Here is a 144179-nt window from a genome sequence, read left to right as displayed (position 1 = left end):
ATGGAATATCAATAGGGTTTTTGTCCGTCGAATACATATGTCTAGAACCTTGTCAGCATTCAAAAATATATCCTGAAAATGCAGATTTTCTTTAGCATTTTGAACATGGAAGCAGATTACACTAACTTCTAATGTGGCACAAGTTACACATCCATTATAATCTTTAACAACCAGGAATGGTTTTAAAAATTATAAATTCGTTATAGGAGGCCTTGCTGAAATTATCATTGAGGAAGGAGCTTTGCTAAATCATCATATCAAGGTAATCACAAATTCACGGTGTGCTTAAAGATGCCTAGGACTTTAGTTGTGAATGATGAAGTCTGTCAAAGTACCTGGATTGAGCATCTGATGGATCAACATCATCAACATCAAAAGGACATGAAAAGTCGCCATCATCCAACTCATCCTGAAATGATAATCTACTTGAGGTTCTAGAAAATCCAATGTGAGGTGAGCCACTTGAGGATAACAATCCTGAGAACCTCCCTGAATCTTCCTTGCTATCTCTGACAAACTATGAAGCAAATACAAGGGTTATCAAACAGATAAAAACACATTTGATTTTAAATGTAGAGTAGAAATGAAGGAACAGGGTTACCTTTTGACCAGTCCTTGAAGCTTCTAATTTCTTGAATGACCTGATTCCAGATGGAGACTCTTGTGATGAACCATCAGTCCTTCTGGGGGATAAAGGGGGCAGAGAATTTCGACTAGGATCTGAAAAATTAGGAGAAAGATTTCTAGAGCTTTTGCCCATTACTGAATGAGGTATAGTTACAGGGGCTGTCTCAGAACGTATGCGAGTTTGCATTGGATTGCCACCACAGAAGTATGTAGGAGGCGATGGAGATGGTGAGGGTGAAAATGGAGGAGAAAGTTGATACTCATCGTAACTTGGAGATCCTTGCCGATTCTGCATTCGATAGTTGTGCAATCTGACGCCGTAACTATCAGTAGGTGGGGATGGATAATCATATGGCCTGGGAGAACCTCGATACACTGGCGGGGAGCCAACATAAGGATGATTCTGTACAAAAGGTGCTGCTTTATGGAAGCCAGATGTCCAGCTATGAGGACGATCAAGTGGCACAGAAGATGGAGGTTCTTTCCTTCTCAGTGGAAAGGAGGTAGCACTAACACCCTTATCCAAGACAGGGAAAGACCTCAAAGGGTCAGTATTGGGGCTTCCAACATAATCAGTAATTATTTTTGTTGGCAATGAAGCTGAACACTCTAGGTTGAAATCAGATAGTGCAGTACGGTAGGTCACAGATATACAAAGGCGGCCCGGTAGGGCCTCAACAGGAATGAAATTATATTCTTCCATCATTCCCCCTTCTGCTCGAGAGAATGGATCACTAAAGGAAGAGACCTTGTAAATAATATCAAAATTACAATTATGACTAGATGTGCTTAACTGCTTAAATATCTTATAAGCCGGGAGAAGCCTCATTTGAGAATAAAGAGCACGGAAAAGCACTATTGACTTCTGGTATGTCTTCTTGTAAGAGCTAGTAATGTCACCAGTTTGAGGAGCCACTACACGGGGACAATCATACTGAACAACCCACCTCTCTATAACCGTCTCAACAGAAGAACCAGCCTCTTCATGAACAAGTATAATGTCAATTATCATTGGATCCATCAAATTCCTGTGCCAGAAGTGCAAGTTATCCAGAGCAGAAGGCCTATCACCTAATGCCAAGTTAAACCACTTGTCACTCCTCTTCACGCGAGAACCCATCGACAAGTCACCACTTCTATCATGCGGGCGTAACAAAGGTACCCTTGAGTCCAAAATGATGTGCAAGCACTTCAAAAGAAATTGATAAACAATTTGCTCCAATTTGCCCAATTCAGGCTGCACATTATTATGCAAATCCATCCTACCCAGAGGGGAAAAAGATTCAATTCCTAATTAAATTCCCCCTCCACCCAAGAACATATCTTTACCACAAACGAAACAAATCCAACACTTGTCAAACTCATAAACCTCTCTCTTCAAATAGCAAACTCCACTAACACACGAGGTAAAGACCAAATCATATACTTCTCACAGCATCACCTTAGTGATCACCACCAGTGAAAAAGAATCCCATCGGCACCAAGCAAAACCTGAATTATGGATCACTCTGTTAATGCAAAAACAACAATCAGCAAGCATGTCCACACTCATCACCAACAAGTAAATTCAAATTCCAACTACAATGCAGATATACACAACCCCATGAAAGAAAAATCAATTGGACACACAGATCACATGGGATTTTCAAGTAATCAGTAACAAACTAACACAACTTAATAATTTTCCAAAAAAACAAAACACCATCATCATCGTCGAAAACAACATGGGGACCTAAGAAAAAGTATAGAACGAATTTTTATCATGTGGGTGGCACCAGAGAATCTCTAGAAAGAGGAAAATGGAAGCACTCACATGTAAGGAGAAGCGGAGACGAAAAAGGGGGAGATGGGTATGGTAGCATTGGAAGAGAGACGCCATTGGAGAAAAAACGTTGCGTAGAAACACAGTGCCGTAGCGTTCTCTATTCAACTCCTAATTATTATTATTGTTATCTAATTATCTAATAAATTAATAAAATTAATGAAAATTGTATTAATAATAATATAGTGTATAGTTTAATTGATCATGTTTAATGCTAGTAGTATTAGTTAAAGGTGTTATGATATGAATTAGATAAATGTTGAAAGTTGCAGGCACGAAGATAAGAAAGTGGTGTCTTTCTTAACCTCAGGTTCTCTCTGTTCTCTCACTCGGCCAAACTTATTATCCAAATTCCAAACTCTATGATTGATTGGTGCTTTTCATTCATTTTTATTTCTCTGTTTTCATTTGCGAAAAAATAGGATTGATTCTGGTTGGTGGGGTGATGGTACAGATCCCACCTTGCAGTGGCATATAACAACAAAAAAATTGTTTTCTTTTTTTAGATTATTTTGCGTAAAACTAAGGTTGAAATATTGTATTTGCATGGTTTTTATATAAATGTACAGGAAAAAGTAGGAAAGGAAGAGCGTGTCAAATAAAACGATTGATGTAAAAAGTTAATAATATTAAGTAGAGTGTTATAGAATTAATAGTGTTATAGGAATAATATAAGAGTTTAATATGACAATGTTCAAGTGATAGTTATTTTTTTTTAATTAAATAGTTCAGGATTCAAATATTATATAATAAATTATATTGAAAATAAAATACATATTATATGTGTTCATGTGTTTGAGAGTATAAATAATTTTATAATATTATTTAATTATAAATTATTATTAATATGATTTTTAATTAATTATGATAAAAGTTAATAAATTTATTATATTTTAAAATTAAAATTAAATCATTTCAATAGTATTTAAGTTTCATCCTAGATGATAATAATTATTAGATAAATTTTACTTATATTTCAATTGAACATGAGATTAATTAAACTTTTTTTTCTTATTAAATAGGAGAATTAAAATAAAAAATAAATTAATCATAACAAATTATAATTATAACAAATTATAATTGAATCATCATGTAATATTATTTTGGATTCACATTGTGTACCTATAATATTTTTCTCATAATTGGTGGGAATTTATAACGCAGAGTTGGTAGAAAAATTGAAATTGTGCACTATGTTCGTCTAGAAGAGCAATTATGACCTTTTGACTTTACTAATTGTTGCCGTAACTCTGTACTAGAAATTATATCCACGCTGGATACTACCTTTTCCATTTCACTCTTTTTCTTTCTTTTATGAAAATCAACTAGTACAATACTCATTTTTTCGTAAGGATGACTGGACTATTTTTGCATATTTATATCTATATTTATATTTACATTATATACAAAAGGAGGTCACAATTAGGATAACAAAATTAAGAACAAATTAAGTGCTTTTTAAATTTTTAACTAAAAAAGGCAAAAACAAGATTAACAAACTACTGCAGATAACAAAAAAGGACACGTGTTTGTTTCACATGTAGCAATGGATTTTAATGATTTTGTTAATTCTTACTTCAAAATGAATAACCACTTCAAATAGCCCAATATTAGTCAATGGGCCACTTTTAACACTATAAACGTAAGAGCTAACTTTTTTTTTCCCTTTATTGTGAAATATCTTTAAGGTTATTATTGGTCTCATTTGAATTATTCTTAGCACTTATTAAGGATTGATAATTTTTTTTTATTCTTATCAGGGAATCATGATTCTATTACATAATCAAATTTTCCTTCCAATTATAATGGAATTGTGATGATTTTTTTTTTTTGCCTAAACTTAAGTACAGAATCATGATTTCGTTGTTATGCTTCTTTTTTTTTCACCCTTGTATCATGACCAAATCTCGATTTTGTTGTGTCGGTTTTTTTATCCCAACGGAATCTCAATTTTGTTGTGTAAGTTTTTTTATCACAACAAAATCTCAATTCCATTGTAATTTGTTTTGGCACCCTCCTTATCATAACAATGCATCAACCTCATGCGTTAGGGTTAAGTCCTCCCAAGAGTCACTCATGTCTTATAAACTATGAGATAACATCTTTCAATGTACATGAATAGACTTAAAGAGAATGAAACCATATATACTGATAAATTGTTTAAGTTCACATGCACATGGTAAATCGTGATTAACTCTAAGGGTGCAGCCATAAGCAAAATTGTTAGTACCTATGTTGTGCAACCTGTTGCAACTCATGGAAAATGAGGTCTTGTGCTTCTCTTGGTACAAAGTCGCATAACTTCTTATATATCAAGGAATTGAACTTTTGCTCAACCACATTTATGTTTTTTTGAAACGAAACCTTAATTGTCATATGTTGCAAGACAAACATGTCATTCATTGCATTCCAATAACTACACAAATCTCCCATGCTATCATGAAACAAACCTCTTCAATCTCACATGTGCATCTTCAACCCTATTATGTAACAAAATGAAATGTAAAAAAATACTTTTAATTTAATAAAATGAAACGTTAAAAAAACCAATGCCAAATAATTGATTTACCTATTTGTTGTGTTTCCAAGATGCATCACATGATCAACCCATGTTTGTACAAACTTCTCCTTAAAAGGTGACAACCATGTATTTTGGACACAGTCAACAAATACTTTATAATGTACACACCGATTTGTAAAGCTTTTCAATGTTCATTTTACGATTATTCATTTTGAAACAAGTCATTGACAATAACTTGAGGCAACAGATCATCGTTCACAAACAATCATTTCACCTTACTTAGAGCCCATTCAAAACTATTCGTTCTCTTATAACTTAAATAAACAAAGGCAACATGGAAAGTCATGTTTGTTGAAGTGATACCAATAATTTCCAATAATGGAAGGCGATATTTGTTTGTCTAGTAAGTTGTATCACAAATCAACAATATTGGAAATGAATTCAAGAGTTTGATGGAATTTGGATGTGCCTACAATATATCTCTGATGGCATCTTCATTGTCTAGTTGTCTAAACCAGTAAACATATTTATTGCATTCTATCAACTTCATCATATGTTGTATTTTCGTTCTTAGTCCCTTTTGTTCGCAACAATATCTTTGACGTTCATTGTATATGGTTTTGATGGTGTTGAGATTTGTTTGATATTAATCTTTGATTGTCAACAAAATTTGACAAAGCTTCACCATGTTTTTTGTCAATTGGTTAATCATAATTTCTTCTTTACTGTTAAATGACCAATATATGAATGACTAAGTAGTGTTATCATCATTTTATGGTTATGAAAACCACATTCTTCAGTAACTCTCCATCCTATGGTTCTCATAAACCTCCCTTTTAATTTAAAAGGACACCCACATTTTTTTATTCCAGTGGATTTGTGCACTAACTTGTTTCTTTATTGTTTGTACTTCTTTCTCCCCTTTTCGCAATTCAATATAACATTTTTTTTACTTACTACTGACTTATGAATTACAACCACAAACTTGTGTTCGTTTCCACACGTTAAGCCCAATTTAACAATTCAGTGCGCTCTTAAAAAACCTAAAAGAATCGAAAAAAAATTTCAATAACAAAACATTAGGCTTTACAAAACATAGATATATAAAAGTAATGAAATATATCCCATTAATCATGAAATAACTAAGTCAAAATAGTTAGGTTGTGATTGCATTTCAGTGTCTTCACCCCCGCATTTTCATCATTATCATTCTTCATACCATTATCATTAGGCTTGACTTCATATAAAAGGTCAGGTTGGTAAAAAAATTGGCTTCCATCATCCATGTTTTCCCATTTGTCTGGCATTGCAACCTCATCAAATATAAATGTATTCCAATGCATTGATCTACAAAGGCAATACAAAAAAAAAATGGTATCTCTAAGAAAAAATTGTTTGCTGCAAAAAAAAAAAAAAAAAAAAAAAACAGGGATTCTGTTTTCTCCAAGTCTCGCTCCCTAGGTACCTTCCTTCTTCTTCACCTTCATTCTTTTCAATATCCACTGGGAAAACAAACCCCAAGAAAATTACTTAATTGACCTATCTTCATTTGCTGACATATATCCTTAACTTGTTAGATATAAATAAGGTTTAGATATATTTTTATCTGTGTTTGAAGTCTGATTCCTATTCCAATTACATTTCTTATGATTTATTTTATTTGCAGGGTATTCGGGATGAAAAATATTTTAACAGTTTTTTTTTAATTTTTCAAATTAAAGTTTATTTGTTTAATCTTAAAAAGATATGAGATGATATATTTACCTTTTTAGATGTTATTACTTATTTTATCCTTTAGAAAAAGTAAGAAAACGATACCACTTTATTTAAATATTAAAAAACACTACACTTAGTCGTCTAAAGTGAAACTTTGAATATTGAACAAACAAACAACTTATCTTTTTCAGGCTTCGCATCACGCATACCGCATGGGTCGACTTAGAGAGGTAGGTATATGACACAAGGTTTTCTTCCCCCTCTAAGTAACTCACCAACCACACTCCACAAACTAAGACTTATAAGTAAAAGAAAATTATCATCAATAAATTATTATATTATATAAATCTCAATTATTATTAATAAAATTTGTAAAATACTATATCAAAGATTATCTTGACAAAAAGAAGTGTTTCATTGCACCTTGGGAAAGAGTGAAGACTCTTATGATTAATTATGAATCCAGCCATGACGATGATTTTAATAAAAAAAATTTAAATGTTTTTTTCTAATTAATATCAATTTTTTTATTTATTCTTTAATAAATTTTTACTTAACATTGAATTCCTAATAAAATAATAATTTTATATTTAATTTTTAATATTTTATTTTATTCATTGAAATTATCTGAAGTGAGTAGATTAAAATACTTTTTCTTAATAATCTCTTAATTCAAACACATTCTTAGAGTTTTTTCATTGGTTATTGAAGGTTTAACCAATAATGCTAACAAAAATAGCCTAAAAAAAGAGAATCCTATCCAAGGGACCACCGAGATAGAAATCGCGCCTGCCAAACACGAAAGAAACAATTCACTGGTAGACAAACGAATCCTATCATTTTTTATTTATTAAATCAGACACAAAAATTTATTTAAGTCTATAAATAATAAAAGGTTTAAATACATTTGAAGTCCAATAAAATTTAAAAAATATTAATTTAATTTTTATAAAAAATTGTATTAATTTAATTCTATAAAAATAAAATAATTTTTTATGATCTTCAGTAATAATTTTATTATATTATAATTTGATTAAAAATAAATTAAATAATTTGTGATAGTTAAAATTTTAAAATAAATTTATTTTGACTAAAATTATAAATTTTGGTTATTTTTTAATGATTTTTTTTTCACATTTTTTGATAATTTAAGAAAAATATAAAAATAATAGATCCTGATGGCTTTTGAGTATCTTATTATTAAAAAAGAGGAAAGGAAAAAATAATTAAACCTGTTATAAAATTAATATAATTTTCTTCATGAAAAACAAATTGATATTTTTTAAAATTTTACTTAGACCCAAAGATATTTTTCAGATAATAAAAAGAGAAAAAGAATAAATAAAAGCGGAAGAGAGGGTAGGCTGTTACGGTTTGGTTTGGTGGTTATTTGATTGGTGTGCATCCATGTTAAGCTAGTGGCGATCGGATCCAGCTACAGCCTACAACCTACAGGTGCGGATTCTTGTTTTTCTTTTTCTTCCAGATCTTTTTGAATCCACCAGCATCTTAGTCTTAGGGTTTTTGTTTCCAGCATAGATGTTTGTTTCTTCTGTGTGTTGTTGTCGATTATTATTATTGAAAAACAAGAAATTTATTGATGGATTACTACTGGTTTTGTGACTTACTAGTTTTGGTTTGGTTTGCTTGATTGAAGATCAAGGAAGGAAGATGTTGGGTGTTATAAGGCACAAGGTACTGTCTGTGTCATTGTCTGTGTCTGTGTCTGTGTCTGTGCCATTGTCTGTGTCTGATTCCTATTCCAATTGCATTTCATATGATTTATTTAATTTGCAGAGTATTCGCCCCGCCTTCTCCGCAATCAGACACTTCTCTTCTGCAGCTAAAGAGGTATGCATTATTGTTCTCATCTCTTATCTCTTAATCTCTTAATAGTTACTGTCAAATATCAAACTTGCCGCCGTTGTTTCGATGCAGATTACTGTCAGGGATGCTCTCAACTCCGCGCTCGATGAGGAAATGTCAGCTGATCCTAAAGTCTTCTTGATGGGTGAAGAGGTTGGGGAATATCAGGGTGCATACAAGGTTGGTTAGTTAGTTAGTTTAGTTGTCTTGCCAACCTCTCCTTTTAAGAACTTCATTGACTTAAACTTTCTTCCTTCTTTCATTTTAGATATCCAAGGGGCTGCTCGACAAGTATGGCCCCGAGAGGGTTCTCGATACTCCAATCACTGAGGTCATTTTTCTTACTTCATACTTTATTTGCAATCTCCTTCCATCCCTCCTTTTCACTCTTTGCATCTCTTCACTGGATTTATTAATGGTGATGGATGGCTTTGGGATGCATTCCTTCAAACTGTGTTGTTCTTCTTGCTTAGCAGCTGCTTCTAACTTTTCATAATGGATTGCTTATTGAACATCAAAATTTACTTTTTTCAGCTTCTCACTTTAAAATTGATAGGAAAATAAGAACAGGATTTATTTATAATTGGTTGCATCTGTTGGATTGACATAATTTTTTTGTGAAATATAATACAGGCTGGGTTTGCTGGGATTGGAGTTGGCGCTGCTTACTATGGTCTAAGGCCTGTTGTGGAGTTTATGACTTTTAACTTCTCCATGCAGGTTGGAGTTTATCTTGATTGCATCCTTTCTTTCTTAAATTGAGTGTGAGTTAGATGATATATATTTTTTACAGCAGCACCACTTAATTTATGTATATGTACAATGTCATGTAAAGCTTGCTGCCCATTAAGATATTAGATGGCATTGTATGAATTTTGTCTTCTGTGTGATAAGAATACCAGGGTTATGAGGTTTTCAACACATGATGATTCATTCCACAAGGAAAAATGTTGACTTCCCTGTGAGGCTGTGTTGATAATCACAGTTATCAATCAAGGATAGAGATGTGCATGGCCAACACCAAAAATGCTTTAGCGCGATAGCAACTATTCTGAAGATTATGTATGCAAGATAAATGAGATAATTAATTTACAGTTGATACATAAATGCTCACAAATAAAAATTACTCAGTAAAAATCATTTCGTCATCAATTATCAAAAGTCATAGTGATATAGTCTAGACATACAATCACCACAAATGACAAATCTTAGGCATAGTTAACAAGTTAATAACAACAAAGGATCATAAGGATATAAAAAGTACAGTTCCAAACCTAAATAAGTTTGAGCCTCTAAGGTGTTGGAGGGATAATGCCATGTGGACTATATGAAGTAGAAGCTACACGACGCAAAAGGAGAAAAAGTAGAAAACAACTAAGCAAAACAGAGGGGGTCTCCAAGGGCCCACTGAGGTGACAGGATGGGAGTTGCTATGTAGAACACCGGCGGGTTGCTGGAAAACAACAGCAAACAATGGAGAATGGTGAACCTCAAACTAGAAAGTGGAGGGGGAGTGATGGAAAACAATGCATGGCAGTAAATGACATGCTGCTGGGCCCTTTGGCCAGAAAAAAATGATGAAGCTCAAGCTAGAGGGGGAGGCATGGTGGATATGACAACATAAATAGCAGGGCACATGACCAAATCCCCAATAGTGGTCATGATTTGACATGTTTAGGGCTTGTGATGTCTGCTCTATCAAAATCTGAAGTGGTGCTCTGTGCATTGTGGGGACAACAAACAAAATGCTGTGAAATTCTGTGATTGACTACCCTGTTATTAAAGATATAAAACTAAGGATTTGTGGGTGGGATTCAGTTTATTGCTAACAGAGACAACCATTCTTGGCTTAAAAAATGAAGCAATATTGTGGTGTTTAACTAATAGTTTGAACATCACATTGATGCCATACAAATCAATCTAGTTTGTTAGACGCCAGGCAGACCTTTTTGCTGGAATTTTGTTACTTGTCAACTCTTATTGCTTCTAAGTTCAAGTATTATTCTTAGGTATGAATTATGTTGGAAGATGAAATCTCTTTCCTCTGCATGAAGTAAGCCTTTATGTTTACAGTCTTAATATTGAGCTTTGGTAGCTTGAATGTTGAAATACTAATAAACTGTGAAGAGTATTGTGCCAACATGTGTAATGGTGTTTAGTTTTGGGATTCATTTGTTTGATATACAGCTGAATCATCTTAACTTATTAGCTAGCAGATTAATTATTTAGTTTTAACCTTTGTTGCAGGCAATAGATCATATTATTAACTCTGCCGCAAAATCAAACTACATGTCTGCTGGGCAAATATCTGTACCTATTGTCTTTAGAGGACCCAATGGTGCTGCTGCTGGGGTTGGTGCTCAGCATTCTCAAGTACGGTTCTCCTTGCTGCTTTCTTTTACAAACTTTATTTAACTATTTGAGAACTGATAAATAATTCAGGTTTTGTCTTTGTATGCCCAACAACTTTGCCTTTATGCAGTGTTATGCATCTTGGTATGGTTCATGCCCTGGGTTGAAAGTCTTGTCACCATATTCATCTGAAGATGCCCGTGGTTTGCTTAAAGCTGCTATAAGGGACCCTGATCCTGTTGTTTTCCTTGAAAATGAATTGTTGTAAGTTGTGCTGCTTGGTTCGTTCATGAAAATGAGTAGTCATATATTTTGACATCAGTTCTTGTTTCAAAATATATTTAATTTCATGAATTATGTTCTCTAGATATGGTGAGTCATTCCCTGTTTCGGCCGAAGTTCTTGATTCCAGTTTTTGCCTTCCCATAGGAAAAGCAAAGGTAGTTAATTATCTGTAGTATATTAAATACCCCTTATGATTTTTGGAGCCATATTTACTGCACAAAAATACATTCTTACTGACTTCTTGTTTGCTTCATGCATTTTACCACTAAACAGATTGAGAGGGAAGGAAAAGATGTGACTATTACAGCCTATTCAAAAATGGTTGGCTATGCTCTCAAGGTTTGTTTACTGTGAGATCCTTTTGTATTATAAATATGTAATATTTATTATGTGTTGTTCACTTGTCTTGTTTGTTCAATTTGCTGCAAAGTATGTGAAAGATATAGGTTTGTCTTGCATTTTATTTTAAATATTAAATAATAAGATAAGATAAGAATCAATTATAACTTTTTTCTGGATGGGTTGGTGTGTTATGTGGTGTTTTATAAATTTTTTTTAAAAAAAAAATTCAAAATCTCTGACCCCTTTCTGTACTACCAAAGTGGAGAACATTATTAAATATCTCTTCTCTTGGTGTTTAGGCTGCTGAGACACTGGCAAAGGAAGGAATCAGTGCTGAGGTAAAACTTTAGTTTATAATGAACTTCCCCCCTCTTTTGCAAAAACTTCATTTGGGTTATCATAATGGTGAGTGATGTTCTTATCCGCATAGGTCATTAATTTGCGTTCAATCCGGCCGCTTGATCGATCCACAATCAATGCTTCTGTCAGGAAAACCAACAGGCTGGTGACAGTTGAAGAAGGGTTTCCTCAGCATGGCGTTGGCGCTGAAATCTGGTTTATCTCTTTACATTGATTTGTTTTTCTATGAACGTATCTTACTGGTTAACTCTTGGCAATCATATGAGTGTGTACTTCTCCTGCACAGCACATCTGTCATTGAAGAGAGTTTTGGTTATCTTGATGCACCCGTTGAGAGAATTGCTGGGGCTGATGTTCCCATGCCTTATGCAGCAAATCTGGAAAGAATGGCTGTCCCACAGGTAATGATTCTTAAATATTAATTGTTTTCTGTGACTTTGTCAGCATGATTTGAAAGATTTGTTTTCATTATTTTGATCCAGAAATGTATTTCTATTTCGAATGGGTGAAATGCCCTGACATGATGGTTTTGTAAGAGATGAGTTTTGTATCCTGATAAAGAGCTAGATGCTAATTTGTTCAAGGTTTTGGTACATGTCTATCATTCATTTAAATCTGATTGCTTCCTGGTATATGTGGATGTACAGGTTGAAGATATTGTTCGTGCTGCAAAGAGAGCATGCTACAGATCTGTGCCTTTGGCTGCATCTGCTTGAATGTTCTGGAAAATTTTCATGTCCTGGTTAGTTCTTTGCAGAAACAAAATTTTCCCTATTTTCCGCCACAAAACAGCAGGAAGAAATTGCAACCAAAGAATGCTGATTTTAACTCATTTATTATGTTAGGCTTTGGTTTAAAAGATTCTGTTGTATGCATAATACTGTCCTAATTTTCAGGACTCACAGATGCTATACATTTTTTCCCCTTCTCAGCATATCTGGGAGGAAGTTAATGTTAAATAACTTGTACAACAATGACACAAAGGCAGCAGGAAGTTTTCTGCGTTTTTGGTTTCTGCTTGGCAATAACTAAAAATCAACTTTTTGAATACATTATTTCCAGCGGACGATCACTTTACTGCAAGATCTAACTTGCTGTTAGTTCATATTCGTTTACTGTTTTAGTTACATTGACAAACTAGAGATATTTGATTTGATGTGAGGTCCGTATTCTTGAGGTTGTGGGCTTGGTTTTGTGTTAATAATGTGTTGTGTCCTCCAAACCTTACATTTTTGCCTTTTACACTTAACAGATTTAGGTTTTCAATCCATTGCCAAAGTTTGAGTCTAGTTTTGATCCTTGTTAGAAGTTTTTTTCACCGTGTGTTCACAAATTACTTGGAGATTGCTTTTAAAACACTAGTTGTCATAGTCTTATAGACTACTTCATTTAATAATGTGGTGTATTATCGGAGTAAGATAATTTAGCTAAATTTAAATTAAAAACCTATTTTGATACTCCGAAACAAAATATATGCCACTTACATTAGCAATTCCAATTTGTTCTCAGTAGTATATTTGAGTGGTAGAGTTTTGGAGGACAAAGATAGAGGAAATTTTTCATTTCTACTAAATGTTATATAATTTGATACAACAACAACAACAACAACAACGCCTTATCCCACTAGGTGGGGTCGGCTACATGGATCAACTTTCGCCATAATGTTCTATCAAGTACCATACTTCTATCCAAACCATTAATTTCAAGATCCTTTTTTACAACCTCTCTTATAGTCTTTTTGGGTCTTCCTCTGCCTCGAATTGTTTGTCTACTCTCCATCTGGTCTACTTTCCTCACTACAGAGTCTACCGGTCTTCTCTCTACAAGCCCAAACCACCTAAGTCTATTTTCCACCATCTTCTCTACAATAGGCGCTACTCCAACCCTCTCTCTAATAGCTTCGTTTCTAATTTTATCCTGTCGAGTCTTACCACACATCCACCGCAACATCCTCATCTCCGCTACACCGACTTTATTCTCATATTGGCTCTTGACCGCCCAACATTCTGTTCCGTACAAAATCGCCGGTCTTACCGCAGTCCGATAAAACTTTCCCTTTAGCTTGATCGGTACCTTTGCATCACATAACACCCCCGATGCTTTTCTCCATTTCATCCATCCTGCTTGAATGCGATGATTCACATCCCCTTCAATTTCCCCATCATCCTGTATTACAGACCCAAGATATTTAAACCGTGTGACTTGAGGGATAATATGGTCTCCTATTTTCACCTCTGAGTTAGAAACCCTCCTTCTTTTGTTGAACTTACATTCCATATACTCCGATTTGCTTCTGCTTAGGCGAAAGCCATGTGTTTCTAGAGCTCGTCTCCAAGTTTCCAACCTCTCATTCAACTCCTCCCTCGACTCTCCAAGGAGGACTATGTCATCTGCAAAAAGCATGCATCTCGGCGCTATCTCTTGGATTTGTTCCGTGAGGACATCCAGAATTAAGGTAAAAAGGTAGGGGCTAAGGGTTGACCCTTGATGTAAACCAATTGTGATGGGAAAATCGTCTGACTCTCCACCCTGTGTCCTAACACTAGTCGATACCCTATCATACATATCTTGGATAGCTCGAATATATGCAACCCTAACCCCTTTCTTCTCTAGAGCTTTCCACAAAATCTCTCTAGGCACTCTATCATACGCTTTCTCCAAGTCAATAAAAATCAAGTGCAAGTCTTGTTGGGCCATGCGATATTGCTCCATCACCCGCCGTAATAAATAAATCGCTTCCATGGTCGACCTTCCCGGCATGAAACCAAATTGATTCTCAGTAACTTGAGTCTCCTTTCTTAATTCCGTTCGATCACTCTTTCCCATAATTTCATGGTATGACTCATGAGCTTGATTCCCCTATAATTTGCACAATTTTGTATATTCCCCTTGTTCTTATAGATTGGCACTAACGTGCTTCTCCTCCATTCCTCCGGCATGCGTTTTGACCTCATAATTTCGTTAAAGAGTTCAGTGAGCCACTCAAGACCTCTATCTCCAAGAGTTTTCCACACTTCAATAGGTATGTTGTCTGGCCCCACCGCCTTACCATTACTCATTCTTTTCAACGCTTCCTTTACTTCCTGTTTCTGAATCCGACGATAGTACTTATAGTTCCGGTCCTCTTCTCTTGTGTCTAGACTGCTAGAGTCATATCCATATCCATCATTAAATAAGTTGTGGAAATACGCCTTCCACCTTTCCTTGATATCTCTTTCATGCACTAAGACTTTGCCTTCTTCATCCTTAACACACTTTACTTGATCCAAATCTCTAGTCTTCCTCTCTCTACCCTTAGCAAGCCTATATATAGATCTTTCTCCGTCCCTGGTTCCTAGAGCTTGGTATAGTCCGTCAAAAGCTTGGGCTCTTGCCTCACTCACCGCCTTTTTGGTTTCATTTCTAGCTATCTTATACTTATCCCAAGTTTCAGAATTTCTACACCTAGACCACTCCTTGAAACACTTCTTTTTTACTCTAACTTTGCTCTGAACATTTTCATTCCACCACCACGATTCTTTACCCCTAGGTCCAAAACCTCTAGATTCACCCAACGTCTCTTTAGCCACTTTAATAATCTCTTGGGACATCTTGTTCCACATATCATTTGCACTTCCTTGTGATTGTCCACACCAACCCTCCCATATCTTTTGTTGGAAGATTCCTTGTTTCTCACCCTTCAAGTGCCACCATTTGATCCTTGGTGCTACCAGAGGACTTCTTCTCTTTGCCCTATCTCTAATTCTTACATCCATAACCAAAACTCTATGTTGGGTAGTCAAGCTCTCTCCCGGGATAACTTTACAGTTCAAGCAATACTTCCTATCAGACTTCCTGATAAGGAAGAAATCTATCTGAGAACATGTCCCTCCACTTTTGTAAGTGATAAGATGTTCCTCTCTTTTCTTAAACCATGTATTGGCTATAGAAAGATCCAAAGCCTCCGAAAACTCCAAGATGGATTTACCCTCCCCATTCATCTCCCCTAGGCCAAAACCCCCATGCACCCCCTCAAAACCTCTAGTCACGCTACCTACATGTCCATTGAGATCCCCTCCTAGGAAAACTTTCTCTCCTTGGGGTATATCCTGAAGTACCCCTTCTAGATCCTCCCAAAATTTTACTTTAAAGTGTTCTGCTAACCCAACCTGAGGTGCGTACCCACTAATAACATTAAAGGTGTCCTGTCCCACTACCAATTTTAAGACTATGATACGATCTTCTACTCTTCTTACATCCACGACATCCTTCTTCCACTCCTTGTCCACAATAATCCCTACCCCATTTCTTGATCTGATTTTTCCCGTATACCACAGCTTAAAGCCCGAGTTGTCTAATTCTTTCGCTTTTTCACCTGTCCACTTAGTTTCTTGTAGGCACATAAAATTGATCTTCCTCCTCACCATAACATCCACTATTTCCATAGATTTTCCAGTAAGTGTGCCTATATTCCATGTACCAAAGCGAATCCTCCTGTCATGAACTAGCTTCTTTACCCACACCCGTTCACGAAAATGTGGGAACCCTTGCTTACTTTTCACTACATCCGGGCGGCGATGCAGCGGCTCTTGCTCTTTTGACACTGTACTCGAGCCATACAGCGCGTTGCTTCCGGGCAACGACCTAGCATTCACATTATTACGTAATTGATCCATGTCATAGAGATTCGACAAAGTTTAACGTTGGCTGTCGAAAGCCTAACACAACCCTCTCCTTTTATCCGGGCTTGAGACCGGCTAAGAATAGCAAAGCTACCTTAGGCAGGATTAAATGTTATATAATTTGATAAATATTTAAAATAAAAGAAGGAAATGATAGATGAGTATAATTTTAATGCTTTGATTTTTTTGTTTATTCTTATAAACATTATATTGATTTCTGAACTTTAAAACAACAAATTATCTTTTTTTTTTTTTTCTACACCCATAACTTTTCTATTATCTTTTTGTTTGATGTTTTATTGGAAAAAAATGTTCCATTTTGATCATTTTACAAAATTAATGAAGCATTAAGCATTTTTTTCACGGTTATATTCTTAACATTTTTATTTTTAAACGGCTTATTTTTCTACAAAAATAGCTAAAATTGTGAAATCTCAATTGTCCCAAGCACGCTCTTAAAAAAGTAATTGAAAGCTTAAAAACTAATTGTAGATAAAAATTGATAGTGAAAAGTTAAACTTGTTTATTGAATTACAAATGTTTTGTAAGATTATCAATTGAAGTAATTAATGTCAAAATCTATTTCACATGCCATTAAGAACCTTATAATTTTTTTAATAAAAAAATGATATCTATGTAACTATAATTGTTTAGGAAAATGTCTTATTAATTATGTTTTAAAAATCTTCTAAATCCAAATGGATTATATATTACTAAAGTATTTTTTATGATGATTAACTAATAATCATTAGAAGAATTTATTTTCAAATTGTTGGAAAGTAGAATATCGTGCTGTGGCAATGCTCGTTGCCCTAAAAGTAATTCTTTGCAAAGTTTTGGCGTAACCTAATTGCAATTTTCTTTGACTTAATCCTAAATTTTATTACCTAACTTTTATCATTTTTTAAATTTTATTGTCCCAAGTTTTTTTTCCCCTAAATTTTATCACTCAACTTTTATTACTTATCGATTTTACCACCAAACTCCCCCCCCCCCCTCTAAATTTTACCATCAACTTTTAATATTTTACAAATTTATCACTCATTTTATCATTTTTACGTAGTTTATCATTACAGTAGTAACAAAACAATGTTATATTATTTTTTTAACTTTTTTTTTCTAACCGTCAATGATGGTAAAATGCACAAGAATTGAAAACTTTTATGGTAAAATTGATAAAAAAAAAAACTTAGGTGATAAAATTTACAAAATAATAAAAGTTGATTGAAAAAATTTACAATTGAGTCATTTTATTTCCCAAAATTTACACATTGGTGTCTTTAGATCCATGCTTTAAAGGTCAAAAACACATTTAAGTCTCAACAAATAATGCATATAAGAACAAAGATGAAAAAGATAAAAACAAAAAAATAATATAGAACACATTATGATAATAATATTTGTCCCAAAACTTAAATTTAATATTTGTCCCATTAAAAAGGTTAATAAATAGTCTTTAACTTTCATATTAATTACAATCAAATTATTATAAATTGAGTAATAAGTCATTTGATTGTAAATATATTCCTTTATAGTCTTTAAAAATGAATATACCCCTATTTTAATCTTTGAACTTGAGATTTTGTCATAGTAGTTCAAATTTTTTACTAATTATTAAGTAAATTCCTCTATTTGAATTTCATTAAGCAAGTTAGTCTCTACTAATAGAATCTCATTAATCCTATAAAATAAATTATCATGTGACATGTTACCTGTCAAATAGGTAACCACATGGCATGCCACTTAGATATCAAGTCATGCACGTGTTAACAATTACCAAATTGATACTTTTAGGGACTTTTTTTACAATTTTATAAATGCTTAGATGTCAGGTCTTGCATGCGTAAACAAAGATAAAATTGATACTTTTGTGATTTTTTTTACTGCAATTTCAAACATGCTCCTCTCTCTCACTTTCTTTGCAAGTCATGCACATGTCAGCAATTACCAAACTGATACTTTCAGAGACATCTTTTACAACAATTTATTAACAATAATTTCATAAAAACGTAAACAAAGACAAAATTGACACTTTTGTGAAATTTTTTACTGCGATTTCAGACATGTTCCTCTCTCTCACTTTCTTTTTGTGGAGGGTGAAAATAAAGAATAACACTATTGTCTACTGCTACAAAGTTTAAAAGTATCGACATGAAGTAACCTCAAAAGAGAAGGATTAACAAGCAAAGTTTGATTAATGGAATTTTTTTTAGAATTTCCGACAATACACACTTTTTTAATTACCCTTGCTTAAACTTTATTCGGAATTTATTAAATTCTGAAAAAAGAAACCAATAGTGAGATTGTCACTCCATTTCATGGGTTTTAATTAGATAACATGTTGGTGGTTTTTTAGATTTTTATTTTTTCGAAATAGAAAGTGAATCTTTCTGCATTCGAAATTGAAGCACTTGAATCTCCAGAACTCCAGAAGTCTCTCCTCTTTGCTTGCTATTGCTCCCTCACAACAGAAACACTATGTTCAAATTAGAACAATGTTTGTTCCCAGATTATTGTGAAATAATTTATTATTGTTGATTAAGGAAATTATTGAATGAGACTAGCAAAATTTAAAATATATACCTAAATATTATAATCCTAATGTCATTTATGCAATTTATTTGCGTTGAAAAGATTAATTTATGACTTTAGGTAAATAAAGATGTAAAGAAGTGCTTTGAGTATAAATTATTACTATTTCTTATATAACAAATTTGAGTTGTTAATTTTCTAAGAGTTAGACAATATATTTACGTACTTTTTCTCTCATGTAGTAGTCATGACATAGGTTTGTTTGTCTTCTTTTTTTCTTTTTTTCAATTTGTGATATACGTCTTCTGTTTTTTCATATTAAATTAAACTATTTACACCTTTTCAATTAATTATTCATTAAAAGAAAAAAATTAATCAATACGGATTTGTTTAATTGACATAAGACACAAGGTGATATTTCCATATCATCACTAAAATATTTCCTTTACAATTATTTTTTTTAAAATTAAAAGTTTTAAATATCTGTATCTTTTATATTTAATTTTTTTTATTAAACTAAAAATCAATTACATTAATATTTTCAATTTTTCATATATATATATATATTTCACTCGTATTTAAGGACACTCGTTTTAGATGTTATTACTTATTTCACGCATACTGCATTGGTCAACTTAGAGAGGCAGATTGTTCTTCTCCCTCCACGCAACTCACCAACCACACTCCACAAACTAAGACTTATAATTAAAAGAAAATTATTATTAATAAAATACTGTATTATATAATTCTCAGTTATTGATTAATAAAATTTGTAAAATACTATATCGAAGAGTATACTGACAAAAATAAAAATGTTTTTCTTTTAACTGTTGTAAAAAATTGTTTTCTTAACTCGTATGGATACGTTTGTTTAAACTTTAAAATAAATATTTTTAAGAAATAAATATAATTTGCTTCTTAATATAAGCAAAAATTAGATTTTTTTAAGCAGAAATAATTTTAACGACCGGTTTGTCTAAACTTATTTCTTGAAATGCATACTTATTTTAACAAAATAAATAATTTTCTATTTTTTAATGTGTTTTTCTAATTTATTTCTCTTTTTAAAAAAATCATTTTCTGCTTATTTTAAGAAATAAATCTTATTTAATTTGCTTCTAAAAAATACTTATATAAAAAATATTTATTTTAAAGTTATTTTTTAAAATTTAAACAGACTCCCCCTTAGACAAGCACCCTACACAAATAAAAAATTACTTATTTTATTAAAATAAATACTTATTTCAATAAATAAATTTAAACAAATTTAACTATTGTCAACAATTATAGCCTTCTCATACCTTTTCCTTTTTCCTGTTTTTGTTTTTTCAATTGCAACCCTAGATGTCTCATAACTCAAAAGGTGAGTCAGAGAACACAACATAGGGATTCTGTTTTCTCCAACTCTCTCTCCCTCCCTCAGGTACCTTCCTTCATTCTTTTCAATATCCACTAAATAGGACAACAAGCCCCTAAGAAAATTACTTAATTCACCTATCTTCATCTGCTGACACATATCCTTACCTTGTTAGATATAAATAAAATTTAAATACATTTTTTTCCCATAATTTAATTTAACGGCTTTCTGCAAAAAAAAATTAATTAATTTAGTGCTTGTAAAATTGGTTTGATTTGATTGATTTCGCTCTTGTTTTTCTTTTTCTTTCTTTCTTTGAATCCACCAGCCTCCTAATCTTAGGGTTTTTGTTTCCAGCATAGATGTTTGTTTATTCTGCGTGTTGTTGTAAATTATTATTATTGAAAAAAAAAGAAATTTGTTGATGGATTACTACCGATTGTCTGTGTGTCTGTGTCTGAAGTCTAATTCCTATTCCAATTACATTTCATATGATTTATTTTATTTGCAAAGTATTCAGGATTACAAATTTTTTAACAGTTTTTTTCTTTCTAATTTTTCAAATTAAAGTTTATTTCTTTAATTTTAGAAAAATATAAGATGATATTTTTACCTTTTCAGATGTTATAACTTATTTTATCCTTTAGAGAGAGAAAAACAATAAAATGATACTATTTTATTTAAATATTAAAAAACACTACACTTGATCTTCTAAAGTGAAACTTTGAACATTCAACAAACAAACAAATAACTTGATCCTTCTCGCTTCCGCATCACACATACCACACTCCACAAAATAAGACCTATAATGAAAGGAAATTATCATTAATAAATTACTGTATTATATAAGTCTCAATTATTATTTAATAAAATTTGAAAAATTATATTTTTTTAACTCTTGTGGGAAACTTTTTTTTTTTTTTTTTTTATCTAGGGTGAGAAAGGTCAATAGGTTTCCAACCGCGGGAAAAGAATTGTAACTATATGATTACTGTTTTTCTAATCAAAGGCTAATTTTTTTTAGCTTCTATCCTCTGACATCCAATTAACCTTTGAAGTCACGATCTGAAGTGATAAAGAAAATGACGAGGACAAGTGGGGAATGACAACAATAAAAAATGAAAAGAAAAAAGATAAAATAAAATAACAATCTCAACCCTCCAATTAAAAAAATAGATCTAAAGGTGGAAATTTCCTTTCCCACCCTAAAGATGATACCATGAGGGTTTTAATTATCCTCTTCAAGAGAGTTTTGTATTTATCTCTCTAATTTAGGAGAAGTATTAAAATATTTAAGAATTATATGAAAAAATACATAATTAAAAAGATAATATTTAACACAAGCTTAAAATTTTAAATATGTATCTTTACCAATAAAAATTTAAATATGTATAAATAAAATAAAATATCATAAGAAATGCTGAATAGATAAAAAAAATAAAAATAAAAATCGAGTAACTAACAAATAGGATTCATTAGGTGAAATTCAAACTGAAGTGGGTGGATGGACCTGGGTTGGTCTGGGTTTCGGCCAGCTGACATGTATAGTCCAAAAGCTATAATATATCAGGGCAGTTGCTATATCCACCACCTCTCTTTGCTTGCACACTCCCTTTTTTATTTCATTTTTCAAAAATGTCCTTTTTTGAAAAAAATACACTCCCCTGTTAACATAATTGTACCAAAAAGTTTTTACTAAATAAGTTATAGACCAATAAGTCTTTACGCTATAGAATGCCCTCATTCTCTTAATAAATATCTCTTGCCTTAGAATATCTGAAACTAGTTGGAAGCAAAAAAAGAATATCCTAAAACTAGTAAAGAACTTACTAGACATGCCATAACATTCTCGTTGCAGGGAAGACACATAGGAAACTAGAGATCAAATCCAAATTGGTTTTTGTTTCGTTAAGACGAACTCGTAGGCAGCCTTCACAATTGGTTATTATTTGGCATTCGTTCTTGGAAACTTGGCAAATCTAAAAAAATAGATTATGATAGTGAAGAAACAACATAATACAGTAGTTAGGACAGGGAACAAGAGCATAATTGGAGAATCACTAGCTTTTTCCAGGACTGGTAGCAATGGAGTGTATTTTATTGAAAGAGAACATTTTTCGAAAATAAATTAAAAAGGGGAGTGTCTAAGCAAAGAAAGGAGTGGAAATAGCAACATCCTAGATCAGTGATTAATTGGATATTTTTTACTCATAAAAAATGGATATTTTTTGGTGAAAATAAGGGAAAGACCACGACAAGGAGATTTTCTTGATGCACCCAACAAATCTCTTATACACCATTGCTTTCCTGAAAACATGAGAAAAGGAAAGAAAGCTCTCAAGGTCTCAGTAAAAAAAAAAAAAAAAAAAAAACTCCAAAAAACTCTTCTAGCATTATTTTTAAATAAGTTATTAGCTACATTAATTCGGTTGTGTATCATCGATTTATTAATTTTGCAGGCCATTTTGTTATTCCTGGTGAACATTTTGTGTATGTAATTGCCGTTGATAAAGTTTTAACCTTCACAACCCTTGTATTTCTATTTTCTAGTCATAAAAAAATGTCATTTCTCTCGTCTCTATAAATAAAAGAAACTTTTATTAAATGAATTTCGCATTTAAAATAAATAAGAGTATATGTAAATTTGAATTATTAAAAATTCAAGACCACGATACAGTTTTAACTAAATTAATGGTAGATAATGATATATTCTTATGACTTACAACCCTTTTTCAAAGTCTTTGATACTAACATAATGAAACTAGCTTCAGTGCATTTTTCTGTTTAGAGGTCCAATTACCCATATATATATATAACGTGGTGATGCTGTCCTTCAAAGTATTACAACTTGACAATGCCAGCCATGGCCTATAATATATTAGTTTAATTTTTCTAACGTGGTCATCACATGCAAACCAAGCCCATTATCACCACATTTGAAACTTTCAAATCCTTAATCCTTTTATTCAAGTCAAGTCAATTTCACTCATGAATGAAGTGCCATGTGATTAATCATCTCATGCTTAAGTTCAGTTCACCTTGCTTAGTCAAATAGTAAAGTCAAACGATCTAATTTAAGAATCTTCAGAATGAATGACATGCTAAGTTATCAGTGTCAAGTGTCAGGGTTCCCAAAACAACTTGCATATTCCGTAGTGCTCAGGTAATTCACTGATTGGTTGGTTTTTGTATGTGGGTAGAACATCAACCCCCCGTTCCAATTTCAAATACACTTGTTAAAACATATATCTATTAGTGAAATTGGTTTTTTTATTATCTTTTTTTCAATTGTTTTGATGTTATTTACTTAATTTGTGTTAATATTTAATTTTATTAATATATAATTTTGTAATTTAATTTAAAATTGTGTGATTTTTTAGAAATAACACAGAGACAACTAGAAAAGGACAGCAGATAAATCAAATTCATGTACTAATATGTCTGATTCAAGGAACGAAATAAAAGAATAGAAAAAAAAAGAGTAGAGAGTGAAATAATTATTTAGATTGTTTAATTGAAGTGGACGTGGGATTTTTGCCTCAATAAGTTTTATGGCATATGAAACACAAATTTTGTACCAAATTGTTGTTTTTATAATTAACTAATGTCTTACACGTGTTTCTTTTTTGTGCAATGTATATGACCGTTAATTGATCTAGTAATTCTTTGTAAAACTGTCCAACTACTAAACAATAATTCACCTGTCACCAAATTACACTCTCACCTTTAATTATTATTTTTTGTTTATTGAAAAACGGGCTACGCTCTACTTTGCCTTTTTTTATCTTTTCAATTTCTCTTCCTATACGTGTTGTACAGAGGTTTTGTTTTTAGTTATTATAAAGGTTTAGTGTAATTTTTTTTATCCATTTAATTATTTGTTTTATTTGAATAAATTAAATTTTAAAATTTTAATTTTAATCTTTTATATTTTCTAATTATTTTTTTTAATTTTTCATTTTAAACATTAATCTTATGTTAACATTTAAATTTTAAAGTAATTAATTTATTATAATGACAACTAAAAACATCACGATATTAAAATTAATTATCCTATTATACATATAATTATTTAAATATTGTGGCAATTTTTAATCCCATAAATTTTTTAAAATAATTGTTGATCTTTAAGATTCAATCTTTATTCTACAAATCACCAGATGCTGTTTATTAATAGCCAGATTTATTAATAGCCAAAAGCATACAATACAAATAATTATAAAAGGTTTTTTAACCATCCCTATGCTCAATTAATTATTTTAAAATTTAACAAGATATTAACATTTATAACAGAAAATAAAAAAAGACTAACATGATATATTTCAAAAATATAAAGGATTAGGATGAATTTTTTAAAATTTAATCTACTAAAATAAAATAACTATAAAAAATAATATACTAAAAGTGACATTAAACCTATTGTAAAAAAATTATATGTTTCTAAGAATATGTGATAATAAATAAAAAATGAAATGTTTTAGGCTTAAACATGTTTAAGGTCCCAGATAAATGATCAAATTTTGTTTTGTGTCCCTAATAAATTTTTCTTTTATTTTGAGTCTTCGATATATTGAAACTTTTGTTTTGAATTCATATTATCAATTAAGTGATGATATATCACCTTATAAAATGATTTTTCTAACATTATCAATGGTTGTAATAGTGTCACCTTATCACTTAATTTATAACAGAAATTTTAATATATTAGGAACTCAAGGCAACAAAAAAATTTATTAGACACCCAAAACAAAATTCAGTCATTTATCAAGACCTTAAACATATTTAAACTAATATTTTATTATAAATATTCTGTTATTATATTAAAAATATAAAAATCCTTAAATATTTTAAAATATTTAATAGCGTATGTAATATTTTTTTGCAGTATGTGTTCTTAAAAAAAGTAATAAATAATAAAAATATACAAAGTGTTTTAGGGTTAAATTATAAACTTCAAATGAATTACAAAGAATATTAAATCTTGATTGAATGATTGTGCATAAGGTTTTTTTTTAGCAATTTAATTCTTCAACTATTTATAGCCTTCATTAGGAAGTAATCGTTGTGACTAAATCACCTTCTTTTTGGTCTTTTTCATCATTGTTAAAACATTTAATGTATATGACCAACTTCTTAAACCGAAATAATAAAACAACTTGCTTATCTTTTTATATCTGCACTCCAAATCTTCCATCAAAGGTCAAGTCACCTTTAATCACTCAATAGCAACTTGCTTTTGTCACACCTTTTGATGGAATACGTAGCTTTTTCACTTGACTTCTTTTTCTTTCTTTGGTCTTTGACAAATTCTATGAAGAGTAAGAATATTCTATGCATAAAGGACCAAAGCATCAAAACACTAAACATGATCATTAGTGCACATACTCAGCATCCAACCATCCAAGGAGCTATCGTCTATTATACAGATGCAAACACGACAAAGCTTCCGATCCGCCTAATCTACAAAAAGATGTAAACTTCAAAACTTAATATTTGCTTGTATTAATCAAAATATTTGAAGAATCTGATTCGTCTTATAACTTAAACATAATCTATTCCTACCCAATTTCATCTTTAGAAGAATCACAAGTGAAATTCATGTGTAAGAGTGATTAATTTTTGTATAAGCATCCAATTTTTAAGATAAAATTTTAATATTCTCACCAATGTTGTAAAAATTGACCCGATCACTAACCTAATTAAAGTACTAGGTCAATAGTATCAAAGTCAGATTTAATAATATGGTTCTCATTTTTCATATTTCAAGAGACAAAATAACGAATGCATACTAGAAATCAAATAATATAAGAAATTAAAAAAAATATTGTGACAAATTATTTTTTTGTCATTAATATTAGGACCACAAAAATTTTAGTAACAATTTATAAAAAAAAAAACTACATACAAATTATTTTGTTACTAATTTTAAATTTTATTGAAGTAATCAAGACAATGATATAATTTGGAGGATGATGATGAAGAAGCATGATGAAGGAAAGCATAGTGAGAATGAAGAAGGAATTGGAAATGACCCAAGTCTCACATCAATTATAGATAGTGCCAAGATAGAATATATAAGTAAGGGGTAATCTTCACCCTATGAGTTAGGCTTTGAAGTTGAATTAAACTCAAACCCACATTCTAAGATGATATCAATATCTACCATGGATCCATTAAAAGGGTTATCTATCATATTATCCATGTATCAAATTCAAAAGTGTTGGGCATGAACAAGTGTATTGGGAATAACCCAAATCTCACATTGGTTAGAGACAGTGCCAAGATAAAATATATAAGTGGGAGACAACCCTCATCTTATGAACTACCTTTCGGAGTTGAGTTAGACACAAACTCACATTCTAAGAAGGGTGTTGATCTAAGTGAATAGAGAAAGATGTCAATAATGTAAAAGCACTCACAAACTCAAAAGGAATGGTTTGAATGTTCAGTGGAAGTTGGTTGATCTGGTTCAGAGACAATTCTCTGATCAAAAGGATGAATTAAACATAGAGTATCGGGTGATGATGACTCAACACAGTGGCATTGGGGTGTCCGCAAAGATTTCAATGCTCAAATAAGTCGTGAATGAGTAAGAGAGTTATCAACGAGAGTTAGAGAAAAATCATATAAGAAGCCAGCTTATATACTTGTATTTAGGCGAGGAAATCAATTATACAATCATGATCATGCAAATTCTGAGTAACCATGTGGACTTTGTGACCCAGTTCTAGTCACACATCCAACATGTGCACCCTTGTCGGTCCAATACCAGAGAATAATCAACTTGATAGGCTTGAGTCCTTTTTAAGTATTTTAGTCTGGATTGTATCGAGATTTTACTCTTGAATATCGAGGGATAGATCATGCATTTTGTGCAAACTCCCTTGTTGGTGCGGATGTACAGAGATATCTTATATGTGTAGATCGAACTTCTAAAGATATCTCGGTCCAAGTGATACTAAAATGATACTCCAAAATAGTAAAAGTCGATGAGCTTCATGACTTCATTAATGATGTTGGAGAGTTAACCATGTTGCATAACACTCAACAAATGCTATAAGTGATGAAATGTGAAAGTGTGACCTTTTTTTTTATGTGTGAAGGATAATCAATGAAAAAGTTTGCTGAAAGCTTACAATGTTGATTTTTTAATTCTATAAATAAATGTAAATAAAATACAAATAATCTGTAATAATACGTTGTACTCGTTTTAAATTCTTAAATAGTTTCACAACTGAAATAAAGAAATTTAGTAATTTCTGAAATACGAATAGTCGTAATAGAACTTACTAAAAATGAGATAAAACCATAAAGAGAATGCAATATTGAAAATGCTCATAGCAAACTATAAACGAAAGTTTACCACGGTTTAAGGAATAAAAGCTTTAAAATGTACATAAAGAAATATCAATATTAGATTTACAAGTCTCTTGTGCAAAATACAAAACTATACCTTATTAATCATTTTATTTTGTTTTAAAAAACAAATATTGTTGAGAAGTATCTGTGGGAAGTTGTAAAAGGTGTCATATCATAGGACTAGCCCTTGATTCTTTTGCACTTTTGTTCTTTTGTGCACATTGGCTTCATCTATGCCTCAAAATTTTCTTGGTGATTTCTGCATCAAATGTCTCAATTTCACACCTTAATTTTGGTTCGATTCAATATTAATAGTTATCATTGTTTTTCTTAGATTAGTAAATAAATAATAAATACTATCTTTGTTTTTATTTGTACAATCCAATTATCTAATTTATCAAAATTAAAAACATAATTAATGTAATTAATAACAATAAATTTATCCTAAATTAATATATTTTTAAAAAAATATCATTATCATTAATATTTTTCTCTTTTTAATGCATGCTAATATAATCACTCTTTTATCTAAATAGAAATACTTTTAATCTAAAAATAATTAATGTATAAAACAATATGAATTACATCTTATATAAAAAAAATAAGAAAATTACTTTTTGTTACAAAAATATAGACACGAAACTGCAGTTACCCTGATTTCCGTCGTCTGATTCTTTTATCTTTTAAAATTTATTATTTTCATCCAATAGAAGATAAATACCTGGGTTTTCGTATTTTTTGTGTGAAGTTGTTTCGTATTTCCTTTTAGCACAGTTAAAAATAAATTTATATTATTTAAAAAAGTTATTTGAAATTATTTAATTTTACTAATTTCAAAGTAAAATATAAGGTTATTTTTAAAATATCCTACTTATCATGAAAAAAAAATCTTGAAAGAAAAAACAGTTACAGTTAAAGTTAAATGAATGATGCTTTAGGAATTATATCATTAAAAGTTGGGTCTTATAAATAAAAACAAAACTAATATATAAAAACCTAAACCTATATTTGTAACAAGAATACATTAAAAATACTTCTTTTGGACTTACATATAAACAAAAATAACTACTTCACAATGTTTAAGAAAATTACTTGAAATCATTTAATTTTATAAATTTCAAGTAAAATATAAGATTATTTATAAAATATCATTCATTAAAATTTGATATCATACGTAAAATAAAATTCTTGAAAATAGAGTTACAATAAAATAAATAATATTTTAGGAATGATCATTAAATAAAAATGAAATTAGGTACGTGTCTAAGATATAAAATATTTTTTTTTTGCTTATATATGGATTGGGGAGTACTAAATAAATAGTACTTCCTATGTATAAGACTTTTTCAATTACTTTACATCCTTTAAAAAAATAATTAATTTAATTAATCATATTAAATATATTAATTATTTGTATTATCATTTTAAAATTATTCTTTTTTTATTTCTATGTATTTAATTATTTTTCATTAATATTTGAAGAGAAAATAATTAAGTAAGAATGTATAGGAAAAAATAATTAATACATTTAAAAATTTAAAAAAATATCATAAAAAATAAATATATTTCTAAAAAAATTATAATTAAGAATGAATGGAGTATTATATTATAATATTCTTTAAATTCTTTAACGACCAAAAGAAAAGTTAATAAAAGTAAAGTAAAATATTCTTGTTGTTCCTGTATACGAATTCGAATCCGGCAGGAAAAGAGCGCTGATTTTCATACTAGTGTTTCAGACTCTTCCATTCATCGGAAAACACGACAAACAATCATCTCATTCCATTTTATTACCAAAAAGTTATGTTTTATAACAGTCATTTCACCCGTAAATGCTACAAAACTGTTCGTTAATACTTTTTCTCATTCTATCTATAAGATCCAATTAGATAAAATTTTTATTATTAATTAATTTAATCTTTTTTAATCTTAATAAATTAATAATTATATATGTAAAAAATAAATTAAATCATTATATTTTATAAATAAGAATGAAGAGAATATGTGTAAAATCAGTTTTTTATTATAAAAGAAAATCGAATATAGCCCTTACTCCTTACCTCAATCATTCTTTTTAAACTACTACTAAGATGCAGTATTAAAATATTTTTACGACTTTTGAACTTTTGATTGCTTATTAAGTTATGTTAAAACTAACTACAAGATTGACTGAAAGTTAAAAAATTGAAAAAATTATCATTATTTGATAAAATTATTTATTGAAATAGATAAAACAATATAAAATTGTATATAATAATTCTTTTTTATCTTAAATAAAAAAGATTAAAAAGGAATACTAATAAATATTTAAGTAAAAAAAGAGAATTAATATAAAAATTTAGAAGTTAGAAACTAGCGTTTTAAAAAATATTTTTTGAAGCAATGTTTCAAAAAATATTAAAAGTTATTAAAAAAAACTCGTTACCCATTATTTAGTTAATAAAAAAAAGTTAAAAGCTAGTTAAAATGTTTTGACAAATATACACTAAGAGCATTTTTAACACAAGTGTTTCATGGGTTGCTTAAAATTAAAGGATGTTACTTAACAAGTTTTTTTATCATTTGAGTATATGACTTGGCATTATATTGCTCAATTTTAAGTAATGTCACTTAATTTTGAGCAACCCATGAAGCACCTGCATAGGAGATGCTCTTAGAGTGTATTTGTCAAGATATTTCAAATAATTTTTAACTTTTTTTTATTAGCTAAAAAATGTATTTGAGTGTTTGGTAAACAAATTTTTTTATCATGAATTTAGTATTGTAAGCAATGATAAATTAAGCAACATATTTTATGTGATATTGTAAGTAACTTATATAAGCCATCATTGCTTAATTCATTCTTACTATTTAAAGAACTATTTTTCAATTACAAAACTTAATATGGTTCAAGTTAAACACTCATTTTAACAATTTTAGTATTTGAGTAAATTTTTGTGTAAAATTTTTAGATTTATATAATATTATAGGCTCACAGATTTATGATAAATAATTTATTTAAGGAATCATGCATTATGGAAGCCCAAAAGAAGAATGATTGAATCATAAAAAATTTGGAGTGTGAAGTGAATGAAGTACAATTTTATCGATTTTTTCATTTTTAGAGAAGGTATCCAAATTATTACTCAAATTTGTGAAACTCTGATAGTAAATGTGTATGGATTAGTAGTAGACTTTTAGAGACAACATGCGCTGAAAATGGGTTATTGGATGAAGTAGTTGGTGACTTCAATGACGATGAAGACAAAATTTTGGTGGACATCAACGATAACGACGATGGTTGAACAAAATGAACAACTAACTGTTCTTACATTCATCACATTCATTAGACAAGAGTTCGGATACACCATCACATATCGAAAAACATGGCTAGCAAAACAATGGATCCTCGAGAAGGTATATGGTAATTGGGAAGAGTCATACAACATACTTCCCTAATACCTGCAAGCTTTGCAATTATTCGTCCTTGGCACAATTATTAGAATTCAAACTATTCCTGCATTGGACGAGTCGAGCCAACCAATTCCAAACAAGGTCATATTCCATCGACTTTTTTGGTCATTTAAGGCATGCATTGATGCATTTGGATTTTGTAAACCCATTGTGTAAATCGATGGAACATGGCTTTATGATCGATACAAAGGGACACTATTAATTGCAGTTGCACAAGATGGGGTTAACAATATATTTCCATTGGCATTTGCCATTGTCGAGGGTGAGACAGCAGATGGTTGACACTTGTTTTTTCTTTGCAAAACTTGAGAACACACATGACACCACAAGATGGTATATGCTTAATCTCTAATAGGCACGAATCAATCAAAAGTGCATACAGACGACTTGATAGTGGGTGGACAACAGACAACTCGTCACATGTGTTCTGTATTCGACACATTGACCAAAATTACAAAAAACAATTCAAAAATGAGGACAAAAGAAAAAACGTCTTAAGTATAGATAAGATATTTTTTTTATATTTTAATTCACAATATTTTATTATTTAACATTAAGTTGACAATCAAATTTATATATTTTTCAAACTACAAGGTATGCCATGATCCAACCAGATTTTTTTTGTCACTACCGGGAGTTATATGGTATCATTGTTCTATGTTTTATAGGCGACTATTTTTTGGAATGCCACACTCAATGCCTCGATGCATTTAATGGAACACATATAGATACACGTTTACCGGCAACACTGACTAAGCTTCATGGGTTAGCTATAAGAAGAAAACCCACACGACACTAACTGGCTTGATCAAATACCAAGGGAGCAATGGACCTTGGCATGAGATGAGGGAAAACAGTGGGGATACATGACCACTAATTTGGTAGAGTCACTCAACTCGGTGCTAAAAAAAATGAGAAATTTTCCAATCAATGTCTTGGTCAAAGTCACGTATGAGAAGTTAAACAAATATTTTGTTGACCGTGAGACTCAGGCTGATGCAATGATCTCCTCTGAACAAGTTTACACTCATTACGACCAAGTTTATCACTGAAGAAGACACTAAGTCCAACACTCACTTTGTTTAACAGTTTGATCGCCAAAGATTTCAGTTTCAAGTTGAGGAAAGAATGAATACGAGAGAGAGGCGTCCAATGGGGAAATTCATTGTTAGGCTAAATCAAAGAACATGTGATTGTGAAAAACCTTAATAGCTACACATGCCATGTGCACATGTCATTGCTACATGTAAACACATCAATATAAATTACTTGCAATATGTTAGTCCAGTGTATACATTGGATTACGTGTCAAGTGTATACAAAGTCCCGTTAGCAGACATGCGTCATCATGAGTATTGGCTACCATATCAAGGATTATAATTATGTGCCAATCCAACCATGAGGAGAAACAAAAAAGGTTGACCAAAATTAACAAAAATACGAACTAATATGGATGAGAGAGAAAAAGATCAATCAAAATATTATTCAATCTGCAGACTAATTGGTCATTTAAAAAATAGGTGTCCTGTCGTCCCGAAAGTTTCAGTCAAACATTAATTTTTTTTTACTATCAATGTATTTCATTTCACACTATATAAATTCAAAAAATTCTTCAATTGTATTGTTTTTAACTAATTTTCTTTAACTTTATTAACTTCTCTAATTTTATTAATTTCCTTTGTTTATATTTTTAAAAACCACGTTGAGAATTTAGGTTGCAACTAGGGGTGAAAATGAGTCAAGCCAAGCTAAGCTTTACTAGGCTTGAGCTCGACTTGAGTTGAATACGTAAGGCTTGAACTTGACTCATTACCTGTCATAGGCTTTTTTTTAAAGGCTCGGCTCGGCTTACATAAAAAGCCTGACTTGGCCCACGAGCCTATTTAAAAGCTTGCTTAAAGATGTCTTTGATTAATTAATTATTTTAAAACCTAGTGAAATACTAACTAAAAAAAGAAAATTATAAAATTTCATATAAGTAATGTACAAATCCAAAAATAATTGATAAAAAAAATCATATTAAATTAAAGTCGTTAAAGCACAAAGTATATCAAAAGAAAATAAAAAAGAGCATAATATTAAAAAATGTATGGATTAGAGATGATTTACACTAATATAGTCAAACAAAAATATTTAAATTGTGTGAAAATGTCTTTACAAAGGTGAAAACGAGTATAGCCTCAAAGAGAGTTGTGCTTGATCTTCAAGAGAAAACAACGCTAGAGACTTATCCTTCCATTAATCAGTAGAAACGAAACTGTAGATTGAAGCCGAAACGAAATTGCAGAAAACGAATTTTATTCTACGTGAACAGTGTGCATGAACAATGATAAAAAACTGGAATTATAAAATCCTAGAATTATCCTCCTCTCCGAAAAAAACTTCCTAAACTAAAACCTTGGTGCTGTTATATAGGTCCTCGGTCCCAAAACTTACAAATCTATTTTAAGTCCAAGCCCACAAACGAAATAAAATAAAATCTGGACAAGATAAGATAAAATTAGATGAAATAAAATCTGGACGAAATAAAATCTAGATGGAATAAAATCTGGATAAAATAAAATCTAGATGAAATAAAATCTAGATGAAATAAAATCTGATAAAATAAAATTATTATTATTATTATTATTGTTAGTTAAACAGACCGACTTGTTAAGTTTAACAAGCTTTTTCTATAGTTTGGATTGCTGCTGGGTTCATTTCCACCCCTAATTGCAACTGATTTTTTAAAAAATTGCAAAATCACGTTTGTAAAAAAAAAATTGTTGTATGAATGGGAAAAAGATTCTGGTTGATTTGGTTCCGCTTTAAATGGGAAGAGCGTCGACTCTGAAACCTCCTTCAAGTCCTGTCCCTTTCACTGCCTCTCTTTTACCACTTTTCTCACTTCCCCCACACATTAACAACTAACACCAACTCAATTACAATTACTACAACACAAGCGATCAGAAGAACAACAAGAAGAAGATAAAAATAAAAAAACACACGCAAACACAAACCAGACACACAAGACCATGATGAAACTGTTACATCCATTCCTTGTTTCTGTGTCACAAGAGTTGACCAAACCAACACACAAACAAAAATAATACACAATTCATTCATTCTTTCTTTCACTGCCTCTGCCTTCTCTCTCTCTCTCTCTCTCTCTCTCTCTCTCTCTCTCTCTCTCTCTCATTCTTCTGTGGCAAAGATTTTGCGGAAAAGAAAAGGTTCTCGTTTTGTCTCAGCCCCCTCTTTCCCGCCACCTTCGTTTCATTCACCCTTTTCCATTTTCATTCAATTTCTCGCTCTTTTATTTTCTTCTCTTTTTCTTTTTTTCTTTCCTCTCTCCACTTACCTTCTGAGCCGATCTATGCTGCGAACTAATATGGGTGTTGCGTGTTGTGGCTGTACTGCGTAGTGGGTATCTTGATTCTCCCGGTGAGTTTCTCTCTTCTCTTTTTCTTTTGCTTAAAAATCGTTTTTTGAAGGAAATAAATGAAATTTGTTTTTGTTTTTTCTTTGTGGGTTTTGTGTATTTTGAAACCATATTTCCTTTTTAAGTTTATTTTTGCACGTAATGGGTGCGAATAGTTTGATTGTTCCGGTGAATGTCTGTCTCTGCTATTTTCCTTATGTTGGTTTTCTTAAAAATTGTTTTTTGGGGAAAAAAATGAAGATTGATTTTGTTTATTTTCTTTGTGGTTTTGTAAATTGTTAAACGTTGTTTCTTTTTAATGTTTTTTGGCGTGATAGGTGCGAGTGTTGATTTTGTCATTGGTTGGTGGGGTTGGACTAGTCTTTTGTTCTGTTAAATTTGATGCATGCTGCAAATTACGCTATAAATTCAGCTTATTTTGTGAAAAATATTTAACATATTTTCCTACATCCTATGGTTCGTGATTCCCTTTTTTCGTGAGTGATAATGTGAATTTTAACTTTCCGTTCTATGAAATATAACTCCATCTTCTCTGTCTTTTTTTCGTCAATTTTACACCTAAGAGTTAATTGGTCTTTGGTCTTACGTCATAACCGTGTGCCGATTATTAGAATATAAGAAAAAATGGTAAAGAAAATTTTCAAATTGCTAGTTCAAAATGAGTTTTTTAGAATTTGAATACTATGAGCTTTGAAACTACCGTAGAAGTGCATGTAGTGGATAGATAGATTCTGAGAATTATAGGTTTGTTTCCAAAAATTGGAGCATGTTCCTTTCGAAGAGCATTTCCTATTCTGGAAAATATTTATTACGGTAGTTGATGTATCTTGATGGTAGTGTCATGTCTGGTTTTAGCTGATTTAAGATCCATATAGTCATTTTGTCAAAATTTACTAAATATGAACAAAATGCTTTTATTATCTATATTTCTTGTTGATTTTCTGCATCTATAGTTTTTTTTTATATATATAATTAAGGAGCCATCAATTTGTATTTTGAGCTTGCGAGCTAAACTTCAATCTTGTTCGCTGCAGGCAATGAAAGCTTCGGAGAGCATTTTTTTTCCAGCCAGAATGTTGTGAGTGGATTTAGTGTTTAACTTTGAGATCTGCTGTGCAAAATCTGTTAGCCAAAATCCAATATTAGAACAGTAATTTATTATAAATTTGGAGTAAGATGTCTGGTGAATCGGCTCCCAAACCCAAACCACGATTAGTGTTATGTCCTAAATGCTGGCAACTTCTTCCAGAGTCTCCAGATTATGATGTGTACAAGTGTGGTGGATGTGGCACCACTCTTCAAGGTTAAAATTCTCACTGTTGTTGTATATGGTTTTACTTTTCGTGTTTTATTCAGTAGGGAAACATGATGGAGTATAAATTTTGAGCTGTGAAGTTTGTGGCTGTTGCACTTGCTGTTTGCTGAGCTCTTACCTACATACATATTGTGTTTGGGTTGTTATTTTCTTCTGAACTTATGCAAACCAAATTGATTTTTCTGATATGATTTATTCTCTTTGATTGATTGATATGAATGTCTTGCTAGAACAAATTATTCCCCACCCTAGGAAGAAAATATTGCTGCTCCAATCTATTGCCTACCTCTTGTTTGCCTATTAATTTTTGAACGCTAGTTTTGCAAATGAAGTTACTGATTATATGCATATACCTCCTATAATTCTTAATATTTAAGTGAAATCATTTCACTGCTCACCATACAGCTAAGAAACGAAGAAATGGGGCTGTGAACTCAGAATCCAACACACATGAAACTGATGCAGCTCCTAGAAATGCATTGAACAAGGAATCCAGTACACGTGAAACTGATGCATCTGCTGGAAATGCATTGAACTCAGAATCTAGAATGCGTGAAACTGGTGCAGCTCCTACAAATGCATTGGATCCTAAAACTGATGATAAAAAATACAGCAATGGAGAGCTGCTAGTTAGTGATCAGGGGAATGGTGTGAGGAAAAAATCAACTAGTTCTTCCTCAGGAGAATGTTCTTTGGATGGACAAGATAAAAGGGATCAAATTGAAAATGGTGAATGCAATGGAGAGCAACTAGCCGCTTCTCAGGATAAAGGTTTCAAGGAAAGAGCAACTAGTTCTTCCTCAGGTGAATGCTCTTTGAATGGAAGTGGTGGAAGTGATCAAATTGAAGATGGTGAATGCAATGGGGAGCAGCTAGTCACTTCTCAGGAGAATGGTTTTGAGGAAAAATCAACTAGTTCTTCCTCAAGAGAAGGTTCTTTGAATGGAAATTATGGAAGGGAGCAAATTGAAGATGGTGAATGCAATGGAGAGCAGCCACTTATTTCTTATGAGAATGGTTTGAAGGCAAAAGCAGCTAGTTCATCCCCAGAAGAATGTTCTTTGAATGGAAATGGTGGAAGGGATCAAATTGAAGATGGTGAATTCACTGGAGAGCTGGCATGTTTTTCTCAGGAGAATGGTTTGAGGGAAAAAGCAACTACTTCTTCCTCAGGAGAATGTTCTTTGAGTGGAAATGGTGGAAGGGATCAAATTGAAAATGGTGAATGCATTGGAGAGCAGCTAGCCACTTCTCTGAGGGCAAAAGAAACTAGTTCTTCCTCAAGAGAATATTCTTTGGATGGAAATGGTGGAAGGGATCAAATTGAAAATGGTGAATGCAATGGAGAACAGATAGGACAGTTAAATTTACCAGAGGAAGAACTGGAAAATGAGATTGATAGCCTTAAATTATCAGATATGAGAAGACATACAGTGTCCTACAATCGTTGTTCAGATGAGGTAACTCACTTTGAGATTGAGGCCTCAGCAGAATTGATGGCAGAGAGTTCAGTAGAAAATGCAAAGAACACAAACCTTCAACTAGAAGGAGAAGAGCTAAGTAATGGAAATGTGCCATTGGAAGAAGCAGTGGAGCACTTAATTTGTGCATTCGATAAAGAAGATGGCAATGATGAGAAATTGGCTCCAGTACAGGAAAAGTCTGAAGTGGACATTGCTGGAAATGATATAGATGTAGTAGAAGAGTTAAATAATGGAAACTCGTTACTAGAAAGAGCGGAAAAAGATTTATTTTCTGGATTGGATAGAGAAGAAGTCAATAATGATAACTCAGCTCTAGTTGGTGCAAATCCTAAAGTGGACATTAATGGAAGCAATGAAGCAGGATCAGAGAAATTTAATAACCGAAACTTGTTATTAGAGGTAACAGAAGAGGAGTTGAATGAGTGTGCATTGGATGGTGGAGATCGTAAACATGACCAATCAGGTCTAGTGGGTGCAAAATCTGAAATGGACAATACCAGAAATGCATCTATTGCCCAAAGGTTAAGTACTGAAGAAGGAAGAATATCACATGCTTACCCTCGTGAACTTGAAAAAGGTACATCTGGTTATCATGCTTCTTTTAAAGCCATTCACCATTGCTTTGATCGTGTAAGATCTGTTGATACATTTGTTAATGCAGAAGTAATTAATCCCGGTTTTGAGACTAGTGGTACACTGGGAGGATTGTCTAAATCCTCAACCATTCAAAGCTATCATGCTTATGATGGCAGCATCTCTTCAAACGATGGGGTGGACGAGCAGTTCCCTAATCAGTATGTAGATTCTCTTGAGAACACTTACACTGTTGCTAATGGTGTTTCTGAGGGAGGGTCCAGAAAAGGAAAAGGCCTTGTTAATAGCATGTTATGTGGTGATCTTGAAACACAACACCAATCATATTTTCGTGAGAGAAGGCCTCGTGTTCCAAGAGACAGCAGGAGGAATCTAAATGAAGTGCCAGAGACTACAAGACATGGTCGTGCACATTGGATGAGAACAAAGAAAGATGAGTTTCCAGCCAGAGTGCCTAACCATCGAAGTGGTTCACTATCTGGCTATGAAAGTGGCAGCACGTCAAATCAAATGCATGATGAGTTATACTGCAGCTCTAGCTATCGTTCACCAGACTCTTTTGATGACCCTGACCAGGAGAAGATGAAACTGTTGAGAATGGTTTATAAATTGCAGGAACAACTCAACAGAACTTGCTATCTAAACGGGGAAACAAATGGAAGACTGTCCATGGGAAGTCATGTTTCTGCATATCAAAGCCATGATCTTCATGAAAGAAGACTTTATCATGGTTTGGATTATCCTAGGTGTGATGAGATATGTAGCCATGGAACCGACTGGTGCCAAAAGCATAATTTTCCACATGTACCTTGTTTAACTGAGCCAACGAGCAGCATACACCATGTTGATCATTCCTTTTTTCCTTGCTGTCCCCAACAATGCCAATGCTCCACAGAGTTGCCTCCATGTGATCTTTATCAGCATGAAGAGTTATGCAGGCCTAGTCCAGGTCACAATTGTTGTTCACCTCACCATTCCTATCCCTCAGGTCCACAATGGCTCAAAAACCTCCCAGCACATGGCCATGAAACAAAATCTTGTGATCAGAAGCTTAGGCCTGAGGTGAAGAAATATTTTTGGGAGAAACCGAGCTTGACTAGGCAACATTACCGACCGGTAGCAGGTGGAGCACCATTTGTCACTTGTCATAAATGCTTAAAGCTGCTGCAACTGCCTTCTGATTTCCTCCTTTTCAAAAGGGTATATCACCAGCTCAAATGTGGTGCATGTCAAGAGGTACTCAAGTTTTCTCTGCAGAACAGAAGTCATATAGTCTCGTATGCACCAAATGGTCTAAAGCCCCCATCATCAAGTAGCCTTGATGATCAAAATGAGGTGATTGATGGAAGCAATCCACATTCAGAGTCTCATGCAGACCACATTTCATATTCTGATGATTATGGTCATTCTGTTGGTAAAAGCTACTCCTCAGAAGGTGATCCTGTGTCTGCGACACCATTACATCCCTTGCATGGCAGTGCATATGATAAGCAAACTGTCTCTTCTGGCACCTTGGAGCCTATAACAGAGAAGGACAAAACTGCTTCAAGAAGTCTTAGTACAAGTAAAGCTCCAGTGGAAACAGACGAACAAGCTGTGAACTCCTCCAATAATGTGCCATCAGAATTGGAGGCACATTCACAGCCAAAAAGCTCACCACTTCATCAACTGATGGGCTATACCTCGCCGAGTCAAGTGATAAGAGGGATTCCGTAATCTGTTAAAAGGAAAAAAGCACATACTCAATTGAGAAAATGATTGAGTCATAACTCAATGCACTGGCTCAGATGACAATTCAGTTTATTCTATTTGTGGCGAATTTAAAGTGATGTTTGGAAGATCAAGAATGGGGGGAATTCTTTTATCCAAATTTGGGATGTGGTGATGATGCATCTATACAAAGAATTATTGTTTAGTTCTCTTGAACAAGTGCAATAAGATTGACTTGTTCTACATTGTGTATTAGAAGCGGATTAGCTCCAGCATTCAATTTTTCTGTGCAACAGTTTGGCAGCAGATGCTGAAAATACATTCCTTGTAAAAATGTGATTTTGGCGTGTGTATATAAGTAATTATTGTGTTTATTTCAAGCTTTTATTTTCTTAAAGTTATGGTTAATTTTTTTATAAACAATGTGCCACCTCGTATCTCCTAATAGCGATCTGATAGCAACTTCTTTTTCTTTCGACAACTCTCTTAAAACTAAGAATGTGTTCCGTCATTAGGGGTGGGAATAGGTCAGGCCAGGTCAGGCTTTGAAAGGTCTGAGCCTAACCTACGATGAATCTTTAAGGCCTGAACTTGGTCTATAGCCTATCAAAGACTTTTATTTTGACTTGGCTTGACCTTTTTAAAAGCTTGGTCTGGTCTGATAACCTTTTTAAAAGTTTTCTTCACAATAAATATTTAATATTTTATGGAGTAGGAACGTAATAGGAAAGTTAAAAAAAAAAAAGGAAAGTGAATCAAAATAATGAAGAATACAAAAGAACACATGACTCACAATTAAAGTCCTTGATTATAAGAATAGAAGTTATGGAAGAGTAATGTGTAATAAAAGTCGGATAGTTTCAAAAAAAATTTAATTGTAGCCAAAAAATAATATTATATATTGGTACCCAAAAAATAATATATATATATATATATATATATATATATATATATATATATATATATATATATATATAAAGCCAGTCTATTAGGCTTATAAGGCTTTTTAATAAGCCTAAGTCTGGTCTATTTAATTTAATAGATTTTAAAAAAGTCCGAGCCTAACCTTTTAATTAAATATGCTAGTTCAGACCAGACTTTATGTAGGTCAGGTCATAGGCCCCTGTAGGTCGGCCTGACCTATTCCCACCCCTATCCATCATAAATTCCAAAAAAAATTACAATAACATAATTTTAAAGATTAAATGAATTTTAAAAGAAATGGTTAAATATGTAGATTCAGACATTTAAGAATAATTTGAGATGATGTTAGAACATTTATATCTCAAAGATCGTTAGAAGACTGTTTGGAATCTGCTCTCTTAGAACTTGTGTCACATTGTTCAAAATTAAATCTTAAGACATCTTTATTCAAGGTGAAAAAGTAGCAAGAAGAAAAAAAGAAAATCTAATGCTGAAGTATTAATCTGGTAGAAAAAGAAGAAAAGTATTGACGTGAAGTACAATATATATCAGAAGAGCAGGTTGTCATGCAGTTAAAACTAATATATAATACTCCTTTGGGATTAAAAAATTTATGTATGGTAGATTAAAATATAAATAAATCTTAATTAACTTTATCCTATTCAATTATATTATTTCTAAAATATTTTTTTATTTAATTGAGATTATATTTTTAATATTTTTTATTTTTGATATCATGTTTTAATAAAAAGTAGTTTAAGAGAAAAAAGTTACTTTTAAAATAAGATAAATAAAATTAAATGATGTTTATTAATTTTTTTACGTCATTCATTTTTGTACGTTTATTGTTATAGTTTTGAACCTTTTATTAAGTCTTGGAGAACTAACATAAAATAATACCTGAGATAAAACTGAAGAGGTTTGACTGTTCAATTAATTTTTCTACATCTTAAATATGGGGAGTGTGGTTATAGCTAAAGACGCCTAACATAAAAGAATACCTGAGATAAAACTGAAGAGGCTTGTGAGAAAAGAATGTGAGATAAAGAGTGAAAAAACTTGTGAGAAAGAATACTTTTTTTTTTTTCGTGAGAAAGAATACTCTTTGGTCCATAACTTTAAATACAAATTTTTTGTTGGGTGTTCCTAGGTGCACCCAGCATTATTGCAGGTGCACCCAACACTTAAGGTGAAATGATGAAAATATCTTTAATCCGTAAGTCATTTAAGTTGATCCATAAAAGCCTTACGGATCAATTTGATCCGTAAGCTTTTTACGGATCAACTTGATCTGTAAACTTTTTATGGATCAACTTGATCCGTAAGACTTTTATGGATCAAGTTGATTCGTATCAACCTTACGAATCAACTTGATCCGTAATTTACGGACCACCTTTACACACATTCATCACAAATGCAAAAAAAGGACAGGGATAATTTTAGTATTTTAAAAAAATGCTGGGTGCACCAGCAATAATGCTGAGTGCACCTAGCAACACCCTTTTTTGTTTTATATTTGTCCGTCCAAATCTCGAGTATTGACAGCAAACAAAAGCTTTTAAAGTAGTTATCTTAAAGAGATTAGTAAGTCATTTTTGTTAATTTATTTATTATTTTTATTGTCTTTTTACTTTTAAAGTAGTTATTTTATTTTTTATTATCTTAAATTAATGGTTTTAATAATAGTATTTTATTTATTTATTTTTTAATTATTGTCCCTAACATAACAATTAACAAAATAAAAAAGAAAACAAATGATAAAGATATTAATTAATGATTTAAAAGCGAATGTTTTTATTAAGATTATTTTTTTAAAAATAATTTTAATACCATAATATATAGTGTTGCATGAATATTACCGATAAATTAACAAAATACATAAAAAGAATTAACATTTTCACTTTAAATTAATAATTTAAGTGAAAAGTTAAGAATATATCAGAAAATTTAATTGAAGCATTTTATGATTTTAAAGTCGTGATAACAATATTCTTATTTTTAACTGTAAGCATTTATTGATTTTAAAAAAATCATAAAAACTATTGAACAGAACATATTTCATGAAGGAAAATAATGCTATGCAATTCATGCTTCTTAAAGGACATATTACCTTATACTCCCTCCATTTAGTTTTTTCTTATCTTTATAATACTTACCTCATTCTTCAAATCTTTTTCCACCCAATAAATAATATATATACACTTAAATAATGACAAATGATCTCTTATCCTTATTAGAAAGAGTCCAAGAGAATATTTTTCTGTATTTATTATTTATTGAAAGAATAAAATGTTGAATACTTAGGAGTTAGGAGCACTTTCATGAGAAAAAAATAATAATACAATAAACAATTTGAACAGAAACTTGCAAAAAGAATTAAGACAAACTTCCTAAATGATTATTACAAAAAGAGAAAGTAGTTAACTTATTTATTTTTTCATTAAAATTATTTATAATTTTTAAATAAATTATTTACATCTCGTATTTATTACCTTAACATTTCATATATCATTATTTCTCCTTTTTGTTCAGAAAATAATAATGTTATCTTAGAATTTTAAGATGAAGAAAAAAGAAAATCCAGGGAGGGAAGGAGGGAGAGCAATAGTGAAGGAATATTCTATTAAGGATGTTGAATTCCATCCCGAGAACTTGCAAAGAAATGTCCCAACCAAATGAGCTTGACTCTCACATGACAACTATGGATTATTTTATTTATATACCAAAGTAATCATACAAATAAAATATTTTGAACTAAGATGGGGTACATCTAGATTTTGTGTACCAACTCCTTAAAAATTGTCTCTATACCCTGCTTCTGCTATTGGAAGCAATGGAAATCCTCTGATCCTGAAGCATGTTCAAGTTGGGAGCCAGCAACCGTGTGTACCGGTCAAAGTACAAGAGCTGTTTCAGGAGAAGAGCAAATTCTCTAGGAAACTTCAATCCATATGATTCACTAACCCGAACCTGTAGAGCACAAAGAAAACATTAACACAACCCAAATGGAAAAAAGATGCTTCTCATTTCAATACATTGCAATGTAGTTTGTGACATAATCTGCAAATTTCTCATGTTTATCCAAAATCATAATTCAATACCATTTCTTGTTAAAGAAACAAACTTCTGGGTTTTGGCTTAAAAATTTCAAATGTTCACTAGTACCATATGCTGTGTATCAAATGATGTTAGGGACATGCAAACTTACAGAAACTGATAACAATATTAAAGCATCATCTTAATTTGTCAAAACAGAAAGGAAGGATAAATAGTTGTGTTGCTTCGTCAGTAACAAAACTCCATATATGTATCAAATTCAAATACCAGAAGTTAACAATTAAATTTTGAACTTTTTATATTGACATACAAGTTGTCTTTGGGTTCGAGTTGGTTCAATCTAAAATAGCTTACCACATCAAGAAAGAGTGCATTCATCTGCCTCTCATCAACAACTATATTAGCAGCAACAGCAGTTGCATTTGTGGCTGTTCCAGTTGTAGTTGCTACAACTATTTCAGTGTCCAATTCCTGCAGTTGCATAGTAGGCACAGGTGCAAAAATGTAAGCAACAACACTCAACTGGGATTAGGCCAAGTTATATGCATAAAGTTAAAAAAATCAATCACTCAATGATGGAAGAACTTATCTAGAACAACCACAGGAAAAATACCTTTTTCTAGATGACACTCTTTGCCTACTAGATAAGATAACTATTATGATAAGACTATATCAATCTAACCTAACCCCAGTATTTAGAAGAGACCTAATAAATGAGAGATCTTAATTTTTCTTAACTACATATTGAACATTGCTTACAACTAAATCTCCAATAAATTCATGTAAACACATACATGTATACATACATAAACAATTTTCTCATGACCATATGTGCATGGAGTGATGGATATACAAAGACACTGTACAGGTCTCTACACATTTATCACATGTATGATCTGCGTCTCTCTCCACACATCCTGTCATGTGAAACACTAGAAAGAGAGGATCCAAATCCATAGGGGATGTGTTAAGTGAGAGCACTGGAATATCCTAAGGTGAGTGAGCAGAGAAAATCCCAAACACTGGATTTTGCATGACTAATCAAGATTGAAAGACAGAGACAAACACACTATAGTTTGGGTGCCACTAGTGTAAGAAGTAAAAACTGAAATGTGCTCTTCAAATTAGCAAAGTAAATCCGCATTCACCTACGTAGTCCCACATATGATTGACATATTTGTGAGTTACAATACTTGCCTTAATTGATGAGAATACTTTTTCCAAATCTCTTGCAAAGGCCTTAGCATCAACATCCTGGTTTGTAGCACCCATTTCAATTAAGGAAGATGCCATTGAGTCATAATCTTCAATGGCAATTGATCCTAAGAAGACTTCCATAGCAGCCCATGTTTTAGGGTATATACGACCAACAATACCTGTAGATCGAATTTTTTTAATAAAATTTAGATTCACAAAATCTCATACATATAACTGAATACTGTAAAACATTTAGTTTTTAGAAAAGAAATGGTGTCTGAGCTCGTAAAAGAATAAAGCAAAACAACAGTGATTAGAGTTTGCAAGATGATACCCTGAAATAAGCTTAGCAAAAAAATAAACTGACTGAAAGAAACATGTAAAAAAACCTAAATTTCAAATAAAATGTATAGAACTTTTTGAAACATTAGAACATTAACATATGACAAATGCACAACAAAAAGTTAAAACCATATCTATAAATATGCACAAAGATAATCAAGCATACCGAAGTCAAGAAACCCAATACGGCCATCACGTAGAAGCCACAGATTTCCTGCATGTACATCTGCATGAAAAGATTCACATGCAAGCAAACTTCCAAACCTGCAACATTTTATACCGAGATACACAGTTCTTGTTAAAAGGAGAAGTAAAGGATGTTAACTGCAAAATATAATTTCGGAGTCATACCACACATTGAGAGCAGTTATAAGGCTGGTTTCTGGATTAGAAACTAATGAACTTATGGAGTCTAGGTCAGTAAGAGGAACTCCATATAGTCTTTGCATAGTTAAAACTTTCATTGTACTGCAGTATCGATACACTTTTGGAGCTGTTGCATTCCCAGTAAGTCCCATTGTTTCTAAATATCTCCTAAAAGCCTCAATATTTGCAGCCTCCTTGTAAAAGTCAACTTCTTCAAGCATAGACTCACGTATATCTTTGACAATACCAACCTACTAAAAAAATGCTCACATTACAAGAAAATTCTGGCCACTACCATTTATTTACAATGAAGAAATAATAACATGAATATGAAAAAATAAGTTCTAAGTTTTTTTTTCTATACAAGAAACTAGAAACAACAATGAATTTAGTACAATAGAAGAGAGCAAACGATGATAAAAAAATTGGCAGCATAGTTAAGAATTTTATTGTGTTTGGGAACATATACTTAAGAAGAAAAAACACTATTTTCATGCTGTAGCAAAAATATCCATCTAGAGGTAAAAGTGCACATACAGCTTACCAGTGATGTTCGGCTTATTTCAGGACTCAAGAACTCCAATATCCTAGCAACAACATAAACAAAATTAAGATCTGCCACTAATATGTCCTCTATTCCGGGTTTTAAGACCTTTATAACCACATCCTCCCTAGAGCCTTTTAGCCTTGCTCCATGAACCTAGATGTGATATACCAAATGCATTAGCAGCCACATAGTAATCTGAATAATATTTTTTTTGAAAGAGAAATATAGGTGTGCAACAAGATATACCTGTGCTATAGACGCAGAAGCAATGGGTGTTGGGTCAATGTATTCATAAACACTTTCTAATGGCTTTCCTAATTCCTTGCGCAATATAGATTCAATTTCCTCAAAAGGAACAGGAGGAGCTCTATCAAAACAATTTTGGAATTCTTGTACATACTCAGGTGGAAACAGCGTTGGCGCTGATGCTATGAACTACCACACAGAAACCAAATATAACCATCAGTATAAAGGTGCGTGCCATGAATAATGTCAACTACCAAATTAGGAAATCACAAATGTGTTGATAGAAACATCACATTGTTTTTTTTTTTTGGAAAGATGTTGAAAAGTATCACTATAGGAAGATTAGATCCCAACTATGTTGGCACCTAACAACCTATCAATTATATGCAGTGAAACATCATATTATGTGGCTATAACAGAAATTTGATCTGCAACTTGAACTACTCTTCTCCGACTAAAAGTAAATAAATATTGATCATATGGCCATTTTACAACAAAATAAGCATCATGATTTTTAACTCATAACATTGAAATACAAACTAGGAGGGGGAGGAGTAAGAAGGGAAATCCACTCATACCTGACCCAATTTGATATAGGTTGCACCCATGCGCTCAAACAACCTCCTCAAATAAAAGGGGGAGAGTAAACCAAGCTGCAGTTCAGTCGGTAACCCAGCAAATGAATTTGCTGACTACAAATGATGCAAGAGAATTAATAACTTTGTCCAAACCTTTTAATTAAAACACAAAAAAAATTATTTTCCTTTATTTTACAAGTATGGACAGGGGATATAACTTTTGTAAAATCAATTCCATAGTCCATACCAGACTAGTTCACAAATGGCCTCAGCTTACTCTAATTTCCTCACTAAGAAGACAGATATGCATTTACCTGTGGCTCGGCAACAAATTCTAAACATATAAGGAGCATTCGGAAGAGCTTATATAGAACTTATTTAGACTTGGGCCCAATTTAGATAAACTAGTCAACAAATACTTATATAAGAGAAGAAATTAAGGAGAAGGTAAAATAAATAAAACTTCTCTCATAACTTAAAATCAACTTAAGCATCGCACAAAATTGATTCTATTTTACAGGAAAAGTTTAATTCACTTTACCTCTTTATGTTCTTCTCCAATCAGTGTTATTTTAGACGTTCATCCAAGTTGGCTCATATTTCATTATAAAAGCCATTACATGGGCATTGGTTAACATAAGTAAGTGATACCTTAGTTCTTACTACTTACAAGTTTTGCTTAATCTATTTCAGTAAGCTTCTCGGTGAAACTTGTCAAAATAAACTTAATTCAGGGCCTGTTTAGATAAACTTCTCCGTAACCACTTATAGGAAAAGAAAATAAGAAAGAAAAATGAAATAAGCTTCTCCATAAGCTAAAATTAGCTTATCCATAAGTTAAAAAAAATAAGCTTTTGGAGAAGCTAACACGAGAAAGCTTCTATAAATTGGCTTATCTATAAGTTCATTTGAAGTGTTTTTCGAGAAATTTATCCAAACAGACACTGAATTACGCACTCATGAGTAATAACACAAGCTTTTATTGAATCAATCTGTTGACCAAACCCTGTCATAAAGCACTTATGAAACAACATAAGCTCTTATATTGAATTAAACTGTTGACAAACCATGTGATAAAGTGATTTGGTTACCTTAGAGACATCAGTTAACCACTCCTGACCAACCCCAAGGAAGGCCTGAACACCTTGAGCCAACCTCAGGACACCCCTTGGACCAGTGTTTAAGGATGTCTGCACAATGTCCTCCACCAGGTTCGGCAGCTTCTCCATGCTATCTGACACAAGAACAACAACAACAATACCCATTTCGTTAAAAATTGAAAAGCGAGTGAGTGAGTAGATGAAAAGTGAAGCGAGTGGAAAAAGGAGGAACCTTGGAATCTACGCGAGGAGAAAAGGTCACGCGCTTGCGCATAGCGGGAGAAGACTGTGAACCCCTTCTTCGACGACTTGGAGCGAAGAAAACTGAGCTTGGCAAAGGAAGGAGGGGATTGAAGGAAGCGAAGGTGGTGGTGGTGGTGGTGATGGTGGAAGAGAGGCAAACCACCGCTTCTCAACCCCGAAACCGCCATGGACGATGGAAGTTAAGAAGAAGTCAAGAACGATTTTTTATTATTAATTTTGTTTTTGGTTGCGGTGTTTTCCTTCGTCAATTATAGAGATTATTTCATTCACTAGTGTTATGGTCGATGAGGTGGATAACTAGGACATGTTTTTTGTTTTATCTCAAGGATTCAAGATTTATATTCTGTTAGAAAATTTGCCAAAAAAAAAACCTAGTTTTATAAAATAGATATAGGATAAATAGTCAACTAAAAATGCGATGGGTTACATATTAATTTATTTTTAAAAAATGATGAAAAATATAAATTTAATTTTAAAATATAAAAAAATATATCAAATTAATTTTCACGTTAAATCTTAAATTTGTGATATTATTTTATTAAGGATTAATTTAATAAAAGATATTTTTTAGATAAATTTAATATTAATTATAATTTTTAAGAATTTATTTATTATTAGATTATCTGTATAATTAATTTATCATATTTTTTTACATTAAAAATAAATTTAATTTTTTCACATTTTAGTAATTTTACCCTTTCAAAAGAGGAATTTGCTATTTAATATTTCTTACTCGAATAATTAGCTCATGAAAGATATATGCCATGTAGAAATTGCTAAATTACACTGTAGAAAATTGTGTGCTCGTAGCAAACCATGTGTGCGGCTGTAACAATAGCACGATCCAATACTCAGAGTCGTAACTCCTCCCAACAGAAACACAAACAGAAACAAAACTCTCGTAAATTACCCAACACACATCACTGTCTATACCCTTTGATCGAACATAATTTTTTTTCTTTTGGTTCTGAGAATTAATACATGATAGTGGCAAAAAATCGTAGGATCTTTAATGAACACGCGTTTGTCATGACTTGAAACAATAAAACATTAGATAAATGCAATGTGATTAGACCTCTTATCTCTTATGATTCACCTTTGTCTAATTTTGGGTTTGTCTTCTGCTCAAATTGAGGAATGATTCATGTTTCAATATTCAAAACAAAATCCTCTGAAGTTTAACTTTTATTACTCCGAAACAATCTGTTTGATACCATAGAGTTTCTGCAAATCATGTTTTGCATGCACAGGAAATATATATATTGAATGTGCTTTAGAGGGCCTGTTAGAGATATTAAATCATTCATGAGGCTAAATTTATGCAAACTTCTCTCTTTCTGAGTTCAATTAGAAGTGTGTCTAGGATACTGTTAAGACTTAAGAGTATGCAGCGCTCCCATTAAAAGTCTTAATTAGTCTACACTAGCATGCATGAGGCACAAAAGATAACAACATTTCATTCACTATGAAGCAATCTATCACCTTACATCCTCATGCACATCAAAATGAAAAAGCTGTACAGATAGAAAAATAGTAGTAGACTAACAGTAATAACTATGCTCTGTCCCGGACCACTAAGAAATTGATTATATTATTAACAATGAATGATGCAACTTCTGACAGAAAAAAAACAAAATAAATGTATTGGTTCATTTTTGCCTCTAGTTTTGTCCATGATTAGCTCATACAAGCAATGTTGCTGTAACAAACATGGAAACAAGTAAATAAGTTAGCAGTAATCCTCCTTTGATTAAAATATGTTAACATAGCTTACATACACAACACACAAACAAGATAGCAAGTTGTAGACAGACTTCCTGAAATTCAAACCAATTAAAAGTTCATACATGAAGAATGATAAAGTCTTCTTTCACATATAATGAACTTCCTACTAATGTTTGAATCTCTCCGAATTCAGGAGCAAGTTGTTGATGAATGATAAGAGACCTAATGCCATTTGGTGTACCATAAGTAGCAAAAGCATGTAGCGGAAAAACCTTAGATATTAATCAGAATGCAAAGAGTTTTAGTCTTGAATATTTTTCTAAAGAAAAAAATCCCAACAAAGGATGTAAAGAGAAGTTCCTTCCAGGAGCAGGGGCTATCAATCATAATAATTAGTTTTCAATTCCTTTAATTATTTAGCCGTGTAAATCTGTTATTTCCAATTCTGATTTGTTGAGAATTATTAGGAGATTGGTAGCTTGATTCACTACATATTAGGGCTGTTCACTTGTATATATATCACTGTAAACTAATATCAAATTCATCAATAAAAGTTACAAACTTATTCCTCCATATGGTATCTGCCTAAACGATCCACTCATTCCCTATTTCTTCAATTAAGGACGTCGTTCCCCACCCTTGCCTCCCATGGCCGACAACAACTCCTTCATTCCCAACCCCCATGAGCCATCCAAACCCCTTGCTTGCATCACTTTCACCAATGTCACCAAACTTCTTCCCAACAATTATCCTAATTGGAAACAACAAGTTGAAGCTCTCCTTGATGGCTATGATCTCCTCCAATATCCAGATGGATCTTTTCCTGCGCCGTCGGAAACGACCCCACCACTGCATCACTTCCGGTAACAACTCAGAATCCTGCTTACCAAACCTGGCGTCGACAGGACCGCCTTATATATGGTGCTCTCCTCACCACTCTCTCTAATGAAGTGGCCTCCCTGGTGTCTCACACCAAGACCTCGCATGATCTTTGGATCCTTCTCAAAAACACCTATGCCAAAGCATCTCGCAAACCTTTTCTCGGCTGCTGTCAGTGGTGCAACATCAAAGGTCATGTTCTCTCTCAGTGCAAAACCTTCCAGCAGCAGCATCCTAGTGTCCCACCGCCACCTCGTAACTCTCCGGCTCACATTGGACAGGTTCAGGTCAATACTGCAACTGTCGGCCCATCGCAACATGATTTTCTGTTTGACAGTGGAGCGACACATCATGTAACCAATGATCTCGATAATATGGCGCTTCATCATCCGTACACTGGTCCTGACTCACTGTTTATGGGTAATGGTTCAGGTTTAAACATCACTCATTCTGGAACACTTTTACTTAATGATTTATCCTTGTCTAATGCTCTGTGTGTTCCTTCCATGAAACAAAAAATAATCTCTGTCTCTAAACTTACCCAACAAACCAACTCTGCTGTTGTTTTCCTGCCAAACTCTTTTTATGTGAAGGACTTGCAGACGGGTCACACAACCCATAAAGGCTCATGTGTGAATGGACTCTATCTCTGGCCCGCCACCTCACCCTCCGTCCACACGGTTCGAACAGAATCCTCTGCATCATGGCATCATAGGCTTGGGCACCCTTCATCTTCTATTTTCAAATTTGTTCAGAAACATTTTTCCTTAGGCTCAAATAAATTTCCGCAATCCGATTGTCACTCGTGTCAAATTAACAAAAGTCATAAACTTCCATTCCATGAATCCACTCTTCAATCTTGTTATCCATTAGAAATAATTTTCTCTGATGTCTGGACTTCTCCTATTTTATCAATTGATGGTCTTCGCTATTATTGCATGTTTGTTGATCATTTTACTCGTTATATTTGGCTATATCCAATGAAACGAAAATCTGATGTGCAAAATATATTTCCCAAATTTAAATCGCTAGTTGAAAATTTCTATCATCACAAAATAAAATTTTTTTACACAGACAATGGTGGCGAATATATTGGTCTTCGCCCTTTTTTACTAAATCATGGTATAAGTCATCATACAATGCCACCTCATACACCTGAACATAATGGAATTTCAGAACGCCGGAATCGTCACATTGCTGAAACCGGTCTCTCTCTTCTCCATCACTCGGGCTTGCCCCTCACCTATTGGCCTCACACCATGACCACCGCCGCTTATCTCATAAATCGCCTCCCAACTCCAATTCTTGGGTACCAATCACCCTATTCTAAATTGCTCAACATTAGTCCGGATTATCATAAGTTAAAGTGTTTTGGATGTTTGTGTTTTCCCTGGACTAAACCATATGCTAACCATAAACTTGCACCAAAGTCTGCTATGTGTGTTTTTGTAGGTTACTCGGCTGATCAACATGCATATTTGTGTCTCGATCCCACAACAGGAAGGATCTACACCTCTCGGCATGTGAAGTTCGTTGAATCTGAATTCCCGTTCAACTCCCTAGTAACTCACGCTAGTCCAAGTCCGGAGCAACAAACAGGTCCACTTCAACTCTCCATCTTACAACCCATGAACCCACCGGAAGATTCATCTCCTGCCCCTTCCTCCCCATCCATCACCAACTCCCCATATATGGCCCAGTCCTCCACCGAACCCACAAACCCCACTCAATCTCCTCCTCCAACCTCACAATCATCCTCGCAACTCTCTGCTCCACCACCCCAAACCATTGTCAACCCAAATGGAGGTGGGATCATCACTCGGTCTAAAAACAACATTATCAAACCCATCCAAAAGCTTAATCTCCATGTCCAAGCCTCCTCTCCCATTGAACCCAACACCATCACCCAGGCCCTTCGCGACCCTGATTGGCGCTCAACCATGCAAGCCGAATTTGATGCCTTACACCACAACAACACTTGGGATCTTGTCAGTCGGTCCTCTGATCAAAATTTGGTTGGCTGTAAATGGGTATTTCGAATCAAACGAAATCCAGACGGATCAATTGATCGTTACAAGGCTCGGTTAGTCGCCAAAGGGTTTCACCAACGCTCTGGTTGGGACTATACAGAAACTTTTAGCCCCGTTGTTAAACCGGTGACCATTCGCATTGTCCTAACTCTTGCAGTTCGTCAAGGGTGGCCCATACGTCAGCTTGATGTCAACAATGCATTTCTTCAAGGGACACTTAAGGAGGAAGTCTTCATGATACAACCACCTGGTTTTGTCAACAAAAACTTTCCTGATCATGTTTGTCGCCTCAAAAAGGCACTCTATGGGCTGAAGCAAGCACCCCGCGCCTGGTATACGGAGCTTCGCGTATTCCTGCTCTCCCTTGGTTTTGTCAATTCCCTTGCAGATGCATCTCTTTTCATCTACCAAAAACCAGAGGTTACACTTTACTTATTAGTATATGTTGATGATATAATTATCACTGGAAATTCATCTGCAGAGTTGTCCAAACTCATTGCCACACTTGCTGCTCGGTTTTCGTTAAAAGATCTTGGATGTCTCAGTTATTTCTTGGGTGTCGAAGTAATTCCTTCCGCTGCAGGAATGTTTCTTTCACAAAGGAAATATATCATTGATCTGCTACATAAATCAGGCATGACAAATACAAAACCAGCATCCACTCCTTTGTCAGCGAGTGTTCAATTACTTAAGGATTCTGGTGATCTCCTACCCTCTCCAAAGGAGTACCGCACACTGGTTGGAAGCCTTCAATACTTGAGTCTTACACGTCCAGATATCGCCTTCAGCACTAACAAACTCGCACAGTTCATGCAAAATCCAAGAACGGCGCATTGGTCTGCACTCAAACGAGTGCTCCGATATTTGGCGGGCTCTTGTGATAAAGGAGTCTTCATCTCAGCGACTGCTCCTTTGACCTTTCATGCCTACTCGGATGCTGATTGGGCTGGTGACAAGGATGATTATGTTTCAACCACTGGTTACTTGTTGTATCTCGGTAACACTCCCATCTCCTGGAGCTCCCGCAAACAACGTTCTGTTGCTCGATCATCAACTGAAGCAGAATACAAAGCCTTGCCTGACACGGTTAGTGAACTATTATGGGTTCTTTCCTTGTTCACAGAACTTGGTCACATGCCCACTGTCAATCCAGTCATATACTGTGACAATCTTGGTGCCACAAATCTCAGTGCTAATCCTGTCTTCCACTCTCGGATGAAGCATATAGCCTTAGCCTACCACTTTGTCCGAGAACATGTTCAACATGGCAAGTTTCGAGTGTCTTTTGTGTCTACCGATGATCAACTTGCTGATATTCTAACAAAGCCTCTACTTCGCCCTCGGTTCGAATCGTTACTGTCCAAGTTGCATCTCTCATCCAAATTATACAACTTGCGGGAGGATATCAATCATAATAATTAGTTTTCAATTCCTTTAATTATTTAGCCGTGCAAATCTGTTATTTCCAATTCTGATTTGTTGAGAATTATTAGGAGATTGGTAGCTTGATTCACTACATATTAGGGCTGTTCACTTGTATATATATCACTGTAAACTAATATCAAATTCATCAATAAAAGTTACAAACTTATTCCTCTATAGGGGCAAATTCAACACATGTCATGATCCCCACCATCACACATCAACAATTGAAAAGAAAAAAGAATGATTATATTTAAAAGCTTGGTAGCGCATCTTCCTTCATAGATTCCTAACATGTTAAATGCTTTTCATACTCTCATCAGCTTAATCTTGCTGCGAGTATGATCAATAGCATGTTAATTGACACCAAATCAATCCTCCTAAAACTGAAGTTCACACAAATATTATTTATTTTTCTTTTTATTACTTGTAAGAAACTTGATTTATCAATTAAGCCAAATGGTGTTATTACCCCAGCAGTTTCACATGCTCCTTGAGTTTCACATACCTTATAGTCTCCCCCAACACAGAGACCTTGTCCATCTGCAAACAAATTAGCATTCCTTAATGCCATATATACAAATATATAAATATAACTTTCTTGTACAAGGGGTGAATTTATTAGAGCCAATTGAATCATAGCTTTCTCGAGTATGCTCAATGGAACTTATATTTTGGAGTATATTTCCATTTGTGTTCTAAAACATACGAAATTGAATGCACCCGACACAGAACTCCTATGATTTACATCTCTCTATATCTCTGTTGTTTTGTATGATAAATCCCTAAGTTGTGTGTGATTTCTGATATGTACTATCTCCAATTTACACCTCGCAGCCAATGCTAGCATACGTCTTATTGAACATGCATTCTATATTTTAGAGTATATTTCTCTGTCGCTTTTGCAAAATTAGGTGTCTCTACCCGTGAGGTGATGATCATTTCATTTAACGTATGCTTGATGATTATTATCCCACAAGATGCACTGATATCAAAATTACAAAACAATAACAATGATATATAGTTATTACTTATTAGTACCATGACATCCAGAAGCCTATAGAACAAATATGCATACTGTATCTTGGACCATTTTGATTTGATTCCTTACATTAAGTAATCTTATATGTATTCCTAGTAACAATTTAACATATAAACATGCATGCATGGACCATATTACAAATTCTGAACAAACTCTGAAATTACAGAGAAAGAGAATGAAGATGATGAAAAATGACTTTCTCATTAATTGGTGATATGATACAGAAGGTTTTATTATAGTGTGTTTCTGTTACAACTAGTCAGTAACTAACTTGATTAGTAGTTATTACAAGTGTCATTTATTATTTAACTAACTAACTGGCCATAACATAATCATGCCATGACCAAAGAACAATGGCATCTGATCAAGTATCAATTAAGTAGATAATTTGGTTAAGTTGTGAGTTTCAAATTGAACAAAAACAACATACTTTTACACTTTGCGCAATTTCATATTCTTGAACAATAGTTACTAAATTTCTTAATGCATTCGGATTGCTGCCTCTTGAACTCCAACTCCAGCTCAAAGTCTCGGAAATGGCTTGCCTGCTCCAAGTCTGGTGGGACCAAATAGTCCAAAGAACTAGCAGCACCGTTGTCTCAAAACGCTTCAAGAAGTTGAGGGTAAAGCTCCATACATGATATGCACCTCGAAGTACCAATGTATGGTTATCGAACGTCCACGGCTCCCCATCAATAATACTTGAAATCTATTTCTTGGTAGAATTGAAATAGGAATAAACCTCCTACCCAGCAGAAAAAGGCTCTTATTCGTATTCTCCTCTACTACATTCTCCACATGAAAAACCATCCTATCCTCCTCTTGTTCCACCAGAGATAAACTCTTCATTCCACAATGTTACACCCCACCCTCTTTTCTCACCCTTCACCCCAAACTTAAATTAACTAAATCTCTCAGCATAAACAAATAAAACAAGCACAAAGCAACTTGCATAGCCAAAGATTAAACCAAAAAAATGGAAAAAAAAATTAAAACAAAAACATGAAAGAATAAAAGCCTAAGGTAGAAAAAAATGCACAATTGTCTAATATTAAGATGCAAGTCCCGGACAATGACACCAATTTACTTGTTAACTCCTTGTCAAGCATATCAGGTCACACAAATAGTATAAAATAAAAGTCCATCTATCATATTCATAGGAAAAAATGTAATACTCAACAAAATAGCAATGTTAACTAACCACGGCTATCGAAACAACTTTATTTTAATGGGATTGCAGCAATGTAAATAACAATAGTATTAATTAACAAAAGCTGTCTTTGACATTTTTATGAAGACATAGAGTGCAATAAAAAGAGGTAAAATAGCAAAGGACAAAATAGTTGGGATTGATTTCACTAAACCACCTCCTCTAGTTCAAAATCTAACCATTATCATTAACTAACAAAAATACCCAAACACCAATCCCATGGATGGAAAAAGCCTAAATCCCTCAACTAAACTATCAATTCCTTAAATTAGTTTAGCCAAGCAGCTTACTTTAAGAACAAGAATTAAAAAATGACTAACAAGTCTTGCTTTATCCATAGACATAAAACTCATTAGGTGTTCTTCCCTATATCTTAGTTCATATGCATTTTTCAATGATCATTCAAATCACAAAATCAAATAACGACTGATCAAGCCAATGCAAGATTAAGCATAGAAGAGAATACTTAACAATGAACAATAAATATAGATTCATAACTTGAATCTAAACATACAAATAAGTTCAATTGCATCAATTTCCACGAAGAATTAAACCTAACTACATAACTAAAAGAAGAGAAGATGCAAAAATGAAGGAAAATTATGCACAAAATGATGAGAATCGTAGGGAAGCCATAGAGAACAAGTGAGAGCTTTCCCGCCCCTCACAATGCCCTAGATCGCTCCATAAACCACAAGTATCGACAATCCTTTGAATGTGATATTTTATCCTTGTGTTTCAGCCTTACTAATGCCACATCAACACTCCCACGCCCATCATCAGGCTTCCCATGCCCAGCTTCACAAAAAGGACATCAGAGGTGCACTTGAAGGTCCTTACGCCTGACTTCAGTGGTCAACAAGCAAAATAAAATTTTCTACATTCTTAAACTCAACCTCAAGTCTAGCCTCAGCAAGTAAAGAACACAATGATGGTATTTGGAAAATACCCAAGTCCCACATCGGCTGCCTCAATCCTTGGAGTGCAGCTTATATACCTGTTGGACAACTTCACTTAATGCCAATTGGTTTTAAGATGAAATCTAACATGGTATCAGAGCAGGCTCTGACTCTGGGACCTCTCATTCGCTTCCGCTACGACGAGCACCCACCATTTGTGGTTCACGCACCAAGCCCAATAAGTGCGGCTTATATATCTGTTGGGCGTGAAGGGGGTGTATTGGGAAAATACCCAAGTCCCACATTTGCCTCAATCCTAGGAGTGCAGCTTATATACCTGTTGGGCAACTTCACTTAATGCCAATTGGTTTTAAGATGAAATCTAACATGGTATCAGAACAGGCTCTGACTCTGGGACCTCTCATTCGCTTCCGCTGCGACGAGTACCCACCATTTGTGGTTCACGCACCAAGTCCAATAAGTGCAGCTTATATATCTATTGGGCAACTTCACTTAATGCCAATTGGTTTTAAGATGAAATCTAACAGATGGCTCCGGGCTTTCAAAATATGCTTCTAAAGCTTTAGTTTGACCTTGCAAATGCTATCCTTCCATATTCTTCAATTATTCTTCTTTTCCTACAATAAAACATAAAAAACTAACAAAATTACTAGAAACATTAACACTACTTCTAAATACTAGTTAGATTAGCCTAAAAGTGATTAAAACAAAATTCTAAGTCATAAAAATATGAGATAAATGGCAAGATATATAAACATACAAGGCATTTATCCCCAAACATTTTAATTACTAGTTAATCGATTAGCCTAAAAGTGATTAAAACAAAATTTTAAGTCATAAAAATATGAGATAAATGGCAAGATATATAAGCATACAAGGCATTTATCCCCAAACATTTTATTTAAAATACCAAGAAATAACATTTTCATGTTACATGTTCAGGAATAACAGAGAATAGTATGTGAAATAAACACGAGATATATGCTATGTAAATTCAATATAATGTGAGGTCCTTTTAGTTACTTGAGTAGAGGGTGTGAGTTTTTGTAAACTACTTCACTGACTACACTGATAAAACTAACAAAAAGATGGGGGTAGAATGGTCATAGGCAAAATCAAAGTCAATCCATGACCGCTGGATTCGTAGCAAACAACGTGTGCGGTTGCAACAATAGCACGATCTAACACTCAGACACGGAACTCCTCCTAGCAGAAACAGAAAGAAACAACACTCTTGTTATTTTCGCATTCTATTTACTCTATCTATCTGTTTCTCTTTCCAACTCTTTTCCCATTTTCGCAAACTCGCGCGTGTGACTCACTCTCCTGCTGCATGCTCTTTCTCTCACGCTTCCTCAATTCATGCTCCCTTCAGGTTCCAATTCCAAACCCCCCTTTTATTTTTCCCATGCAAAAATTCAGTGCAGCACTCATTGCTGTATTGGGTCTCTGAAAATTAACTCAAGTTTTTGACTTTGGGTATTAGGCTATGGCGGTGTAATTGATCCCTTGCTCTTACCCATTCTATTGTGTTAAATTTCACTCAAGGCTTTGTTCTTTTCAACCCCTTGTTGCATACTTGCATCTACCAACTCTTGAATGTTTCTCATTCAATATACTTTGCCTTATGAGCTTATCTTTGATTATTGTTTAGTTTAGAAATGTTACGAACGCACTTTTTTGAACACACTCTTCTGTTGGTTGAAATTGATTGAAAATTACAACATTTTGTGGGTTCCATGTCATATTTAATGTTTCTCTCACCTGATTCTGTAGTTTGCCAATAAATTTCAATCAAAAGAGTGTGCTAGAGAGTGTCTTCCTGGCATTTCTCTTGTTTAGTCTGCTCTTAAATTTCTATTATGAATTTATGATAGTATAAGAATGGTGTTTCGTCTGGTTTTTGTGCTTATGTTCTTTTGAAACCGAAGTTCTTGTGCCTCCATGTTGAGCTTCAATTTCAATTCAGTAAAATCATAAGTAATCTTTGTATTGTAATATTTTATGAAAGGTTTAATTACCCGTTCCTATAGTTTCTAGATTTATCCAATTTAGTCCCTAGTTAATAAGTGACTTTTTTAGTCCATATAGTTTACCATTTAATTTCCGATAGGTTCCTACCATTTGCACCGTTAAATTAGTGTTGTCGGTCATCCTTTCCTCAAGCTCCCTCTCTTTCGGGAGGCCCCCGCCTTGCAACACGGATACTGCACTTTCACCCCACCACCCTCACCGTCGACGCCCGCTACAAAATCGGCGCACTGTCGTTTCTGACACATGCAAAGGCGAGAAATGGAGAGGAAGGTTTTGATGGCACGATGTACGATGAGGTTTTTCGTTTGAGATATAGTACTCAACGATGATGACAAATGTTTTGTTTCTTTTCATCCTTGTCGCCGCTCCCCTCCATCTCATTTTCACCATAGATCTATTCTTCCAACGCCATCAACAATGGTTACAACCACCCATCGACCACGTATAAACCTCGAGTTCTTATTTGATTCCAACAGCAACAACAACCACGGGTTCAAGTTCAGATTCTCACGACTTCATAGTTGACGACAACAACAATTACTATTTGCAGCGGGCGCCGACGATGAGGGTGAGGGTGGAAATGCAGTATCCATTGCAAGACCGGGGCCTTCCGAAAGAGAGGGAGTTCGGGGAAGGATGGCTAACAACACTAATTTAACGGTGTTAAATAATTTTAACGGTAAGGACCTATCGGGAATTAAATGGTAAATTATAAGGACTAAAAAAGTCACTTATTAACTATAAGAACTAAATTGGATAAATCTAAATATTATAGAGATTAAATGAGTAATTAAACCTAAAATATTCATATACAACTTTATTTTAATGATAAAAAATTATCAAGTAACACACATTTTTATATTTTTTTATTTTCACTTACTACTCTGTTTGTCTCTAATTATAAAACCTTTTTTAGAAATTTGTTTATCTTTTTTTTATAAAATCATTTTTTAATTTTTAGATGCATTAATTATTATTTTTTCTACACACCTTAATTAGTTTCTCTCCAAACATTAATAAGAAATAATTAAGTGGATAGAAAAAATAAAAAATAATAATTTTAGAATGATAGTATAATTAATTAATAAATTTAATTTGATTAACTAAATTAACTACTTTTTAAGAGACGTAAATTAGTTGAAATAATCTTATAAATAAAAACAGAAAGAGTATATTTTCATTTTTTCTCTTGGAATTTAGACTTGAAAGTTTATTTTTATTCTTTAAAAACTTTAGAGATGAATTATTTATATAAAATATTAAAATCAAAACTTAAGAATTGCATAATATCAAGTGGATTTGTTTCGACAAAAAAAAAAAAAAAATACATCAAACATCTTTCGTGGAGATTACCTATCAGAAAGGTTTCCTCAATGAGAAACTGAAATCTCAAAGTAACTAGCCAATAGCTTATAGCATAGTTGTATAACATTGGAGAATGGAATATAAGGTTGGGTCCCTTAACCTTGTATTATGGTGAAAAAGTCACTTGCCATTCAGAAAATGTATGGGTGGGTAAGCGGGCCAGTCCGTCCCGCATAAGATCTGTCCGCGTAAGCCTGCATTGGCAGCGGACTTAGTCAGTCCGCCCCGTATTCTTACACGGACTAAATAAATTGGTCCGCCCCTGTCTCGCGGACCCCGGGAGTCAAACGGGTTGGTTCGTGGGCCTAATTTTAAAATAATTTTAATTTCTACAAAAATACAACATAATCAAATTAAGTTCAACATAAATATAATAAATCTCAACCATTAGTCAATTACATAATAAAATAAATAATGTCTTGACAAAAGAAAATTTAAACAATAAATCTAAAATATGAAACTTAAACATTTTCAACAACAAATGATTCCATATTTGAAATAGTTCAAGCCTTCTCCATCTCCACACTTCATCTTCTTTTCCTAAAACTCAAAATAATAATAAATATTAGAATAAACTCAAGTTAAGTGATTAAAAGACAATAATTATTACACATTATTTATTTTGCATATGAAATCCTAGTAACCAATTTTTAGTACATATCAAGGCTTGCATGTTGTCAGCAAAAAGCCTAGTTCAATATTTGTTAAGCACATCTGACTACGTCGTGTGATGTGGTAAATCAATCACGCAATTTTATTTCACATTCTATTGTTTATAAAATTTATTGCAGAAAAACATTTTTCAACTATTATAGGCAAAATCAAAGTTATCTTTAGAAGCAAGTATATCATTGGATAAAGAATATATTTCTAAGTTTTCACCAACATTTGGAAAAAAAAATTAATAATCCCTTTTAATTTTAAAAATTAATCATGAGACCAAACATTTCTCATAAAAGTTTAAGTTGACTTTCAAATCTCATAAATTTCACATAAGAAAATTCCGCCTATCATATACTATAGTCACATGACCTTTCATTTATGCATGTTCTCACATTTTCAACTTTTTTTTTTTATCTCACTTTCCTCTTTATTTCTATGTTTTTCTAGCGTCCCTTGATTCTTCTTGCCTCTATTTATATTAATTTTTAGCAATTTTAATTATTTATTATTAATTGCATCTTATCTTATCTTATCTTATCTTATATATAAATATAAAATAAATTCTAGCCTCTATTTAAATTAATTTTTAGCAATTTTAATTATCTATTATTGATGACATCTTATCTTATCTTATATATAAGTATAAAATAAATTTAATATTTTATCTTATTTTATTTATTTTATATATAAATATAAAATAAACTAATATATTTTTTAAAAAATTAAATAAAATAATGATTCTATTTTATCTCATCTAAACTATACATATGTATTTTCTATCTTGTTAGTTTCTTTACTTTTAATAATAAGTATTATTATTATTTTTGGGATGTGTCCTTTATATAATGTGTGGTGGGTTTTTTATTCTATTATTATAACAATAATGAGAATTAAATTAAATAGTTTGAATTTGAGTATGTAATTTTTGTATTAAATAACTTATATTTGTATAGATTTTTTGAATTAAAAAAAATTAATGACATAGAGACAATATATAGTTTTTTTTAGGAACAACTTTTTTTATATACATTAACAAATAAAAAAAATCTAACGAGTGAAGTCCCTCAACTGATAACTTACATGCGGCCATGACCATAGCTGAATAAACTTTGAGCTTTGCATGAAAAAAAGTGCACCCATGTCATTATGGTAAAATCATCAACAAAAGAGGATGAATTTATTTCGGCTCACATCCGGCCAAAAACCAGTAATTTGATGCGTTCAATGACAAATCCAATTTTAAAAACATTGGTTAAAAATATAATAGTTTTTTTTTATGAAAAATTAAATTTGAAAAAAACATTACTATAGTGACAACGTTTTAACTTCATTAAATTAAATGTCAAAATTGAAGTTTTAATAAATTAAAATTTAAGTAGTGGCATATAGAATGACACTAATTAGCAAAGTTTTTAATGGCGGTTCAAAACTAGGTACCGAAATTTGCAAAGTTAACAACAAAGTACAGACTCAAATAAATAGAGGGATCCAAAAAGTAATTTACCCATGGTAAAATAAATAATAGAAAGGCAACAAGGTAACAAACCACCATGAAATCGAACTTTACAAACTAAAACAAGTCTAGAAAGAAGCTGACCAAATAATAAAATAAAGAATAAAAAGCAAGCAAGGAATTAATCCTCCAATGAAATTAATTTAAAAAGTACAAATTAACTCATCACAATGGAGTAAAGAACACAAAGTCAGTAAGGCAGCAGAATCAAGTCTTTAGTCTTCATCTTTCTCTTCCGCAGACTCATACACTCGTACGCTTTGCTCGATGCTCATCTTTCCTCTTCTATTTAAATAAGGGTTTAATTATAAGAGAGATTCCATGCAGCAAAAACAAGAGTTCCAACAGTAAGAAAATGTAATGAAAATACCAAGAGTTGAAACTTAGAGCAAGTATAATAGTTCCATCTTTAAAGCTTTATATATGAAATTAAGGACTTCATCATCGACCAACAACTTTATACTGAAATAATATCTCACTTAACATTGTAATATCCAAGACATAGGAATTGTTCCTAGTAAAAGGACATGAGAATTGTACCTGTGTGAAGATATAAACTTGGAGAATATTTAGGACAATCATTTATGTCATGTTCTCTAACATAAGCTGTTAACTTGAATCCATGGTGAATCTCTTTGAAGTTTGGCAACCTGCTGAGTGTTATACGTCGCAGTTTAAGTAGTACTTTTTCTCCATCCTTAACAATCCCTTCTTGACCATCGTCATCAGTTTCACATTCAAAAGCAAAAACCTTCTGTAACTGAGAGCAGTCTTCTATTTTCAAGTAGTTCAGATCGCAAAAGTGACCAGCCACAAAATTATGAAAAAGGTATTTCAACTTGTTGCACTTCCGGACATAAATAGTGCTGAGATTTATGAAGCACACAAATTGTGAACAAGTATATAGGCTTTGTGCATCACCTGAGTCAAATATTTGCTCCAATTCCTCACAATCAATTATTTCCAGTCTTGTCAGCATTGGTAATTTTCTAAGAATGGTAGGGGAGAAGATGGCTTTCAATTTTGGACATCCATTCACATGAATCATGTCAAGCATCCGAAGGCTTAGAAAATTTGTGGGGCCCTTCCATATGAACTCGAGCTCAGGTAGATTCCCCAAGTAAGCAAGAGTTAGATCCAATTTTAAAGGAGCAAGTTCTCTGTTGCTCTCATGTTCTCTGATTTGGAATTGGAAAAGACCTTTTACTCCAAGACCAAACAAACCAAGGTATCTAAATTTGAGTACATGTCTAAGTTTAGAGGAAAGCTCTTGATCGGATAATTGGTTGAATGTGGTGGCAACCAAGCATAGTAATTCCTTCTCCTATATGCATAACAAAATTCATTGTTAGGTTGTGATAATCCAATTTACATGTTAAATTATAATATTATGTTTAATAAATACCTATAAGCACTACTAAAAAAGCTTGATTTTACGACACACAGTCTACGACGGTTATCAATAACCGATTTAGAATGTGACACGGTGGCATTTTTGTAATTAGAAATAAAGTTTTGATTTTTTACATCGTGATTTCTAAGACGGTCTTATAGAACCGTCTTAGAATGTTAGTCCATGGCATTTTTGTAAATATGAGAAACTTAAACAAAGACGGGTTTGGCTGAAGGACCGTCTTTGTTTAAGTTACCCTAATTATTAATTCTGTAGCTGGCTCGCTTTCACGGTCATCATGAAACACATTGCGTCGTCGCCGTCGTTTCAGTTTCTCGAAAGCCTTTCACGCACGAGGGATGAGTCATTTAGGGTTCAAGCACAAGATTATGCCTGCAATACAAAGGTAGGCTCCGCCATGGATGTAGACCATTGCCAACAAAAGGAGGAGGAAGAAGAGCAAGAAGATCTTTTCCTCAAATTCGTGGATTACGCAAGATCTGAGCTATTATCGCTGGAAGGATATCGAAACAAAGATGATGACGATGCCGATGGACTTGGATGGAGTTGGATCGTTTCTCGTATTCTCAAGACTTGCATTGCTTATTCAAGCGGTGTCACTCCCGCGATCCTGCTCTCTGAACTCTCTCAGGTGCATAATATCACCTTCGCTCCTTCATTTCTCCAATTTCCTCTTTGCACGGACTATTAAATGCATTAATTAGGGATTTCTAGTTGGTTATGTTCATCTCTTTTGGAATGAGATAAGTTATGTAGTAACAGATGTTACTTTTGCGTGGTGTTGAGTTTATTTAGGCTTCTGTTGTATTTGGATGCTTTTCTTATCGTTACTTTTGTTTTGAAGGCGTGGAGTGAGCAACTCTGGGTTGGGGCTCCGAAGAAGCCGCTTGAATTAATCAATCACCTCAAGAAGAATCATCGGAGGACAAAGCTTCCAAACACGGTTACCATTGATTCCATATACCCGAAGAACTTTCTGTCCTTGAACAGTGTATACTTAACTGAATGAATTACTGTATCTAATATAATTAACAGGAAGTCCATGATTTGCTGAGAGATTTAGATAATGATGATTTTCTTTGTTATAGTTTATTTGTATATCTACCCCAAATTCTTGTCCCTATTGCTACTTTGGCTCTGGCCATTTGCTGTTATAATATAAATGACATGTTCCCTTTATTGACTTTTGAAATTCAGTATGGTGGAGGACCAGCATTGTCTCATGATAACCACTGTCGGGATTGCCTGATTCATGGGGCTATGACAGTGGTGTCAGCTGACACCTATCGGGATAGAAGAGAATCGATGAAGTCACTTGCATGGGATATTCTAGATGGAAACTGCCTAGATGGAAAGTATTATATATCCAGACCATGGTATGATAACATTTTGTGTCATCTCCTGCCATTCATACTACCACAAAAAGGGGACTGAAAGGGGGTAGGTGTTGGACTAATGTTCTATTTCTTGTATTTTGAAAACTGTAAATAGCTGGGCTGGTTGAACGGTATCCCCTGTTTTCATTAGCTCCAATTTTTCCTTCACGATATAGAGAAAACTATAGGCAAATCAATAGTTAGTCTATAAACATAATTTGCTTAAAATGTTGTGGCATCATATGATCTATGTAGTCGACATCACCTAGTAGGAAAAGGTTTGGTGATGATTGTTTATTCTTCCCTATACTATTAAGATGGTTTTAAAGCAATGGTTTTAGATGATTTCATGCCGAGGAACATGCTTTTGTAGGTTGCAGTAGTGGTGGAAAAGAAAAATCCTTGATGCTCCGTCTGAAGCTGATGTTGGACCAACAACAACCATTAGTTAAAAAAAGTTGATATTATTTTTTGTAATTGTGTCAAGCAATCTTACGTTATTTTTTTTATTTGAGACAAACTAAATTCACTTATTTTAGTATGCTTTGAATCCCTTTAAAAATTTAAACAAGTAAATTATGATTTCCATTTGCTCTTTTATTTTCTTTCTTTCTCCTTTTACAAATTTCAATGGGTGTAGTTTTAGTTACTTAATTTCTTGCCCCTATCTTACTTCCATCACTTTTATGGATTCTAGGAAGGTTGCTTAACCATCGTATCTGAGAATGATTGGAAATGCTTCTGTGAAGAATGGGGTGGTATTGAGACCAAAGGAATGTCAGCAACAATTGATCATGTTAATGATTCAGAGAATGTATTGACTAGATCTAGTGAGGAGATGCTAGTATGCAAGGATCAGTTGAGCACAACAAATAAAATGAATTTTGAAAATGGGACTGGACAAATTTTAATTAAGACATGTCCTGAGGTAATCCAAAACAATGCCTTAGTTGGCCATGCTATGTGGCTCCCATCCTCCATTTCTTGCACTTTAGTCTTTTAGAAATAAATCTTGCAGTTTCAGATTTTCATACAAATTGTACTTTAGATTTGAAAGTCATTTTCTTGGTTTTCTTATTTTCCCTCTGCTATGTTGCATTTTGGGTTTAGTTTAGTTCATTCTGATATTCTTGTGCAATGCTACCAGGAGGTCAATTTTGTTCAGACTCTTTCACTTCAATTTCTCTTGATGCGGTGAATCGAAGGACTTCATATTCACTTTATGCCCGGTAAACTACTTGCAATTGGTGTTATATTTATATTTGCTTATCCAAAAAAACTGGTGTTATATTTTTTCACTTGACTTTGTTGTGAGCATGTTGTGAATTTGCAGAGGATTGAGTCTTTTATGAGATAATATAATTCCATGGTTGATCTTATTAATTATTTTGTCCATAGCCTTAACCCTGCAGCAATGGTATTATTTATATGTACATATAATAATCAATATTACAAGTACATATAAATAATTTATATTGATTTTTTTAATGTTTTATATTCTGTTAAATACTTTTGTAATTAAAAGAAATCTTGTTATGCACCCTCTTGTCTGTTTTTATAAGAAACAAATAATAGTTTAAATATATTATCATTTGTTTATAAGAACGGAAAGAAGTATTTTTATAATTATATATCTTAAAATTTTAATAATATGATTATTACTAATAGTTATCCTCAACCTCAAGTCAAATAAGTTTTATTGATCTTTATCAATGTCATCACGTGAACCACGGGTTAAAAAAGTTACAAAGTGGATTGTGACTTATGTTGATATATATTACTAATATTAGTTTGAAATTTAATATAAAAAATTAGCACCTGTACGACTTAGATAATTTATCTAATTTAAGACCTATTTTGAAAAAAAAAGAAGAAAAGAAGTAAGTAGTAATTCACTATTTGGTAATAAAGCCTTTGCAATTGGAAGGTGACCATTTTGTTCTGTTTGATGTGTTTCATAATAGCTTTAATTTTTTTTAATCCCTGTCACAGTAATACAGTATTTGGTAATATATTATATATTTTCTTATATATTTTCTTGTGAACCAATTAAAAATAGGTAAGCATTAAAAATTGAGTCTCTCTTCTTTCCACCAGCATTAAAAATACTCTTGTGTTACCATTGATTCCATATACGCGAAGAACTTCCTATCCTTGAACAGTGTTCTAGAAGCTGATATTATTGATGCAGGTAATTCAGAATTAAAGCATTTTCTTTGGATTTATTCCTTAAACTTTTTTAAAAATTGTTTTTAGTTCGTGAATTTTCTTATTTATTTTTAGTTCTTTAATTATATTTTGTCTTGGCTTTTTTGTTTTTTTAATTTTTTTTTCATCTTTACGTATATCCCTGTGCAACTCTCTTAAAATTGCATGGTGTCGGGTTAAGAATTTGTATAGTATGAATCATAGTAAAAAAAATAAAAAATTTTAAGATTGTTTGATCAAAGATTAATTTTTTTGAAATATGAAAATTTGTAAGGTTGATGATTTTAATAAATGTTTTTTTATACTTATTTATTGACCATATTTATAAGTAAATTTTTTAAATATTTTGACGTGTAAGATTTTAATATTTTCAAATATTTTATTTGGTGGATTACGTAATAAAGGAAAGCTTTTTAGTATTTTATAATATTTTATTTCATTTTTCTGGAATTCTAGAATACTTTATTTAGTAAAATAGTCATGATTATTTTGTACATATTCAGGTGATCACCAAATCTAAGGAATTAGTAATGGTCTCATTCCAAGTGTACTGTATTGCAGAAAATTTACATAAATAGTCTTAATATATTAAGATTTTATGCGGATATAACTCAGTTGCCGATAAATGGTTGGATGCCTTTTTCAAATATTTCAAATTATATTTTTAAGTTTACTTAGATGCTGGGTGATTGGAATTATTTTTTCAACTTAATGCTCTTCATTTTTTGTAAACTTTATCTTCATCTTTCTCCCACTAACACTAGACTCTAGACACTGTTAGACGACATTATATTTATTGTCAAATATTGAATTAAACTACTAAACAAAATGTCCCGAAACAGGTTGAAAAAAAAGAAAAAAAAGAGGTTTGATGATACACTATCTGCTATAATAAAAATGATTTATTTCTCTGTTTAGATTTTTATTGGTGTATCACTTCAATGACTTGTTCTATGGTGTTGTGTGTTTAACTTGTTCTTTTGGTTGTTGGTGTCTCTCTGCAGTTTGAGATTATGTTGTTTTATTGTTGCATGTTGTTCTAAGCTAAGGCTTTTCTATGCTACAACCATTATTAGATATTCTAATGGCACTTAGTTGAAACTTCTATTGTATGGTAATGTAAATTGTTGCAAAAATGTAGACTATGTAAATTTTTTATTTTGTATTTAAAAATGATGAGTAGTATACTTATGCTTCATATCAATGTTTATTAAAGTTAAAAAAATTCTAACAAACTACAAAAAATAAAACACAAGCAAAAAAAAATAAATTCTACACTAGACATACTAAGACGGTTGTGGGAAAAATCGTCTTAGTATAGTCTTTTTTCTACGACGGTTATCTGGATAACTGTCTTTGTATAATTATATCAAGACTTTCTAAGACGGTTCTCCGAATAACCGTCTTAGAAAGTTAACTATGCTAAGATGGTTTTATATAGCCATCTTAAAAAGTTGACTATACTAAGACGGTTTCTTCATAACCATCTTAGAAAGTCTTAATTATATAGTCTATACTAAGACGGTTATTTGATAACCGTCTTAGTATAGTCAACTTTTTAAGACGGTTTTTCAAATAACCGTCGTAGAAAGTGGACTATACTAAGACGGGTAACACTAAAAGATGCCTTTAATAAACAATACATTCTAAGACGGTTATTTGATAACCGTCTTAGTATAGTCAACTTTTTAAGACGGTTATTCAAATAACCGTCTTAAAAACTCAATTATATGAAAACGGTTCAAAAACCGTCGTAAAAAGTGGCATGCCATTTTACGACACTGCGTTCTACGACAGTTAAAAACCGTCGTTAAATGACCCAAAGAACCGACTTAAAAAACACATTTTGTAGTAGTGAAGCTATATGTTATTTCGATCAAAATATTTATAGTATATATAAAACATGAAGCATGATAATGTATGACATTATGAGTTGTCTTCAACTACACCCCGAAAATGAATCAACAACTCACGAATTATAGTGTTATTCAAGATCCATCTATTCATAATTCATATCCATCAAAAGTCAATTCATGTTCACAACTCACGCACCCCAAAAATGAATTAAGAAATAATAACTATTTAAAAAAAAGCTCATTTAATTACGGGCTATTAAAGAAATAATCATTTTCGAATAATATATTACCGTTGCAGTCGAGTCTTGTTGCAGATCTGAATCAATAATCATCATCCTACGCACACAAGAGTCAGGCAGTCTTGGACAATCAATGCATAGCACTTTCAAATTTGGTAAATGTGGATGAAAATATTTAGGCCAAATGTCGACCAAATTTGGTAACCGAATCAACCGTAGAGTTCCCAACCGTAGAATTTGGTAAATGTGAATATTAGTCTGACGACGACTCTGGTGCTGGTACCCTCTAAGATCATGTTCCTTTTCACTGCCAAATACATACTTCAACTCATTACATTCTTCAATGTCCAGTTCTTCCACACTTGCTAGCCCTGTAAGATCATGTTCCTTTTCACTCCCAAATACAAAATTATGAAAAAGGTATTTCAACTTGTTGCACTTTCGGACACGAATAGTCCTGAGATTTGGGAAGCACACTTCTTGTGAACAAGTATATAGGCTTTGTGCATCACCTAAGTCAAATATTTGCTCCAATTCCTCACAATCAATTATTTCCAGTCTTGTCAGCATTGGTAAGCTTCTAAGAATGGTAGGAGAGAAGATGGCTTTCAATTTTGGACATCCATTCACATCAATCATGTCAAGCATCCGAAGGCTTAGAAAATTTGTGGGGCCCTTCCATATGAACTCGAGCTCAGGTAGATTCCCCAAGTAAGCATGAGTTAGATCCAATTTTAAAGGAGCAAGTTCTCTGTTGCTCTCATGTTCTCTGATTTGGAATTGGAAAAGACCTTTTACTCCAAGACCAAACAAACCAAGGTATCTAAATTTGAGTACATGTCTAAGTTTAGAGGAAAGCACTTGATCGGATAATTGGTTGCATGTGGTGGTAACCAAGCATAGTAATTCATTCTCCTATATACATAACAAAATTCATTTTTAGTTTGTTACTAGTGATAATTCTATTTCCAATCTAAAGAAAGAACATACCAAGAAAATGAATACTTTTACTTCAAGGACTTACAATATATTGTTGTTTAAAAAGAATGCAGCCATGAAAATAAAAAATTAATGTAAAATGTGATAACTAAATAGCATTTAAAAAAATAAAGTGTTAATTATAAGGTTAAATGTTGATTAGAATTCACTTAGGAACAATAGTAGGTAATTGCATGTTTATAAAATTTTCAAGTATTTTTTAATTTTAAATTATACATTAGGTTATTCCCAATTTACAGGTTCAATTATAATATTATGTTTGATAAATACCTATATGTTATATGTTGTTTTGATCAAAATATTTATAATATATACAAAACATGAATCATAAATTATAGTGTTATTCAATTTCATTTAGGCAAATAATTAAGTGTTGTGTATGACAATATGAGTTGTCTTCATATACTACAATCCTCTTCAATTTATCTTTTTCATGTCTTCTCAGAAGCTAACATAAATATATATTAGAATTTACAAGCTATATTTTAGGTGTATGTATGAGATGTTTTAATGAGCATTATATTCTTCATATTTTTTTTAATCCATAAAAATTAAAAATCCAAGCTTAGGAATTTACAATAACTCATATAATATGTTCAATCAATTGAGAAAAATTCCTTTGGTGCATTAAAGTCTTAATTATATTTTGTGCTATTTATAATTTTAGTTTTTAATTAACTTAAATTGTATTAATTTTTTATTTATTGATGAACTATTTTAATTACTTTTTTAGTTTCAACTATTATATTTTCTCATATTGTGTATTCAATCATTAATCTAATATTACATTTTAAATTATTCCTAATCAAGTTTAAAATAAAATAAAAATAACATATACTTAGACATCAACCTTTCATTATGTTGATTAGTATAATTGTTAAAATAAATACTAAGTAATATAAAAATATATTGGAAAATAATAGGAAAAATAAAATAAACCTATTATTATCACCGTCAATATCTTCAAGTGTACATATAATGCTAAAATTGGAAAAAAAAATGATGTACATAGTATAATGATAAAAATATATAATACAATTTATATAAAAAAATATGAAAATTCAATATTTTAAGGGTAAAAAGATAATAAAATCCAGAAAACTAGAATCTATCATTTAAAAAATATTACTTGAAGTGTCTTAAAAATTTATGAATTATTAAAATAAATTTATGTATCAGTATTATTAACGAGGTTAAACATGTTATTTCACATTATAAAAAAGTTTGAAAATTAGCTTAATGTGTGTGTCGAACATAATTTAACTATTGGCTAAATTACTTGGTCTTTTTTTTTTTAAAAAAATTGTTCAACTACTTACTCTTTCTATTATTAAAATATTCAATATTATTTTCTAATTGCCAAATATTTGTCCATGCTTGTACCAAATATATCGTTAGTCAAGATTCTGATGTACCTTGAATCCAAAAGAAATCAAAGAGTTCTTTCTTAAAGTGACTGTTCAATCAAGGAGCAATAAATGAACAATCAAACATGCAGTAAATCTTAATTAATGATTAAGAAAAACTAAAATTAAAGCAGACATAAAGTAGTTTGGACACTAATTAAACAAATACAGTTTCTATCGCCATACATCTATTCATAATTCATATCCATAAAAAGTCAATTCATATTCACAACTCACCGTATCTATTTTATAAAAAAACTCATTTAATTACGTGCCATTAAAGAAATAATCATTTTCGAAAAAATATATTACCGTTGCAGTTGAGTCTTGTTGCAGATCTGAATCAATAATCATCACCCTACGCACACAAGAGTCAGGCAGTCTTGGACAATAAGTGCGTTGAAACCTTTTCAAATTTGGAAAATGTAGATGAAAATATTTAGGCCAAATCTCAACCAAATTCGGCAACCCAATCAAGTGTAGGGTTTCCAAATTAAGGAAATTGATGTGAATAGTCTGACAATTACTCTGGTGCTGGTACACGGTAAGATCATATTCCTTTTCACTGCCAAATACATACTTCAACTTACCACAAACTTTAATGCTCAGCTTTTCCAAACTTGCTAGCCCATGAGCATAACACATAGGGAATATATATTCCAACCCCTGACATCCATAAATAGTAAGTTCCCTTAATTTTGGGAGCATCAAAGAGGTACGACTTTGACTGCTAACATAATCAACACTCCCTTCTTCCACTTCTTCTATTATGTGCTTCAATTCATAGCATTCAGATATGACCACATGTTCTAGCAGCTCTAGAGTTTGGAAAATGGATGGCTTGAAGATACAAGTTAGCATCGGGCATTTATATATTGTCAATAACTTGAGATGGCATAGCTTTGAGTTCTTGGGAAAGGAAATATTGTACAATTGTCTACAACTCTCTATGGTTAGCTTTTCTAAACTTTTGAGAGAACATCTGGAAGAGGGGTCATGAAACACTTCTTCAAGGTTATCCAATCCTAACAAGCTTAAAATGACTAGGCTGGAGAACGCATCTTCAGTTTGCAGCAGATCAGCATTGGTACTATCAAAGACGCATTTTATCTCTGGACAATATTCGAGGATTAGGAAAATCAAGTGATTCATGCCTTGTGGATCCATGGATGGGATTACATTTTCGTAACCTCCCTCAAGGTGCATCAAATGAAGGTACTCTGCTTTTTGAAAGAAATCCTTGATTGGTAATGATATAAAACTTTGAACTGAGGCATTAAAACCTTCTATGCATAAAGCTCTACATGGTCTATGTTCCTCCAATATGTCAATCCCTCGGTAAATCCCCCGGCTCCAGGGGTTCATTTTATTAAATAAAACATACCTCTCTAATCTTGAGAAAGAGACATTATGCGGAAATTGCCGACATACAAGTGAATGTATACACAAATACAATTCATTCAGCTGCAAACATCTTCCTATAACCTCGTAAGCATTTGGCCACAAATTCCGAATTGTGCAATAGAACAAATCCAGAAGCCTCAATTTCTTTAATGACGCGATTCCATTAGGCAATTCTATAAAAGAAGAACCCCGCAAGTCAAGAACCTCAAGTGCTTGTAGGCTTTCCAAAATGGAGATGTCACCTAAGTTATAACCTCTCAAGCACAGAGTATGAAGATTTTGTAATGACTCCATTGATTGTGGCAGTGACAAGGTGAGATATGATGTAAGTGGTATCTCCCACGAACTCCAATTATAGCCAGATCTTAAGAATGCCAGGATTTTAATCATTTTTAGCCTTTCAAAACAAGCATTTGATACTTTAAAGGCAACCTTGGGAGAATGAAACAAGAGAATTTCTAGTGATGGACAATTCAATTGATCATAATCAAGAAGCTGGCCATTTTTCAAATCCCATAAGGATATTACCCTCTTATCTTTTATGGTTTCATCCTCTATCAACATTCTTGGATCCATTCCAGTACTTGCCAAAATTGCTTGACCAGTTTTAGATGCTATCCAGAAGGCTACATCACGAACCATGTCATGCATTTTCACCCTTTCTTTTTTACTGGCCTGCAACAACAAATAAGAATCAATGAGGATGCTAACAGCTATCTGCATCTCCCTCCTTGCTTTCTCCATTGTTCCAAAAGTCCCAGGTAGGCCCATTCCCTTTCCAAATCGAAATAAATCTTCCAAATCAATTTCATGATCCTCTGGAAATATAGAACACAACAAGAACAAGGACTTGGCTAATTCATTGGTCAAATTATCATAACTCAATCCAAGACAGGCATAAGGACTTCTTAAGCCTTTTGGAATATCTAGTGGTTCAGAATCTTTTAGTCTTGACAATGCTAATTCCCACTCTTCAACAGTTTTGCCCTTCAGTGTGCTTCCCACCGTCACAATTGCAATAGGCAATCCTTTGCATTCATCTACAATTTTTGTTGCAACGCCTTTCAATGCATATGGGGACTCATCAGTTATGTTTGCATTCAATTTGAACAAATCCCAAGCTTCCTCGCCAGTTAAGAGATTGAGCTCAATTATTGTTTGACATTTCATGGAAATGCATACTTCTCTACTCCGAGTGGTTAAGAGTACTCCACACCCCTTATTATTTTCATTGTATGGAATACCTATAGCTTCAAAGTCTAGGTTTTCCCATATATCATCCAAGATTAGAAGAGTTGTGTCTTTCCTTAATCTCTCTGATAGTCTTTGTGCTCTAACTTCCTCTGATTCTTCCTCAAATTTCAAACCCAACTTATCAGCAATTTGCACTTGGATGCTTCTAATATTTGGAGTTTGAGAGACTGTTGCCATGACAACCTTCTCAAAAAGTTTTAACTCCTCAGCTTTCTTACCAACCTCTTTCGCCAAAGTAGTTTTTCCTGAGCCTCCTAGTCCAACTAGTCCAATCATGGAAACACTTTTATCCTTTAAAGCATCCAAAAGGTTCTTATAAGTTGATTCTGTTGATTTGAAAAGAACAAAATCTTTGGATGAATAGTACTTCATTCCTGGAAGTTGGCCAATCTTAGAAAATGGCTCAAACTTGCTGTTGTGGTTGAGTTGAGCCATTTTCTCAATTTTTCTTGCTATTTTTTTTGTAAGAAAATATTGGCATTGCCTTCTGAAATAACTCTTGTTTACTTCTGAAATTCTTCCTTGGAGCATATGCACTTCTTCTAAAACTTTCTCAACATCTTTCAGCCACTTCTCAACTGCTGGTTCAATTTTTTCAGTCCTCTTAATAGCTTCTTCAACTCGTTCATTCACACTGTTTCGGGTTAATTCCAATTCTTCCTTGGCAATTAGAAGATTCCCAGCAATGTTGTTGAAACAGCACAAGTATCGAGCATGGTGTAAAATTGGGCCCACTGTATATTCTGCTAACTTTGCTACGATGGAAACAACGATATCCCCCATTTGTAATTGCACAGTCCTAATCATGAATGAGTACATCACATTTTAGCTTAATATTATGTTAAGCAAACTAGGGAGTAGTGATCCAATTAAAGGAAAGAGTAACGTAATAATATCTCTTACATACCTCTGATGGATGTTGACGTTGTTGTATTTAAGAACGGAAGTGAAAGTAGTTGATGTTGCAGATTGGATACCTTTCTCGAACTATGGGCAAAAAAGTAGTATTAGAATTGTAAACAGAGAACTACAATAGTATATGGTATGCGTACATGAAAATATGTATATAATAACATTTAAGCTAAATTACACATATGGATTTTTAAAATTCAGTTTGATTTTCATGTTTTTTTTTTAAATTTAATTTTATCTTCTATCTTTTAAATTTGGTTCAATTTAGTTATTTTATCCGCTTAAAATTTAATGTTGTTAATAATTTTAACATAATGATGGTTAAAATTATCACACAACAATAGTTACACGTCTAGAAATATTTCCACACGTGTGATTAAAGGGTGACTATTTTTAGTTGTTACCATAATCTTTAAAAATTAAAAAAATGAAAATCCCTTTATGAATAACATTAAAAAAATTTGTACTTGATCTCTCTCATAGGATTTCATGAATCTTAAAATTGATTAAGAGATTTTGTTATTCTATGGGTTTCAATCAGGTGAAAAATCAAATTATTTTATTAAAACATGTGAGAACTAAATTGAATCAATATTTTGTAGTTTACTTATTAGGGCTACAGTGATTTTGTGAAATCCAATTTGTTTTGGTCTATGCTTTAAGTTCATGTTTTATGCAATTGAAGGAGGAATCCAAGCCAACTCTCCTCCAAGAAACTTTAAAAATATTGTTCCAATCAAGAATGGAAGAGAACAAATTGGGTCAAGTTTCTTAGGTTGAAGAAACTTATTTTCTGATGCACATGTTTAACATTATATGCTCAATTCTTTCAATAGATATCCAGTTTTACAAAATTTTGGCATTTAGATCAGAATGCTTCGATCTAAAAAATCCTTAATCAATTTTAAGATTCAAGAAATTGTATTAGAGAAATCAAGCATGAAAGTTTTAAAGTTCTTCACAAAGGGAGTTTAATTTTATAATTTTGAGGGTAAATTGTAATTTGTGGTCTCCCTTTAAGTTTGGGTCCACAATTTTCATCGCCTTTTTTTCACAACTTTAGTCCTCATATTTTTTTTAAATCCACAATTTTGATTTAACCTTCAACTTTAAATATGTTAATTTATTTATTTTTTATGTTTTAATTAATGAAATTATTTTTTTATGATACATTAAATAAATATGTTAGATCTAAGGTTCATTTGAAACAAAATAAAAGAAATCAAACATATACAAAATTAATTATTGAATCTAGATTACAGGTTTTCTAAAATGTAGTTAGTAAAATAGTGAGAGAAAAAAGGATGATCGAAATTGCAGATCAATAGTTAGAAGAGATCCAGGATTGGAATTTAGCATATGTTTTTGTCTAAATAATAGGTATCCTTCAATTTTGTGTGCATAAAAGCGTCGAAGTGCATAAGTATTGTTTTGTGATAGTTTTTAACCGTCATTATGTTAATATTATTAACAATTTTAATTCTAACCTGATAGAAGGAACTAATTGAACCCAATTTAAAAGATAAATGATTAAATTAATTTTTTTAAAAGATAAAAGACAAAACTGAATATAAAAAAAAGATAAAGAACCAAATGTATTACTTAGCCTAACATTTATTATTTTAATATTTGTTCAAGGTAAGTACAAAAAATGAAGTGATATAAATATTCACCAAACAAAAATCAAATCTATAAAATGAAGTGATATACATATTTAAAGATTTAAATTAAATTCTAATATAACTATCAAATTTCTAAAATATTCACCAAACAAAAATCAAATCTATAAAAGATATTAATTATTGCGTACTAAAATATCTCAATCATCCCATCACTCTTCTTCAAGATTACCATTAATTCATCAACACTTTAACCACTATGATCGTCACCACCTCTACCACCTTGATCGTCATTGTTGTCGCCATCGCCATTATCATCGATGTGCAACAACAATCATGGTAGTGGTAGCGATGATTGTAGCATCAATCATGGTAGTAACAACGACAACAGTCAAGATGGAAAGGTGATGGTGGTCATGGTGGTGGTGGCGGGGGTAACAATGATCAAGGCGACGACAACAACAATGACAATCATGGTGATGGATGTAATCGTGGCAGCGATGGTTATAGTGGTGGTGATGAGTTAATTGAGATATTTTAAAAATTGATAATTAAGACCTTTTATAGATTTTTATTTTTTGTTTGATAAATATTTTAGTTATTTGATAGTTATATTTGATTTTAATTTGAATTTTTTAATATTTTAATTTCAATTGACTACTATTTTTAATCTTAATCTGATGATTGTTATTAGTTGTTCTCATATTCATACATAAGATTGTGTTCTCAGAGGAGTTGTGATAACTGCTAAATATGAGTTATTCCGATAATAAAAATATATTAAAAATATCTTTAAAAATATTTATTTAATAGTTATCTTTGGTTTAAATATTAAGATTTGATATTTTTCTTATTTGTGGCTTGCAGATATGAAAAAGAGAGATTAAGAAAGAAAATGGTCGAGAAAATATCTAAAATATCAGGAAGTCTCAGGAAGATATGATTTGATTAAAAGCAAAACAAATCCAAAAAATATAAAAAAAAAATATCACTAAAGAAGATTTTTAGCATTAGGCTCAAGTCCACTCCAACAACTATAAAAAGAGAGTCAAATGAAAGAGAACATAACACAGAACCCCCTGTAGCAGGGGTTTCATTTACTCCATTTCTTTCACTCCTCTTATTCCATGAGTTCTTATACCCATCTAAGCCCCTCAATGGCCATCCCTAGTTAGGGTCTGTTAGGTCTAAAAAGTCAAAGAGATGTATGATGTACTCATTATTTATCAATGCAAATGTGTTTTCTATTCTATTATCTTTTATGCTTTCATCTTACATTATTCATCTTTATATTTTGTTAGGGATTAGACGATCAGAAGATGATAACTTCTAAACAAGATTTAAAGAAGGTATGCATGCATTGGTTTTAGGGTTTAGATGCTCGAAAGAGGATAACTTATAATAGAACAAAAAAAAAGATTTCATAGAAAAGTCATTGCTAGACATAGAATGATCATTTTATGTCCTGCATTCTTGCAAGCATCTAGAATTCATACTTTACTACTTGTAGTATGATCATTTTAAATTGATTTTGCATTAATCTAAGTACAAACAGAGTCCGTGTAAATTCGACACTCGAACTTCGGAGCAGTTTACTACTTGTAGTAGTATGAGAACCTACAGACTATTTCATAATATGATTTAAATTTAAAGATAATACTACAGTGATATCAATAATATTTGTTATTTAAAAAATGATATGAATAACATTTTTAAGATAATGGGATTTGTTAAAACTTAACCTAAAGTATAATTTAATTTGAATTTAAAGATAATACTATACTCATGAAAATAAAAAATACAATTTAATGTAATTAAAAAATGTCGGTAACTGTTAGAATTTAAAATTAAATATATTTTCACAAAGTATCTCCATTTCATAATAATTTTTGTGTCGGAAAAAAAAGTATTTGAAATGATTATTATTTTAATTTTTAAATGTATCATCAATTATTTTTTACTAGTATTTTTTTATAATATTGACGGTAGATAATAAAATTTATAAATTAATTAACAATGATAAAGTTAATTTCACAAAATTATCAATCTTTTTTATCTATTTATTCATTTTTGTTGATCCGTATATAAAAATTTAGGACCTAAGCTAACACTAAATATTGCAAGCAAGTCACGAGTTGGCAAAATCACTTGGATTTAAGGAAAAATATTAAAAATTAAAGTTTAATATAGAAATTTTTGCTTTTGATTCTTTATATTTTAAAATTCTCATTTTGATGTTTTAAATTTTATAAAGCAACCAACTTCATAGTTCCGCCAGTTTCACATTAACATTGTTAATATTTTAACATGGCTAAAAGAGTCACAATATTTAAATTAATTATGCTATAATAAAATAACTATGTTAAATAATGTAACGGATTTTAATTGTCATTATAATAATTTTAATTTAAAAATAAAAAATAAAAAACCAACACGAAGGACTCATCCCAAAATCCCTAAATTCAAATTAAATTCAACTAATTTGAAAATTCAATCACCATACACACAGAATGCAATCACATGGAGGTCACCATTAGGGTGGAAATGAGTTAAGTTAAACCAAACTTTACTAGGCTTACTAGGCTTGAGTTGAATACGCAAAGCTTGAGCTTGGCTCATTATCTGTCATAGACTTTTTTTTAAAGGTTCGGTTCGGTTTACATAAAAGTCTGACTTGACCTACGAGTCTATCTAAAAAGCATGCTTAAAGAAGTCTTTAACCAATTAATTATTTTAAAACCTAGTAAAATACTAACTAAAAAAATAAACTTATAAAATTTCGTATAAGTAATGTATAAATCCAAAAATAATTGATAAACAAAATCATATTGAATTCAAGTTATTTAAACACAAAGTATATCAAAAGAAAATGAAAAAAAGAGCATAATATTAAAAAATATATGGATTAGAGATGATTTATACTAATATAGCCAAATAAAAATATTTAAATGGTCTGAAAATGTCTTTACAAAATATTCTTTTCTTTGGAAGTATTAATCTGGTTGCATTAACCTTTTAACTTGAGTCTTTTTCTTTTTGAAAATTTTTCACATACAAATGAACTCTCTAAGCACTTTATGTCACTTCATCTGTCATTTATAGTGTCATAAAAATGGTATAAATAATAGTTATTATTATTATTATTATTATTATTATTTAAACAAACCGGCTTGTCAAGCTTAACAAGCTTTTTTTATAATTTGGTTTTGACCTTTTATCTAAAAAAACTTTTTAACCGGTTTGAAATGATTCTTATGGTTAAAATTGTTATTATCTATTATTTTTTCGTTCTATCTGTTGTCTATCTTTCATCATTTTTTCTCTCATATCAAACATTTAAGTCTTTTCCCTCCAAATTCTGGCCAACACCTAAATTACAATAAAGTCAAGCCTATGAGACACATTATGAGATACACGTTTCGATGAAGGAAGGCAACCTCCATTTTGGGGCCAAGCCAGCAATGTGGAAAGGACCATTGTGCCTGCGATTTCATTCTCATAATCACCAACAAGCACTGTGGGCGCCCTCAAAAGGAAGTTCATCTTTCCATAGTTCAGAAATTTTGTAATTTATGATTAGTGATTCTTGATGTTTTGGTTTCTTGATTTTTTTTTCTTGTGTATATAGAATCTTATGTTTAGAAAGAAAAAAAAATATTTTATATTATTAATGTTATTAAATTTACTAACTAAAAGACTATTTTAAATCTTCTAATTAAGATAGAGAATTAAAGTAAATTTTTTCAAAGATAAAATATTAAACTAAAAAAATAATACAAGAGATCAAATAGATCATTTCACTTGTATTTAAAACTACAACTTTATTGTTATATACGTCAAACGAAAAACTTTATTGCAGAAATATGAATTGCAGAAGTTAAACTTCATAAGATCAACAACTTAAATTATTAACATGGATGTAAAATATGAATTGCAGAAGTTAAACAAAATCTAAACTAAACTGAAGATTTGAATTGAGATGCGTACCTCAAGATATGTGCATATATGATGTCAAGAAGGTCAAGAATTCAGATACAACCTTATTGCTGCGAAACACAATATTAATTGAATGATGTGGAGTTGCAATTTTAAAGAATGAAAATGTTGGTGAGAGATAGGAAAAATCAAAGTTAGATGAGAGAAGTATAAAAAGTATGTGTATCGCTAAATGAAAGAATAAAACTTAAAGAGGAAATTCATCTTTCCTTATTTGACAAGTAAGGAATTGATGAAGATGCAGATTATTCCTTAATTTTATGGGGGTTCATGAATAAGAATAAATTCCTTTTCAACTTTGTTATGTTTGTGCTGAGCCCGGCACTCACACGTTATCGTGTGAGAAATATATACAAGAAACCATGACAAAAGGTTTGATTCCTATACATGACTTCACACATATATTAATAATGAAGACTTGTTTGAAAAATGAAGTAAAATGAGTAAATTATTCTTTTTTTCTTTTCTAGAAGTAAATTAATCCTTTATCATGTGTGCTAATTCATTATATCAATAAATAAAATACAATAATCCTCATTATATCAATAAATAAGTATATTAATTAATAAAATAAATAATCTTGAAGTAAATATTTAACACTTTGATTCCGATTGGATACAAAAATAATAGTGTATAGTAAAATTTTTGAGGATATTATAAGATATTTTAATCATACAAGTTTATTTTAGTAATTTATTTTCTCAAATAATTTTATTTTTGTAAACTATACTTGAAATAGTTTGTGAAAAATATGCAAGTTAATTATAAGTTATTAACTTTTTTTCTTCTCAATTTTATTTTTATTATTTTATTTAAAATTTCATTCTATTTTTTATTTAATTAAAAACCTTCTTATAACATTCATACACTCAATAGTCAATTGTCGATTAAATTATTTTTTAAGGTTAGAAATTCTTTGATTTTAAACAATAGGAATAAAATCGTCAAGATGATAAATTAATAGAAATAAATTTTGATATTAAAAATATTAAATATATCATTTTACTTTAGTTAAGCTAATAACTATCTTATTGCATAAACGTTTGTAATAGCAATTGAAAGAATTTATGAAAATAACTTACGAAATGAGATAACTTATGGAAACAGCTTAAAAATTATATGAAAATGGTTTAACCTAATTTCCTCTAAGACTATATACAAACAACTTACACATAAATATTTGCCTTCATAAACTCTATTTCCTTAATTACTCTTAATTTGTAGAAATTTCCTCATAGACAAATTAAAGAAACTTGACTTTTTGTGTATCTCATTTCAGATACAACTGAACCGAGGAAAAATGCAAATCTAAGCCCATATATATATATATATATATATATATATATATATATATATATATATATATATATATAAATGAAAACACCTTTGTTTACTTTATAATAATCCATATTATTAATTTCAACATATACATATGTGTAGACACCCATACCCACCTTCTTGCTGGGGAAAACATGGATACATAATCAAACTGGATGGTGTGCTAGACGTGAGTGCCTCTGATATCAGCAACTTTTGTAACAATGGTTGCAAAAGTCACACCTTAGATGTCTTAAGTTGCATCCAAGATGTGAAGAGAGACTTCTACTTTGGGACCAAACAAAACGTCTCGTTTGTCAGGGATGCCATTATCAATGCATGTGCTGCTCCTCAGCGTTACGGTAATTAACAAGTTTAACACTTCTCAGTAAATTTACACATCACCAAATCTAAACAAGAAGGATTCTTCCAAAAGCTGTTTTCACAACCACATATATATGAAGTATAACAATGTTACTTATGCGGTAAATTTTATAACAATATATTCTCTAATCCGCTCTTTTGATATTGATTGAAATTTATTATTAGAAATCATAAAAGTTGGTGAATTCTATGTATTATTAAATAATTCTGTATCGTGATTTTATGATTTTTAATTAATCTTAATCAATAGAAAAAAACTTGTTTACAGATGCATTAGGATGTGTGTGTTGTTAGTATATATTCTTCAAAAAAGTATGGAATGTGGTGATGGGTGATTTGATTGATAGATGAAGAGAAAAAAATGTTATAAAAAATATTGTATGAATAACATAACTTTATAAAATGTTATACACTCAAGAAAAGGTTACATATATTAATAAACTAGTAAAAATTGTAACCAAAAAAATGTTAACAAAATTAAATGTTACTTTTAGTATAAAGCTGCTCTTTTCCACCACATGTCATTCTCAAATCGATGGTCAAACTGAGATAGTAGACCAAACTTTGTCTTCTTTTCTTAGAGCTGTGATTAAAAAGAATATAAAGAGTTGGAAAGAATGTCTGTCTCATATTTAATTTGCATACAGTAGGGTTGTACATAGCACTACACAACACTCTCCATTCGAGGTAGTGTATGATTTTAATTCCTTGACTCTTCTTAATTTGTTACCATTGCCTAACATTTCTGATTTTAAGCATAAGGATGCACATGCTAAAGTTGAGTATGTGAAAAAATTGCATGAGTAGGTGAAGACTCAAATTGCAAAGAAGAATGAAAGTTATGCCAAGCAAGCTAACAAGGACAGGAAGGAAGTGGGTGGTACTTGAAACATGTGATTGAGTTTAGGTACACATGAGGACGGAGAGGTTCCTTAAACAAAGGAAGTTCAAACTTCAACCTAGAGAGTTGTACATAGCACTACACAACACTCTCCATTCGAGGTAGTGTATGATTTTAATCTCTTGACTCTTCTTAATTTGTTACCATTGCCTAACATTTCTGATTTTAAGCATAAGGATGCACAGGCTAAAGTTGAATATGTGAAAAAATTGCATGAGCAGGAGAAGGCCCAAATTGCAAAGAAGAATGAAGGTTATGTCAAGCAAGCCAACAAGGACAAGAAGGAAGTGGTACTTGAAACAGGTGATTGAGTTTAGGTACACATGAGGACGGAGAGGTTCCTTAAACAAAGGAAGTCCAAACTTCAACCTAGAGGAGACAGACCTTTCCAAGTGCTAGAGAGGATCAATGACAATGCTTACAAGATCAATATTCCAGGTGAGTATGGAGTAAGTTCTTCATTTAATGTTGTTGACTTGACTCCACTTGTTGTAGGTGATGATTATGAACATTTGAGGGCAAATTCTTTCCAAGAAGGAGGGAATGATGAGAATCCTAAAACTGTTCAAATACAGGGACCTATGACCAGGAGTAGGACCAAACAGTCAATGAATACCCTCCAACAAATGGTAGCAGACATACTTAACAAGGCCCAAGTGGAGAAAGATGAATGCCAGAGGCAGAGGCACTACTAAGAATATTAATTGTTACTGAAGACACAAACTAATTTGAAGGCACATGCCAAATATGTTCTTTTTTTTATTTACAATTTTTTTTGTTGTAATTTTGGCCCAAACTATTTTGAAGGCTCATGTCTATTTCTATTTTTTCATTCAGATACATGTTAGTTGTCTTTTATGACTAACTTTTGTATAGAAAAGTTTTACAAAATGTATATATTTTCCCTAATTTATGGTTCTTTTTGTAGGATTGTAAAAATTTTCTTGTTGAGTGAAATCTTGACTCAGTTGATGCTCTCCATGTGGAATTAATGTAAATTTCTCTTCATTTTCAGGTAAAAAGGACTTAATTTGAGAAGTGCTGAAGTTGGTGTCTCACTAAGCGAAGTCAATGTGCTTAGTGAGTCTCATCTGCTAAGCGAGGCATCAACTGCTTAGCGAGTAAGAGGAATCTGGAAGGGAATTTGCCACGCACGCCCGCGCTCAGCGCGTCATCAACTCGCTCAGCGAGTCATTTGCCACCTTCCAGGCTTAACGCACTATGCTCACTAAGCCAAAGTTCACTTACTCACGCTAAGCACGACGTTGAGGTCAAAAAGCCCCTTTTATGCCTGGAGTGAAAGAAGAGAAGGGAGCTTGGCGGAAAATAGAGAAAAACAGAGGATAGAGGCGCAAAATGAAGGAAAGGAGCAAAAACCTTAGCTTTTAGGTAGATTCTAGGTTTTTGAGTGATTTTTAGGTCCTTAGAGGTGGAGGAGACATCATCACCACTGCATATCTGTGAATTGCTCCTAAACCCCTTCTCCTGCTTGTAAAAGGTGTTTCCTTGTGATGGAAGGCTAAACCCATTGTTGGGAAATTCTGTTGAGTACTTGATGTAAACTCTTATCCTATCTATTTAAAGTTGTTTTATGTGTTCATTATTTCTATCTGTGCTTTATTATCGCATGTTTATGGCTTGATCACCCATTTGTATGTGCTGTTAGGAGCTTTAGCATTGGAAAATGTATTTCATCCTTAGAACTGGATAGGACAGGGCTAAGTTATCGTATGTCTAGACACGGAGTGCGGTAATTTAGTTTTTATTATGCTGTAGTCGTAACGCTGTTTGGTTAGGCTAAGTTCAACAAGAGACATCTGAGAATGAAACTTAATTTGAATTAGTCCAAACTCACGAGACATCGGTGTTTGGTATTTTAGCCCTCAGTATAGAACACAGAAATAACCTTAAATAGAGAAATACTTTTAATTGCATCAAGTATCTCAGTAGGAGGACCCAACCCTTTTACATATCTGTTTTCACATCCACTTGCTCACATTTACTGTTTTCAATTAGAATAGAAATCACTTTTGTTTTTAATTCATGATAATCAATTCTTTGCACAAATGTCTGTCTATTGAATGGTGCTTTGCCAAATAAAATAAGTTTCCTGAGTTGGATACTCGGTTCTTATTGTTTTATTATTACTTGCACGACTTGGTACACTTGCCGATAAGATTTCGTAGTCGTACTAGAGCTCGAAACAATACATTATATGTATGAATTTCGTTTTCAATAGAAGGACTTTTGACATTTGATAAAATTTTGTGAGAACTTCTCTCTGGGTTCCTCACTGAACCAATCTCGGATTTATCAAGGTAATCTTTGTGGTGTCTATCCTGACTTATCTTTCTTCACTGGAAGTGACATCATCCAAAACTTTGTTACCTATATCAAGTGATCCGCTCCTAGTAAGGATCACATCATCATATGTAATCCATACAAATAAATAAGAAAGTAGTGGTATGGATTAATCTCAAGAAAGTAGTGGTTTGGATTAATTTCAATATAGCAGAATAAGGAAAAACAATATAGTGGAATATTTAAGTATAACAAGAATTACTTGTTATTATGTTTGTTAAATACACACCAAATACCAATTATGTTGGTCCAAGTGGTAAGAAAAATGACTTTACTTTATACACGAGTAAAAAATGTTACCTTGGGAGTCTATTAGGAATCATTCTAAAAAGAGTTTTAACAGGTATGTATTGTTATTGTAAAAGTTATTACAATGTGAATGTGATGATTATGAAAGAATGAATGAGTCAAAAGCAATTTTGGAAACCAATAATGTCAATCAATTAGAAATTGTTTTTATGACTCTTTAAGATACTTGTTATAGAATAAGCATACTTACATTACAATGCAGTTTGTAATTGGATAATTATACCCAAAAAAAATCATTGTCAAAGCATATATTTATTTTTAAAGTAATTATTATAAAATGAACATACTTGCGATTGAATTACTATTAAATTCTACATACACTATATAGTCTATGTTACATCATATCATATGATGATTTTGTCTAAGTAGCAATTATGTGTTATTATTTCAGCAATTGAGACAGCTCTATGGTCAATTGAATGGGGCATTGCTGAGCTTGTGAACCACCCAGAGATCCAGCAGAAGGTGGCTATGAGATCCCAACTGAGAGCAAGATATTGGTGAATGCATGGTGGCTGGCCAACAACCCTGCACACTGGAAGAAGCCAGAGAAGTTCCGGCCAGAGAGGTTCTTGGAGGAGGAGTTGCATGTGGAAGCCAATGGCAATGACTTTAGGTACCTTCCCTTTGGGGTTGGCAGAAGGAGTTGCCCCGGAATCATTCTTGCATTGCCTATTCTTGCCATCACTTTGGGACGTTTGGTCCAAAACTTTGAGCTCTTGCCTCCCCCTGGCCAGTCCCAGATTGACACTAGTGAGAAAGGAGGGCAGTTTAGCTTGCACATACTCAAGCATTCCACCATTGTGGCAAAGCCAAGGTCATTTTAGACTTCACCACATGATCATGATCATATGATCAATCCCCTTTATTTTTTTCTTCTCTTACTCTTTATTGTATCAATGCTTGAAAATGGGGTTGTTCTGGAAATGTCATATATAATTGGCCTGCTAATGGGTAGGTAATGTTTGTGTTGTCCCATTCTAAATCTCTGAACTTGAAGTGATGCATGCATGGTTTTGAGATGGTTTTCTAATAAACCTACACTTTTGTCTCTAAGTACTCTGTTTCATATAACAGAACTTTATTGTGGTAGCAGAACCAGTATTAGTGTATTACTAGTATGTCAACTTTTAGATTGGGCTTTGTGCATTCATCTCTCATGAAAAAATGCAACTGCTTGAACTGAAAAAAAAAAACAAAAAAAACTAAAAGCTACTAAACGTAAAAAAATCTTATTTGAAGTATAAATTATTTTAACTTGTTAATACATTAAATAATGTATTATTTATTAATTTTTTTATTTCTTTAACAAATACTATTATTAAGTATTAATTAAAAAGACATTAATAATTAATCTATATCTATATTATATATAAATCTACTTTCTTCAGCAACTCCTGTCACAAATTTCTCATAATTCCTAATTTTCTATACCTCTTCACCTCCATTGCCTTTCAAAGCTTCTAACAACTCATTTGTTGTTTCAAACTGATAACATATTAATTGTTATTCGACCGCTCACAAATTTCTCCACAATCCTTCAAGCATCACTTCAACTCCATTGACATTAAATTTTTTTAACTTTAATTGTTGTTTCAATTTTTCCATTAATTCACCAAAATCATATTTGTAGTTTCAAATGGATAACATATTAATATTATTGAAAATTATCACAATAATAAATTCATAACATTTCTTACTTCTTTCAAAAGAAAATTCAAACTGCACAGCTCTTACTTCTTTCCTGATCTTTTTTCACACTGTGTAAAGTCAATCTTGATCTCTTCCACTTTTTCAAAAAATTTCTCAATAGAATGAATGTAATCAAACGTGTGAAATTCACTGATTGATTTAGAAGTTTTGTTGTCAAATTCAACCCAAACCAGGTTAAATTTGTCATTACTTAATTTCATATTTTTTTTCCTTTTAATTTATGTTGATCTTATACTCATGTTTGATTTTTTGTGGGGTGATTTACATTCTTTTACACATTTTAATTAATTTTTCCTCAAATTTTGTATAATTAGTAACAAATAAGGTTTTTTTTACCAATATCTTAAATTGATTTGGACACGACTTACAAGCTAGAGTTGTTAATTTAAATGACTCATATGAAAATGAAAATTGGTGTTCAACACAATCGATTTTTATTACTTGATAGACAATCACATTGTGATGCTTTATTATTTAAGAGAAAATAATTTTCATATAAGAATATTTGATATGAAATTACTTGAAATTATTAATCCATTGAGATTTGTAGAAGTTTCACCATCTACAAACAATTTTACGGGGGACATCTACTAAACAACCATCTTTTCCTATTTATCATTTTGCATTAAATATAAATTGAAGATGGAAATATTAAGAGGCATTCTCTTCCTATCAAGAGGTAATCTTAAGTTTATTAGGGGGTGTTGGTTTGATCGTTTCCTGTTTCATTTTAACTGAAAATAGAAATAGTGATGAAAATGTGTTTAGTTGAATTTTTAAAAATATTTTCAATGAAAATATTTTCTCAAACGAACTAGAAAATGGAAGCAATAAAATCTCATTTTCAGTTAGAAACTCATTTTGGATAAAATAAAAATGCAGTGGCAATGAATGCAATTTTAAACAAATATAAAAATACAAGAAGACAAGTCAATATATCATAAATTTCAGTGTTTTTATTTCCTAAAAACAAAAAATAAGAAGTCAATCCAAACATATTTTCAGAATTATAATCTTTTAAAAATGAAAACAGTTTTCAAAAAATAAAAACAAAAAATGAAAATGCACATCAATTTTGCAACAATGGTCGTGTGTCCTTTCCATTTTTAAGTGACAATTTATATTTTAACGAATAAAAAATGATAGCATAACAACTTATAAAATAAGCATAAGACAATATGGTTTACTATCAGAGTGGATGAAATATGAAATGTGGTATAACTTTATATTTAACCGTATGATTCTCCAACCTAATAAAGTTGTTGTCATTGCTAAGGCACACATATTTGAAATTGATGATGTGTGTCTTTGTTTTCTATCTTCCCAAAACACTCATGACAACTTAGGTGAGATTGGATATTCGTTAGGTGCTTCCTCCAATCGAATGTTACAAGTTTAATACAAGAAAATACGAGAATTTGATAAGTTAAAAATGACTTCAAAATAAAAAGTAACTGAAACAAGGAAAACAATAATTTTTTACTTTTCTTCGTAATTCTTATTTTTATTGATTTCCCTTTTATATTTAATTCTTCTTTGTTTGTGTTGATGTATAACATTTGTCTTTAGTTTAAAAAATATAATGTGTTGTTTTGTAGAAAAATATCTATATGTATTTAGATATGCTAAAAGTAACATGCTAATTATTTTTCTTTACTAGATTCTTGAATTTGTAGTTAAAATTTTTAAATATCTAAAAATATATATATTAAAGGTTTTAGATTTTACAGAAATGTGTATAACCACTTCCCCTTCAACTATATTTTGTTGTTTGCAGTTTGGAGAAATATTCATACACATCCAATATATTATTATATACCTAATCAGAGAGAAAGAGAAAAAAAAGAAAAAGAAAATATATAGGTATTATAAATATTATGATATGACATAAAAAAGAGATAAAGAGAGAAATTATGGTATTTAAAAAGTATGAATATCTTTGTATCATTACTCTTTATATTTAAGTGAATAAATGTTAACTCGTTGACAAGTGTATCAAATTTGTCACAAGTAGTGAAGTACTAGGAAGTGTCGAATCCACAGGAACTTTGTTTGTACTTAGATTAATGCAAACTCAAGTTAAAAGCAATAGATAAAGAATTTAAAATAAAGATACCTAAATATATTAGATAAGATAAAGATTTAAAAATCAAAATAAAAGAAAAAAAATAAAAGATTTAGATTAAAAGATTATAAAGATAGAAGATAAAGAAAATAAGAAAATAAAAGTAAAAATAAAATAAAATAAAAGATTAAGATAAAAATAAGAAAAGATAAGATAAGAAAAATAAAAGATAAAGATAGAAGATAAAAGAAATAAAGTCAAAATTTGATAAGATTGAGACCTGTCCTGCCTTGTTTGCCTATGATATATGAGTTTATGATTTTTCTTTATCAATTTAGGTGATTTTGTTCTACCCACATCTGTTCAATTATTTGCCAAAGACTCAACAAACAAAAATGCATGAAGTATGAATTTTATATGTTTGCATGAATGCATGGGCATAAAATTATCATTTTATTCCTAGTAATGATTTTCTTATGAAATCATTTCTTTTTGTTATATTAGAAGTTATTCTCTCCCGAGCGTCTAACCCCTAAAACCAATGCATTGCATACCTTCTTTAAATCTTATTTAGAAGTTATCCTCTCCCGAGCGTCTATCCCCTAACAGAATATAAAGAAAGATGAATAATACAAGATAACAGAAAAGATAATAGAATAGAAAACACCATTGATAAATAGATAGTGAGTACATCAGTATATAAGAACTGATGGGACAAGAGGAGTGAAAGAAAGTAAGTAAATGAAACTCATACTAGAGGGGGTGGGTTTTGGTGTTCTTGTCTGATATCTTCTTTTTGATATTTTTGATATTTTTTAGATTTGTTTTGCTTTTAATCATATCTTCTTCCTGAGACTTCCTGATATTTTGGATATTTTCTTGATCTTTTTCTCTTTTAATCTTTCCTTTTCATATCTGCAAGCTATAGATAAGAAAAATATCAAATCTTAATATTTAAGCCAAAGATAACGACTAAATAAATCCATTTAATCCATCTTGGACAAAAACCCATCCTTCTCATCATATAGAATAAAAAATTACATGAAACTGAGTCATATGCCTTCTCATAGTCTACTTTGAACACAAGGCATGGCATCTGCTTTCTCTTAGCCTCCACCACCTCATTCGCTACTAGCACTCCATGTAATAAGTGTCTACCTTCTATGAACGTTGATTTCCTTCCATCTATAATAGACGACATCACCATCTTTAATCTTTTGGCCAACAGCTTGCTGACGATCTTGTATATACAGCCTATTAATGAAATAGGTTTGTAATCTGACAATCCTTGCAGATCAGATACCTTTGGGATTAAGGCTATGAACGACGCATTACAACCCTTCGGAAAGATCCCATTCACATAGAACTCATCTAGGAAACGAAGGATGTCAGACTTGATGGTTTGCCAGAACTTCTTAATGAACTTGAAGTTGAGGCCATCTGGACCCGGGCTTTTCTCACTTCCGCATTCCCAAACTGCCTCTTTTACCTCCTCCTCCTTAAATCTTGCTACCAATGACCCATTCCGATAATGGTTAATTTCCTGGAACTGTACTCCATCAAGTGTTGGTCTGGAAGGCTTTGGCTCTTGAAATCTTTGTAGAAAGAACTCTCTAACTGCCTCTTTCACCTTATGGGGTTCGTCAACACAGGATCTTTCAATCATTATTCCCTTCAGTAGATTGCTTCTACGAGACGCATTGATCATGAGGTGAAAATACCTCGAGTTACAATCCCCCTCCTTAATCCATCTTGTTCTTGCTTTTTGCCTTAGAAAGGACTCAAGTGAGTGGGCAGCCACCCACAATTTTTCCTATAGCTACTTTCTGAAGGTTACCTCCTGGGATGATAATTGCCTATCCATTGTCAACTCTTCAAGATTGTTTAACTCATCCTGGATCTGCTTTACCTTCTTATATGTGTCCCCATAATTCTCCTTATTTCATATCTTCAATCTGTTTTTGAGTCGTTTTATTTTTTCTTTGAGAACATAGCCCCCCCATCCACTTTGTTAGGTAGATGACCAACAATCATGCACAAATCTTATAAAGGAAATGTCTAAAAGCCAAGAATCCAGAACCCTAAAAGGTTGGGGTCCCCAATCAATAACTTTCGACCTAAGGATAATCAGACAATGATCTGAGAAATTTCTGTCCAAGGTGCATTGCTTGGTTGCAGGCCATTTGGTGATCCACTCAGGTGACACTAGAAATCTATCAAGCTTGCTTTTGGCTGATCCATTTGGTCTATACCATGTGAACTTCCTTCCCATCCATGGTGCATCCTTTACCTCCAAATCTTCAATCCACTCGTTAAACTCCTTTATGCTATTATCCGCCTCTCTTCTTTGACATCTGCTGATCCTTTTTGAAGGGTTTCTGACATTGTTGAAATCCCCCAGAATGCACCACGATCCTCCATTATGAGAATTTTTCAGCTACTTTATGTTCTCCCATAGACTTCTCCTGCTCTGAACATCACAAGGTGAATAAATGTTTACAATATGCACCTGTTGAGCCTCCTTAAGCCATTGACCTACCAATAAGATGAAGCCACTGCCTATGACTTTGCTGTGCACTTTGAAATCTTCTTCACTCCATAAACACAATAACCCGCCTGCTGTGTTTGCTGCGGGCTGCAATTCCCACCCTACCTCCGAATCCCCCCACAAAGCTTGGCACACACTCATGTCAATCTTTTCTGTTTTAGTCTCTTGAATACACAGCAAATCGATTTTTTCTTTCCAGACCATTCTCCTAATTGCAGCCCATTTTACCCCACTCCCTAAGCCCCTTACATTATAGGAAATAACATTCATGGGTTTTGTATTCTTGCACCTAATTTCTCTGCCTCCTTCAAATCCCTTTCCTCCATTTCCTGTAACTAAGAAGTGAAAAGTTTGGCTTTTTGTGTGTCCTGCGTAACTGGTGTATCTATTTTTTGACCCAAGTGCCCACTATTCGGAGAAGCGCCTTTATCATTCTCTGCCATTTGTTGCTGTTGTGTGTTGATGGGAATGTTTTTTTTCTTTCAGACAGCCCTATGAAATTTGCCATTGATGCCACCTTGTTTGTTAATAAAATTTAAAATTGTTGCTGGGGGCGAAATCTATTTTTTGTGGGCTGTTTCCGCACATGGGCTTATTAGCAGTGGGGTGTGGGTAGAAACTCCAAGCCCATTACATCCCACTTCAGTTTCCAGCTGGCATTCACGTGCCACTTTTCCCACTGAAATGAAACTCCCCTCCATGGCACCTACACTGTCAATTTCTGGATTTCCCCTTTTGTGTTCCTTTGCTTCCCCCTCAGGTTTGTCGACAACCCCCAGCTGCTCCCCATCCTTCTTTATGTTGTATCATAAATACCCAAAATTGGATATAACCAAACTATTTCATACTACATTGATTCCTAATACACAGTTTGTCCACATTCATTTAAGCCCCAGCTACCATTTCTATGACCATTTAAGTGACTCATTTGAATGGCACAACCTAACACCTTTTTACGAGATTCTTCTAACAACTGACATTCTATTGTAAAGACTGATAGACATAGTGATGCTGGTATACAGACTCAGGACTGTCCTTTTACACACGTAGATCTTAGGCTAAGCTAAGAATTAGTTAAAGAGAGAAGATATGGGGAGGATATAAGGGGAATTCCTTTCAGTTTTCTTAGTCCGGTATTTCTGTAATAATTTCTTTTTTCCAAAATCAAATAATCAATACAGATCTCCCTCTTTTTAGATAGGAAGTTGATTCCTATCAAAGACTAACCTTCATTCACCTTGGTTCACTCAGTTCAATTTCATACAAAATTAATCACTGTACTTGTGCCTGCCTTCTGTTTGCATAGTTAAAAAAAGGAAAGAATGCAAGATCTGTTGCTTATACAGGCCAAAAAAAGAAAGTATGTCACTGATCTTGTTTCATTTTGAGGATAAGCAATCTTGATGTTATTTAATTTAATTAATTACATTTGATACCATAGTAATACCAGACTATGTTGAGATATTTTATTATTTTAAAATTATGAAGAGATGAGTCTATTCAGGGTTTTTTCTTGCTTTGATGATATTTCCTTTTTATTATATTCCTTATATATTGGGATAAGGCTTGGTTGTTGTAGTATCCCTCCCTCCCCCTCCCAGTTCTATTTTCTGTAAATGACATTTTTACTTTTGGTAGGTCTGTAATGCATATCATGACAGCAGAACAGATCAAAATACATTTTGGTGGTTAGAAGCACTCCATCATGCTGAGCAGAACAAAGATTTCTCCACTGAGTTGATTAGGAAGATTGAAGAAGCCATTTCAGGAACTTCAAACAATTCAAAGTCATCAAGAGTAGCTTCTCGGTCGGTGATGCTTTGGTTGTGTAACACAATTGTTAAGTACTGCAATTGTCATAATCCATATCCTTAACTTTCCAAGTTATGCTTGATCGAATATGCAGGATCTCCATAAAAAAAGTTGCTGAACAATGTAATCCAGTTAGAACTGACATCAACAACATACCATATCTTGTTATGAGCAATGTTCTAGTATATAGGTAGGTATTAAGTTACTACTGGTCATTTTCAATTATATGGTGTCAATGACCAATTTTTCTGATTGCTAAAGTTGTTAGGCAAAAAGTACATTTACAGATTAATATAGAATGCAAAAACACATTTTAGCTTGTGCTGAAATTCAACTTAATTATTTAGAGTGGGTGCAGCAATGATCGAACTTCTGGGTCAAAGATCAATACTTAATAGATTAAGCTATCAGTGAAAGTTTATGAATGATTTTAAACCTCTAATACATGGTTTGGGAGGAATCTGCTATTGAGCTATAGGATTTCAAATTATTTGCTAATAGATTTTGATAAATAGCTAGTAGTAAATTGACTATGACATGCACTATTGCTAATGTGTGTAACTTCTAATCCAGTTTCCGAAGCATAAGCTCTTTGAAGTATCAAATTCAGACAGGTTTGGATCAGTTAGAGGCCTCTAGAAAAACGCTCCTAGATCAACTGCTAGAAATTGATCAGACAATGGAAAAACCAAATGAAGAAAATATTGAATGTGTGGGTAAATGTCGAAATTGTCAGCCTAATTGTGATGGTCCGTGTGCTTTGTGTGAACTAGATATTTTGTTTCAGGTTTACCACTGAATTTATGTCAGTTTTATTCATCCTGTATCTAATGAATGTAATATGGTCTCATGGTTTATTTTTTCCTCAGGATTATGAAGCAAGACTCTTTGTTCTTAAGAATGAACGTGGAAGGATAATTTCATCTGCTGAGGAGGCAGTGGATTTTCAGAAGAAAAACTTTGCATTGAATCATTTCCTCTCAAAGCTATCACAATCTAGTCACAGTTCTACAGTATCTGATATCAGTCATGAAGAATCAAAGAAAAGGAATGTTGGACAAAGAGTTGTGGTTAGTTACTTCATTTGATTGACTTTTGCTCTAGATCATAGACAAGTGCAAATTGATTATACCTCCTCTCTGTCTTGGTTTTCTGTAAAGATAATACTACTCTTTTATTGATATAAAAGATTCAGAGTCTATTGAAACAGAGTCTGGAATTGTAATATGCCAAAAATTGAAATGAAAATGTAAAAAAAGACTCCTGAATTTCTCAATTCTTGTGAATTGTATTAAATTGCACTCTCTTTCCAATGTTCCTCACTATTGTTGTATTAAATGCACCCTAAGGCAAATAGATTTGGAGGCTGACCATCAATGATGATAGACTCATTTTTCATTTAAGAAAATTTGGCAAGTATTTAAAACGTGTGGTATGTGTTTTTTAATCTTCCAAATTGATTATGTTGAGTTTTTTAGGTTTCAAAATCAGCATCTGAGTTGGAGCTAATTCTTGGAGTTTTAAACTACTGCAAGTCTCGATTAGGAAGAGACAGTGTCTCAGCTGCCACCAAGCATTTACATGTTTTTGAGGTATAGCCTGATGAACTATTTTCTATGGATGGTATTCCTCTAGGAGGTATTAATCTAGAGTGTTTAGTTTTTCAATATTAACCTTCTCTCCTCCCAAAAAACAAGTAAACTTTTTCAGGATAGGTTTTTGTGCTTTGGAATCCTTTTAAAAGCTAAAATTATCTGTATTAACTATTTTGATTGACTTGATTCTGATCCTATGTTGTTGAATTGTAAGGGGATGCGAAAGCAGTTTGGCCACACAAGGTCTTTGGCATTAGCTCAAGCTCAGTATCTGCGTGCACACGATGAAATAAAGATGGCAGTTTCCCGTTTGCACCCAAGGGAAAATGAAGATGATAAATCTCTTGATGATTTAGGTGAAAATGAATTAGCTGCAGCTAGCTCAAACTTTTCCCATGATAAGTTTATGTCATTGACCATGTTGTCACAGATAAAAGGAAAACTCCGCTACTTAAAGGTATAAAGAAATAACCCTTCGAAATCTGTATATATTGAAATTGTTTTCTCTTTATATATATTTGTTAAATTTCTAAATAATCAAATTCAAAATTGGTCACCATTGAACAATTACTGATGGCTGTTAAGTTTGCTGAAGTTGATGGGGGACGGGGATTGGATTGTAACTGAAATCTTCAATAACGGAATATATACACTAATAATTGAGAGGTATAAAATCACTCATGGGCCTCTATATAACTATTTTAGGAGAGGTAGAGGTTTTATGACGAAGTGGTTAGTTGAATCCTTATTGTCCTCATTCTTCGTAATTAATTTAAAAATTTCAGCACTGGGTGGGCTTGTTTTTTGTCCATGTTTCAGTTTCGTAGGGCTCTTGCATTAGGGGATGTGTAACATGTTGGAGATATAAAACCATTTGAGAATTGATTCTTGACAGTAATTCATGTGGCTTGTTCTGCATTAATAATTCCTGTGGCCAAGCTTTAGCTTCAATTTTTTTGAGGGGAGGGGGAGGGGGATATCATCCAATTTCATATATTATTTTGAGTAAAATTGGATAGATTGGAAGAATTAATTATTTAGGTTTTTTCAAGGTATTTTCTTTTTCATTTTATTGTTTTGGGAAGCAAAGCAAAAAATACCTAGTTTAAGTTCATGATCCACCTGCAGTTTTTTCCTTCCTAGGTGATTGTCATTTGCCAATCCAACTAAAATATAAACATGTTATTATTAAATTTAACTGAGTTTCCTCACTAAGATTCTGTGGAATCTATGATATGTTCTCTTCTGATTTGGATACCTAACCTAAGGTGAACCATTTTTCAGGGTTTGGTTCAATCTAAGCAAAAACTGCAATTCGAAAGTCCAAATAGTTCTTCATTCACACGAGAGACAACTGCAATGTCAAACTCTACAGAAGAGAAGGGTGCACTTTTATCTAAGACTGATGATGAAACATGCCCAATTTGCCAAGAAAAGCTAGGCAAACAGAAAATGGTTTTTCAATGTGGGCACGTTACATGCTGTAAATGTAAGAATTATATGAGGACACTTTATATTATCATTCTTTAGTTGTGTTATAGATTTAATAAAAGTCATTTGTCTTCACCTAGCAACTTAAGCTTTTAGGAGAGTTGGTTCTTGACATGGTTTTAGAGAATCTTGATCAAGTAATGTAGAGTTTGATCCTTGTTCATTTTTCTAAATAAAACGTTGTACTTTACATGGTAAATACGAGTCAAGCTCAAATTAGAGGGTGGTTATGTTTGAAAGGGCATGTTAGAGATGTAATGAAGCCATTCAAATGTCATTATGTAAAAGCTTAAGATTTTAAGAGTTAGTCCTCGATAAGTTGTTTTGAGTCCTATATGTACTTCAGTCTGTGTTACCAGACATATAGTTGCTGCTGTATTGTATAGAAAATATTTTATGTTCCTTTGTCATTTTTGAATTTCTAAAAAATACTGGGATATTGAATTAGCATTGATCATATGCATTTCTCCATGTCGGCATAAAACATGAAATAAAGCAAATAGTATCAGTATGTGTAGTGTGTGCTCTTCTATTGTTACTCTCATCTGTGTTCAACAGAAATGTGGTTAAGCATTTATTGATTTTGAAATAAATATCATATGAAAAATAACCATGCATCTATTTGTACAGGTTTATTTGCTATGACTGAGAAAAGACTTCAAAATAACAAACTTCATTATTGGGTGATGTGCCCTACATGTCGACAGCATACTGATTTTGGAAACATTGTGTTGATGCACGGAACGAATCTTCCAATCCTTCAGTGCTGCATAGAATTGACAGTAGTGAAAAATTTGAAGCATCCATTAGTGTTTAAGGCTCATATGGAACCAAGGTTTCTTTCTATACAACAACTTAAATTCTATTGATAGTTTGATACCCTCAAGATAAATGAGCATACTTCTTTTCTACATGTATGCATGCCACTACCCTGGGATACACTTTGTTGTCTTAATTCTGAACTGGCATTGGTTTTTACTTTATTTTTTACTGCCTTGCTGAAGATTTTACTTGTAATTCAATAACAAAACCTTGTATGGTGTCTGAAAACTATTTCAATGTTTGTCTGCAAACCTTTTTAAGATTATTTACAAAAGAAGACTTTTAAGATTTTTCAAAATTTAATAACCATTATAAATGTCTAACATTGCTCATAATATATTGTTGCTCCATCTCACATGTCACATTGTAATTTTCTTGTTTCAGCAAATAAGACATGCTTTGGCTTATTTGATCGTAACTCTTGTATTCCTCAATCCTCATCTTTTTTCTTTATTTGGGTGTTTTGTAGATTGAAGCAGTCACAAGAAGAATCCTGTGGGTAAAGGCTAATGATCATAGAGCAAAAGTTCTTGTATTTTCAAGTTGGAATGATGTACTTGATGTATTGGAGCATGCCTTTGCTGCCAATAACATTACCTTCTTTCGGATGAAGGGAGGCAGGTATGATAATCTATGCCGTTACTATTTCTCCATTTGTTTGTGTATTTATACTGGACTACTAGACATTCATTTGGAAAAAGAAAAGAAAAAGATACTGACTAGGCAAAGAAAAAATTATGACTACGATCCTATTGTGCTCCAACACATTTAATTTCTTTATCAATATATTCCTAATTTTTTACCTTTTTTCACTTTGGTCTCTCAAGTTAATAATTTGAATCAATTTGATCCCCCTGTCTGTTTCCATTAATCACCCAAGTAATGATGTGAGTATAACGTGGCATCCAACATTACATTTAGACCATGATATGGCATTTAAAATTTTGAATCCCTAATTTAGCATATTTTGTGGGATTTAACAAATTCATTGGTATTACCCTTTGTTAATATATGCCAAGTCCAATCTCTCATTTCAAAATCACAGATTACTCGTCACTCATCACACTTCGTTAAAAATTTCTTATGAAACCATGTAGGTTTTTGTGTCAGTTAAGAAGAATGATTCATCAACATTTTAGACAATTTGCCAATTTCAACTTCATTATACTGATGCTATTTTAGTTATGAATTTGTGAGATCAGAAAAGCACATGTTGCCATCAGTCAATTTAGAGGAAAACAAAATGGCACAAAAGGATGTGAAGGGTCAACACCAAAATCTATTCAGGTGTTGTTGCTTTTAATTCAACATGGAGCCAATGGACTCAATCTTTTGGAAGCACAGCATGTGGTCCTTGTAGAGCCGTTACTCAATCCAGCTGCTGAAGCACTAGCAATCAGTCGTGTACATCGGATTGGACAAAAAAATAAGACCCTCATTCATCGTTTCATTGTAAGTTTCCTAGCAGGCAGTAGTGTATATTAAGTGAGCATTTTATCTCTCTCTCTCTCTCTGTCATGTGTGCCAACTCAATTGTAAATACTATCATTTTATTTGCTTAAATGAGCTGTAGAGCATTCTTTAGAGACTGTTTGCCATGGCCTTTGAAGATTTTCAAAGGGTCTTGTTTTATTAAAAACACCTTTTCCATCCTGTCGTTCAGTAAAAATTAAATTTTAGTTAATAGTTTTCGAAACACCCATGAAGATCATTGTTTTCAAAAGTCACTCTCTATCCACTATCCATCCAACAACTTGCAGATGAGAGAAGACTACGGATTTAATATTTGTGAGTTTCATTGTTCAAAAATCTTAAATTCAATTCTTAGTTCATCTTAAAGTACCAGCCTTTGGAATTTCGAAACTGATTATATGAATTTCCTTGTTGGTCACATCTACTGTGAGGGAAATAACTGGAGATAGGTTAGCCACTTACGGTACTAGTATAGATGGGTTTTCCTGGTGGGATTATATCCCAGCTTTTATTACAATTTGTTTTTACAGGATAGACAAAATCTTCCCTGTCTGTTTGCCTTGGGTTAGGCTTCATTGCATCTTCTATCCCATGTATCATCTGCATTACTTGAATTGTGATATTTGGGTGAGCGCTTATGAATTCAGTAGTCCGTTCTTATAATCTTGTTCTTGCTTGTGTTATAGGTAAAAGACACGGTTGAAGAGAGTATATATAAATTGAACAGAAGCAGGAGCAATCATTCATTCATCAGTGGCAACACTAAAAATCAAGATCAACCTGTTTTAACCCTGAAGGATGTGGAAGCCTTACTGTCTAGAGCACCACTAACAATGCCAGAAAGTGATGAAAATCATAACACAAACACGAATCTTAGACACTTGCCACCATCAGTGGCCACTGCTATAGCTGCTGAGAGGAGACTTAATGAACAAAGGACATGATTTTGCTTACTTCTCTTAGTTCAATAGATGGGTTTGCATTGCATTTCAAAGATTCCACTAAACACAATTGCAGTAATTTCAAGAGGCAAGAGGAGATGCAATGCAATAACCTTTCAACCATAGATTCTTGTAACCAAAATTCTATGGTCTAATATCCATAAATTTATTTATTCTTGTACATATAGTTAGATTTATTTTAGTTTTCAGCTTTGAGTAGAGATCTGTATAATATATATATATATATATATATATATATATATATATATATATTAATCCTTTTAGGTGAGCTATGTTACTCTCTGTCTCTATTTGTGAACCTTTTACACGGTATAATGGCTGACACTTCAGACCATTTTAATCAAACAATGAAAAAAAAAAATCCATAGCAGTTAAAAGTTAACTGTTAACTACAGAAGGTGTAGTTCCTCCATCAAATTCCAATGTTCCCTTTTTTTAATCTTTTTCATAAATATATTTATGATAAAATTGTCTTAAATCTTATGGTTGGGATTGTGCACCTGTTTTACAAAGGTAGATATGCATTCAACGTAATGATATTCCTATTTTTATTAGGGCTGAGCATAATGTATAATGCTATTAACTAATTCACAAACTGAACCATATACTTTTTTATATTGTTAACTATAAATTTAATAACTATTGAACCAAATTGTAATAAAAATAATAAATTATTCAATTAACCAACTATTACCCTTTAAAGATAAAAAAATAAAAAGGTTATTCGAAGTAATCTTGTTTAAAATAGATAACTAGTTTTTTTTTAATTTAATTTAAAGCATATTATGATTTACAATGTATAAAAAGTGCAATAGATTAATCTTGGTGTCAAATATTTAAGATATTTTATCATTAAGTTATTGTGTTCAAGAATTTATCAATAAATTATATTTTTAAAATTAATTTAACATTAAATTATAAAATAAAGATCAATTTATCATTAAATTATTTATATGATTAATTTATTATATCTTTGTACATTCAGAAATTAAATTTATATATTTTAACTTTTAAAAACAAATTTATCAGCATCTCACACCAAAACAAATTTAATTATTTATTTATTTTTTAAACACTCCCACTTAAAAAAATACCAAAACAAATTTAATTATTTATTTATTTTTTAAACACTCCCACTTAAAAAAATAGTTATAAATAATTTGGGCAGAAAAATCATCACACTTTTCACAACCAGATTTGTGTGGTAGATATCCATCACTCTTTTTAAAACGTGCCCTCTTTCTTAGTTCCCGAGGACATCCTCCAATGATCTCGAAAGCCCTGTCACTATGCTAGAAAGATGCCACGTGTACACATTAATCACGGTACTGATGCGTGGACAAGTTGGTCACCATCACTCTGCTCAAACCTCATATATATATATATATAACATCACAACACTAACATTCATACATAATAATCCATCCAAAGTCCTCAAACATGAAAGGGTCTTTGTATGTTGCTGATTTCCATATGTTATCCACTTCTCTTTCTATGAGTAAATCCAATAACCCTTCCTCTCCTTGTCAAACCCGTGTCTCTCCTAGTAGTGTGAGAGGTTTGAGCTTCAAGGTCAACATTTCTTGGCCGATCCATGCTTCTTGTATTGTGCAGCGACAAAAGAAGAAGAATAACAATGGTTTTGTTGTGGTGGGGTGTGCAAAATGGGATTTGGAAGCTGACATGAAACCACAAGAAGATGAGGAAAAGGGTAGGAGTGGAATGGCAACGTTTAGGCACAAGTGTGGAGAAAGAAAGGGGGTTGTGGAGCTGTTGGAGTGTTTGGAAAGAGAAGCTATAATGGGTGAAGATGTGGGAAAAGAGCCTTCTGATTACAACCGAAGGGCTCAGATATTTGATAGAAGTTCTCAAGTTTTCCAAGCTCTCAAGCAACTCAACAATGATGTTTTCCCAGAGTCTTCACAATAGAAGGCAGTGGCTTTGGTTTCATTTTGACTCCATACTTGGTATTTTGAAATAAACAAGTAGTGGGCAATTGTATCAGAGAATTTGGATCTTTTGATGCATTACCAAGTAGTATTATAGTACTCAGAATCCTCTCTCTTGTACATGTTGCGTCTTTATTTGCTTGTTGAATGTTGAGAAACCAACCTATACATCCAAAACATTTTGTTGACTTCATAATCAAATGAAGAATATAGCTTTCTTGAAATAGAATCATGCCACAAACAAAATAGAGTTTGCATTAGGCAAATTGTTTACAACATACAAGAAAGATAACTAGAGACATTATCCATACCATTTTTCGAATATCATTTGAGGAGGGATCAGAGAAAATCTATATCATATTATTAGGTGAAACTCGGTGTGAGTTCCTTTAAATAACTTTGGCCAATATATTTCCATTTGTAGGTTTTCAACATTTTATTCTAACAGTATCAAAGATAATCAAAGAACAAAATTTCCAGCATTCCTCTTAGTTACAATACACATTCATTGAATGTCAAAAAGTGGTGACCTTTCTCAAGAGACTAGACACCAAACGAGTATGACAAGAAATAACATTTAAGAGTCAAACGTACATCTATAGTTTCTTGCCCACCGAACACAAGAGGAAGCCAAAAACATTTGTTTAAAACAGCTATGAAACATGTTCTCTCATTCTTCTTTGTCTGACTACATAAATAGAACATGAAAGCTGCTTTGGTTCCCTGTTAGTACTTTCCGGTTGCCAATTTGCCGGCGACAACCTATGATTCCCCATCTCTCAAATTGTCTTTGTCATGCTCGAGCTCTCTTCTTCTCTTCATCTGATTTCAGTGAAACAGTTAGGACAAGAGACTCCATATTCAAATTCTGGAGCTTCCATGTCAGCATCACCCAGAGACTTGAAATTTCCTGGCACCAAACCATGCTCCCCAGAGACTCTTCTGTCGAAAACAAAGCACTCTCCTTCCTAGAGGCTCTCTGTCTCTTGAGTCTGGAATCTCAAGATATTTTAGAATTCCACCTTCCAGGTGATAAACCTATGAAGATTTTAAATAGAAATGTGACAAAATCATATTGCAAGTCAGTGAATAAATTGAAACTATAACTAGTAAAGCTCACATAAATAAGCAGCAGTAATATTACTATTGGCTTGTTTATGAATTTATCAAATATCAACAAGAGTGTGTATGTTAAGAAGGTGGATATTTGGATCGCATAACACTTAAAATAAATAAAAAAAGAAACATTGTGATTTCGCAGGTACATGAGAGGCTAGGGTATTTACACAAGTGTAGCCTTCTCTATAAATATGACCAACTACAAAACGTATCTGTTTAGTTAAAGCTATACAGTTACTCCACCTATTTCGCAGGGACCAAGGCACAGAGTTCATATTCTTGAAGTACTGAACCACTAACAGAATCAGATTCTAACCACAGACTCCTCCAACCTTTCTCATTTTTCATTGGCTAAGATGACCCCCATAAGCTCTGCATAAAAGGAAATTTGAATTCCCAAATTTTGAGAGAAACCGCCTAAGAAATCCCCTCTATGATTAGTAAAAATACCACAACAGCCAGCTACCCTGGGAGAACCTTTGGCTGAGCCATCAGAGTTACATTTTACCCAGCCATACAAAGGAGGAAACCAATTCACCTGGATGATGTGAACAGCTTTCCTGGGGTAATGAAACAGTATAGTAGCATTGAAACAGAAATAGAGCAATTACAGTGGAAATTTGAAAAGAAACAGCCACAAGGTTCTCAGATAGAAAAGGAAAGACAATTAACGATAAAGAGCAGCAACCACGATCACCATTTCAGCTAATGACGATCACCTGAGAATGAAGTACAAGAAGGTTATAGAAATGGACAACAGAGAAGATGAGCAGAAGGAATCAGAGAAATATTGGAGAAGAAAATCAGAGAGAAAATACACCTTTCACATGCCTCAAAGGGTATAGCCTCGCAACCTTATATCTCTCTCCTTGTGCGTGTGCTTTTCCTGACCCCTATGCTATGCGGATCTGCTGCCACATGTACCTCCTTGCAAACAGAATTGTGAGCCAAAATTCCTCCCTCCATTTCACATGTTACAGGTAACCAACCACTCCTAAAGCTCTACTGATGCTGAACTCTGAAATTGAGTTGTTCATGTAGGCCGAAGTCATGTTGCCAGTGACTTTGTCCTTAGCTACAATAAGAGCTATTGCACTTTGATACTTGATGGCTCGGCTATGGAAACGTTTTCTGTTTCTGCAGTGCCAAATCATCCAGACAGAAAAAATAACCGCAGCCAAAACAGTATCTTTCATTTGAGGAGACCATCCCAAAACAGCCGAAGAAAGGATACCTTGGATTGATGAACAATCAAAGGATTTGTTTAGCAGATGCTGCAGCCAATTCCAGATCTTCACAGCAAAAGGGCACCAAAAGAAGAGATGATCACTGGTTTCAAAATTCTGCTCACAAAGATTGCAGACAGAAACGATATTACAACCTCTGTCCCAAAGTTTCATCTGTAGTTTTTGCAGAAGAACCAGCAAACAGCAAAATAAGAATAGTCATAATTTAAAGCTCATACCACAATTACTGAAAACCTTCAACAATGTTGGCCAGCACACAAGTGAACAGGAGAACATCATTACATGATCGAAAGAGGATACGTTGGCTGAAATTGACGATCAAACTGCTTCTTGATCACTCACTGAATTGAACTATAACCTGAAGGTTTTTTTATTCTCTTTTCACTAATCAACTTCTTAACCTCTTGTGCACGTTCCCATTTATCATTTGACACATAAATGTTTGCCAGAAGCACATAATTTCCAGAATCCTCAGGGTCAACCTCAAAGAGATGTTTGGCTGCAATCTCACCGAGCTCCACATTACCATAAAGCCTGCAAGCTGCCAATAAAGAACCCCAGGTTGTTGCAATGGAACTGGTTGCATTCTGCTTTATTAGATCGTATGCTCTTTCTAGTTGCCCAGCCTTCCCAAGGAGATCAACTATGCATGTATAGTGATCAGGTAAGGGCTCAATACCAAATACTCCAGTCATAATCCGAAAAAGCCTACAACCTTCTTCGATATGACCTGAAGAGCCACATGCATTGAGGACACCAATGAATGTGACCTGGTTTGGCTTTAATCCTTCCTCTTGCATATTTAAGAAAAGGTCTATTGCATTTTGTGATTTCCCATGCTCAGCAAAGGCTGCTATCATTGCACTGTAAGTATACACATCCCTGTATCTCATTGTACTGAATTCCCTCAATGCTAAGTCTATATTTCCACATTTTGAGTGCATATGGATCAATGCAGTTGAAACAATTTGTGTCCTATCTGAGATAAAAGAACAATGGGTTCCAATCAAGCTAAAGGATAAAGGTTAGCGTGAAACATTTTTACCTAAATGGATTGAATTGACAAATAATAACAAACAACTAATAGCAGAAGGACTTACCACAGCAACCCTCCTCAAGATGGTCTGTTAGTGTGTTTGATATTCTAATGTCCCTAAGTTGTGCACAAGCTGAAATAGCACCCACCATTGCCACCTCAGTGATTTTGATCTTTGCTTCTCTCATTTTCTCATACATGTAAATAGCTTCCTTTGCGTATCTACTTTGTGCATGACAAACAAGCATTGCTGCACAAGATGATGCATCCTATAGCACAGGTATGCCATCAAATATTCTTCTGGCTTCCCTCACGTTACCTAACTTACCATAACCTGCTATCATTGCAACCCAAGTGACTTCATTCTTGTCATTCATGACATCATACAATTCCTTGGCAGCTTTCATGTCTTCACAATTTGCATATCCAGCAATCGGGAAAGGGGGTCGGTGTGAACAATAAGCACTAGAGGTATGGGTGTTGAACATTAAAAGGTCTAATAAAAAGCATGAAGGTGTTGAACATAGTGTCGAGGTTGATACTATGGATGATGTGTTGTAGTTTTAAAGGTATTCCAAAAGACAATCTCATATTGCCTAGTTGAACTATGTTTTTGTTGGACTGTGACCTAAATCTATATGAAAGTTTATTCTGTTATTTTTCCTGTTTTGTCCTCTGCTTATATAAGGCAAGGATGCCTTGTATTTCTTTGGAATAAGCTTCCACTTGTATACTGCATCAGTAATAAACAGTTTTTTGTTTTCCCTCCCGTGGATGTAGGATCAAAGGTGAACCACGTAATTCTGTGCGTTCTTTCTCATCTCTCTCTCTCTCTTGCATTTTGCTGCAACATCGGTGTATGACATTTTGTTTTGCTGCATCTATTGTTGTTGTTCTTGCTTGTTCTTCATCACTTCCATAACAAACTGGTATCAAGAGCTCAAGTTGCGACCAAAGGAATTCAAGATTCTCGTATGAATACAAAGATCAAGCTGTGGGAGTCTTGTTTCTGGTTCTTTCGTTGCTTCTTTGTGATCAAGAACACTCGAGAAATCATGTCAAACACAATCCGGATTGAGAAATTCAATGAAAAGAACAGCTTCAATCTGTGGCGCATCAAGATTCGTGCTTTGTTGAAGGAACAACGTGTTTGGGCTCCTGTTGCTTCTGCACCTGTGAAGAAAGAAGTGGCTTCTGAATCAAAAGAAAAGGCCTATGTTTCAAAGACTGAAGAACTTGCAGAACAAGAAGAAAAGGCTCACTCACTAATCTTGCTTTCCTTGTCTAATGAAGTTTTATATTAAGTTGCAAATGAAGAAACTGCAAGTGGCTTATGGCTCAAGTTGGAAAAGCTGTATATGACTAAGTCAATCTGCAACAAACTCTTCTTGAAGAGGCGTCTATTTGGTTTACACATGAAAGAAGGTACATCTCTTAAGGATCATCTTGATGAATTAAATTCTATTTTGATGGAATTAAGAGATATAGATGTTAAGATAGAGGATGAAGATGTAACATCCCATTTTTCGTAAACTAATTTAAAAAGAATTGTTACTTATAAATAAATAGAGTTTTAAAAAGAATGATCATGTTTTTATAAATAAATAAATAATGAGAAATAATGGTTTAAAGAAAAAAAAAATATTTGATTTATTCATTTGATAGGGAATAAAATAGAGTTTTTTTTTATAAAATATTAAAAAATAAATAAATAGAGAAAAAATAAGTTGTGTGTATCCTAGATATAAATAGCGATGCTAGGTCAGTTTTTAGACTGATGATATCTCTTCTTTCCCTCATTTTCGTTTTCCCTCTCCTCCTCCTCAAAACTCTTTCTTTTTCTCGTAGCCCACAAAACCTGTCTCAAAAAAATGATGATCTCGGACTTATTCACCGTTGGATCGTCATGAAATTTGACTACCACGTTCGCAACCCAATTCTGAGCATTCTTACCGTTGGGAATTGCAAAATCATGTCAGAGCTAAGAGAAATACCCTTCGCACCGTAGCTTTCTCTTTTCCCGTAGAAACCCAAAATGGTCTCAGTAAAACTACGATCCCGGTTTCAATAACCGTTGGATTTTCATGAAATTTTGATATGTGGTTTTAAATTCAATTCCTCATACTTTCACCGTTGGAATTTGGGAGATAATATTCGTGGAGGGGGAAAAGAAATCGCATGAAGATAGTACAAGTGGAGGCTTCAATCTCCTCTCCGTCTCTCTGACATTTGGGAATTCTATCGGAGCAGTCGGATGAATAACTGGAGAAATCTCAGGAAACCGCTAGAGATGCCGCTATCGATGTCAAAAGACACGTGAGTCCACTTAGAGATAAGGGATGAGTTTATCACAATTAGGGGTTTAGAATGAACATGTATAGGAATCCTTAGAGAACTAAATTTGGGTTTATCTTGGGATGTTTATTGAATTATAATTTTTCCTTTATGATTATAAATACAATATTTTTGTGTTCCACGTACCAATTGATGTTCTAATGAGAATTAATTAATAAACTTGTGTGTTCTTGATGTTTTTGCGTTTTGACCCATGATTTTGATATAATTGTATGGAATTATTTCAAGGGTTTTATTGCCCATGTTGTGACAAACCTTTTATATAAATTATTATATTGAGATTATGAAATGGTGATTCAAATTACGAGTATGTGATAAATTGAACCTGTGATAAATGGTGAAATAAATGTATATTGATGTGTGTGTATTGAGTTGTGAGCTATGAACTGTGCAATCACACAATTATAAGACCCTTTAAGGGCGACGGGTATTGTGATGAGATCCACTATGGGAACCCGACGGGTTAAAATGACTTTGAAAACAATTGAGTAAATGTGTGTAATGCATAGTTCATAGGTAAAATATATATGATTCATGAGGTGCGATAACGTGTTAAATTGAGATTCTACCATTGTGATTGAGATTAAGTGTATGTGATAAATTGAGTATGTATATGATTGAGATATATATGTGCATTGAGGTGTTGTGTGCATTGAGTTGTGAACTATGAATTGTACAATCACACGATCATAAGTCCCTTTAAGGGCGATGAGTTAATGTTAAGTCCCTTTTGGGGCGGCGAGTTAATGTTAAGTCCCTTTTAGAGCGACGAGTTAATGTTAAGTCCCTTTTAAGGCGACGAGTTGATGCTAAGTCCCTTTTAGGACGACGAGTTGATGCTAAGTCCCTTTTTGGGCGACGAGTTAATGTTAAGTCACTTTAAGGGCGACGAGTTAATGATAAGTCCCTTAAAGGGCGACGGGTTAAAATTATTTTAAGAATAATTAAGGAGTCGTGTGTTTTATACAGTTCATAGATAGAGTTTGTGTGCTAAAATATTTTCTGGGTTGGACCTGAATCAGGAGGGAGAGGCCTTGACGGACTCTTCAGAGTGTAGGCCTTGGGGGTCACACGGTTTGAGTGCTCCTTTAAGCCTATGTTGATCCCATATGGTTAGAGCATTCTCGCAAAACACTGTGACCCTAACTGGTCTCCCTATGATATTACCTAGTGAGAGTGACTTGACTTGCTAGTGTGTGGTTTGTCTTGTCATGTACTCCTAGGCGCCCGACGAGGTTTTTCACTGACATGGTACCACATTGCATATAGGATTGAGTCTTAGTGTATATGTTGCATAATGCTTGTGTATTGTTCAATATTGATTGACTTGATGATATTGTGTTTTGATCCTTGAGTACGTGAATGTTGTGAAGATGAATTAAATGTGTAGTGTTGCGATGTAATGTTGTGCGACAAAGTGGCGAAATAACGTGAGTGATGCTTAAGTAAGCTGTATTTTGTTTATATGATATTTATACCTACATGTTATCTTGTTTCTCTCCATTAGTTAGGAATGTGATAACTCACTCCTTGTGTGTTGTTTGTGTTTGGATCCTGTGATGATCTTGAACTTTGTGTTCGGGGGAGCAGATGAATAGGTGAATGACTATGAAGAATCTCATGCTAGAGCACACGGGAACACAACGCTCTGATATGATGTGACATTAGAATATAGGTTTTATATTAATTGTATGAAGCTTAGATGACCTTATTTGAGCCGAGATGACTTTATTATTTATTTGGACAAGTTTGAATGTGATGTAGAAGAAAGTGAATGTGAGCCTTTTACCCCTTTGAAAGGCTTGTATTTAAAAATGTTTTAAAAATACTTTTAATCAATATTTGAATTTTTATTCCTTTATTAGTAATTATGTGAGGAGTTGAGGATGTCACATTTAGTGGTATCAGAGTAGGTCGAACCTTTCGGCCAGTGTGTTATGTGCTTATCATATTCTGATGTGCACTCTGTGTGGTTACTTATGAGTACTTTTGTTGAGCATGCTTGAATTATTATTTGTATTTTCTCCTACATGATTAAATGAGACTTAATAATAATGCTTGTATATGCCTTGCATCCTTAATGTCTGCTATACCATGAATCCACTGTTGAGTCATGAGTTATGAGACTGGCCATCTCTATAATTTGCAAAGTGCGGTTGGACATTATGGCAAGCCATTGGGTGATGCAAGTAGTCTTGATATTGATTGATAATGTGTTAATGAACCTTTATCATCTTGTGTATATGTTGTTAGTTAGCTTATTTCTCTTTTGATGCGTGGATTAGTGTTGCAAGAACCTTTTGGACCATATATATATCTTGGATGAGTGTGTCTTTCTTGATGTGTAAACACATGACTACTTAACTCCCTTTATTTGGTATGTAGTCGTGAATGTAGTTATTGAAGCTTGTGATTCCTTAATACATCCTTATTAATTGTTTAACTCTTACTTCTTAAATGTACGTTATATACTTGTTATAGGAACCTTATAATTCTAAGTATATAAAGTTGTAGTATGGTGTTCTACCTTAATTGCATAGATATTATGGTTGTTGTGATTTCTTGTTCTTAGTGATGCTAATACTCTATAGTTGGATGATTCATATCAAGTTATATTTCATAAGGAATACTCTTTTGATTGTACCTTCTAATTCTAGTGCAACCTATTCTTTGTGTTGCGTACTTAAGTCAAGTAATTTGATTACACTTGAAAGCTTGAGTATAATTCATTCTTTGTGTTATGAGCCTACATCAAACAATTGGGTTACTGTTGTTTCTAACACAATCAAGTGATTGTTAACGTCCCCATATGTGTGTACACTGTGATCATGTTTTCGTTTCTAGAATTCATTTGAAATGTTTGTTGTTAATTCTGAATGAGTGGTCCTTCTTGATTTAAAAATTATTGTCTCATAATCAATCGAGTGTTCATCTTGTTATTAGTTGCTCATCTTCCAATCATGTCTTGTTAAACTGCTCGATCTGTTGTCATGTGTTACTTCTGTTACGAATAGAGAGACTTCGCCCTTGTTAATCACGTTAAGATGTTTTGAAGGAAAACACTTGAGTATGCATTATCCTTGTTACCCATAGACGAAAGTCAAACTTAGTAAGTCGTGTACCTGTGTTCCTTGAAGATGTGTTTAGTTACCACCTAAGTGCGAGATTGAGAATCTTGTAGGCATAATACCTATAAAAACTTGTAACTGTAGTTCTTGAGAAATATTTGGTATAGAGTTGTTTAAGAACATAAAGTAGTTGGAAAAGTTGTGAAAGATAATTAAGAGGTTTAGTGTGAAACCTTAAGAAGAGTGTAAGGAGTTAATTGCTAAGCATGGAAGGGTTCAAGAGTGAGTGTTCTTGCATAAGGTAGGTGACCTAAAGGATTATTGATATTAGTTGTATGATTAGCGAGATAAATCTTAGTTTTCTCTACCTTAATATGTAAAAAATCTGAGGATACTCCGATGACTACCTTAGTATCTTTTGTGGCCTTTTACGTGTACCTGGTCATGTCTTGACAAGATCAATGCCTTTGTGTGTTCGTGGGATGCATGGTCGGGATCTCCCACCCCGAGTTAGCCTTTATAGTGGTTTCGATGATTAGTGCCTAGTGAATTTCTAGTCAAGTTGGATTATGGGGTTTATCTTAAGGTTGTTATAGACCCTTGGGAATCATGTTTCGTGCTAAGAGTTTTGTTATGCATTTTAGTTAGATGAGGATAACCCTTAGAGTATGCCACGTTTAGGTGAGAGATAACTTTAAATCTTTCTTGGGAAGAAGTTGTTTTGAGATGAGAGGAAACCTAAGATTAAGATAAAATTCCCTTAACTAGTAGTCAAACCAAAAAGTTATTTTAGGATTCCTTGAATTAACCTTAATTCTTGTTGGAGATGACTCAAGTAAGTTTAAGTTTCCGGGTGAGATCCTTGTAAGGAGTAAGCCATAAGTTCATAGAAAAGTCGGTCACTGTAAACCGTTGAGTGATATCTTAGTCGCGTAGGTCCTTATTGGAGTAGTAAAATATTCGAAATAATTTTTAAGTTTAGAGGAGTGCTTGTAGGAGGACAAATAATGATCAATGTTTCTTGACAACTAAAGACTTATGAAAAGACTTATCCTGTGATTTAGAATAGGTAACCATGGTGTTCACCATAATATTTTGGGAAACATTACCGTTAGTTTGATACATTGTGAGGATCTTTAGAGTTAAATCCAAGGTAGAAGAGATGGGTAGAATTCTTAACAATCTTGTTGTAAGTTTAGTTTCAACCGTTAGAACTAGCTTAGTTGTTGGAGCTTGAGTAGGAAATCCTTGGTATGACCAATGCCCTAGTTATAGAGTTAGACATCGTAAACTACAATCAAAACCTCAACTTTAAGTGCAAAGTTATAGAGTGGCATGAGTATAAATGTGTCAAGATTACCCTAAGTTGAACAAGTTTACATAAGTGAGAAGTGGTCTGTTTTGCTTATTCAATTAGTACCCAGTAAGTACCAGGTAGCAAACCTTAGAGTGGAACCGTTGCAATTTCTTGAACCTAAGTGAGAGTTATGAGCTAAGTATACCAAAGTGAGAAAGACTGTGTTGAAGGAAGAGGTTTAGACCCGAGGGTAGGCAAAATGGAGTTTTGCTCAACAGAATTTAACAAATTCTGCAGAGATGAAGGGATTGCTAGATAGCTTACTATTAGGAACACTCCTCAGCAAAATGGAGTTGTTGAACGAATGAACAGAACACTCCTGGAAAGAACAAAATGTCTATTGTCTAATGTTGGTCTCAATAGAAGTTTTTGGGGAGAAGCTATCAATACAACTTGTTTTCTAATCAATAGAACACCCTCTACTGCTATAGGACTTAAAACTCCTATTGAAATCTGGAATGGCAAAACAGAAAACTACTCAAATCTAAGAGTATTTGGCTGCAATTCTTATTATCATGTAAATGAAGGAAAGCTGGTACCTAGATCAAGAAAAGGTCTATTCATGGGTTATGGTGATGGGGTGAAAGGCTATAGGATCTGGTCACCCTTCGAAAAGAAAGTTCTTCTCAGCAGAGATGTAATTTTTGATGAATCACATCTGTTTCATCCTAAGCTTGAGGTTCCAATTGCTGGAACACAGAGCTGCCACTCTCCTCAAGAAAAGGATATAGAATCTATAACCAAAGAATCAGAAAAAAGGGCTCATTTCAATACATCTCCTGTTCCTCAAGAAGGTGAGAAATCAGAAGATTCCAATGCAAATGCTTGGCTGCTGAACCTGATCTTCCACAGCTCAATTATGGAATCAATCAGAGACCAAAAAGGGTCACTAGACCTCCTGAAAGATATGGTTTTGAAGACATGGTTGCCTATGCATTACATGCAGCAAAAGAAATAGATTCAAATGAACCTGCCACTTACCAAGAAGCTATCAATCATCCTGAAGCTGAAAATTGGTTGTTAGCTATGAAAGAGGAAATGGAATCTTTATATAAGAATCAAACCTGGAAACTTGTTGAACTACCTAAAGAAAGACAAGTGGTAGGTTGCAAGTGGATATTCAAGAGGAAACCTGGTCTTTCAGAAAAGGAAGGGATAAGATACAAGGCTAGGTTAATTGCCAAGGGATTCAGCCAGAAAAAAGGAGTAGATTTCAACGAAATCTTTTCTCCTGTGGTTAGACATACATCCATCAGGGTTCTGCTTGCTATTGTGGCAAACCAAGACTTGGAACTTGAACAACTTGATGTCAAGACTGCTTTTCTCCATGAAAGATTGGAAGAAAATATTCTAATGAAACAACCTGAAGGGTTTGAAGTTCAAGTAAGAGAAAGGTATGTTTCTCAACTGCAGAGGTCCTTGTATGGATTGAAACAATCTCCAAGGCAATGGTACATGAGGTTTGACAGCTTTATCACCAGCCAAGGATTCAAGAGAAGTCTCTATGATTGTTGTGTTTATCACAACAAGGTGGGGGATGGATCAATGATCTATCTTCTACTCTATGTAGATGACATGCTTATTTCAGAAAAAAGCATGTGTGATATACAAAATCTGAAGATCCTCCTGAATGGTGAATTTGATATGAAAGATCTAGGGGCTGCAAAGAAAATCTTAGGAATGGAGATCTATAGGGACAGAACTCAGAAATGGCTATTTTTGTCTCAAAATGATTACATTCAAAAGATACTTGTGAGGTTTGGAATGGCTGATTCTAAACCTATCAGCACTCCCCTTTCAGAAAAAGAGAAGTTGTCTGCTGTGATGAAGGTTCAAGCTCAGGCCGATCAGGACTATATGTCAAAGGTTTCATACTCAAGTGTTGTTGGCAGTATCATGTATACCATGGTCTGCACCAGACCTGACCTTGCTTATGCTGTTAGCATGGTTAGTAGGTTCTTAAACCAACCCCAGAAGAAATATTGGAAGGCTGTGAAGAGAATTTTCAGATATCTTAAAGGGACTGCAGATGTAGGGTTGATCTATGGATCTAACTTAGATTACTGTCTCACTGGCTATTCTGATGCTGATTTTGCTGCTGATCTTGTCAAGAGAAGGTCCCTAACAGGGTATGCTTACACCCTTGGTGGCTACTTGGTGAGTTGGAAGGCAACACTTCAACCTTCGGTTGCCCTCTCAACTACTGAGGCTAAATATATGACTCTTACTGAAGCTGCAAAGGAAGGAATTTGGCTAAGAGGTCTGATAAATGATCTCGGAATTAATCAAGAATATGCTAACATCTACTGTGATAGCCTTAGTGCTATATGCTTGGCCGAGGATCAGGTTCATCATGACAAAACCAAGCATATAGATGTTAGATATCACTTCATTCGGTAAGAAAGAAGAATTAAGGTTCATAAGATCAGCACTCTGCACAATCCTGCTGATATGTTTACAAAGCCAGTTCCAAAGAGCAAGTTTAATAACTGCTTAAGCTTGTTCAATGTAGGTTGTTGGGTTTAAGATCATGTGTTTTTGGAGGGTGCAGTTTGTGTCTTATATGGATGTTAGTTCAAGGTGGTGAATTGTTGGGTTGTGACCTAAATCTATATGGATATTTATTCTGTTATTTTTTCTGTTTTGTCCTCTGCTTATATAAGACAAGGATGCCCTGTATTTCTTTTGGAATAAGCTTCCACTTGTAAACTGCATCAGTAATAAATAGCTTTCTGTTTTCCCTCCCGTGGATGTAGCCTTGATCAAAGGTGAACCACGTAATTCTGTGCGTTCTTTCTCATCTCTCTCTCTCTTTCATTTTACTGCAACATCGGTGTATGACATTTCTGTTCTGTTGCATCTACTGCTGCTGTTCTTGCTTGTTCTTCATCACTTCCATAACAGTTTTGCTTGTTTATATATCAGTTCTAGTAGAGGTGTGGCCTTAGTATGCATGAGACTAGGCCACACTGATACTGTTGTAGTCCAAATCCACTAATTCCCCTCTAAGTGTGCGATAATGGGCCTTGCAATTTTTTTATATTGTGATTTAATAAATTATTATGGGACATGCTTATTTGAATTTATTTTTGGAATTCAAAGCTCACTCTTTTTTTGAAACTTTTCCTCTCCTCTTTTTCTTTTTTCCTAGGTTAATTTTGATTTGCCTATTTTTGTTGCTTCAGTCCTCTCTAAAAGGTTCCTATTATATCTTGAGGGACTTGCAGGGTACGCCATAGATCAAATGAGAGCAAAAGTTGTGCACATCTAATTTAATTATTTTGCACGACTTTTGTTCCCTTAGTGCTTATTACTGCCTATTTTTGCCCATGTGTTTAGTTAAAAATTGATAATGATGTGTTTGTCTTTTTTCGAATCAACCTACCTTCTAATGTATTCCGGTAATGGTAGGCCTGCCAACCTCTATAACTTGTTAGAGATATCCAAACAAACCTAAAATCATTATCAATTTTAGAAGGCTTCAAAACAACCCATGTTTTCCCATTTAGAAGCCTTTAATAAACAAATAGATTTCCAAACACACCTTTGATCATTTGGTGCAATATTTGTTAGTTACTCTTTTTATATAATTCTTACTTTTTTAATACCCAATTCTTTTAATTAATATACTTATAATTTTAGAGGGCATTTGTTTTACCGTATAATTTTGTATTCTCATGAATCACATTTCTAAAAATATTATACATTGGAATGCTATTTTTCACAAACATGTTTGGTTAGTATTTAGTAATTTAGCATTTTGTTTAATTAAAAAGTAAAAGTAAAAGACAAAGGTAGAAGAATGGAATGTTAATGGGTAGTTATGGTAGACAATTACTTTTATTTCTATGGAAAGATCATATACCCACTTGAAATATATTGTCATAACTTTCAAACAAACATAAAAATGTTCATTTCTCACTCTCATATTCTTGGAAATAAAAAAGATGTCATTATAATAAAATTTTATTAATTAACATTGGCTTTAAGAAATAAAATTAAATAAGAAAGAAAAATAAATTATAAAACATGGAAGATAAAAAATATCATTAATTAAAAAATTTAAAATAATTTTTTTCATAAAAATATTATCAACACATTTTTTATCCTAATATTTATTTATTTATAAATTTGCGAGTACCATTGATTTCATTCATTTACATTTCTTTTTTATTTTAAGAAAAAGACACCCTAACGTCATCCTTAGTTTTGGATGGAAGTCAAGCAGTAATGGCTTCTTGCCTTCTTCGATAATCCTTCCAAATTAAATGCATCAAACCTATAAAATATTAACAAAACATATTATTACCTGAACTACAAAATTTAAATTTAACATTTTAAACTAGAAATAACTTTTAAAAGTATAGAGTTATAAAAATTAATTACAAAAAATATTAACAATGATATCTTTAATTATATTTATATGTTTAATTTTTTATTTGTATAATTATACATTATACTAATCTTACATTAATACATTGTTTTTTTAATAAAAAAAATTAGCTATACCTTCATGTTTAAAATTGTAGATATGATTTTTTTTTATAATTTTATAATTTTAAGAATTAATATGTAACAACAATAATTATAAAATATCTTAATGACTTAAATTAAAAGATTGTGAAGAAGCTACCAAAAAATTTGGACTTTTTATTTATTTATTTATCAAAATGGGTTATTTCATGAAATTAATTACTAAAGTAAATGTTTTATAAAATTATTTATCTGTTGTGTCGTGTGTGATCTTTGTCACATAGAATGCAGGTAACATCATCTTGAATGACACCTAGTGCTTTTTGTTTGTTACCTAGTTGTCGAGATCTAGTCATTAAACAAATATTTAGTTTTGGCTTGACTGACACTAAATATCGAACAAGGACGGTGCATACCAAGTGATGTCTCTTGTTATAGGATAAACAAAAAATATAAGGTATCACTCAAAATGCCTCTTCCATCCTACATGACAAAAATCACTTATAAGAGATAAATGATTTTGTAAAACACCCATTTTGCTAATTAATTTTTTGAAATAACCTATTTTGTTAAAAAAAAGTCAAAAAATATGTATAAGACCCATAAAGTTAATGTTATTATATAAATTGACATTTGTAATTTTGTGTACTAACATTTCTTTTGGTTGAACATAAAGAAACTTGTGATCTTTGATATAGGACAAAAAAATGTCAAAAAACCAAAGAAGAAAAAAAAACTTGTCAATGTTATTTCTTTCTCACCTTTGGTTCCAATTATAGTAATATGTGAAGAAACAAAAAATTATAGTAAGTCTCAATACAAATTTGTATATGCCCATGCCAATTGGAGAGAAAATAGTTGAAAAAAACATTTTATTATAGTCTCTTATAAATTATAACTTTAAAAAATGATGAATTATTAGAAATAAGAAACTAATTCACACACATTTTAAAATTTGATAACTAAAACCATTAATATAAAAATATGAGGACTTTGTTCGGCTGCATTTCTTATCGAAAATACAACCACAAAACATATTTTCCCCCAAACTAATATGACATTATCTTTTTATCATTGCTATTTTTTTTTCAAAATATTCATATTGTTTAATATATAACTTTTCTTTTCGTTTATCATTACACATTCAAAATAGAAGTCCTACCAAAACAATACAAAAAATATCATGTTAACCATGTTTGGGTTAAATTTAAGTTTGTAAAAATATTCTAAATTTTACTTCTCTAAAACTTAGTTTTCAAACAAACATAATTTTAAACTCATTTTACTCTCAAACATATATTTAATCCTCACACCGAAAATTCAAATGCTCTTTTAGTTTATCCTCTTTTTATTTTATTTTATTCACCTTTTCATTTTTTTTCTTTTTTATACATAATTTCTTGTTGGCTTAATAATTTAGAGATGTCACTCTTATCTAGAATATAAATATAAGATGGATTTATTTCATATTAGATTATTGGTTTCACATATCACATGAGTCTCCCTTTCCCGCATTTTATGTACGTTCATTTGTTTTTCTTTCTTTCTCTCTCTCCTCTCCTATATCCCTTTCTTCTCCCTTGCCTTTAGCCCTTCCTAAAGCCAAAACTATGCAAACATAGAGCAATCTAAAACAAGAAACACACACACACACATAAAACAAAGAAAAACCATTTCTAGAAGCTGAGCAAATTAACCAAACCCTTTATAGAAAATGAAAAACATGCTTTGTACTCACGAGAGTTAAAGTGTCTCACCAAAAAATAAGTGATAATCAAAGAACTAGTTTAGGGTCAGGAATCTGCTACCCAACTCAAGGTTCTGCTTGAAAAACCCTTTGGGAGTGAAGGGTCTCTCTCTTCTCAAGAACTCATGGCCAATGTCCTTAGATCTTTCACTCAAGCCCTTTCTATTCATGACAACTTGGCATGAGTGAATTTTTTTATTTTATGGAAAAGGGTTAAAACTTCAGGTTATATATGTTTGTTGGCATGGGTAATATACATATATATAGAGAGAGAGAGAGAGAGTGACTGCAGATGAATTCTCATATGTTGATTTTAGGTTCAGCTCCAAGATTAGCCAGGCTCCTCCTAATATTTCACATATGCATTTTGTCATGGCCGTATTTAGGAATTTCGGGAGCTTAGGCGAAAATGACCTATGTTTTTTTTGTTGAAAAAAGACTAATAATTTTTATGTTATTTTTCTGGTTTTTTGAACTGCAAAATTATTTATTAAAATTTTATAATCAAGTAACTCTAACATCTCACTCTTATTAGATAACACAGTTAATCTATTCAATCTATCTTGTAACATAACTGATCTCAAATATGATTTAATCAATTTTAATTTTGAAAAGTTTCTTTTAACGGTCACAACTTAATAATATCCTATAAGCAATATATGTATTTGGAAAAGAACCTAACCTTTTTATATAGTTCAATATTTTTAATGGTGTGTTAATTTCATTTGTTAGAACTTCTTTCAATAACTTTTATTTTGAAAACAAATCAAGACCATCAATATCAGAATGATCCTTAAAACTCAAAATCTTTTCAAGATTGATGCAATATTTTTTTAATTCATCTTCACTCAAAGTTTTAAATTTATTTGAATCAAATAAAAATCCAAACATGTTTTCATGTTCTAAAAATTGTTTGAATCGACTCTCAATGGAAGAAATAAACTGATCTAATACATACAAAAAATAATCAACATGAAAAGAATCTTCAATAGAATAAGCTATCTCATCACTAACAATGTCATCAAAATATTTTTTCCTATGAATCTTACGCTTTTCATTAAACTTGGGCTCTATATCCATTTCAATAGTCATTTCTTTGATGGATTCTAATGCAAGTGCAAAATCATTTCCCTATAATTTTTTACATAAGTTATAAGGCCTCTTAAGTGATCTATAGCAACATCTATATTCATATCTTTAGATTGCATGATCTTACTTACAAAATTCACAGCAAAAAGTATATCATACCAAATATTCATTCCCAATAAAAATTCAAAATTCTCCATCTCATAAGTTGCTAAATGTATGGCTTCATTCTTTATCTTAGGATCTTCACTAGTTTTTGATAATTGAACAAGTGTGTCCCTTATTTTTGGTGCTTGAAACTTTATGGTTTTGACACTCTCAATTCTACATTCCCATCTAGTTTGAGATAGTGATTTGGTCAAAAAAGTAAACAAAGAATAAATGCGTTACAAAACTAAAAAAAAAAAAAAACTCTTGTACATGAATTGACCATATCACCTAGAACTAAATTCAAATTATGACAACCACAAGGAGTAATATGTTCTAGGGTTTATGTCCAACAATCTCTTTTGTACTTCTTGAATAAGTTCCCTTATTAGACCTGTTATCATACACTTTTCCCCCCTTATATCATTAATATCAAGGTCATATTTTTTAATACCAGAGTAAGTTCCTCAAAAAGACATTTTCCTATTGTGTCATTGACTTGTAAACACTCTAAAAAATATTTCTATTTTGACGGGGCAACTAAAAGTATCAACACACCTCAAAATAAGAGTCATTTGCTCGTAATGGCTTACATCTGGAGTACAATCAAGAATGATAGAAAATATTTTGCATCTTTAACTTTTTAGTGTAATATTTTTTATTTGAGAAGCTAATAATTCTATAAGTTCATTTTATATAGTCTCACTCAAGTAATGATTATGAAGGTCATCATATTTTTATACGTTTAACATGCTCTTACATAACTAGATCAAGTTCTAATAACAACTTATCAAACTCAAAAAGTTTTCATTGTCTTTTTGGTATATTTTTTCATTTGTCTCTTGAAAAGCTAAATTGTTTTTAGAAAGATATTTAATTATAGTTATAATCCTCACCTAGATGTTAACAATTATAAAAATTAAATAATTGCTTGAATGTAGTATTAAAGAACTGAGAATAGAGAGAATGAGAATGAGAGAGACAAGAGAGGAAACAAAGATGTTGATCCAAAAATGATGTTTTTTTATAAAAAAAAATTACATTAATGTTGAAACCATATAATAGGGATTATAGAAATTTACTTGGTCACTCTTGGGTGACTTTTCATTTGTAAAAACTAAAGAATGGACTGTGGGCTTTTAAAAAATAATTTATATTAATAATACTACTATTAAAAAAAAATTAGGGACCTTATAAATTTGGGAGATCTAGGCCATGACCTTAGTTATCTTGTTGAATGTCTTACCCTGTATTTTATAATAATAATAATAATAATAATAATAATAATAATAATAATACATGATGTATATGCATGAATATTGTTGTTGCGCAGGAGGAGTGCACAGACTTGCACTACACTATCCTGCACTACTGATGGCAATCATGCATGGAGGAAGTATGAAAAAAGGGAATCCTCAATTCTGAATTTCAATTCGTAAGTATTGTTGTTCATTTTCTTTTAATTTATTTTTATATTTTCCATGGAAAGATATAATTATGACTTATGAGACAGTATGTAGTATGTGCGAATAGCATAATTATTAGATCATAATAAGTTGCATCACATGTAAGTGATGACTGTCTTAATTTTCTTTATTGGGTGATGCATTTCCTTTGTTTCTCCATCTCCCAAGAAAAATGCTTATCGATATGTAGAAATTTCACACTATAGAAATTGACTTTAATAGGCTTGCTACTGCTGCTAGAAGTCTCGAACAGTTCCTTATACCAAAATAGAAATTACACTCAAGAAGATGCAAGTGGAGGGACTAGTAGCAAAAAACAACTTAGAGTGGCATTGAAAAACCCACTTTTTGACATGGTATCAAAGTCTATTATAATGGATCCATGTATGGTTGTCATTCTTTAGACAAGTATAAGGAAGAGTCATGAAAAAAAATAGGATATATTGAAGTCTCACATCGAATAAAAATAATATCGAGATAAACTATATAAGTGGAGAATAATCCTCATCTTGTAAGCCGATTTTGTAGGATTGAACTAAACTCTTGAAAAAAACCAACTTTCTAACATGATATGAGACAACACTCAAATTGAAAGGATAAAAACTCCCATTAAATTTTATTTCAAAATTAGAATTTAACTTGAATTATCTTATATATTTATACTTATACTTAAAGTTATTTTTATTATAAATCATAGTTCATATCGAGTATTTTAATTGAAACAATAAACACTAACAAAAAAACATTAAAAATACTAAATTATATAAATGGAAAGTAATCCTTATCTTATAAATTGATTTTGTAAGATTGAGCTAAACTCATGAAAAAAAATCTACTTTCTGATATGATATAAGAGAACACTCAAATTGAAAGAATAAAAACTTTCATTAATTTTTATTTAAAAATTAGAATTTAACTTAAATTATCTTATCTTATTTTTTGTCGGTCTTAAACCTCCCATATTTGTACTTATGCTTAAAGTTATTTTTATTATAAATCAGAGTTCAAAGTTCATATGGAGTATTTTAATTGAAACAATAAATACTAACAAAAAATATTAAAAATACTACATCTGTAATTTTAAAACCATTAAACTATCACCCCATTCGCAGAGCACGCACACAGCATTCCAGTGTGATGTGACAAGACAAACACCAGCAACAATTGGAAAATTGATCTTTTAGTATTTAAGTAACTTTATAGTTGCTTATACAAGCAATAGTTCTAATATATATAAGAACTCCATTACTCCAATTCATTGCTCCAACATAGAAAACTCTAATTAAGCAATATTACTTTTTTTTTAATAAGCAAATTAAAGAGGCAAAGGAGTTTATTCTAACCCATATATACGAATGTCAGCTAGACAGAAGATATGCATCCAATTATAGGATTAATTAGTATACCAATTCAAAGATAAAAAATGAAAATCCCCTACTTTTGTTGTGAACTCTGACCAAGAGGGAAATTTTATCATGTCCATTAATGGAAGAAAATCCAAAGATCCATTCTGAAGCTATGCTACTTAATTTTAAGAACCCAATAAGCAACACCATGCTCCCAAGGGACTGCTACGTAGCAGCTGAATGTTGAGAACAATATAACTCACAAAATTTATCCTCTTATTAATTAATAGTTATGTGTGTGTATCAAATGTCATTGATCTTAGCTTGGTTGAAAACCAAATTCTTAAATATATTAATTATTCACTATGAGATCTTTTTTCATTAGTAATTTCTTCTAATGTCTTTTTTTATTTTATCTCTCCACTCTTTTTCACAAGGCTAATTTTGCAATCTATTTTTTGTAATTATGTTTTCAATGAATTTCTTTGTACATAACGAAATTAATCATCTTAACTAATTTTTTGTTATTTTTTTCTATATTGATGTTATATATCAAGGAAAAAAATGTTGAAATTTGATTTTGATCATTGTACTTTTAAATGGATAGAATTTAATTCTTCAACTTTAGAAAATATGTGATTAGATTCATCAATTTAAAATTATAGAGACCAAAATTAAATTTAACCTAAAACACTACAAGAAATAAAAACACTTTTTTTTAGTAAAAAAAACACATTTTCCCCCTTATATCAATATCTCCTCAAATATAATATGCATCTCATAGTCTACTTATACATCCATTTTTAACATGTTAGTTTTAACATATTCATTTTTGTTATTCCCACATTTTTTTCCTGTTACCCCTTTGAGAAATTCAACATTTACTATCAATAAAGTATAGTTGGTCGTACCATATATAGAACTTTCCTTTAAACTTAGCAAGTTCTTTAGCATAAATTGTTCTATTAATATAAATTATTATAAATTTACGGTGACCATTTAATATAGTAAGATTTAATTTATCATTTGATACATATACCTATACCAACTTTTTGTGTTACTCCCTATGCTTAGAAACTCTACATTTTAGTATACAAGCAAATTTCTAACATTTTAGTCTATGTCATTAGTTACTAGCTGACTCTGTTAGCTTAAGATTCTCTAAAATTAACAAAATTAAAACTAGTAGTGTAACATATCCAAAAAAATTCTAATGGTGTTGTGAAATTGCCAGAAATTTAAAAAAGTTCATTGTTTTTTGTGGTAGTTTTACACACATTAATTGACGGTGATTTAACAACCATCAGAACAGCCAGTTTAATTCAATCTTATGGTAGTTTTAACGAACCTATAAAACAAAAGAAGTTACTTAGTAACTAACGACAATGACTAAAACATGAAAAATTAGCTAGTATAGGAAGTAAAATGTAGTAGAGCTTCTATAAGACTTATAATGTTCATTCTACCAGACCAAGTTCCGTGTGAAGATTAGTACATGTAACTCACCTTGTTCTTAATATATAATAATTTGTAGGAGTTACTTCAGTTGCAGTCATAAGTATGATCAAGGTTGCCGAGCAACTAAACAAGTGCAGAGGGATGACGAAAATCCTATAATGTGTACCGAACTACTTACATTGGCATTCACACATGCAATGCCACCACCGAGGCTACACATTCTGCCACAGATCTTCTGAATTCTGATCGTGATGACTCCATGGAGGATCACCACATTAGATCACCACAAGAATTTCCCAAAGAAGACACAGAGTAGTGTGTATTCATGAACAGACTCCCTCCTAAGTCTGGATATGGATTTTGGGGTGCCATCTGTTGATCATTTTGGCACAGACTTTCACTTAATTTAACTAAGATCAGTTGCTTTAATACTTGTAATTGGTTTCTTATAAGCTTAGTTCCCTATAAGGCTGAAGATTATTAATTCGCAGTGACTTTGTACTAGTGACAAATGAATTGTTAATAAAGATAGACATTCGTTAGCAACATTTGAATTTTGTTGGGGATAAGATTAATTTTCTTTTTGTCAACAATACCAATATGTGATGAAGACTCCTATCATTAGATCAATCCAAGAAATTATTCTTCTGCAAAGAGAATTGTATTAATCAATGGGGTTGTAAAAGAAAAATACAAAAATAGTTAACTGGGAATATCAATGTGAGTTGTTACCCAATTACTAAGAAAGACCTTGGGAAATTCTTTTCTACTTGAAATTTTGAGCCAGTTCCCTTTTTGTTGCATGCCAATTATGGTGTTGGATTATAAGCTAAAAAGCTTCCGAAACCGAAAAAGCATTTCACTTTTGTTTTCCTCTTTTCAATTATTGTGGTGGAGTGTAAGCCATCTACAATTTGTATATGGAGTGCACACTAAAACAGGACAATCTCTTCTGCATTTTCGTAAGTAGTTATTAATTACTCAAGGAGCAAGGCAAAGGGAATGTTCATGACAGGGTAAGTTCTGCCATGGAGAAACTCAAACAGATACAAGCTAACATTGATGAGGCAGGTCCTTTTGAAGTTCTCATCCAGATAGAAAAGAAAGCTCATATTGACCTCCAGCAAGCGTTGCACTTGCTAAGTATTTTTCTGGAGTGAAAAATCGAGGCTTTAGTGGCATACAAATGGTGATAGAAATTCCGGTTTTTCCATAAAGTGGCTGCCATTAGACACAAGATAAACAAAATTTATGTTCTCCAATCCAAGGATGAGATTCTTTCTAATCAAGCTGGCATAGAAGCATATTTCTTAAGGTACTATGTTGATATCTTCTCTACAGAAAACAATGTTGTCCACAACAATCTTATCCATGATCTGATCCCTTTGCTGGTATCTCCTCAAGATAATGAGTTTCTCATCCCCATCTCTTCTATGGAGGAAATTAAAAAGGTCGTGTTTAGCATGAATGCCTGTAGCGTGCCAAGTCTAGATGGGTATGGTGGTCACTTTTATCAAACTCACTAGGACATCATTGCTTCTGATGTGTGTAATGCTACTATCCAGTTCTGAAAATCAGAGGGGTTTCATAAAATCAGAGGGGTTTCATAAAAGGCAGAACGATCTTTGAGTATGCCAATGTTGCTTCAAAGGCAGTCAATCTCTTGAATAAGAAAACTCATGGAGGTAATATGGCTATCAAAATTGACATTAAGAAGGCATTTGATATGCTTGACTGGGGTTTTCTCATCCAGGTTCTCAAGGCTTTTGGGTTCCACCCTACTTTCTACTCATCGATTCAGTCTATTCTGTTATCAACCAAGTTGTTCCTTTCAGTTAATGGCAACTCCATTGGCCATCCCTTTTGCTTTTTTTGCATTGTAGAAGAGGTTCTTAGTAGGGGAATTTCTGCTTTAGCAAAGAAAGGGTTGCTAACTCCTCTGGCTAGTCCTAAAAATTTCACCACTCATTCTCATGTAATGTTATGCACATCATGCAACTTCTAGACAATTATGATCAAGCTTCGGGACAGTCTATGAACAAGGCTAATTCCACTTTCTACACAAGTTGTATGTCTCAAAATAGGATTCAGCATTTTGCTTCCTTACTGAGATTCAACCATGGCTTTCTACCTTTCATCTATCCAGGGGTTACTTATTTTTCAAGTGAAGCCACAAAGGATGCACTTGCAGCATATAGCGGACAAGATTAAAATGAAGCTGGCCACTTGGAAGAGGAAACTCTTGAATTTCATAGTATGTTAACATATAGTTTTCACGTTTATCAGTGGCCTAAAGAATTGTTGAAAAGGATAGATCACTGAATAAGAAACTTTATATGGAGTGGTGATGTAGATTCTAGAAAACATGTTATTGTTACTTGGAAACATGTTTGCAAGCCTTTTGAGGAAAGGGGGTTAGGTTTGAAATCTGTCACTTCTATTAATAGGGCAGCAATGCTAAAGTTTGGTCTTGTATTTCACAAAAGATGAATTGTTCTATGGACCTTTCCTCTTTTAACAATATTCTGCAAATTTGTTTTTTGAAAATACTTTCACAAGTTCAGGACATTGTTCTCGCAGCTATCACCTATTCCTTTTATTAGATTTGGATTAGCAGAAACAACATCAAGTTTGAGAATCACAGATTGCCTCTTGATGCGTTAGTAAACAACATTTCAGCTAGTGTGCATCTTACGGGTTCCATCTCAAAGGGCACTATGACCAATTTTATGGCTGACTTCCAAATCCTTAAGAATTTCTCCGTTGATAGCAACCCTAGAAGTGTTATGACCTACTTTATTTGAATAAATTCTTTGGTTTGGTGTTAATATAATTGGGATGTTTATGTCCCCTCAGAAGCTTAGTCATTCATCTTTTTACACAAGTTGATAGACTAGTCTAATAACCTGATGGTCTAGGTCAGATTGGACTTTTTAATTTGAAACTCAGAAGAAATTGGACTAATTGGGTTCGGTTTGTTTAAATTTATATCATTTTTAAAAATAAAAAAGATACGAAGAACCAAAATAGGCTAGTTGAATTTGGACTTATATAGTTCTTGAATCTAGTCTAGATAAACACCTTAATTGTGGAATGGAATCTCAAATTAAATTGGAGGTATTCGATTCATTATGAGTCCTAATTAAATCATTCATTTTATTCAACCTTTTTCTATTCTTGTTTATCTTCTAGATTATAAAATTTGTTGAATAACATTATCCTATATATTTTTTCCCTTTCAAAATAATTGTCGTTGTTTGACGTAAATAAAAATTAAATAGATAAAAGAGAATAATAATTTTATAAAATCAATCTTATATTATTATTAATTCACTTATAAATTTTATTGTTCATTATTAATATTATAAGAGATATAAATAAAATAATAATAATTAATATCATATGAAAAAATTAAAACGATAATTAATTTGAATTTTTCCCCTTATATAATAATTATATTGAAACCAAGGCAATGTATAATAATTGACCAGAGAAGTACAAAGAAATTTGTTTATCCTTATCCATAAACTTTATACCTACTGAACTTGGATGCATTTACTATATTTGTAATCGTTCTCCCATTTAATTTGCAGAGATCTAAACATAAATAGAAAATTTATTGGGTAGACGTTTAATGTTTCAAACTGAAAAATAAACACGCTATTAGACGTCTAATACAATATTTATCAATTTACTCTTTCCTCAACAATGATTTTAAGGACAGAAATTAAATAGTGAAAATAAAAAATTGTTAAAAAAACGGATAAAACAAATATCATTAAGATCATAGTTAAAGACAATAAAAATATTTTTTTTATAAAAATATTATATGTCAACTCATTTTTATCCTAATTATTATGAACAATTTATATTTCTTACTTTCTGAGTACCATTTATTCATTTTATTTGCATTTGTTTTAACTTTAAGAAAAAGGACACTTCAGTACTAACTAACGTCATTCTGGCATCACAATCGAACGTCATCCTTAGCTTTGGAGGCAGTCAAGCAGTTATCACTTATCACTTCTTCAATAATGAGTTCAATTTGAATGCACAAAATTAATGAAATTTATTCTAAAAAATTTTATAAAATGAATTATGAAATTCAAATCTTAATTTTTAAAAAAACAAAAATAAGTTTAAAAAAACATTGTAATCATTAAATACCTAACAAATTTAAATAATTTTATTTAATTATTATATCTATATATTTAACTATTTTTCTTCGTATAATAAATTTTATCTTATAAAAAACTTATTAAATAAGAAACTATATAGTTTTTTTAGGGGAAGGAAAAACTATACATAGTTGAGGTGCTTTTGATGTTATTCTTAAATTGAAATTAAAGTTTTTATTTCTCTAATTTGTATTAACCTCCAATATACAAGTTTTATTATACAGATTACTGAGATAAAATTCTTGTTTTATTAAAAAATAATAGTAAAAACACATAACTATTGAAATAATCTTACTAAAGAAATATTAATTATTAATTAAGTTAATTTACAAATTGATTTACGAAAGTATAAATATTAATTAAATTAATTTAAAAATTATCAAATATTTTATATATCTTATCTTACAATGAGAAAAATTAAAATGATAATTTTTTTTAATAATTTTACAAATTAAGAGGATATTTTATAATTTTAAAAATAGCATAATCCACCTTTTTAACAAACTATATATGTCACTTTTATCCGAAGAATATAAAATTATTTTTTTCTCCCTCTTTCTTTTTCTCTTTCCTTTTCTTCTTACTCGTCCTTAACCACCCAAAAGCCAAACCTACTCAGTACTCTTACTCACCCAACAAATCCAAATCTAGAAGGAAAAAAAAAGAAACAAACCAAAAAAAAAAATTATAGTAAAATATAAAAAAATTCAAAGAAAAACCAAAGCTAGCTAGAACCTGAGCCAATACACTTATAAAAAAATGAATAACATCGTTTGTTTTGCAAGTGAAATTAGTGTCTCAACCCAAAAGAAGAGAGTGATAATCGAAGAACTTCTTAAGGGGCAAGAAGCTGCTACCCAACTCAAGGTTCTTCTTCTTGAGAAGCCCTTTTGGAGTGAAGCCTCTCTCTCTTTTCAGGAAGTCATGGACAATGTTCTGAGATCTTTTTCAGAAGCTCTTTCTATTCTAAACTCTTCTTCTTCTTCTGAACCAGCTGGTTCAGCAGCTGAGGTGGCTCATCGGAGTCTCCTGAATTCCGGCCAAAATGGGTCGCCGGAGGCAGCTTCCGGCGAGAAGAGATTCCAGAAGGATGGGAGAGGTCGCTACAATAGAAGGTTAATTATTCTTTCAAATTTCTTTCTGACGAATCTATATATATATATATATACTGCTTTTCTTACAGTCACACTTGTTAATTTTATATGTATAGTTTTTCACGACAAAGCGATTTGGGTTGCTGAGAGGCTTTGTTGAATTGGGAATATGTACGGAAGTATGGACATTGAGTGTGTCGTTGTTTTACTATGAATGGACAGTTTTTGTTTTATTATATAAAACAAGTTTGAATTTTTTGAGGTTATGTGTTGGACTTGATAATATATATATTATTTAATAATGGAGATAATATTCGTATATATATGTTGATTTTAATTAGTTGAGGGGCATGAGGGTTAGTTCCTTTCACATATGCATTTATGTTATTATAGATTTTATACATTTTATATTTAATAAATCTATTACATATTATAATAATTTTAAAATTTATGATTCTCTCGTACAGCTTGAAAGTAAATAGAACTTATTTTGATTCATGAAAGATATAAGTTCTTCAATTTTCTTTGTTTTAATCTATCTTTTTTCCTTCTTTTATTTTTCTTCTCATATTCATGATGATTAATTAGAGGAAAAAACTTTTATGGTAGATATATAACCATTTGCCTTTTACTAACAAACTTTCATCAAGTTAGTTATCAGAAATTTATTAATTTCCCATAAGTTTATTAACTTTCCATATTTATCAATAGGTTCCTTTATTTTATTAAATTAAGTTTAGACCCTTAATTCACATGAGTCACATTATCATGTTATTTAATATATTTTTTTTCTAACATTCTCCCACTTGACTCTTATGATGACATAACCCTTCATGATTTAATAATTACATAAATCATAATGTCCACTAAAAGATTTTAGATAAATTGGCTTCATCATTAATCATAACTAAAGATAAAAAATAATAAGAGTCATGACAATTACATGTCATTTAATCAACATATTCTCTTCCATGTACTACTATATTATCCTTCTTTTTAATATGACTATAAAATGAGAAGTTTATAATGAGTTCAAACAAAAGTCATTCTTTCATTAACAAAAACATAATATGTTTTCCACATCATAATTTGCATGCATATACACATAAAGTAGAAAACACAAATTTCAGAAACTTACACAATAATGAGCTCAAAGTGTCAAATAGACAATATTAATAATAATAATAACATTCAACATTCACTAGCAGACATAGTACCCATATTCACTACATGGCCAGTAAATACTTTGGGTGGTAACTCTTTTGTTAAAGGGTCATCAATTATTAGATTAGTGCTAATATGTTCTATTGATACTCTATGTTTCTGAACTTCTTCTTTAATGACAAAATATTTCAATTTCATATGTTTAACACCTTTAGAATACTTGTCGTTTTTAGAAAAGAAGACAGATGCGGTATTATCACAATAAATTTTCAGCAGCTTGACATTATTGTCAACTACTCCAAGTCCTGAAATAAAATTCCACAACCAATTTGCCTGAACTGTGGCCTCAAAGCATGCCACAAATTCAGCCTTCATGATGGATGCAGCAATGACTGACTGCTTTGCACTTTTCCATGAAATCGCTCCTTTGGCTAAAAGATACACATAACCAAATGTAGACTTTCTTGTATCTATACAACCAACAAAGTCTGAATCTGTATATCCAATCACCTCAAGATGACCAAATCTCCTATAAGTAAGCATGTGATCTTTTGTCCCTTGCAAGTATCTTAAGATTTTCTTTGCAGCTTTCCAATGATCCAATCCTGGATTACTTTGGTATCTACCAAGCATACCAACTACAAAGCTAATATTTGGCCTTGTGTATGTTTGAGCATAATCAGACTCCCAACAACAAATGCATAAGGGATATTTTTTCCATCTATTTTCGTTCCAAATCATTCTTTGGACATTGCATGAGACTAAATTTGTCTCCTTTCTGTATTGGAACGAGAGATGCTGAACATTTATCCATTCTGAATCTCTCTAAAACTTTATTAATATATGATTTTTGAGACAAGCCTAACAGTCCTTGTTTATCTATCACAAAATATTTTTATTCCTATCACATAGTTTGCTTCACCCATATCTTTCATTTCAAAGTTGTTGGAGAGAAACTTCTTAGTCTCACTTAATAGACCAAGATCATTAGTTGCAAGTAAGATGTCATCAACATACAGAATAAGAAATATAAATTTGCTCCCACTGACCTTTAGATATATACACCGATCAACAGTATTTTCCTTAAATCCAAAGGACGTATTAGTATCATTGAACTTAAGATACCATTGTCGAGAAGCCTGCTTAACTCCATATATTGATTTCTTAAGTTTACGCACCATGTGTTCCTTTCCTTCTTCAATGAACCCCATTGGTTGGTCCATATAAATATCTTCCTCTAAATTCTCATTCAAAAAGGTAGTTTTAACATCCATTTGATGCAACTCAAGATCATAATGAGCTATTAATGCCATTATAATCTCGAAAGAATCTTTCTTAGAAACTGGAGAAAATGTTTCCTTATAATCAATGCCATTTTTTAAAGTAAAACCTTTAGCAACAAGTTGAGTCTTGTGTCGTTCAATATTGCCATAGGAGTCACGCTTAGTCTTAAAGACCCATTTACATCTAACTCTCTTGCATCCTTCAGGCAATTCCACAAGATCCCATACACCATTTTGTGCCATTGATTTAAGCTCATCTTTCATAGCATCTAACCATTTTCCAGAATCATCACCATTAATGGCTTCTGAAAATGAAACTGGATCATTATCAATGTTAAGTCATTTTCTGACTCTTGTAGATAAATCACATCGTCATTCAAAATAACATATCTCCTTTCTCTTTGAGATCTTCTTAATACTATTTCTTGTGATTGTTCTACTATAGGTTCATTGTTAACCTCATGATCATTAATTTGTTGTTGTTCTTGATTGTTATGTGGTTCAACAGTATAAGGAACAACAATTCTTGAAGTAGAAGCACTAGTTAAAGGAACTCGTACTCTAACTTCCTTAATCTCCACATTTTGTGAAGCTTCACTCCCACTGGTTTCACCATTCTCATTGAATCTGGCATTTCCAGTTTCAACAATTCTTGTATTATGGGTAGGACAATAAAATATATACCATTTTGATTGTACTGGATAACCAATGAAATATCCACTTTCTTTTCTTGCGGATTATATATTCTAATTTCTGCCTGACAACCCCAAAAATGTAGGTGTCTCAAACTGAGTTTCCTACCTGTCCACAGTTCAAAAGGTGTCTTTTGAACTGCCTTACTAGGAATCATGTTCAACAAATATATGACAGTTTTTAAAGCATACATCCATAATGATACAAGTAAAGATGAATTACTTAACATGCTTCTAACCATATCCATTAAGGTTCGATTACGCCTTTCTGACACACCATTTTGTTGTAGTGTACCTGGCATTGTGTATTGAGCACAAATACGACGCCTTTCAAGGAACTTAGCAAATGGACCAGGATGTTGTCCACTTTCACTATATCTTCCATAATACTCACCACCTCTATCTGATCTGACAATTTTCACCTTTCTGTCTAATTGTCTTTCCACTTCATTTATAAAAATTTCAAAAGCATCCACTACTTGAGATTTCTCATGCAGTAAATAGACATACCCATAACGTGAAAAATCATCAATAAAAGTGATAAAGTACTTTTCTTTATTGAAAGAATTTACATCAAAAGGTCCACATATATCAGTGTGTATAATTTCAAGAAGTTAAGTGCTTCTTGCGGCTCCTATATTTGTGTGTTTTGTTTGTTTGCCTTTAATACAATCCACACATACATTCAGATCAGTAAAATCTAAACTTGGAAGGATTTCATTCTTTACTAATCTTTGCATCCTTTCTTTTGGAAATGTGTCCCAAACGTTTATGCCACAAGTAAGCAGAACATTCATTCACTAAACTACGTTTAGTGCTAACATTATGATGCAAGGTCATAAGAGTTTCAGCATATAAATTATCAAGATTTAATTTATATAAACCATCATAAAGTGTACCAGATCCAATCATACAAGTATGCTTATACAAACTAAAACAACCATTCACAAACCTAAAAGAGTATCCAACAACATAAAGTTTAGACAAAGAAACTAAATTCCTAGAAATACTAGGTACATAAAAGTATCAAATAAGTCTAAATAAAATCCAGTGTCAAGGATTAAACGATAAGTCCCAACAGCTTCCACTGAAACTTTCACTCTATTCTCCATGAAGACAAACTTCTCATTTGGGTTTATGGTTCGGGTTGTAAGGAATTCCTGCATCATATTAGAAACATGAGTTGTACATCCAAAATCAATCCACCAAGTATTATGGGGAACTTCGGTTAAATTTGATTCAAAACATAAATAAGCATTATGCTCACTTTTCTTTTCGAACCAAGCTTTATGTTTTGGGCAGTTCATCTGGAAATGTCTAGATTTCCCACAGAAATGACATTTGTCATTTTTCTGCTGGATCTTAGTAGAGGACTCAACAATCTTTAATGGTCCTTTGTCCTTTCCATGTTTCTTATTGACTTTCTTTCCAACTCCCTGATTATTCACATAATAAACGAAGTAGTTTTCTTGATTCTTAAGTCTGGTTTCCTCGTGAACTAACATTCTATGCAATTCATGCACATTCCATTTGTCTTTCATGGTATTATAGTTCATTTGGAAGGGACCATACTTAGACGATAATAAGTTCAAAATAAGCTGCACAAGGAAATTTTCATCCACCACCATTCCAAGATACTTAAGTTTTGCTGCAATATTAGTCATCTCAATGACATGTTCATGCATAGTACGAGAACCATCAAACTTCATGATGGTTAAAGTACTCACTAATGTCCCAACAAGAGACTTATTAGCAGTTTGGGAGTATTCTTCCACAGATTTCATAAATTCTTTTGTACTTTCAGTTTTGGGAAGAGCAGACTTAATGTTATTTGCTATGCTCATGTGCATAAGCATCAAACAAATTTTGTTTAACTTTTCCCTAGTCTTGGTTTTCTCTTTATTGCTACTAGCATTAGTAATAGCAGCAGGTTTTTCAACTTGAAGAGTCAAATCAAGATCCAATACACCTAAGTGAAATTGGACTTGTTCGCTCCAATCAGAGAAATTTAACCCATTAAAAACCGGAACAAACGTACCAAGAGAATGCAAAGATATAGGAAGGGATACTACAATTAACACATGCTTAACATTAATACTTTAAGTCATAAATTAAACATACAATACATATTCAAACAACAAACAAACATTCTATGTATACTTATGTTCTCCTTTGGGTGATACATTAATACACAAAAACCATACCGATGCTAATAATTTTAACATTATTTAGTAAGGCATATGCATTAATTAGAAATACTTATTATCTTTGGATATATAAATAAAACTAATACTGCATACATACTACCAATAGTCATATCCATAAATTATAAGAACAACTAATCAACCTTTGGGTGATCCATAAATGTCTTATAATAATGAACTTCAATTAACCCATAAACCAATAATCTATAATTTAGCATCCATTCTATGGGTAATTGAAATAAAATTTTCACTAATTTGGAATTAAATAAAACATAAAGATTTGATCACTTTGGTGATTACAAACCTATGATACATTTAATCCAAATTACTACAATTACAACCAAGTTGCTTCACAACTATGTAACTATTCACCATATGAAGGCATTCGACATATTTCCATTTCAAATTACAGTAAATTTAAGATCAATTTTTGAATTGAAATTGACATAAGAGAGAGATATTGAATTTCAATTCAAGACATTCAAAAATTGGATTCAGGGCATTCCAGACTCAAAAACAATTATAATATGCACAACGAAAAACAAAAATGGTTTGAATAATTTTTCAATTGGAATCAGATTCATACAGTGTGTGGAAGAAACATCATTCATAGAGAATCATAAATTCAATAACCTAATGCTTTGATATCACATGTTAGTTATAGATTTCATACATTTATATTCAATGAATCTATTACATATTGTAAGGATCTCAGAATCTATGATTCTCTCATACAGCTTGAAAGTAAGTAGAACTTACTTTGATCCATGAAAGACATAAGTTCTTCAATCTTCTTTGTCACAATCTATCTCTTTCCTTCTTTTATTTTTCGTCTCACGTTCTTGATGGTTAATTAGAGGGAAAAACTCCTGTGGCAGAGATAGAACCCTTTGCCTTTTATTAACAAACTTCTATCAAGTTAGTTATCATAAGTTTATTAACCTCCCATAAGTTTATTAACTTCCCATATTTGCCAATAAGTTTCTTTATTTTATTAAATCTAGTTTAGGCCCTTAATTCACATGAGTCACATTATCATGTTATTTAATATTTTTTCTAACATTTTACATATTCTAGATATATATGTTATAGCTTATAGTGTGTTATATTTTATATATAATACCAGAAATATGATTACATGCATTATGCATGGAGCATATGCTCCTAATTAATTTGTTGTTGCGCAGGAAGAGTGCAGTGTCATGGACCATACTCTCATGCACCATTGATGATAATCATGTATGGAGGAAGTATGGACAAAAGAGAGTCTTGAATACTGAATTTCCTAGGTATATATGTTATCATTGTTTTCCTTTACGATCTGTTAATTTTTATTTATTACCATGAAATTAAAGATATAATTATGAGATAATATACGCAAACACCATTATTTATACATAATATAGTTGCATCACATGAAACTGTGTATGCCTTCTTTATTTGATGTTTTCTTTCCTATCTTTCCCTATCTCCAAGAAAAAGAAAAAATTGTTTATTCTACACTCTATTGTTATGGTATGTTTGGCTATGTTAAAAGAAAATTAAAAGAAAAGAAATTGTTTCCTTCTCATGCATCACAAGATCATTATTATCCATTTTATGCTTCTAATATTATCATCAGTTCAAAAAAACTCAAACCCTAATCTCTTAGATGCATAGTCGATAAGAGCTTAAGTTTCTTAGTTAAATCTTCATACCTTAGATAGCTTAACAAATAAACTTGCATTAAGAGAGAGTATTACAAGATGACTAATAAACTAAGTTTCATTCCTAGATACATGGTTTATTAAGTGCTTATCTCAGTTGTAGGCACAACAAGTATTCTTTTAATCACATATAAATCTAAATGAACTTAAAATTGTGTTCCACTAACAACTATTTTTTATACATCAATTATCTTGTTAATTGGTTTAAAATGAATAGGACACTAATTAATTGCCTCTCAAAGGTGGTAGTGCCACTTGCATTTTGATATCTCCCACTCAACTTGTGCCACACTCCCTTGGCTTTTTGGTTGCATGTGTTGAGGACGAACTCTATGTCTTGCTTGTGAGACCAAATCTAATCATGTCTGCTTCCAAATGGTGTGTTTCACACTCCTCACCTCACTTTCCAAATCTTAACCCTAACCTTGACATTCCACTGATTGTCATTGATGACATCTAGTCACATTGAACTAAAAATGATCGATTTCACTAGCTTGGCAAGTTTGAATCGATCTTTTGTAAGAAAAAGAAGGGAGAATGGAATCTGGGAATGCAAACAAATCTAAAAATGATGTCATTTCACATGAACTATAGCACAAGCCTCTTACAGAGTTGGAGGTGAAGGTGTTGGGCAATCAGACAAAGGCAATTTTAGTGGAAGAGTGGAACACACAATCAGTTAAGTGCCTCGTCGTTACGAGGGCATCAATGCTTTATTCATGGTTGTGACATCTTGAGCATAGTGATGATGGACTTCGAGCTACAATACCAAGAAGTTCCGTGGTAGGGGAAAACTCATCACTTGGTTCACTACAGACTCCAAGGTGCCACTTGCACGAGGCTTCTTTAATGTGTACTACTTCAGACTCAATTATAGGCTAACAAAAAAAATTAGACTCAAGTATAAGTAAATTTTAACTACTTTTATCCTATTTAATGATGTCATTCCAAAAATACCCTCCAATTATATGTAATTCTAGTTCCAATGATCAATGTTATAAAAATCATACCGACTGGTCTAACTAGTTTGATTGAGAACCAGTGGCCTAGTCTATTTGATTTCATCATTGGATTGGTCATGTATTCGACCGAGGTTTGGGTTCGATCAACTCAGCCAGTTTTCATAATAATCGATGACCTGAGTGGTTTTGGTACCCCGGTCTGAGTTTTGTGTGATTTGTTTTCCACAAAAACTCAAAAATCGAGGTTTGGGTTGGATTAACTCGACTAGTTTTCATAATAATCGATGACCTGAGTGGTTTTGGCACCCCAATCTGAGTTTTGTGCGATTTTTTTCTTTGAAAAAACTCAAAATGACATCATTTTAAGTCTAAACACCTTGGGCCCTGAATTACCCTAAAGAACATGTTTTGTATGTGGTGCTTACTACCCTAAACCTGCATTCTTAGTGTTCTCACATGAAACACAAGGTATGGATGACAAACCCTTCTCAATTGTCACTCAATGATTCTGACAATCGTGCATGAGTCATAACCACACTACTGGTCGTCGCTCACTGCTGCTCATCATCGCTCACAACCAAGGAGGCACGAACCACTACAATGCATGACACCATTATTGATTTTAGGTTCATCTTTTTGCTATTGAATCCTCTAATACAGTTTAACCCTCCTGATTTTAAGTTCTATGTGTTATTGCATTTGAATCCTCGTTTATTGTTAGATAATACTTAAACCTCTTTATTTATTTATGTATGTTATTGTTTTGATTTTCATTGATGCATGAAAATAAGATATTTTGGGGTAGGGTAATTTTTTTTTTATATATATATTGGATCAAATCAGTTTAATTAGTGACTTACTAGTCCGACCACTAACCCATTGCCTTAATTGGGTGGATGAGATCGGGTCAATTTTCATAACATTGCCAATGACTCATGTTTATTCTTGATATCAAGTTCTAATGAATAACACTTTAAGATTTTTTTTTAAATGTAACTAATAGAATTAAATGACATTAATCAATTCCTTAATTAGTATAAAATTAGTTAATTTTGTTTACATTTAAGTAAGAAGGAAGAATTTATTAGTGACGCTGTGAATATTGCCAAATAGTAAATGAACCAAGAAGTTGTGAAGAATTGCACCTTGTCTATGTCTTGAAAAGACATTATAAGCTTCATCCATGAGAACTTATTAAGGTTATTTATGCAATTTAATTCTTGTCTATCTCTACCCCTTTTCTTTCCTCTTTACATTCTTGAATAATTTTAATCTTTCACAGATTTATATAGGATGGTGAAGTCAGGTGCGATGTCTTTCCTTATAATGAAAATTAGTTTGGTGCGAATCTTTTATCAAGATTTTTTGAAACTACTTGGATTGTTGCATGCTTATTGTCTCTTATATCTAAATAACAATATTAATGTTTTCTTATGCGTTATTGTTCCACTATAGCAGCGTGTAGACATCTATCTGTGCCGATGTTTTGGAACTGTATTACTTGGTTTTGTTGTGTTGTTTATGCCCTTGAAGATGTATGCCTCTAATTATTCCTAGTCCAACCTGAACGTTTTTTTTTTTTTATAACGGTTGCTACCATAATCTCATAAAGAAAATGGAACTTATTAGATTGGTTGCAACCATAACCCATTACTAAAGTAGAACTTACTAGATCGGTTCTGGTAGTAATAACTGATATACAAAGTTTCCTTACATTGGTTTAATATCTGATTTAAAACATTTCCATATTTTTTACTCCTTGATTCTATAACGCTATCATATAGCTAATGTAATTATGTAAAATGCCTTTTCTACCTGATTTTGAACCTCTAAAGTGCAATAGTAAAAATAACCATTGCTTGAACATAAACGTAAATGGTGAGTGTTAATGATAATTATCAAGCAGAGACAAATTTACAATTAGGAGATTGCTACCAAGCTGAACGTTGAGAATACCATCGATCACAAAGTATTAATGTAACAGTAACAATAACTTTGTCCCCCACAAGAGAAAGTTGATTGCACGTATCATAAAATTAATATGCCATAATTTTGTCCTCAAAATATTTTTTTCATGAGATTCTTTTTAGTAATTTTCTCTAATGTCTTTCTTCATCTTCCTCTACCTCTTTTCACAGTCTTGGATCTACTCATTTCATGGGTGTCTTTAGATACTTATTTTTTTATGTTTCAATTCCAATTCTCTTTAAATAACTGATTTTTGTATCATATTCTCCTTCATAGGTGATCATAATAATATTTGCTCATATATAATAATTTTGCGTGTGTCCTTTCTTACGTAGTTAGCAGTTACACATCCATCTCATCATACTTAGATATGTAATACTCTCGCCTTTTCTCACTGTCCATTTAATGTTTAACATTTACTACCATTTTAGTTAGTCATGATCACATACGAGTATGAAAAGATTTTGATGTGAAACTTCTCTGTACGTAATTACTTTACTACAAATCTTTTTTTATAAATTTAAACTAGAATTTAAGATTTTAATATATTGATGATACGGTATATTTCCTAAATGAACAAGTAAATGTACTACTAATCGATAATTTTATAGGCGTACATATAAGGAATAATATATACTATAATAGGTACAACCTATATGATCTAGATTCAAAGAATACAGACTCATAATGTTCATTCTTCTACCTAATCAATTTCCCTTAGAAGAATAGTAATCTAACTCATCTACCAAGGGTCTAACTCGATTTTGATTGAATAGTGTATTATTGTAAACTCTCTCGTAAGAGTTCCTATTGTATAGATAAAAAAGGAAGTCATCTAACTCACCTTGTTGTTAATTAATAATGATAATGATTTGCAGGAGTTACTTCAGGTGCGGTTACAAGTATGATCAAGGTTGCAAAGCAAACAAACAGGTGCAGCGGGATCAAGAGAATCCGAATATGTACCGAATTACGTACATTGGAATTCACACATGCAATGCCACTCCAAAGGCTACACATTCGGCCACTGATTCTAACACTTGGGAATCATTTCTTCTGAATTCTGATGGTGAGGTACCAAACTCACCAAGTTTAACTATAAAACAACAGTTTCCCAAAGAAAGCACATCAAGTTTAATTTAAAGGATTTTGAACTATCCAATAATAAGCCTACCATTGTGCCCTTAAGGATGGAATCTGATAATAATTAGTACTGCAGATAATGAGTGATCATGTGCTGACTCTCAACGTCTGGATATGGATTTTGGGGTGCCATCTGTTCATTTTGGCACTGATTTTCCCTTTGACGAAGGTTACTTTCTAATTTAATACTAGTTGGTTTCCTAGGCTTATTTGTCGGTATACATGGAGATTTTTGTCGTCCCATTCTTAATAACAACATTAGTAATATTTCATAGATCTTCTTAATTAGTCTTCTAAGAAATTAACTAAGATTAAAATATTTTAAAAAATATATATAAATCATAAGTGAATAAAAAAAATCATAAAAAACATAATTTTATATTCGTCAATCAAAAACTACTTACTCTTAGTTTTTTAACTAGTGTGCTTAGGATGCTTGTTAATATTTTTCATGTTATTACTATTGACATTAGTAAATAATCAAATTATTCCTGAAATTGTATTAATCAATGGGGTTGTGCAATAAATACAAAAACTCGATACAATTAAACAGTAGTGTAATTAACTAGAAATATCCATGTGACTAGTTGCCTAATTACTAAGAAAGACTGGGAAACTCTTTTCTACTTTAAATTATAGTGTCGGCTATTATAAAGCTAGCTAAAGCTTCCAAAGCCCAAAAAGCTAGCATATATTTCACTTTTGTTTCCCTCCTTTCAATTATTGTGGGGGACTCAAGTGTAAGCCATTTACAAGTCGTATATGGACAAAAAGAACATGACTATCTCTTCTACATTAATTTGCGTGTTACCCAAGGAGCAAGGCAAAAATCACGAACTAGTTAAAGAAGGACCAAGGAAATTATTCCTCCTAAATCCTAATTGGAAAACTATTACTCTTGCTTATGGTACCGATCAATTTTCACTTAACACGTAATCAAGTTTTATTAACTCTTAATATGTGTCATGCGGAAATTAACCAATATTAATATTGTAACTTAGTGGCTCGAAATCATTCCTTAACTACTAACCCATATAGCTTGCTAGTTAGATTCTTTTCTAAAAAAAAAAACGCTAGTTAGATATTCTATGACGTGTGCATTGCACATTAATTATGACAATCTGTTAAACTCATTGAAGTTCCACCTTGTACATGACAACTGTTTTCTTCTTCCTTTGGGTATAGAGAAGAACAGCATATCAATATAATCAGGTTGGTTGGCCATGTATCAAGGCTTCCTGCCAATTCACAACACAAGCTGGCTTAATAGAATTCAATATTTCTTCCATGGTTTCTCTGGGAATTGAAGAAAAAAGTCTTAAACGTATGTTTAATCCATGAAATTAAATGTTTCTTTTATAAAATTAATTTGTATTTATTTTAAATTTTTTTAGTCATTGAAAACTATAAACCATGTGTGCTATCATTTTACAAAGGCATTAAAAATTCATTGTTTTTGTTAAAATGTAAAAAACTAAAATAAATAAATACAAATAAATATTGAAATGGAGAAAGCATTATACTTTTAAACATAAGAGGGAAAAAACGTGAAATGTGAAATTGGGTGGAAAGATAGACCAGGTCGGTCTATGCTAATTGGAATTTCAACTGCCTTTTCCATTTCTTCTTTTAGTCTAGTGGAGACCCTTGAATGTATCCTATTGACACGTTTCTTTCTTTGGATCTCATTTAATGTCTATTTGTGTAGAAGGTTGCAAACGTTTGAGACAAACATATTTTGCAGAAGTATCATCATCTTTAGTTTTGCTTTCAACTTATTTTTATTCATTCGATTTGCATAGAACCCCGCGTATCATATTTCCAGCTTAAATCCAAACACACACTTAATGAATTAATTTTCTGGGTGTGAAGCACTGATCAAAGCAAGTACTTTGCGCCATAGAAGAGATTATATTGGACAAGATATGGTCAAAATTCTTTGGTCATATATGACTTGCAAGTTGCAAACCTTTGTAGTGTGAATTTGGATTAGAAAAACAATAAAATCAAATTACGCCAAGGACTTTAATTTAGTATGAACATTTTAAATAATTAACCTTGTTTAATTACAACAGGAAGTATTAGAGGTTTCGTGCCAATTCTACACGAAGGTAGCAATGACTTGCTGATACTGTCATTTTTTTAGGTGTCAGTAGCTTGCTGGTTGTTGTGGGTGCTGTTAATATGGAGCGTCTGTTGGTTTCACAGCTTCACTTATTCTACCTGTTATAAATGTAGTGTAGTGATATAGTAGTGTTTTGGGGGAGATGAATTGCATTTTGGGAGAGAGGTTT

The 144179-nt window shown here is 32.3% G+C and overlaps 8 protein-coding genes and 3 pseudogenes across 16 annotated transcripts in view; 7 read left to right on the top strand and 4 right to left on the bottom strand.

Moving 5' to 3' along the window:
* LOC114385076 (autophagy-related protein 13a-like) overlaps positions 1-2790 on the bottom strand; it is a 5269-nt gene extending 2479 nt beyond the window's left edge. Inside the window, exons 1-3 of one of the 3 annotated variants that reach the window (XM_028345042.1) lie at positions 2441-2790; positions 602-2135; positions 336-517 (exon numbers count right to left, since the gene is read on the bottom strand). In XM_028345042.1, the coding sequence (XP_028200843.1) occupies positions 336-517; positions 602-1888 (1469 nt within the window). In that variant the 5' untranslated portion in view covers positions 1889-2135; positions 2441-2790. The remainder of the gene's footprint in view (positions 1-335; positions 518-601; positions 2136-2440) is intronic. The other 2 variants (XM_028345040.1, XM_028345041.1) reach the window with 2 other exon arrangements.
* A 5201-nt stretch (positions 2791-7991) lies between these two features.
* LOC114385155 (pyruvate dehydrogenase E1 component subunit beta, mitochondrial) lies at positions 7992-12946 on the top strand. 2 transcript variants are annotated; one of them, XM_028345152.1, is made up of 14 exons: positions 7992-8141; positions 8344-8381; positions 8484-8537; positions 8625-8732; positions 8821-8883; positions 9186-9272; positions 10800-10925; positions 11035-11168; positions 11272-11344; positions 11463-11528; positions 11831-11869; positions 11962-12086; positions 12178-12292; positions 12539-12946. In XM_028345152.1, exons 2-14 carry the CDS (start codon positions 8358-8360, stop codon positions 12605-12607), a joined length of 1083 nt encoding a protein of 360 aa, XP_028200953.1. In that variant the 5' UTR covers positions 7992-8141; positions 8344-8357; the 3' UTR covers positions 12608-12946. The 2 variants fall into 2 exon arrangements, with proteins under 2 accessions (XP_028200953.1, XP_028200952.1); XM_028345151.1 differs by having other exon boundaries at positions 8008-8141; positions 8318-8381.
* Positions 12947-34105: 21159 nt separating this feature from the next.
* Positions 34106-40157, top strand: LOC114384864. Of its 2 annotated transcripts, XM_028344681.1 has the most exons (4): positions 34106-34676; positions 35709-35977; positions 36395-38050; positions 38135-40157. In XM_028344681.1, exons 2-4 carry the CDS (start codon positions 35851-35853, stop codon positions 39781-39783), a joined length of 3432 nt encoding a protein of 1143 aa, XP_028200482.1. In that variant the 5' UTR covers positions 34106-34676; positions 35709-35850; the 3' UTR covers positions 39784-40157. The 2 variants fall into 2 exon arrangements, with proteins under 2 accessions (XP_028200482.1, XP_028200481.1); XM_028344680.1 differs by having other exon boundaries at positions 36395-40157.
* Positions 40158-43302: 3145 nt separating this feature from the next.
* Positions 43303-48665, bottom strand: LOC114385039 (uncharacterized aarF domain-containing protein kinase At5g05200, chloroplastic). The gene is made up of 10 exons (XM_028344973.1): positions 48367-48665; positions 48126-48268; positions 47035-47148; positions 46457-46645; positions 46208-46363; positions 45649-45914; positions 45464-45561; positions 44956-45134; positions 44113-44229; positions 43303-43671 (listed from the first exon to the last, which is right to left on the bottom strand). The coding sequence occupies exons 1-10, from the start codon at positions 48563-48565 to the stop codon at positions 43507-43509; spliced, it is 1626 nt and encodes a 541-aa protein (XP_028200774.1). The 5' UTR covers positions 48566-48665; the 3' UTR covers positions 43303-43506.
* A 10160-nt stretch (positions 48666-58825) lies between these two features.
* LOC114383397 (ubiquitin carboxyl-terminal hydrolase 26-like) lies at positions 58826-67355 on the top strand. Of its 4 annotated transcripts, none has more exons than XR_003660498.1 (4): positions 58826-59001; positions 65813-66055; positions 66689-66919; positions 67139-67355. XR_003660498.1 is itself a non-coding variant. In XM_028343069.1 (4 exons), the coding sequence occupies exons 2-4, from the start codon at positions 65935-65937 to the stop codon at positions 67187-67189; spliced, it is 339 nt and encodes a 112-aa protein (XP_028198870.1). In that variant the 5' UTR covers positions 58826-59001; positions 65813-65934; the 3' UTR covers positions 67190-67355. The 4 variants fall into 4 exon arrangements, 3 of the variants coding, with proteins under 3 accessions (XP_028198870.1, XP_028198871.1, XP_028198869.1); XM_028343069.1 differs by having other exon boundaries at positions 65813-65991; XM_028343070.1 differs by lacking the exon at positions 65813-66055.
* LOC114383396 lies at positions 63277-82006 on the bottom strand. 2 transcript variants are annotated; one of them, XM_028343067.1, is made up of 6 exons: positions 81876-82006; positions 76265-76344; positions 73012-76156; positions 70346-71209; positions 63742-64525; positions 63277-63486 (listed from the first exon to the last, which is right to left on the bottom strand). In XM_028343067.1, the coding sequence occupies exons 3-6, from the start codon at positions 76138-76140 to the stop codon at positions 63473-63475; spliced, it is 4791 nt and encodes a 1596-aa protein (XP_028198868.1). In that variant the 5' UTR covers positions 76141-76156; positions 76265-76344; positions 81876-82006; the 3' UTR covers positions 63277-63472. The 2 variants fall into 2 exon arrangements, with proteins under 2 accessions (XP_028198868.1, XP_028198867.1); XM_028343066.1 differs by lacking the exon at positions 63277-63486 and having other exon boundaries at positions 63662-64525.
* A 2803-nt stretch (positions 82007-84809) lies between these two features.
* Positions 84810-88163, top strand: LOC114384159 (annotated as a pseudogene).
* A 5998-nt stretch (positions 88164-94161) lies between these two features.
* On the top strand, positions 94162-101825 carry LOC114384158 (annotated as a pseudogene).
* A 1227-nt stretch (positions 101826-103052) lies between these two features.
* LOC114384562 lies at positions 103053-103779 on the top strand. Its single transcript, XM_028344263.1, has one exon. The coding sequence runs from the start codon at positions 103078-103080 to the stop codon at positions 103564-103566; it is 489 nt and encodes a 162-aa protein (XP_028200064.1). The 5' UTR covers positions 103053-103077; the 3' UTR covers positions 103567-103779.
* Positions 103780-106290: 2511 nt separating this feature from the next.
* LOC114384157 lies at positions 106291-107476 on the bottom strand (annotated as a pseudogene).
* A 22777-nt stretch (positions 107477-130253) lies between these two features.
* Positions 130254-131033, top strand: LOC114383187. The gene is made up of 2 exons (XM_028342802.1): positions 130254-130784; positions 130880-131033. The coding sequence occupies exons 1-2, from the start codon at positions 130429-130431 to the stop codon at positions 130908-130910; spliced, it is 387 nt and encodes a 128-aa protein (XP_028198603.1). The 5' UTR covers positions 130254-130428; the 3' UTR covers positions 130911-131033.
* Positions 131034-144179: the final 13146 nt, after the last annotated feature.

The sequence above is a fragment of the Glycine soja genome, chromosome 14 (assembly GCF_004193775.1).
Source record: "Glycine soja cultivar W05 chromosome 14, ASM419377v2, whole genome shotgun sequence".
Taxonomy (NCBI): domain Eukaryota; kingdom Viridiplantae; phylum Streptophyta; class Magnoliopsida; order Fabales; family Fabaceae; genus Glycine; species Glycine soja.
Note: the sequence above shows the minus strand (reverse complement) of the source record. Positions and strands in the feature narration are given on the sequence as shown.

Coding starts and splice junctions, on each gene's coding strand:
- LOC114385155 (XM_028345152.1), top strand. CDS start 8,358: ATGTTGGGTGTTATAAGGCACAAG. Junction 11,870..11,961: donor AGGAAGGAATCAGTGCTGAG/GTAAAACTTTAG, acceptor TTATCCGCATAG/GTCATTAATTTGCGTTCAAT. Junction 12,293..12,538: donor AAAGAATGGCTGTCCCACAG/GTAATGATTCTT, acceptor GTGGATGTACAG/GTTGAAGATATTGTTCGTGC.
- LOC114384864 (XM_028344680.1), top strand. CDS start 35,851: ATGTCTGGTGAATCGGCTCCCAAACCCAAACCACGATTAGTGTTATGT. Junction 35,978..36,394: donor ATGTGGCACCACTCTTCAAG/GTTAAAATTCTC, acceptor CTCACCATACAG/CTAAGAAACGAAGAAATGGG.
- LOC114385039 (XM_028344973.1), bottom strand. CDS start 48,565: ATGGCGGTTTCGGGGTTGAGAAGCGGTGGTTTGCCTCTCTTCCACCAT. Junction 48,269..48,366: donor CTCCTCGCGTAGATTCCAAG/GTTCCTCCTTTT, acceptor TTCTTGTGTCAG/ATAGCATGGAGAAGCTGCCG. Junction 46,646..47,034: donor CCTATATCAAATTGGGTCAG/GTATGAGTGGAT, acceptor TCTGTGTGGTAG/TTCATAGCATCAGCGCCAAC.
- LOC114383397 (XM_028343068.1), top strand. CDS start 58,960: ATGCTCTTTCTCTCACGCTTCCTCAATTCATGCTCCCTTCAG. Junction 59,002..64,925: donor TCAATTCATGCTCCCTTCAG/GTTCCAATTCCA, acceptor CCGTCGTTTCAG/TTTCTCGAAAGCCTTTCACG. Junction 65,247..65,459: donor TGCTCTCTGAACTCTCTCAG/GTGCATAATATC, acceptor TTTGTTTTGAAG/GCGTGGAGTGAGCAACTCTG.
- LOC114383396 (XM_028343066.1), bottom strand. CDS start 76,140: ATGGGGGATATCGTTGTTTCCATCGTAGCAAAGTTAGCAGAATATACA. Junction 71,210..73,011: donor AACAAGACTCAACTGCAACG/GTAATATATTTT, acceptor TTATGTATATAG/GAGAATGAATTACTATGCTT. Junction 64,526..70,345: donor AACAAGACTCGACTGCAACG/GTAATATATTAT, acceptor TTATGCATATAG/GAGAAGGAATTACTATGCTT.
- LOC114384562 (XM_028344263.1), top strand. CDS start 103,078: ATGAAAGGGTCTTTGTATGTTGCTGATTTCCATATGTTATCCACTTCT.
- LOC114383187 (XM_028342802.1), top strand. CDS start 130,429: ATGAATAACATCGTTTGTTTTGCAAGTGAAATTAGTGTCTCAACCCAA. Junction 130,785..130,879: donor AGAGGTCGCTACAATAGAAG/GTTAATTATTCT, acceptor TTATATGTATAG/TTTTTCACGACAAAGCGATT.